This window comes from Schistocerca americana, chromosome 6, assembly GCF_021461395.2.
Source record: "Schistocerca americana isolate TAMUIC-IGC-003095 chromosome 6, iqSchAmer2.1, whole genome shotgun sequence".
NCBI classification, from domain to species: Eukaryota; Metazoa; Arthropoda; class Insecta; order Orthoptera; family Acrididae; genus Schistocerca; species Schistocerca americana.
In genome coordinates this window covers 609,049,185-609,193,363 of record NC_060124.1, presented here as the reverse complement: position 1 = coordinate 609,193,363, position 144,179 = coordinate 609,049,185, and the positions used below count along the sequence as shown (strand labels likewise).

General features: G+C 41.8%; 1 protein-coding gene across 1 annotated transcript; it reads left to right on the top strand.

The window, feature by feature from the left end:
• The first annotated feature begins 44,500 nt into the window (after nt 1-44,500).
• Nucleotides 44,501-140,963, top strand: LOC124620347. Its single transcript, XM_047147021.1, has 9 exons — nt 44,501-44,730; nt 75,905-75,949; nt 114,134-114,190; nt 140,155-140,210; nt 140,292-140,324; nt 140,397-140,510; nt 140,663-140,695; nt 140,776-140,889; nt 140,937-140,963. The coding sequence occupies exons 1-9, from the start codon at nt 44,610-44,612 to the stop codon at nt 140,961-140,963; spliced, it is 600 nt and encodes a 199-aa protein (XP_047002977.1). The 5' UTR covers nt 44,501-44,609.
• The last annotated feature ends 3,216 nt before the right edge of the window (nt 140,964-144,179 follow it).

Sequence of the window (144,179 nt, the reverse complement as noted above, 5' to 3'; positions counted from 1 at the left end):
ACCAAACACTACTTCTGGGCTCCCAGGAAAGATTCCAAGCACAGACCGTTTGCTGCGTTACTCCCCTGGACAGAAGTCGTCATACTACGTGTTGTATCAATCACGATGCAATTTCTGTGTTTCATATCCAATGAGAATTTGTAAACCTGCAGTGGTGCATCGGAAACTACTACTGGGCTCCCAGGAAAGGTTCCAAAATAGACCATTTGCAGCGTTACTCCCCTGGACAGAAGTCGACATTGTGCCTGTCGTAATAAATCCCGATGCAATTATTGTGTACCATCGACAATGTGAAGCTCCAAGGGTTACAGTAAACCTGCAGTCGTGCACCAAACACTACTTCTGGGCTCCCAGGAAAGATTCCAAGCACAGACCGTTTGCTGCGTTACTCCCCTGGACAGAAGTCGTCATACTACGTGTTGTATCAATCACGATGCAATTTCTGTGTTTCATATCCAATGAGAATTTGTAAACCTGCAGTGGTGCATCGGAAACTACTACTGGGCTCCCAGGAAAGGTTCCAAAATAGACCATTTGCAGCGTTACTCCCCTGGACAGAAGTCGACATTGTGCCTGTCGTAATAAATCCCGATGCAATTATTGTGTACCATCGACAATGTGAAGCTCCAAGGGTTACAGTAAACCTGCAGTCGTGCACCAAACACTACTTCTGGGCTCCCAGGAAAGATTCCAAGCACAGACCGTTTGCTGCGTTACTCCCCTGGACAGAAGTCGTCATACTACGTGTTGTATCAATCACGATGCAATTTCTGTGTTTCATATCCAATGAGAATTTGTAAACCTGCAGTGGTGCATCGGAAACTACTACTGGGCTCCCAGGAAAGGTTCCAAAATAGACCATTTGCAGCGTTACTCCCCTGGACAGAAGTCGACATTGTGCCTGTCGTAATAAATCCCGATGCAATTATTGTGTACCATCGACAATGTGAAGCTCCAAGGGTTACAGTAAACCTGCAGTCGTGCACCAAACACTACTTCTGGGCTCCCAGGAAAGATTCCAAGCACAGACCGTTTGCTGCGTTACTCCCCTGGACAGAAGTCGTCATACTACGTGTTGTATCAATCACGATGCAATTTCTGTGTTTCATATCCAATGAGAATTTGTAAACCTGCAGTGGTGCATCGGAAACTACTACTGGGCTCCCAGGAAAGGTTCCAAAATAGACCATTTGCAGCGTTACTCCCCTGGACAGAAGTCGACATTGTGCCTGTCGTAATAAATCCCGATGCAATTATTGTGTACCATCGACAATGTGAAGCTCCAAGGGTTACAGTAAACCTGCAGTCGTGCACCAAACACTACTTCTGGGCTCCCAGGAAAGATTCCAAGCACAGACCGTTTGCTGCGTTACTCCCCTGGACAGAAGTCGTCATACTACGTGTTGTATCAATCACGATGCAATTTCTGTGTTTCATATCCAATGAGAATTTGTAAACCTGCAGTGGTGCATCGGAAACTACTACTGGGCTCCCAGGAAAGGTTCCAAAATAGACCATTTGCAGCGTTACTCCCCTGGACAGAAGTCGACATTGTGCCTGTCGTAATAAATCCCGATGCAATTATTGTGTACCATCGACAATGTGAAGCTCCAAGGGTTACAGTAAACCTGCAGTCGTGCACCAAACACTACTTCTGGGCTCCCAGGAAAGATTCCAAGCACAGACCGTTTGCTGCGTTACTCCCCTGGACAGAAGTCGTCATACTACGTGTTGTATCAATCACGATGCAATTTCTGTGTTTCATATCCAATGAGAATTTGTAAACCTGCAGTGGTGCATCGGAAACTACTACTGGGCTCCCAGGAAAGGTTCCAAAATAGACCATTTGCAGCGTTACTCCCCTGGACAGAAGTCGACATTGTGCCTGTCGTAATAAATCCCGATGCAATTATTGTGTACCATCGACAATGTGAAGCTCCAAGGGTTACAGTAAACCTGCAGTCGTGCACCAAACACTACTTCTGGGCTCCCAGGAAAGATTCCAAGCACAGACCGTTTGCTGCGTTACTCCCCTGGACAGAAGTCGTCATACTACGTGTTGTATCAATCACGATGCAATTTCTGTGTTTCATATCCAATGAGAATTTGTAAACCTGCAGTGGTGCATCGGAAACTACTACTGGGCTCCCAGGAAAGGTTCCAAAATAGACCATTTGCAGCGTTACTCCCCTGGACAGAAGTCGACATTGTGCCTGTCGTAATAAATCCCGATGCAATTATTGTGTACCATCGACAATGTGAAGCTCCAAGGGTTACAGTAAACCTGCAGTCGTGCACCAAACACTACTTCTGGGCTCCCAGGAATGATTCCAAGCACAGACCGTTTGCTGCGTTACTCCCCTGGACAGAAGTCGTCATACTACGTGTTGTATCAATCACGATGCAATTTCTGTGTTTCATATCCAATGAGAATTTGTAAACCTGCAGTGGTGCATCGGAAACTACTACTGGGCTCCCAGGAAAGGTTCCAAAATAGACCATTTGCAGCGTTACTCCCCTGGACAGAAGTCGACATTGTGCCTGTCGTAATAAATCCCGATGCAATTATTGTGTACCATCGACAATGTGAAGCTCCAAGGGTTACAGTAAACCTGCAGTCGTGCACCAAACACTACTTCTGGGCTCCCAGGAATGATTCCAAGCACAGACCGTTTGCTGCGTTACTCCCCTGGACAGAAGTCGTCATACTACGTGTTGTATCAATCACGATGCAATTTCTGTGTTTCATATCCAATGAGAATTTGTAAACCTGCAGTGGTGCATCGGAAACTACTACTGGGCTCCCAGGAAAGGTTCCAAAATAGACCATTTGCAGCGTTACTCCCCTGGACAGAAGTCGACATTGTGCCTGTCGTAATAAATCCCGATGCAATTATTGTGTACCATCGACAATGTGAAGCTCCAAGGGTTACAGTAAACCTGCAGTCGTGCACCAAACACTACTTCTGGGCTCCCAGGAATGATTCCAAGCACAGACCGTTTGCTGCGTTACTCCCCTGGACAGAAGTCGTCATACTACGTGTTGTATCAATCACGATGCAATTTCTGTGTTTCATATCCAATGAGAATTTGTAAACCTGCAGTGGTGCATCGGAAACTACTACTGGGCTCCCAGGAAAGGTTCCAAAATAGACCATTTGCAGCGTTACTCCCCTGGACAGAAGTCGACATTGTGCCTGTCGTAATAAATCCCGATGCAATTATTGTGTACCATCGACAATGTGAAGCTCCAAGGGTTACAGTAAACCTGCAGTCGTGCACCAAACACTACTTCTGGGCTCCCAGGAATGATTCCAAGCACAGACCGTTTGCTGCGTTACTCCCCTGGACAGAAGTCGTCATACTACGTGTTGTATCAATCACGATGCAATTTCTGTGTTTCATATCCAATGAGAATTTGTAAACCTGCAGTGGTGCATCGGAAACTACTACTGGGCTCCCAGGAAAGGTTCCAAAATAGACCATTTGCAGCGTTACTCCCCTGGACAGAAGTCGACATTGTGCCTGTCGTAATAAATCCCGATGCAATTATTGTGTACCATCGACAATGTGAAGCTCCAAGGGTTACAGTAAACCTGCAGTCGTGCACCAAACACTGCTTCTGGGCTCCCAGGAATGATTCCAAGCACAGACCGTTTGCTGCGTTACTCCCCTGGACAGAAGTCGTCATACTACGTGTTGTATCAATCACGATGCAATTTCTGTGTTTCATATCCAATGAGAATTTGTAAACCTGCAGTGGTGCATCGGAAACTACTACTGGGCTCCCAGGAAAGGTTCCAAAATAGACCATTTGCAGCGTTACTCCCCTGGACAGAAGTCGACATTGTGCCTGTCGTAATAAATCCCGATGCAATTATTGTGTACCATCGACAATGTGAAGCTCCAAGGGTTACAGTAAACCTGCAGTCGTGCACCAAACACTACTTCTGGGCTCCCAGGAATGATTCCAAGCACAGACCGTTTGCTGCGTTACTCCCCTGGACAGAAGTCGTCATACTACGTGTTGTATCAATCACGATGCAATTTCTGTGTTTCATATCCAATGAGAATTTGTAAACCTGCAGTGGTGCATCGGAAACTACTACTGGGCTCCCAGGAAAGGTTCCAAAATAGACCATTTGCAGCGTTACTCCCCTGGACAGAAGTCGACATTGTGCCTGTCGTAATAAATCCCGATGCAATTATTGTGTACCATCGACAATGTGAAGCTCCAAGGGTTACAGTAAACCTGCAGTCGTGCACCAAACACTACTTCTGGGCTCCCAGGAATGATTCCAAGCACAGACCGTTTGCTGCGTTACTCCCCTGGACAGAAGTCGTCATACTACGTGTTGTATCAATCACGATGCAATTTCTGTGTTTCATATCCAATGAGAATTTGTAAACCTGCAGTGGTGCATCGGAAACTACTACTGGGCTCCCAGGAAAGGTTCCAAAATAGACCATTTGCAGCGTTACTCCCCTGGACAGAAGTCGACATTGTGCCTGTCGTAATAAATCCCGATGCAATTATTGTGTACCATCGACAATGTGAAGCTCCAAGGGTTACAGTAAACCTGCAGTCGTGCACCAAACACTACTTCTGGGCTCCCAGGAAAGATTCCAAGCACAGACCGTTTGCTGCGTTACTCCCCTGGACAGAAGTCGTCATACTACGTGTTGTATCAATCACGATGCAATTTCTGTGTTTCATATCCAATGAGAATTTGTAAACCTGCAGTGGTGCATCGGAAACTACTACTGGGCTCCCAGGAAAGGTTCCAAAATAGACCATTTGCAGCGTTACTCCCCTGGACAGAAGTCGACATTGTGCCTGTCGTAATAAATCCCGATGCAATTATTGTGTACCATCGACAATGTGAAGCTCCAAGGGTTACAGTAAACCTGCAGTCGTGCACCAAACACTGCTTCTGGGCTCCCAGGAATGATTCCAAGCACAGACCGTTTGCTGCGTTACTCCCCTGGACAGAAGTCGTCATACTACGTGTTGTATCAATCACGATGCAATTTCTGTGTTTCATATCCAATGAGAATTTGTAAACCTGCAGTGGTGCATCGGAAACTACTACTGGGCTCCCAGGAAAGGTTCCAAAATAGACCATTTGCAGCGTTACTCCCCTGGACAGAAGTCGACATTGTGCCTGTCGTAATAAATCCCGATGCAATTATTGTGTACCATCGACAATGTGAAGCTCCAAGGGTTACAGTAAACCTGCAGTCGTGCACCAAACACTACTTCTGGGCTCCCAGGAATGATTCCAAGCACAGACCGTTTGCTGCGTTACTCCCCTGGACAGAAGTCGTCATACTACGTGTTGTATCAATCACGATGCAATTTCTGTGTTTCATATCCAATGAGAATTTGTAAACCTGCAGTGGTGCATCGGAAACTACTACTGGGCTCCCAGGAAAGGTTCCAAAATAGACCATTTGCAGCGTTACTCCCCTGGACAGAAGTCGACATTGTGCCTGTCGTAATAAATCCCGATGCAATTATTGTGTACCATCGACAATGTGAAGCTCCAAGGGTTACAGTAAACCTGCAGTCGTGCACCAAACACTGCTTCTGGGCTCCCAGGAATGATTCCAAGCACAGACCGTTTGCTGCGTTACTCCCCTGGACAGAAGTCGTCATACTACGTGTTGTATCAATCACGATGCAATTTCTGTGTTTCATATCCAATGAGAATTTGTAAACCTGCAGTGGTGCATCGGAAACTACTACTGGGCTCCCAGGAAAGGTTCCAAAATAGACCATTTGCAGCGTTACTCCCCTGGACAGAAGTCGACATTGTGCCTGTCGTAATAAATCCCGATGCAATTATTGTGTACCATCGACAATGTGAAGCTCCAAGGGTTACAGTAAACCTGCAGTCGTGCACCAAACACTACTTCTGGGCTCCCAGGAATGATTCCAAGCACAGACCGTTTGCTGCGTTACTCCCCTGGACAGAAGTCGTCATACTACGTGTTGTATCAATCACGATGCAATTTCTGTGTTTCATATCCAATGAGAATTTGTAAACCTGCAGTGGTGCATCGGAAACTACTACTGGGCTCCCAGGAAAGGTTCCAAAATAGACCATTTGCAGCGTTACTCCCCTGGACAGAAGTCGACATTGTGCCTGTCGTAATAAATCCCGATGCAATTATTGTGTACCATCGACAATGTGAAGCTCCAAGGGTTACAGTAAACCTGCAGTCGTGCACCAAACACTACTTCTGGGCTCCCAGGAATGATTCCAAGCACAGACCGTTTGCTGCGTTACTCCCCTGGACAGAAGTCGTCATACTACGTGTTGTATCAATCACGATGCAATTTCTGTGTTTCATATCCAATGAGAATTTGTAAACCTGCAGTGGTGCATCGGAAACTACTACTGGGCTCCCAGGAAAGGTTCCAAAATAGACCATTTGCAGCGTTACTCCCCTGGACAGAAGTCGACATTGTGCCTGTCGTAATAAATCCCGATGCAATTATTGTGTACCATCGACAATGTGAAGCTCCAAGGGTTACAGTAAACCTGCAGTCGTGCACCAAACACTACTTCTGGGCTCCCAGGAAAGATTCCAAGCACAGACCGTTTGCTGCGTTACTCCCCTGGACAGAAGTCGTCATACTACGTGTTGTATCAATCACGATGCAATTTCTGTGTTTCATATCCAATGAGAATTTGTAAACCTGCAGTGGTGCATCGGAAACTACTACTGGGCTCCCAGGAAAGGTTCCAAAATAGACCATTTGCAGCGTTACTCCCCTGGACAGAAGTCGACATTGTGCCTGTCGTAATAAATCCCGATGCAATTATTGTGTACCATCGACAATGTGAAGCTCCAAGGGTTACAGTAAACCTGCAGTCGTGCACCAAACACTGCTTCTGGGCTCCCAGGAATGATTCCAAGCACAGACCGTTTGCTGCGTTACTCCCCTGGACAGAAGTCGTCATACTACGTGTTGTATCAATCACGATGCAATTTCTGTGTTTCATATCCAATGAGAATTTGTAAACCTGCAGTGGTGCATCGGAAACTACTACTGGGCTCCCAGGAAAGGTTCCAAAATAGACCATTTGCAGCGTTACTCCCCTGGACAGAAGTCGACATTGTGCCTGTCGTAATAAATCCCGATGCAATTATTGTGTACCATCGACAATGTGAAGCTCCAAGGGTTACAGTAAACCTGCAGTCGTGCACCAAACACTACTTCTGGGCTCCCAGGAAAGATTCCAAGCACAGACCGTTTGCTGCGTTACTCCCCTGGACAGAAGTCGTCATACTACGTGTTGTATCAATCACGATGCAATTTCTGTGTTTCATATCCAATGAGAATTTGTAAACCTGCAGTGGTGCATCGGAAACTACTACTGGGCTCCCAGGAAAGGTTCCAAAATAGACCATTTGCAGCGTTACTCCCCTGGACAGAAGTCGACATTGTGCCTGTCGTAATAAATCCCGATGCAATTATTGTGTACCATCGACAATGTGAAGCTCCAAGGGTTACAGTAAACCTGCAGTCGTGCACCAAACACTACTTCTGGGCTCCCAGGTAAGGTTACAAGCACAGACCGTTTGCTGCGTTACTGGCCTGGACAGAAGTCGTCATACTACGTGTTGTATCAATCACGATGCAATTTCTGTGTTTCATATCCAATGAGAATTTGTAAACCTGCAGTGGTGCATCGGAAACTACTACTGGGCTCCCAGGAAAGGTTCCAAAATAGACCATTTGCAGCGTTACTCCCCTGGACAGAAGTCGACATTGTGCCTGTCGTAATAAATCCCGATGCAATTATTGTGTACCATCGACAATGTGAAGCTCCAAGGGTTACAGTAAACCTGCAGTCGTGCACCAAACACTACTTCTGGGCTCCCAGGAAAGATTCCAAGCACAGACCGTTTGCTGCGTTACTCCCCTGGACAGAAGTCGTCATACTACGTGTTGTATCAATCACGATGCAATTTCTGTGTTTCATATCCAATGAGAATTTGTAAACCTGCAGTGGTGCATCGGAAACTACTACTGGGCTCCCAGGAAAGGTTCCAAAATAGACCATTTGCAGCGTTACTCCCCTGGACAGAAGTCGACATTGTGCCTGTCGTAATAAATCCCGATGCAATTATTGTGTACCATCGACAATGTGAAGCTCCAAGGGTTACAGTAAACCTGCAGTCGTGCACCAAACACTGCTTCTGGGCTCCCAGGAATGATTCCAAGCACAGACCGTTTGCTGCGTTACTCCCCTGGACAGAAGTCGTCATACTACGTGTTGTATCAATCACGATGCAATTTCTGTGTTTCATATCCAATGAGAATTTGTAAACCTGCAGTGGTGCATCGGAAACTACTACTGGGCTCCCAGGAAAGGTTCCAAAATAGACCATTTGCAGCGTTACTCCCCTGGACAGAAGTCGACATTGTGCCTGTCGTAATAAATCCCGATGCAATTATTGTGTACCATCGACAATGTGAAGCTCCAAGGGTTACAGTAAACCTGCAGTCGTGCACCAAACACTACTTCTGGGCTCCCAGGAAAGATTCCAAGCACAGACCGTTTGCTGCGTTACTCCCCTGGACAGAAGTCGTCATACTACGTGTTGTATCAATCACGATGCAATTTCTGTGTTTCATATCCAATGAGAATTTGTAAACCTGCAGTGGTGCATCGGAAACTACTACTGGGCTCCCAGGAAAGGTTCCAAAATAGACCATTTGCAGCGTTACTCCCCTGGACAGAAGTCGACATTGTGCCTGTCGTAATAAATCCCGATGCAATTATTGTGTACCATCGACAATGTGAAGCTCCAAGGGTTACAGTAAACCTGCAGTCGTGCACCAAACACTACTTCTGGGCTCCCAGGTAAGGTTACAAGCACAGACCGTTTGCTGCGTTACTGGCCTGGACAGAAGTCGTCATAGTGCGTGTTGTATCAATCACGATGCAATTTCTGTGTTTCATATCCAATGAGAATTTGTAAACCTGTAGTGGTGCATCGGAAACTACTACTGGGCTCCCAGGAAAGGTTCCAAAATAGACCATTTGCAGCGTTACTCCCCTGGACAGAAGTCGACATTGTGCCTGTCGTAATAAATCCCGATGCAATTATTGTGTACCATCGACAATGTGAAGCTCCAAGGGTTACAGTAAACCTGCAGTCGTGCACCAAACACTACTTCTGGGCTCCCAGGTAAGGTTACAAGCACAGACCGTTTGCTGCGTTACTGGCCTGGACAGAAGTCGTCATACTACGTGTTGTATCAATCACGATGCAATTTCTGTGTTTCATATCCAATGAGAATTTGTAAACCTGCAGTGGTGCATCGGAAACTACTACTGGGCTCCCAGGAAAGGTTCCAAAATAGACCATTTGCAGCGTTACTCCCCTGGACAGAAGTCGACATTGTGCCTGTCGTAATAAATCCCGATGCAATTATTGTGTACCATCGACAATGTGAAGCTCCAAGGGTTACAGTAAACCTGCAGTCGTGCACCAAACACTACTTCTGGGCTCCCAGGTAAGGTTACAAGCACAGACCGTTTGCTGCGTTACTGGCCTGGACAGAAGTCGTCATAGTGCGTGTTGTATCAATCACGATGCAATTTCTGTGTTTCATATCCAATGAGAATTTGTAAACCTGTAGTGGTGCATCGGAAACTACTACTGGGCTCCCAGGAAAGGTTCCAAAATAGACCATTTGCAGCGTTACTCCCCTGGACAGAAGTCGACATTGTGCCTGTCGTAATAAATCCCGATGCAATTATTGTGTACCATCGACAATGTGAAGCTCCAAGGGTTACAGTAAACCTGCAGTCGTGCACCAAACACTACTTCTGGGCTCCCAGGAATGATTCCAAGCACAGACCGTTTGCTGCGTTACTCCCCTGGACAGAAGTCGTCATACTACGTGTTGTATCAATCACGATGCAATTTCTGTGTTTCATATCCAATGAGAATTTGTAAACCTGCAGTGGTGCATCGGAAACTACTACTGGGCTCCCAGGAAAGGTTCCAAAATAGACCATTTGCAGCGTTACTCCCCTGGACAGAAGTCGACATTGTGCCTGTCGTAATAAATCCCGATGCAATTATTGTGTACCATCGACAATGTGAAGCTCCAAGGGTTACAGTAAACCTGCAGTCGTGCACCAAACACTACTTCTGGGCTCCCAGGAATGATTCCAAGCACAGACCGTTTGCTGCGTTACTCCCCTGGACAGAAGTCGTCATACTACGTGTTGTATCAATCACGATGCAATTTCTGTGTTTCATATCCAATGAGAATTTGTAAACCTGCAGTGGTGCATCGGAAACTACTACTGGGCTCCCAGGAAAGGTTCCAAAATAGACCATTTGCAGCGTTACTCCCCTGGACAGAAGTCGACATTGTGCCTGTCGTAATAAATCCCGATGCAATTATTGTGTACCATCGACAATGTGAAGCTCCAAGGGTTACAGTAAACCTGCAGTCGTGCACCAAACACTACTTCTGGGCTCCCAGGAAAGATTCCAAGCACAGACCGTTTGCTGCGTTACTCCCCTGGACAGAAGTCGTCATACTACGTGTTGTATCAATCACGATGCAATTTCTGTGTTTCATATCCAATGAGAATTTGTAAACCTGCAGTGGTGCATCGGAAACTACTACTGGGCTCCCAGGAAAGGTTCCAAAATAGACCATTTGCAGCGTTACTCCCCTGGACAGAAGTCGACATTGTGCCTGTCGTAATAAATCCCGATGCAATTATTGTGTACCATCGACAATGTGAAGCTCCAAGGGTTACAGTAAACCTGCAGTCGTGCACCAAACACTACTTCTGGGCTCCCAGGTAAGGTTACAAGCACAGACCGTTTGCTGCGTTACTGGCCTGGACAGAAGTCGTCATAGTGCGTGTTGTATCAATCACGATGCAATTTCTGTGTTTCATATCCAATGAGAATTTGTAAACCTGTAGTGGTGCATCGGAAACTACTACTGGGCTCCCAGGAAGGTTCCAAGCACAGACCGTTTGCTGCGTTACTCGCCTGGTCAGAAGTCGTCATAGTGCGTGTTGTATCAATCACGATGCAATTTCTGTGTCTCATATCCAATGAGAATTTGTAAACCTGCAGTGGTGCATCGGAAACTACTACTGGGCTCCCAGGAAAGGTTCCAAAACAGACCGTTTGCAGCGTTACTCCCCTGGACAGAAGTCGACATTGTGGCTGTTGTAATAAATCCCGATGCAGTTATTGTGTTCCATCGACAATGCGAAGCTCCAAGGGTTACAGTAAACCAGCAGCGGTGCATCAAAAACTACTACTGGGCTCCCAGGAAAGGTTCCAAGCACAGACCGTTTGCTGCGTTACTGGCCTGGACAGAAGTCGTCATAGTGCGTGTTGTATCAATCACGATGCAATTTCTGTGTCTCATATCCAATGAGAATTTGTAAACCTGCAGTGGTGCATCGGAAACTACTACTGGGCTCCCAGGAAAGATTCCAAGCACAGACCGTTTGCTGCGTTACTCGCCTGGACAGAAGTCGTCATAGTATGTGTTGTATCAATCACGATGCAGTTTCTGTTTCCGTCTTCAATGAGAATTTGTAAACCTGCAGTGGTGCATCGGAAACTACTACTGGGCTCCCAGGAAAGGTTCCAAAACAGACCGTTTGCAGCGTTACTCCCCTGGACAGAAGTCGACATTGTGGCTGTTGTAATAAATCCCGATGCAGTTATTGCGTTCCATCGACAATGCGAAGCTCCAAGGGTTACAGTAAACCAGCAGCGGTGCATCAAAAACTACTACTGGGCTCCCAGGAAAGGTTCCAAGCACAGACCGTTTGCTGCGTTACTGGCCTGGACAGAAGTCGTCATAGTGCGTGTTGTATCAATCACGATGCAATTTCTGTGTCTCATATCCAATGAGAATTTGTAAACCTGTAGTGGTGCATCGGAAACTACTACTGGGCTCCCAGGAAAGGTTCCAAAACAGACCGTTTGCAGCGTTACTCCCCTGGACAGAAGTCGACATTGTGCCTGTCGTAATAAATCCCGATGCAATTATTGTGTACCATCGACAATGTGAAGCTCCAAGGGTTACAGTAAACCTGCAGTCGTGCACCAAACACTACTTCTGGGCTCCCAGGTAAGGTTACAAGCACAGACCGTTTGCTGCGTTACTGGCCTGGACAGAAGTCGTCATAGTGCGTGTTGTATCAATCACGATGCAATTTCTGTGTCTCATATCCAATGAGAATTTGTAAACCTGCAGTGGTGCATCGGAAACTACTACTGGGCTCCCAGGAAAGATTCCAAGCACAGACCGTTTGCTGCGTTACTCGCCTGGACAGAAGTCGTCATAGTATGTGTTGTATCAATCACGATGCAGTTTCTGTTTCCGTCTTCAATGAGAATTTGTAAACCTGCAGTGGTGCATCGGAAACTACTACTGGGCTCCCAGGAAAGGTTCCAAAATAGACCGTTTGCAGCGTTACTCCGCTGGACAGAAGTCGACATTGTGCCTGTCGTAATAAATCCCGATGCAATTATTGTGTACCATCGACAATGTGAAGCTCCAAGGGTTACAGTAAACCTGCAGTCGTGCACCAAACACTACTTCTGGGCTCCCAGGTAAGGTTACAAGCACAGACCGTTTGCTGCGTTACTCCCCTGGACAGAAGTCGTCATACTGCGTGTTGTATCAATCACGATGCAATTTCTGTGTTTCATATCCAATGAGAATTTGTAAACCTGTAGTGGTGCATCGGAAACTACTACTGGGCTCCCAGGAAAGGTTCCAAAACAGACCGTTTGCAGCGTTACTCCCCTGGACAGAAGTCGACATTGTGGCTGTTGTAATAAATCCCGATGCAGTTATTGTGTTCCATCGACAATGCGAAGCTCCAAGGGTTACAGTAAACCAGCAGCGGTGCATCAAAAACTACTACTGGGCTCCCAGGAAAGGTTCCAAGCACAGACCGTTTGCTGCGTTACTGGCCTGGACAGAAGTCGTCATAGTGCGTGTTGTATCAATCACGATGCAATTTCTGTGTCTCATATCCAATGAGAATTTGTAAACCTGTAGTGGTGCATCGGAAACTACTACTGGGCTCCCAGGAAGGTTCCAAGCACAGACCGTTTGCTGCGTTACTCGCCTGGACAGAAGTCGTCATAGTGCGTGTTGTATCAATCACGATGCAATTTCTGTGTCTCATATCCAATGAGAATTTGTAAACCTGCAGTGGTGCATCGGAAACTACTACTGGGCTCCCAGGAAAGGTTCCAAAATAGACCGTTTGCAGCGTTACTCCGCTGGACAGAAGTCGACATTGTGCCTGTCGTAATAAATCCCGATGCAATTATTGTGTACCATCGACAATGTGAAGCTCCAAGGGTTGCAGTAAACCTGCAGTCGTGCACCAAACACTACTTCTGGGCTCCCAGGTAAGGTTACAAGCACAGACCGTTTGCTGCGTTACTCCCCTGGACAGAAGTCGTCATACTGCGTGTTGTATCAATCACGATGCAATTTCTGTGTTTCATATCCAATGAGAATTTGTAAACCTGCAGTGGTGCATCGGAAACTACTACTGGGCTCCCAGGAAAGATTCCAAGCACAGACCGTTTGCTGCGTTACTCGCCTGGACAGAAGTCGTCATAGTATGTGTTGTATCAATCACGATGCAGTTTCTGTTTCCGTCTTCAATGAGAATTTGTAAACCTGCAGTGGTGCATCGGAAACTACTACTGGGCTCCCAGGAAAGGTTCCAAAACAGACCGTTTGCAGCGTTGCTCACCTGGACAGAAGTCGGCATAGTACCTGTTGCATTCAATCACGATGAAATTTCGCTGATCCATCACCAATGTGAAGGTCCAAGGGTTACAGTAAATCTGCAGTGGCGCATCGGAAACAACTGCTGGGCTCCCAGGAAAACTTTCAAGCACAGACCGTTTGCAGCGTTGCTAGCCTGGGCAAAAGTCGGCATTTCTGTGTTTCGTCGACAATGTGAAGGTCCAATGGTTGAAATGAACCTGCAGTGGTGCATCGGAATCTGCTTCTGGGCCCGCAGGAAAGGTTCAAAACACAGAAAGTTTGCTGCGATGCTGGCCTGTACAGAGGTCGGTATAGTACCTGCTGTAATCAATCACGATGCAATTTGTTTGTTTAATCGACAATGTATAGGTCCAAGGGTAACAGTAAACCTGCAGTGATTCATCGGAAACTACTATAGGACTCCCAGGAATGGTACCAAGCACAGACTGTTTGCAGCATTGCTCACCAGGGCAGAAGTCGGCATAGTACCTGTTGTATTCACTCACGTTGAATTTTCTGTCTTTCATCGTCAATGTAAAGTTTCATGGGTCACAGTAAACAAGCAATGGTGCATCGCAAACTAATGCTGGGCTCAGGTAATGTTCCAAGCATAGGCCGTTTGCAGCGTTGCGCGTCCTGATAGAAGTCCGCATAGTACCTGGTGTATTCAGTCACGATGCAATTTCTGTGTTTATCGACAATGTGAAGCTCCCAGGGTAACATTAAACCTGCAGTGATGCATTGGAAACTACAACAGAGCTCCCAGCAAAGGTTCCAAGCACAGATCGTTTGCAGCGTTGCTCACCTTGACAGAAGTCGGCATAGTACCTGCTGTATTCAATACGATGCAATTTCTGTGTTTCATCGACAATGTGAAGGCGAAGGGCTACAGTAAATGTCCACTGGTGTATCGGAAACTACTAAAGGACTCCCACGGAAGGTTCCAAGCACAGACCGTTTGCCGCGTTCCTCACCTGGACACAAGTTAGCACTGTGCCTGTTGTAGTCAATCACGATGCAATTTCTGTGTTTCATCGACAATGTGAAGGCGAAGGGTTACAGTAAACCTGCAGTGGTGCATCGGAAACCACTACTGGGTTCCAGTAAAGGTTCCAAGCACAGACTGTTTGCAGGGTTGTTCGCCTGGACTGAAGTGAAAAACTGTTCAAATGTGTGTGAAATCTTATGGGTCCCGACTGCTAATGTCAACAGACTCTAAGCTTACACACTACTTATCCTAAATTATCCTAATGACAAACTCACACATCCATGCCCGAGGGAGGACTCGAAAATCCGCCGGGATCAGCCGCACAGTTCATGACTGCAGCGCCTTAAACCACTCTGGACTGAAGTCGGCATAGTACCTATTGCATTCAATACGATGCAATTTCTGTGTTTCATCGACAATGTGAATGTCCAAGGCTTACAGTAAATGTCCAGTGGTGTATCGGAAACTACTACAGGACTCCCAGGAAAGGTTCCAAGCACAGACCGTTGCCGCGTTTCTCACATGGACGCAAGCTTGCATTGTGCATGTTGTATTCAATTACGATGCAATTACTTGGTTTCATTGACAATGTGAAGGTCCCAGGGTTATAGTAAACCACTAGTGGTGCATCAGAAACTACTATTGGGCTGGCAGGAATGGCTCCAAGTACAGACCTTTATCAGCGTAACTCGCTTCGACAGAAGTGGTCATTTTACCTGTTGTATTCTATCACTACGCAATTTCTGTGTTTCGTCGACAATGTGAAGGTCCAAGGGTTACACTAAACCTACAGTGGTGCATCGCAAACTACTAGAGGACTCCCAGGAAAGATTCCAAGCACAGGCCGTTTGTGGCGTTGCTAGCCTGGGCAAGGGTCGGCATACTACGTGTTGTATTCAATCACTATGCAATTTCTGTGTTTCATCGTCAATGGGAAGGTCCAAGGGTTACAGTAAACCAGCAGTGGAGCAACGGATACTACTACAGGACTCCCAGGAAAGGTACCAAGCACAGATCGTTCGCAGCGTTGCTCACCTGGGCAGAAGTCGGCATATTACCTGTTGTATTCAATCACGATGCAATTTCTGTGTTTCATCAACAATGTGAAGGTCCAAGGGTAAAATTAAACCAGCAGTGGAGCAACGGGTACTACTAATGGGCTCCCTGGAAAGGTTCCAAGCACAGACCGTTTGCTGCGTTACTGGCCTGGACAGAAGTCGGCATAGTACCTGTTGTATTCAATCACGATGCAATTTCTGTGTTTCGTCGACATTGTGAAGGTCCAAGGGTAACAGTAATCCTGCTGTGGTGCATCGGAAACTAATACTGGGTTTCCAGGAAAGGTTTTAAACACAGACCGTTTGCAGCTTTACTCGCCCAGACAGGCGTCGGCATAGTACCTGTTATATTCAATGCCGTTGCAATTTCTGTGTTTCATCGCCAATGTGAGGGTCTAAGGGTTATAATAAACCCCCAGCGGTTTGAGTCCCAGGAATGGTTCCAAGCACAGACTGTTTGCCCGCTGTGGGTTCGGGGGTTAGAATAGGCCCGGGGTATTCCTGCTTGTCGTAAGAGGCGACTAAAAGGAGTCTCAAAAGTTTCGGCCTTATGTGTGGTCCCCTGTCGGGTTTGACCTCCATATCTCAGATTTCTTCCGAAGAACGAGCCGATTGGGGAAGGGCGCCTTACTTGGTGCATTGTGTCCAGCTTGTGGTAAGACCTTTCGCCAGCTTATTCGTCGTTGCATTGCCGTCCTGCCCACTCTCCATCTCTTGGGCATGGATACGTTCCTGTGTGCACTTTCCGCCGTGCGATGTGCAGTGCCCATTTCTGCACTGACGGCGACCATGGACTACACATCACCTAAAATCCAGCATGGTAGCCAGTCCGTTGTGGTGGGGCCGTCATGTACCCTGTTGGTTGTAGCCCCCTGACAACACAGGGATCGCTCTACTGATGCCTGCGCCGTTAACTCCCCACGTATGCCAAGGAGTAGATGCCCATCTCCCTGGGGCATCAGGACTCCCGGCAATGGGCATCCTGCCAGGTGGCCCTTGTTGCGGCTGGGTGGCGCCCGTGGGGAGGGCCCTTGGTCGGAGTAGGTGGCATCAGGGCGGATGACCCGCAATGAAGCGTGGTACATCGTCTCTCGCTGGTGGCCAGCCGCCAGCAGTCTCTAAGCGTTCTTGGGCCCAATTTAATGCTCGGTTGTACGATCCGAAAACGTTTCCCTCCCTGGCCACACCGTGGGAGGAGTGTAAGTCTCAGGATGGCAATAACAGTTATTCGTCCCGATTTTTAGTTTGTACGAGAGCTGATGGGGAGTCTTTTATATCCACAAAGCCTCAGTTCTTCGTCAAGTATTTAGAGGACAAGTTTGGGGATGTGGAGGGCTTGTCCAAAATGCGCTCTGGGTCAGTACTGATACAAACGCCATCCTCTGCCCAGTCACGACGGTTACTTGCTTGTGACAAGTTGGGGGATGTTGGCGTTGCGATCACACCCTATAAGAGTTTAAATATGGTCCAGGGTGTTATTTACCATAAAGACCTTCTTTTGCAGTCTTCTTTTGCAGCCAATTTAGAGCGCTGGGGTGTACATTCCATCCGGCGTGTTCATCGGGGTCCGAAGGATAATCAGATTGCTACCGGTGCCTTCATATTGGCCTTCGTGGGTGATACATTACTGGAGAAGGTCAAGGTGATGGTCTACCGATGTAACGTCAAGCCCTATATCCCACCTTCGATGTGGCGCTTTAAGTGCTGGAAGTTTGGCCATATGTCTTCCCGCTGCACTTCCAGCCTCACATGTCAAGATTGCGGACGTCCATCACATCCTGATTCTCCATGTGCCCCACCTCCCATCTGTGTCAACTGCAGAGAGCATCATTCACCTTGCTTGCCAGACTGCAGGATCTTACAGAAAGAGCGCAAAATCATGGAATGTAAGACCCTTGACCTACTGGCCTATAGTGAGGCTAAGAAGAAATATGACCAACTACATCCTGTGAGAATGACATCTTCCTACACCGCTGCTACAACAACTGTGCTAGCCCCATCAGTTCCGAGAATTCCAGCCGGGTCGACGAGCAGTACAACTCCTCCTGCCCCCTTGCCCGTGGGGGGCTCTACCCACCCTGTTGTTCCTGCACCACCTACCTTGGGAGCAAGCAACACCCTCCAACCCATCGGGGACGTCCGTCCCCTCTTTTCAGCCTGAGAAGCGTCCAAATTCTTCGGCTACTCTCGCTCGTAAGGGGTCCCTCCCTTCCCAGGCTTCCATCAGTGGGAAGGATGACGCCAGTTCCCACCAGCGGCGGGTCGTAGGACTTCGTGATCCTCCTCCGTCCTGGGTACCGAATCGTTGAAGCCCTCCCAGCCGGTGAAACCCAAGGTTCAGCAAGAGAAGTCCAAGTGAAAGACCTCTAAGGCCAAAGAACTTGCGATGGCACCGACCCCACTGCACCCTTCGAGCTCTGCGTCTGAGGATGAGGTCGAGATTCTGGCGTCCGCTGAGGACCTTGATATCGCCGGTCTCTGACACCATGGACAGCACTTGCACAGGTGCTCAATCGGTGGCAGCAGGTGACCCAGCGGCGTAAGCTGCCCCCCCCCCCCCAATCCCTTCACGCCTTTCTCAGCCTTTGACAATATCATCCTCCAGTGGAACTGCAGCGGTTTCTTCCACCATCTCGCTGAACTTCAACAACTTATCAGCCTTCACCCTTTCGTCTGTATTGCTCTACAAGAAACTTGGTTTCTGGCAATGCGAACCCCCGCCCTCTGTGGCTATCGGGGTTATTATAGTAACTGGGTCGCTTATGAAAAGGTATCTGGTGGCATCTGCATGTATGTCCTTCACTCCCTTTACAGCAAGTCTGTCCCTCTGCAAGCACCTTTAGACGTTGTCACTGTTCGGGTGTGGACGCCATGGGCTGTTACCATCTGCAGTCTTTATCTTCCACCGGATGGTGACGTCCTGCAGCATGTCCTGGCTGCGCTGATAGCCCAATTGCCGCCACCTTTCCTGTTACTGGGGGCTTCAACGCCCATAACCCTCTGTAGGGTGGGCCAGTGGCAACAGGTCGAGGCGCCACCATTGAGAATGCATTGACACAGCTCGACCTTTCGATTTTAAATGATGGTGGCTCCACACATTTCAGTGTGGCACATGGCATGTACTCCGCCATCGACCTTTCGATCTGCAGCCCTAGCCTCTTACCTTCTGTCCAATGGAGTGTGCATGACGACCTGTGTGGTAGTGACCACTTTCCAATCTTTCTGTCACTGCCACAGCATCACTCTTCTGCGCGCCCTTGCACGTGGGCTATGAATAAGGCTGACTGGGACTTGTTCTCCTCAATGGCCGCTATTGCGCCTCTTTCTAATGAAGCCATTGATGTGGTGGTTCACTCGGTCACCACTGGCATCGTTACTGCCGCAGAATCTGCCATTCCCCGTTCTTCTGGGTCCCCACGGCGGAGGACTGTGCCTTGGTGGTCACCTGAGATCGCTGAGGCAATTAAAGATCGCCGGCGGGCGCTCCAGGGTCACAAACGACATACCTCCATAGAACACCTCAATGCCTTCAAACAGCTGCGTACGCAGGCCCGCCGCCTTATCTGCCAATGCAAGCATGAGTGCTGGTTACGGTATGTTTCCACCATTGGCCTCCATCGCAGGTCTGGGCAAAGATTAGGCACCTCTATGGCTATCGGACCCCTGTCAGTGTCCCTGCACTGTCACTGAATGCGGCAATTTGTACTGACTCCGACATAATTGCCAACCGCTTAGCAGACCAATTTGCTCTCAGTTCCACATCTGTGAATTACCCTCTGGCTTTCCGCTCCATTAAAGAGCGGTTGGAACGTTGGAGCCTTTCATTTCACACGCACCATCCTGAATCCTACAATGTCCCTTTCACTGAGTGGGAATTCCACAGTGCCCTAGCCACTTGCCCTGATACCGCTCCCGGGCCGGATTGCATCCTCTGTCAGATGCTGAAACAACTCTCAGTGGACTGCCAGCGACGCCTCCTCGACCTTTACAACTGAATCTGTGTCGAGGGTGAGTTTCCATCGCAATGGCGGGAAAGTATTGTTATCCCCGTTTTGAAACCTGGCAAGAACCCATTGGAGGTGGACAGCTACCGCCCCATTACGACATGGCGCCATCACATCCTCTCTACGCTTCATGGTTGGGGTCTTCGGGGTCCACTGCCGATTTTCATCCGAAATTTTCTGTCGCATCGAACCTTCCGTGTGCAAGTCGCGGCCTCCCATAATTCCTCCCGAGTTCAGGAGAACTGGGTGCCACAGGGCTCTGTTTTAAGTGTTTGCCTATTTTTAATTGCAATTAACAGGCTCGCTGCGGTGGTGGGAACGTCTATCTCAGCTTCCTTGTATGCTGACGACTTCTGCCTCTACTATAGCTCCATTGGCATTGCAGCTGCTTAACGTCAGCTGCAGGGTGCTATCCGTAAGGTGCAGTCTTGAGCTGTCGCGCATGGCTTCCAGTTTTCGGCTGCCAAGGCCTGCGTTATGCATTTCTGCTGGCGACGAACAGCTCACCCTGTGCCACGGCTTTATCTTACCGGCGGACTTCTTTCTGTGGTTGAGACACATCGGTTTTTGGGTGTTGTTTTTGATGCCCGGTTGACTTGGCTCCCACATATTTGGCAGCTTAAGCAGATGTGTTGGCGGCATCTTAATGCTCTGCAATGCTTGATCCACACCAGCTAGGACGCAGACCGATCTACCCTCTTACGGCTCTACCAGGCGTTAATCCAGTCCTGTCTGGATTATGGGAGCCTGGCTTATGGTTCAGCATCCCCATCTGCGTTGCAGGTGCTGGACCCAATCCTTCACAGCGGAATCCGACTTGCCACTGGTGCTTCCCGGATCAGCCCTGTGGACAGCATACTTGTGAAGGCAGGTGTCCCTCCACTGTGGTTACGCCGCCAACGTTTACTGGCATCTTATGCTACGTATGTTTGTAGTTTGCCCGGGCATCCTAATTATCGTATCCTTTTCCCGCAGTCAGTCGTCCGTCTCCCAGAACGTCGGCCCCGGTCGGGTTGTACGATCGTGGTCCGCGTCCGAGAGCTTCTCTACGGGCTCGGGGTTTTCGCTATTCCGCCTCCTTTCCGGGCCCCTCTGCATACACCCCCGTGGTGTGTGCCCCGCCCTTGCCTTCGGCTCAGATTGGCACAGGGCCCAAAGAACTCAGTCCCTCTTGAGGCCTTCCGCCACCGCTTTCTATCCATCCTTGCCACGTATCAGGGCTCTGGCCTTGTTTATACTGACGGTTTGATGGTTACTGCTCGTGTCGGTTATGCTCTGACTCTAGGGGACCACTGCGAACAACATTCCTTGCCGGCTGGCTGCAGCGTTTTCACTGCTGAGCTGGTCGCCATCTTTTGTGCCCTAGAGTATATCCGCTCCTGCTCAGGTGGGTCCTTTGTTATCTGTAGAGACTCCCTGAGCAGTTTACGAGCTATCGCCCAGTGTTTCCCTTGCTCTCGTCTGGTGATGGCTGTCCAGGAGTCCCTCCATGCTCTTGCCCGTTGCAGCCACTCTGTGGTCTTTGTGTGGACCCAAGGCCATGTTGGGATACCCGGCAATGAAAATGTTGACCGCCTGGCGAAAGAGGCCACCAGTGCACCACCTCTGGACGTTGGCCTGCTGGAGACTGACCTGCAAGCCTTCTTACGCCACAAAGTTTTCGCGCTGTGGGACGCTGAATGGCGCAATCTGACCACACCCAATAAACTCCGTGCTATCAAGGAGACGACGACTGTGTGGAGGTCATCCATGTGAGCCAATCGCAGAGACTCAGTTGTCCTTTGTCGGCTCTGCATTGGCCACAGCCGACTGACACACAGTTATTAAATGCGTCGGGAGGACACTCCTCTATGTCGCTGCGAGGCGGCTTTGACAGTGGCCCACATTTTGTTGGCCTGTCCCCTTTTAGCTGTGGTCAGGCAGGCATTTGCGCTGCCTGATACACTCCCTGCCCTTTTAACAGATGAGACTGCCATGACAGGCTTCGTTTGGGTTTTATTCGGGCTGGGGGTTTTTATCATTTACTGTGAGTGTTTGTTATGTTTTTTCTGTTGACTGTGGCTTTTGGCCTACGATTTTGGACTGAGTTTTTAATATGTTTCTAGGGGGTTGGCTTTTCCTTTTTTTCTCAATGGTCGGCCAACTACCATCACACTCTGTCTGATTTTACTTCGTTTTCTCTGGTCTGTGTCTAAATTTCTCGTGTCCTGTGTCGTCTGTCGTCTTTTCCATTGTTCGTTTTTTTTCTTTGCGTGTGTTTCAAAGTTTGGGACAAGGGACCGATGACCATAGCTGTCTGGTCCCTTTAAACCACAAAACCAACCAATCCTAGTAAAGTTTCTAAGCACAGTCCCTTTGAAGCGTTACTCGCCTGGACAGAATTCAGCATAGTGGCTCTTGTATTTAATCCCGATGCAATTACTGTGTCTCATCGTCAATGGGAATGTACAGGGGTTACAGTAAATCTGTAGTGGTGCATTGGAAACTACTACTAAACAGACAGGAAAGGTTCCAAGCAGAGACCGTTTGAAGCATTACTCCCCTGGACAGAAGTCGGAATGGTCTTGTTGTGTTCAATCCCTATGCAATTTCTGTGTTTCATAGTAAATGTGAAAATCCAAGTGTTACTGTAACCTGTAGTGGTGCGTGGGAAACAACTAATGCACTCCAAAGAAAGGTACAAAACACAGACCGTTTATAGCGTTACTCCACTGGCAGTAGTAGTCATGATGACTGTTGTATTCAATCCTCTACAATTTTTGTGTTCATCGTCAATGTGAAGCTACAAGGGTTACAGTAAACCTGCAAAGGTGCATTGGATACTTCTACTGGACTGGACTCCCAGGGAAGATTGAGACCGTTTGAAGCGTTTCTCACTTGGTCAGAAATCGGCATGGTGCCCGTTGTAAATCAATATGGATGCAATTCCTGTGTTTCATCGTCTATGTGAATGTCTACGGGCTACAGTAAACCTGCATGGGGTATCGGAAACTACTACTGGATTCCCAGGAATGGTTCCAATCACACATCGATTGAAGCGTTACCCGCCTGGACAGAAGTGGGCATTGTGGCTGTTGTATTCAATTCCGATGCAATTCCTATGTTTCATCAACAATGTGAAGGTTCAAAGGTTCGAAGCGTTTCTCCCCTGGTATACCTGCAGTGGTGCAGCGGAAACTAATACTACACTCCCAGTAATGGTTCCAAACATAGACAGTTTGTCGCGTTACTCGTCTGCACAATCGTCGGAATGGTGAGTGTTTTATTCAATCCTGATGCAATTTCTGTGTTTCGTCGTCAGTAGCAAGGTCCAAGGGTTACATTAAAACTGCACTGTTGCATCCGAAACTCTTACTGGACTCCTAGTAAAGTTTCGAAGCACAGTCCCTTTGAATCGTTACTCCCCTGGACAGAAGTCGGCATTGTGCCGGTTGTATTCAATCCCGATGCAATTACTGTGTCTCATCGTCAATGTGAAGATCCAATGGTTACAGTAAATAAGCAGTGGTGTGTCGGAAACTACTACTGGACTCCCAGGAAAAGTTCCATACACAGTCTGTTTGAGCGTTACTCCCCTGGACAGAAGTAGTCATGGTGTCTGTTGTATTCAATCACCTACAATTTTTGTATTTCATCGTCAATGTGGCTACAAGGGTTACAGTAAACCTGCAAAGGTACATCGAATACTTCTACTGGACTCCGAGGGAAGGTTCAAAGCACAGACCGTTTGAAGCGTTTCTCCCCTGGTCAGAAATCGGCATGGTGCCTGTTGTATTCAATCGTGGTGCAATTTCTGTGTTTCATCATCATTGTGAAAATCAAAGGGTCACGGTATCCTGCAGTGGTGCATCGGAAACAACTAATGCCCTCCAAACAAAGGTTCCAATCAAGACCGTTTATAGTGTTACTCCTCTGGACAGAAGTTGGCATGGTGCCTGTTGTATTTAATCCCCTTCCAATTTCTGTGTTTTATCGTCAATGTGAAGCTCCAAGATTTACAGTAAGTCTGCAGTGTGCATCGGAAACTAGTACTGAACTCCCAGGAAAGGTTCCAATCACAGAGTGCATGAAGCGTTGCTCGCCTGGACAGATGTTAGCATAGTGGCTGTTGTATTTAATCCCGATGCAATTTCTGTGTTTCATCGTCAATGTGAATGTTCTAGGGTTACATTAAACCTGCAGAGGTTATTGGAAACTATTACTGGACTCCTAGTAAAGGTTCTAAGCACAGTCTGTTTGATTCGTCACTCCCCTGGTCAGAAGTCGGCATAGTGGCTGTTGAATTCAATCCCGATGGAATTTCTGTGGTTCGTCGTCAATTTGAAGGTGCAATGGTTACAGTAAACCTGCAGTTGGACATCGGAAACTACTACAGGACTTCCAGGAAAGGTTCCAAGCTCAGACCGTTTTAAGCGTTACTCGCCTGGGCAGAAGTCGCCATGGCACCTCTTGTATTCAGTCACGATGCCATTTCTGTGTTTCATCGCCAACGTGAATCTCCAAGTGTTACAGAGAACGTGCAGTGGTACATAGGAAGCTACTACTTGAGTCCCAGGAAAGTTTCCAAGCACAGACCGTTTGAAGCGTTACTAGCCTGGACTGGTGATGGTGTGGTGCCTGTTGTATTCATTTCCTACGCAATTTCTGTGTTTCATCGTCAATTTGAAGGTCTTAGAGTTACAGTAAAAATGCAGTGGTGCATCCGAAACTACTACTGGAGTCCCAGGATTGGTTCCAATCACAGACCGTTTGAAGCGTTACTCGCCTGGACAGAAGTCACCATAGTGCCTGTTTTATTCAATCTTGATGCAATTTCTGTGTGTTTCATTAGCAGTGTGGAAGTATAAGGGTTACAGTAAACCTGCAGTGGTGCATTGGAAACTACTACTGGACTCCCAGGTTCCAAGCACTGACCGTTTGAAGTGTAATTCGCTTCGAAAACCAGAATACAGCTGTGGTATCTTGAATGATACTTCGAAATTCAGTCGTGGTATGGTAGTCGATGCACCCTAATCGGTGGTGATAGGATGAAAAGAGGGATCACAAAGCAAGTGGTGTGGCTAAAAGCGGTGTCATTCTAATGACACCACACTTATCTGGCTGTTTCAGCATGCCACTTCAGTCACACTGTTTGAAATGGCTAAGTGGCAGGGGTGCAGCTTGCGCCGTATCAGCTATATCAGTGAAATGGGACTCCCGGGGTACAGATGCCCCAACAATGTTTTAGCAAGAATGTTTCCCATACTCTCACTCAAGGTGAACACTTAAATTTTGGATTGCACCGTAAACGCTTAATTAATCATTCGTCCTAATGTTGGCAACACTGAATGTCTCTGATTTCCTGTGGCGCATTTCGGCAGACAACAATGTATAGGGTCTTTCTCATTTTAAGTTGAATGTTAACAATCTATAAGCGTTTATTATAATCTGTATACGCGATTGATGACGTTCAAACGTTGTACTTGTTTGTTAATAAGTTTAATTGTGAAAGAAATGTATGAAAGAAAGAGAGATTACCCCTGTGGAGCTATGGAAAGAAGAAATAAACGGAAGGAGGAAGTTATAAAGAAACTGCCCAAATTTCTTCAGTTTTTCAGCGATCAGATTCTGTGAGTGATTTACTTTGCAATGGCAAATTCAAAAATCTTATCTACCTCCATGGAAAAAATACATCATTATCATAATTTAGGTCACATTATGTAGCATTCTATGTTGAGTAATGCAGGACTCATAAGTATCATTTCACATCGTAATGTAGAGTAAACATAATTTTATTTGAATTATGGCAAGAAATAATAGGATTAGATTAAGGATGTGCACACAATGAATGTCGCTCGAGGGCAGCCCCACGTGACAAGTTACATAGAGGTTTATCATCTAATCGAACAAAATGCGCTAGGTAATTACATGTGAGCAACACGTTCCTAGATTTTTACACATGCAGTACACACCTTTCTAAGAAAACACATTCCATAATTTTATACACCCAAGTTATCCCACGTTAGTTGTATGTACATGGATGATTAATTTCGTGTGCTTTGTACAGAGTGTATTAATTACATAATTTTTTCATCATACACCATTAACAACTTGGGAAGCATTAAATTTCTTTGTAACAGTGTGCTTATATTAGGAAGAGATCTCTTCTAACCAACACATATGATAAGCAAAAGGCGATGAAAAATATAACCAGTCAATACACACACATCAAAAAAAGTTTTACATCACCTCGATTCCAATAGTGTGGAACCTGTACAGGAAATTAGAATTAAGATCAACATAAACATCATTCTGCCCATTTTATTGCTCATGAAAACCACACATTGCATGTTGTGCCACCATACAGTGAGACCTTCAGATGTGGTGGTCCACATTGCTGTATGCACTGGCAGCTGTAATACCCAGTAGCAAGTTAGAGATGGGCAAAGTCGTTCATCCTTGGGAACTAGTTCACTGGTGATTGTTCTTTTTTGATAACCGTTCATTTTTACTCGTTCACCGTTCATTTGTGCATGGTCTGAAAACTAGTAGTGTAGGTGACTAAAGGGTGGAGTGCACCAAGAGCGAGCACTTGCCTCCCCCCTGGAGTACAGAGTTTTTATTCATTACAGAATTTTCACACACTTGTAGAAGTAATTTCCGTTATTCTGCAGAACCTCTCGTTTAGCCAACTGTAGCGGGAAATAATATAGGGAGGCACACGGAAAACCGGCCTCGAGTACAATTACACATGATTTGTTGCCCGTTACGAACACATACAACAAACGGATAAACATGTAATAATTAGGCAGCGAAGAAATAACAAATAAACTAATGCAAGCAACAACTGCAAAACAATAGATAACGATTCTTGGGGCACAATGAGCAGTCTAGTACTCGGGGCCGATTTTTCGTGTGCCAGCCTGTACCATTAAAATAATACTGTAGAAGTTATCATATTCCCTTTACAAAATATGACAGCAGACACTCGATTATGGAGCGCAGGCTTCATTCGGTTGTAAGTCGGCTTGCTTTCCATAGCAATGAACATGCCGTTTTACTTTGGATCAAAGAGAGACGGAAACTAGCCCCTCGTCTGTGCCATACCGACTGCCTTCTTCGAAATGTTGTTGTGGAGTTGCGTATGAGGCGTTTCACCACTGTCGTGGAACCGAATTCCCCGTCACAGTTTTCTTAACGTAATCAGCAACAGCTGAAGGTAGCGCGTCCTATAGCAATGTTTTGTTTAACGGAATGCCGTGTGCATTCCGCTATGCCTTAAAAAAATTTTTTTTTTGCTTTATCACTTTCGAGTCAGAGGTTCTTTATGACCGGTTCATTTTTGTTTATAACCAATAGTATTCTCATTTCTGAGTAATGCTTTCAGTATCAGTTTGACGTTACTAGTACTTGATAAAAGTATGTTTTCTAAATATTTTGCTGTTTTATTTCCCAACTTACTGGTCATTTTCTTGAATACGTGTTAAATGCTAATGTAAAATGATATAATGTTAGTTCGTCACCTTTATAAATGTGTCATTTCCAGGATTATATTAATACCACAGAATGGTTTACTTCAAAGAAGATAATCGTAAATCATGTCTGTCTTATAAGTATCAAAGTAGTCTACCCATAATAAATACGAATATTGAGTCGATATCCATCATTTTGCGGAGAGTTCTGGTGGCATGACACATCTCAAAAGTGATCAATTAATTTATATCAAAAATGGCTATTTTAGAGCCTTGCCCCCCTCCTTGGAAAAATTTCTGTGGACACTCACGACTAGTAGTAGTGTACCCTACAAACACTACGTTTTACAGTGTTGGATAAAAATTGTAGGAAAAGTTTTCTAAAATTACAATTCATAAATTTTCTTTCATAACACAGACTCATATCCAACAAAATATTACAGGGAATACAAAAGTTGTAGTATTTGAGTAAATAATATACATTTTATAAACTCAAGTGGGATCAGACATTTTCGAAACATGTGCTATTAAAAAAATTGGTGACTTGAGCGAATGTAAAGGAGATTAGAATGAACTTAAAGCAGTCAGACTGCCCTGTAATTCCTCAAAAGAATTACCAACCGAATTTGAAATATGAAAATGGTACAGGGACCATTTATATAAACTCATTTCACTTCATTGTAAAACTTTATTTAACAACTTCTAGAACATGTATGTACAAATTTAAACATTGCTGTTGATAAATATACTTTCTGAAATTTTTGATGGGCCCAATCGACTTCTTTTTTCAGTCCTGTTTTCGAAAATATCCTCTCTGAGTGTACAGAGGTCGCTGGTACGCACAGCCTGTCTAGGGCCAATGAATATAAATGTGGATAAAGAAGTTTCCCCTTATTCCCACCACAACAGAGGATCGCCATCCCTCGGGAGCAACATCTCACAAATGTATTTGTCCATTTCAGTTACAGCCATTCGTTGTCATAGGCTTTCCACAAACTAAAATTTGTTAAGGTTGGAAAAGATGATGATGACGGAAGTCTCTTGAAGAGGAAGCTACTGAAGTGGGTTCATCAGCTATTTCTTGTGCTAATAGTTGATTAGTTGATGAACTTCACTCACGATTCTAACGTATGCCCGCATATACTTCGTGCTTCCTGCTGTGAATCTATTTTTTTTTTCTTTTTAAATCGTGGATCAACTAACGTCGCTTGGCCAACAACATACGACGTATTAACAAGCCGCTTTTCGGCAGCCTTTATCATCCACTCAGACATTGAAACTATTACGGGGGGCAAACCTTCCTGGTTTTTAAACGTAGACATGAAGTTTTAAAGCGTCCAAATTAAAACCTCTGTTCTGGGCAACAACACAGTTTGTTCAACGCTCACCTCTTTAGCTGCTTCATAAAGGATTTGAAGTAACTTAATTGTATGTTCTATGAGATCCCACTCCTCTGGCGTCACTATATGCTCATCGTTTCCGAGAACAGCTACAGTGGAAATTATGGGCAATTTGTTTCCAAAAACACGTACTAGCATGACGAAAGCGAGTTCCATCGCGTTGTAACTTCTTTTTTTAGTTTTAGTATCGGCAGATTCTTTTGCACTGGCGTTTCCTTTAGTTTATTCATTGCAAACGAACTTTTTTTGAAAAATTAAACGAGACATTTAATTTTTTCGATTTTTTGGTTTTATACCCGATTTGACAATTAAATTTATAGTGTGGGCGTAAAGGGGATGTGAGCCCATTTACCAATATTGACCGCAGCAACCATGTTAGGTGCATTGTCGGTCACAACTGCCACTATTTTGTTACTTATTCCCCAGTTGGTCGCTTCGCTTTGTAGAAAATTACCTATGTTTTCAGCAGTGTGTCGAGGCGAAAATTCTAGGCAACCCAATACATTCGTATGTAGTCTCGTGTTATCATTCATTTAGTGTGCAGTAACTGCAATAAAACTTTGATTGTTCGAGAAATTCCACCTGTCAGTCGTCAGAGCTACTGCTGTCATCGAATTCAGTATTCCTCGTAAATTATCCCGCAGTTGACTGAATAGTTGTGACAGCAAGCTGGCCGAAAGGGTTTTCCCACTTGGAAGCTGGTAACTGGGGCAGAGCAGGGAAACAAACTTCCTAAATTCTTTGTCTTCCACAATGCTGAAGGGATGGTATTCCTTACAAATCATTTTAAGCAACTGTAAATCGATTTCTTTCCTTTTATAAATTGGGCGGACTGCTAATCAGATTGTTCGACGATAGCGAATCAACATCGCTGACAGATTTGCTTACAGAGGCTGAGGAGGTAGAGGCTGGAATGAATCGCTGGTACGATGCAGTTGACGTTATGGCACTTGTTTCTGCAGGTGTTGACGATGGAGGCCTAGATCGAAAATCCGTCCTCTTCAGTGGCACTGTGGGGTGTTTCTATATAAGACGCCTTTTTAAATTAGCCATGGAGCCTCCAGCAATACTGATGATGGCTTTGCAGTATTTGATTTCTCCTCTATCCACCTCTATTTTCTTGTAGTGATACCACAATAAAGATGTTGAAAATCTTGGCATCTGTAATATTATTGTAATTTCATTACTAATTCGCCTTAAAAAGTTACCTTGAAAAGTTTTAAATAGAGTCTCTGTATGCATTGTACAAATCATTACAAATAAATATTGATACGCAGAATTACACATGATTAAAATAGTTGGAAATTGAGTAGCAGGGAATGGTGTTGATAAAGTAAATGATAAAAGATTTGAAGTATAATTATGGTTGCTCTTATGACAATTTTAAAAGTTGTGTCTTCTTTTCTTGGGCTACCACCCCTCCCTCTTCTTTCCCAGACTGGACTCCATTCCATGTAGAAACGAGCTGTGAAATTTGAGCTCAATGAGATAAGGCCCCTTGACCATAAAATTTGAAAACCTTGAAAAAATACTAAGTCCGCCCAAGTATTACTTCTGCACGACCGCATGATAAATTCACTAATTGTCTAATGTTGACAGATTACTTACTTAGACTTTCTTAGCTGAATGCGTTTTTCGCATCGCAATGTTGGTGTGACGGGCCAGTGACTACAAGCAGACAAAGATGTTACTCGGTGGCCACATGGTCAGGCCGGCAGGCTCAAGACAAACGGAAGAACGGGTTTACGGAACTAAAACCTGTTTACGACCCAGCACGGCCACCTCAGAATACAGTCGCCTTTCCTTTTCGAGGGAAGATCGTAGCAAGTGCAACGTCTTCGTTTTCTGTTGGTTTACTTATAATAATTCACATTTGCAAGGGAATTACTCGAATTAAATATCTGGCCAGTAATGAGTCGTCTATCAAACCAACATTAAGTTTCCTTTTGCAGTTTGCTGGTGTCTATATCACATTGTCTGTGCATCAAACTGCCATACTAACTGTGTGCGAACTGAAGACTTATTGATATAAATCATAACTTCCGACACAGGAGCAGAGAAACGGCATACTAAAATCAGAAGCTTTGTATCAGCAACAGCGGCACCTACATAAGGATGCTGGAATATCGTCGTAACTTTATAAGTGAAAAGAAAGATAGGGGAGGGCTTCGTGAATGGAATCAGTCATCAGTCATTTGACAAAGAGAACTCTGAGCGAGCAAGCGCTGTCAGGCAGCCATTAACAGACGAGAGTGAAACGAATATGAAATTTTACAATTACGTTTTACTGTACTTGATATAAACTTTATACAAATGTATATGAAAAGCGACATCTATTACTAGTTCAATGCTGATAATTGTGTGTAACGTAATGCGGAAATGGTTTCAAAGTCGCTTCTCTACGTTTTTCTTTAATAAGTGGAAAACCATAGCCTCTAGCGAAAACGTATCCCGATGTAATATTTAACTACATTAAATTTCCTACAAAAAAGGTCGTATTCATTTTTTCTATCATTAATAGTTTGCGTGTAGAGAGCTGGAGAAGAGAACATGAAAATCTCACGCGACGCGTATGGGCTATAGCTCATATAGTCTTGTAAACTTGCTGGTGGCTGTTTCCCAACTTAATGGGCCACAAGTGTCTTGTATAAAATTCTTCATCTCGACTTCCTCTACACAGCTATACTACGTTGTAAACAATAATCGTTTACACCCTTTATATACTTCACGCTGTCTCTGAGTTCCTAGGCGAAGTATAGACTTTATGGAAGAATAAATAGTTTTAAAATAAAATGTGGTTTTCTCATCATACTTCCCTCACACGCTAAGTGAAAATTAGGTTTTTGTGTTGCATTATTAAAGTTAATGCAGCAATAATAATAATTAAGTTCGCAGTAATAAAGTTTTTGGTTTGAAAGCTCCTTCTGAACAAATGTTTTTGAGATAGTAAATAAATACGATTTTATGGCAATCTATGTCTTTTCAAATTGAGAGGCACCCCTTTTCCTACTGAGCCAAAATAACGCATAACCCACACTTTTTTTTTCAAAGAAACCAAACTAGCAGGTAATACAAATTGGAAACAACCAAACTTAAAAATAATTAGAGCCTTCCTAGATATAATGTTTTGTATCTACGAACCTACTATGCTGTCATAGTAGGAGGAGAGGTGATACTCCTATGTGGTGTGTCCCAGGTGGTGGATAGGGAAGTCCTCACCGGTTTACTGGCGGACTTGAGTGAAATAAAATAGCTCTTGCGGACCAAACACACCCTCTGCGGTTAACAACCGGAGTTGTAAATCGGACCTTGCTCCAACTAAGGTTGACAACCTTCGACAGTCAAAAATGGAAAGGTCTTTTAGGAAAAAATTTCCACCGTCCTGCTCAAAAAGGCAGGAAAAGGCTACATCGGATTCGGTGGGTAGTCAACTAGAAGACAGCAACGAATCGGAGCGTTTGCAACCATCCAAATGCACACTAAAACACAAAAAGAAGATTAAACATGAGCAAATAAATTATATAGCAACACACAACATAAACTCACTACTTCAGACCGGAAAACTCAAGGAGCTCACAGATGAACTAAATAAACAAAAAATTTTAATAACAGGGATCCAAGAAATGAGAAAAACCACAGAGGACCCGTTCGAATCACAAGGATACAGAATTTATAATGGGAAACCAGGACTGAGGGCAATGAAACAATGTCCCCAGTTTGGAACAGGGTTTTTAGTAAACATAAAAATAATAGATTCAGTAACGAATTTCCAAGCAGTATCACCAAGAATTGCGACTCTAAGCTTTAAAACAATGAATAAAACCTATACAATAATAAATGCTCATGCCCCAACAAATGAAAAAAATTGTCTAACAAAAACAAAGGAAGAGGCAGATAAATTTTGGGACCTTCTAGAACAAACTGTGAACAGAGTAAATAAAAAGAATGTAAAAATCTTATTGGGAGATTTCAATGCTCAGTTGGGAAAAGAAAGGAAATATAAAGATATAATTGGAAAATGGAGTCCACATAAATTTACAAACAAAAACGGTCAAAGACTTGTAGAACTCCGCAGAGAACACAACCTTATATCTAAATCAACATACTTTAAGAGGAAGCCAAGTAAACTTAAAACACGGAAACATCCAGGCTGGAGGAAGGGCGAGTGGCAGCTAGACCATGTCTGTATGGACAAAAATTTTCACAAGGAGATCCACAATGTTAAAGTACTGAGAGGAGTAGACACAGGCTCAGACCATTATATGGTTAAAATTAAAATCAAATTCACACCGTTAAAGAAGAGGACTGGAAAAACTAATGAAATAAAAAGGAGGTTTGACCCACATCAGCTAATTAAAAATAAGAAGTACCAACAAATATCACAAACCATCAAATTAACAGATGATCTAGAACAACTAGTGCCTAATCTTAAAAAAGAAGCAGAGAATCTAGCTCCCTTGAACCCACAAAGGAAACATGCATGGTGGACATCAGAATGTGACAAACTCCATGAAGATAGACACCAAGCATGGTTAAAGTTTCAAACACATAAAACTGAAGAAAATGCCATCAACCTAAAAAATGAAAGAAAAAAATTCACTCAAAATATTAGAAGAATCAAGAGAGGATTTCATAAAGATATTATAAAGTCTATAGAAGGTAATTATCATAAAACCAACTCCAGGAACTACTATAAAATCTTTGGGAAACAACTACAACAATATGAGGCCCATACACTAATACTGAAAGATGAAGATGGAAGAATGACACACAGTAACAAGGAAAACGCAGAAATCATGGCAAAAGCATTTTACAAACATCTGAATTGCGAGGAACCCAAAGAACCCTTACAAATCAACATAAATACCCCAATAAAAACCAAACCTAACAAACTAGACCCTCCAACTTTCCAAGAAGTAGAAGAAATTCTTAAAGAACAAAAAAATTATAAGGCATGTGGAGAAGATCAGGTTTTTGTTGAAATGTGGAAATATGCAAGTGACACAGTCAAGACCTCCTTACACATGGCTCTAACAAAAATTTGGGTAACAGAACAATTTCCTGAACATTGGACCACAGCTATCATCCACCCACTACACAAAAAGGGAGATAAGAGGAACCCAGATAACTACAGAGGAATCTCCCTCCTAGACTGCACATATAAAATTCTATCCAAGATCCTATATGGAAGAATCAAGGAGCAATTAGAACAGGAGTTAGGGGAATATCAGGGAGGTTTCAGACCACGGAGAAGCTGTGCAGAGCAGATAATTAGTTTAAAATTGATTATGGCATACTACAAGAAACGGAACAAACCTCTGGCAATAACATTTGTAGATTTTAAGAAGGCATATGACTGTCTCCACAGACCTTCAGTATTAAAAATTTTAAGAAATCTAGGACTCCATCCAAAACTATTTAAAATAATACAACTCACTCTAACCAACACCAAATCAAAAGTGAAGTTTAGAGGAGAAATTTCGGAACCATTCCTCATAAAAACAGGCTTAAGACAAGGTGACTGCCTATCACCATTACTTTTCAACTGTGCACTGGAATACATAATGAGAGAATGGTACAAGGACAATCCAAAGAGGATAAGAATTGGAAGTGCAAAAGATGATATTAGCTTAAACTGCTTCGGATTCGCTGATGATCTTGCTCTCCTAGCCAACACCGTTCAAGAAGCCAGGCAACAAGTGAAATCACTACAAGAAATAGCAGAGAAAGTAGGCCTTAGAAAATCATTTGTAAAAACGGAGATTATGCTAACTGATCCACCACTTGCAAACAAAATTACAATAGGAGAACAGGAAATCAAAATTGTTGATAAATTTAAGTATTTAGGCGAAATAATAACATACAATCTAAATGAGAAGCCATCATGACAAAATAGAATAAAAAAACTGAACTATGCAAATTACATTACCAAAACTACATACAACAAAAAAACCTATCTATAGATGCAAAATTAAGACACTGTAAAACAGTTACACAACCAGAAATAACGTATGCAGCTGAAACTATCTTCAAAACAACTAATACAGCAGAAATTGACAGAATACTAAAAATAGAAAGAAGAATAATTAGGACATGTATAAATAAACAGTATAAAATAAATGGACATTGGAGAATAGCATCAAATGAAACAGTATATAAGAAAATAGAACCAGTCATGAGCACAATCAGGAAGAAACGCATCTCATTCTTTGGACATCTGATGAGAACTACAGAAAACAGAATTAGTAAAAAAATAATACAAAAATTGTGGAATAGTAAGAGCGACATTAAATGGATCACAGAAATTAAGGAAGATATAAAAGAACTTCAAATTACAGTAGATGCCCTAAAAAACAAGACAGAGAAAACCAGAATACTGCAAGACCCGCAAACCAGACTACAAATGAAAATCAATAAAATGAGTACAGGAAGAGTTGTCTCAGATGAAGAAAGAAAGAAAATATCTGAAAGAATGAAGAAATATTGGGCAGACAGAAGAGCAAAACACCTTTCATATAAGAATAGCCTCTAATAATTATATTACCTAAATATATTAAGTTATTGTCAAACCAAATTGTATCCATTTGTAACAACTTGTTTAGAACTTTGTATTTTCGACTACAGTGGTCCAATGAAGGCCATAAAACAAATAATAATAATAATAATAATGTTTTGTATATTAAAGATATACGAAAATCGTTTTATATGAATTTTCTTACACTACAAATTAAGCAAATTATTGAAAGTTAGTTGCTAAGTCAAGTCGATGAAACCAAAAAATATATGAATAACAAAAAAAACTTGCCTTTTTATAAGTATTTCTTCCGCTGTTCATCGATATTATGAAGTGAGCTGATATGCCATTTGTTACCTGAAAAGACGTACCTATTACATACAACGTAATTTTTGTGTAATTTACGTAATTATAAAATACTTTTTACTTACCGGTCGTGGACGCTGAATAGCCAGAACCAAGTGCAAGAACAGTCTGAAACACATGTAAAATGGGCGAGTGCAGTGAACGAAACGAACAACTGTATACTGAACGAACTAGGAGCGGTCGGTAGTGGAACTGAAACAGATGGTCATGCGAAGAACGACGGGTGCGGCCGAGGGAGACCGAGACAGACGAGCACGGGACCTAGGCTGGAATGATGACTGCCGAAGTGGCCGCCACGACCGAAGTGAGCTAGTGAACTATGAACCGATCATTCCCCTTCCCGGCAACTATAAGTAGACCGCTGCTACCAAAGTGAACTATGAAAGACAGGTCCTTGGAATTCGTTTCTCGATCCTTTCGTTCATCTTGGTGAACCGTTAATTTGAACCCGTTCGTTCGCGAACTACCCATCTCTATAGCAAGCCCTCTTGCATTGACACAAGCCTGTATTCGTTGTGGCATACTATCCACAAGTTCATCAAGGCACTCTTGGTCCAGATTGTCCCACTCCTCAAGGGCGATTCAGCGTTGAGCCCTCAGAGTGGTTGGCGGATCACGTCGTCCATTTTCAATGTACCCCAGGCATGTTCGATAGGGGTTCATGTCTGGAGAAAATACGGGCAACTCTACTCGAGCGATGTCGTTATCCTGAAGGAAGTATTCACAAGATGTGCAGGATGGGGGGGGGGGGGTGAATTTACGTCCATGAAGACCAATGCTACCAATATGGTTGCACTATCGGTCGGAGGATGGCGTTCACGTTCGTACAACAGTTATGGCGCTTTCCATGAGCGCCACAGGCGTACGTCGGCCCCACACAATGCCACCCCAAAACAGCAGGAAACCTCCACCATGCTGCACTCGCTGGACAGTGTGTCTAAGACGTGCAGCCTGCCCAGTTTGCCTCCAAACATGTCTCCAACAATTGTCTGGTTGAAGCCATATGCGACACTCATTGGTGAAGAGAACGTGATGCCAATCCTGAGCGGTGCATTTGGCATGTTGTTGGGCCCATCTGTACCGCACTGCATGGTGCCGTGGTTTGCAAAGATGGACCTTGGAGTGAACGGCAGGAAGTAAGTTGTTGGTCATGCAGTCTGTTGCACACAGTTTGAATCGTAACAGGACGTCCTGTAGCTGCATGAAAAGCATTATTCAACATGGTGGCATTGCTGTCAGAATTCCTCCGAGCCATAATCCATAGGTAACAGTCGTCCACTGCAGTAGTAGTCCTTGGACGGCCTGAGCAAGGTATATCATCAACGGTTCCTGTCTCTCTGTATCTCCAGCATGTCCAAACAATATCGCTTTGGTTCACTCCGAGAAGCCTGGACACTTCCGTTGTTGAGGACCCTTCCTGGCACAAAGTAACAAGGCAGATGCGATCGAAGCGTGGCATTGACCGTCTACAGACAACACGAGCCGTGTACCTCCTTCCTGGTGGAATGACTGGGACTGATCGTCTGTCAGACCCCCTCCATCTAATAGGTGCTGCTCATGCATGGTTGTTTAAATCTTTGGGCGGGTTTAGTGACATCTCTGAACAGTCAGAAGGACGGTGCCTGGTATACAATATCCACAGTCAACGTCTCTCTTCAGGAGTTCTGGGAACGGAGGAGATGAAAAACTTTTTTTAATGTGTAGATTTTTTTAAATATACATTTAATGAAATAAAATATAAATCAATATAGTAGCCATACTAGTGTTTAACCTAGTTAGCGCGAAATCACCCAGGACGAACTCATGGTTAACGCGAAAAAAATTCGCCGCACACAGGAATACATTAGTTCCAACAGTAAATTTTTTCAGTTAACACGAGTATCGGTTCAGGCGAATTACATTCTCTTTTTCAGTCCCAAGCGTAATTAAATTTCATTTTAAACCAACTTCCAATGTTACAGTAATATTTTTCCCAAAATGAATCCAAGTAATGTAACTACAGAGCTAAGTACCAATTGTTGACTCCTTTCTAACGGATTGTAGGTTGGGAACCGCGATTATTAGCGTATACGGTACATAACCAAAAATTATAAAAGTATGTTTTACAGATATTTGCGCTTCGTCACCCGTAATGAAAACAAAAGAAGAGATGATACCTCTAATGGCAAAAAAATAGTTCCTTGGGAGAGTTGGCCCAATGGAAAATTCATTATTAGTAAGAACAGTAACCGAATTTTTCGATTAAGATCGACGAATTTATGGATTATACGTCAGACGAAAACGTCTGAATCAGCGATGTAAATTCCATGATGGTGCGTTTGATGTGTTGACTTTTCTGATTACATATTCCCCAAGACCATTAATTTTGCCTGCTACAAATATTTGTCTCTAATCTTGATGCGCCTTGGAAAACATCATAGGTCAATATGCATACATAGTATTGGTTACAACATTCATTTGCCACAAATAGAGAGTATGAAAAAGCAGCTCACCGATGAAAAGAAAGGCACATTTTATATCGAAAACGAACAGGAACACTACAGTATATGTACATAAGTAACACTTTGGAAATGTGTAATATGAACGAACAGAAATATCTTTGGATGTACACCAAATTCACAGAGAATTACAAATGTGAAGAGCAGAAATACAGAGAGGTCAGTCAATGCACATTTCAGTTGTGCAGATATTGCAAGTTGATATTCATGTGGAATTGTTTTTGCAAACAAATTGTTAACACACTTTCGTAACACACAGGCCAGTCACTGATACGTTCATCGGTGCCTTCATGCAGTGAATTCTTCTTGACATTACGTTTTAAAATAAGTGTACTACTTTCAATCTCCAATACAGATTTGGTCCACTCTGTCCAAAAAAGATCTTTCCTCAGATATGCCAAAACGCTGTTTCAGTGTGTTCCGGACCAAATTAAGCCCTATACTCCATTTATTATTCTCATTTTGTCAATATCCCTAAGTTCTGAAGGAATCTCACCTGTGATGTTTAGAACTTTTCGTGCTGCTTTGAAACGTCAGCCAATCTACACAGTGATCACTTGTGTTCTGCTGCAGTATCAGTTATGCCGTGTATGTCTTATTGTTGTTATCGCTGTGTTGAGCGCTAAGTTGAATTTCTAATATTACTAGATGGGCGAGGAAAGCTTTCCTGGAACGTTATCTGTTACTTTTTCGACGCATCAAGGGCATGTACAGGGTGTTTCAAAAATGACCAGTATATTTGAAACGGCAATACAAACTAAACGAGGAGCGATAGAAATACACCGTTTGTTGCAATATGCTTGGGACAACAGTACATTTTCAGGCAGACAAACTTTCGAAATTACAGTAGTTACAATTTTCAACAACAGATGGCGCTGCGGTCTGGGAAACTCTATAGTACGATATTTTCCACATATCCACCATGCGTAGCAATAATATGGCGTAGTCTCTGAATGAAATTACCCGAAACCTTTGACAACGTGTCTGGCGGAATGGCTTCACATGCAGATGAGATGTACTGCTTCAGCTGTTCAATTGTTTCTGGATTCTGGCGGTACACCTGGTCTTTCAAGTGTCCCCACAGAAAGAAGTCACAGGGGTTCATGTCTGGCGAATAGGGAGGCCAATCCACGCCGCCTCCAGTATGTTTCGGATAGCCCAAAGCAATCACACGATCATCGAAATATTCATTCAGGAAATTAAAGACGTCGGCCGTGCGATGTGGCCAGGCACCATCTTGCATAAACCACGAGGTGTTCGCAGTGTCGCCTAAGGCAGTTTGTACCGCCGCAAATTCACGAAGAATGTCCAGATAGCGTGATGCAGCAATCGTTTCGGATCTGAAAAATGGGCCAATGATTCCTTTGGAAGAAATGGCGGCCCAGACCAGTACTTTTTGAGGATGCAGGGACGATGAGACTGCAACATGGGGCTTTTCGGTTCCCCATATGCGCCAGTTCTGTTTATTGACGAAGCCGTCCAGGTAAAAATAAGCTTCGTCAGTAAACCAAATGCTGCCCACATGCATATCGCCGTCATCAATCCTGTGCACTATATCGTTAGCGAATGTCTCTCGTGCAGCAATGGTAGCGGCGCTGAGGGGTTGCCACGTTTGAATTTTGTATGGATAGAGGTGTAAACTCTGGCGCATGAGACGATACGTGGACGTTGGCGTCATTTGGACCGCAGCTGCAACACGGCGAATGGAAACCCGAGGCCGCTGTTGGATCACCTGCTGCACTAGCTGCGCGTTGCCCTCTGTGGTTGCCGTACGCGGTCGCCCTACCTTTCCAGCACATTCATCCGTCACGTTCCCAGTCCGTTGAAATTTTTCAAACAGATCCTTTATTGTATCGCTTTTCGGTCCTTTGGTTACATTAAACCTCCGTTGAAAACTTCGTCTTGTTGCAACAACACTGTGTTCTAGGCGGTGGAATTCCAACACCAGAAAAATCCTCTGTTCTAAGGAATAAACCATGTTGTCTACAGCACACTTGCATGTTGTGAACAGCACACGCTTACAGCAGAAAGACGACGTACAGAATGGCGCACCCACAGACTGCGTTGTCTTCTATATCTTTCACATCACTTGCAGAGCCATCTGTTGCTGAAAATTGTAACTACTGTAATTTCGAAAGTTTGTCCACCTGAAAATGTACTGTCGTCCCAAGCATATTGCAACAAACGGTGTATTTCTATCGCTGCTCGTTTAGTTTTTATTGCCATTTCAAATATACCGGTCATTTTTGAAACACCCTGTAACAGGATTGTATAACTTTATTAAGTACCATATTTTAAATGTTAGTCTTCTCTTACTCATGAATATCGGAACCAGCTTACTTTAATGTCATATCCTTTGGAAGAGAAATGTGCCATATACAAATGTAAATGGTTCTGCAAAAACAGTACTTCCACGAAGTATTACTTGTATTTGTTGAGTCTCCGCCATATTAGTCATGCGGCCCAACAGGAAGCGGTTCTAGGTGCTTCAGTCCAGAACCACACGGCTGCTACGGTCGCAGGTTCGAATCCTGTCTCGGGCATGGATGTATGTGATGTCCTTAGGTTTAAGTAGTTCTAAATCTTGGGGACTGATGACCTCAGATGTTAAGCCCCATAGTGCTTAGAGCCATTTTCTTGTCAAATGAAATCAATAGTAAAATTACTTTCTGGCGAGGCGTATTGCGCTCTCACTCTGTATTCAGGCCACAAATGGCCCATCAGGACCATCCGACCGCCGTGTCATCCTCAGATGAGGATGCGGATAGGAGGGGCATGCGGTCAGCACACCGCTCTCACAGTCGTTATGATGGTTTTCTCTCACCAGAGCCGCTACTACTCGGTCGATTAGCTCCTCAATTGGCATCACGAGGCTGAGTGCACCCCGAAAAATGGGAACAGCGCATGGCAGCCTGGATGGTCATCCATCCAAGTGCCGGCCACTACCGACAGCGCTTAACTTCGGTAATCTGACGGGAACCACTGTATCCGCTGCAGAAAGGTCATTGGCCGAGATGTATTGCATCGAGTTATTAATGTCATAATTACTTTAGCATCATACAAATTACCTTTAAGAGGCCATAATTCTGAATCTGGAAATTTCATGTCAGTTTTACATTTACTATCATTTTATGATCCTATTTTAAAAGACCTTCTCTTATAGACCAAAGGTGCAATAAATTACTTAAGCCTCATGATTCAAAATAAGACTGTTAATTTACTAGCTCCTGCAGTTAGAGAAAATATTATTTTACAAATTAAAAAAGCTCCATTTCTGGCTATTATTTTTGATAAAACTCAAGACCTGTCAAACATTGACCCACATTCTGTAGTTTTTCGATACATCTCGTTAGCAGAAAATGATGGTTGTATGCCTGTAGAAATAAAAATCTGTGAGTCCTTTTTGGGGTTTACATCAGTAGCCAATGGTATTGCAGAGGGACTTAAAACTGAAGTATTTAATACTACAAAAGAATATGGAATTGATTTCTCGAAATGAAAAGGGCAGGCTTACGATGGATACATTGTTATGTTGGGTGTGTATAGAGGATTACAAGCCCTTATAAAGGAACACCAAATTCCAATTTTATTCATTGTGTGCCACACACATTAAATTTAATTATAAATGAGTCTGTGAAATGTGTTCCTGAAGTGTCAATTTTTCCGATAATTTGGAAAAAATATGTATCTTTTTTGGCAATATTATAAAATGCTGATCATCGCTGAGTAACGATAAATATTGAAAATATAAAACTACCCTTAAAAAAAGTATGCCATAGTGGGTGATTTTGAAGACATGACCCTTTATCAGCTATAAAGAACAAATATTCATTAATAATGAAAACTTTGTACCAGATATATTTAATTTCCACTAAAATAGACGAGCATGACGATTTTAAAAGTATAATTAATGTTTTAGAGAACTAGGACTTTATAGTGCTTGTCGCCTTTTTTGATTCATTACTTGACAGCGTTAATGCAGTTTCTAAGGTTATACAGTATGAAAATCTTAGTGTTTTACTAAGTAATGTTTTGAATAGACTGAGCGAAATAATAAACCAAAATTCGTTCCATAGTTTGCTAAACGAGTCCAGAGACCTAGAAAAAGAGTGAGGGTTAATCATTGATTTCAAAAATGAAAGAGTATTGATGATGAAGCGATATTTTGATGAGTTATTAGAAGATGAGGGAATTTCAGACCTGGAATCATACTTCAAAGACAATATGTACTATTTTTGTTAAGATATATTAATTTATCAAACTAAACAAAGATTTCAAAGCTTCCATAATCTGAGTAATACATTCGAAGTGTTACAACATGAGAAACTCTTATCATTTTCGAATGAAATAATAAAAGAGGAAATGGGAAAAATGATTGCTAAATACAGTAAAGACATGTCATTTGATCTGTGTGCACAATTAATTTCTTTGAAAATGTACATAATAACTGAAATTCAGAAAATCCATGTCCTTAAGGTACTCACAGAATTATTACTGATTAAATTCAATAGCCTTGCATCCAGTATTCTGGAGATAATAACAACATTTTTCCTGTTATTGCTCTTCCTGTAACAACTGCAAAGCTGACAAAAGTTTTTCGAAATTAAAACTGATTAAAAACTATCTTAAGACTTCTATGAGCCAAAATCGGCTTTCAGGCCTGTCAGTGCTGTCTATAGAGGCAGAACATTGCGAAAAACTAAAATCGTCTTCGGATACAGATAATTTAATGAGTAAGTTTCCCGAAAAAAACAGCGAGAAAAATATATGTCTGAAATATTTGGGTAACTTGGCTCCTAGGAGCATTAATTGTAAATCATTACTTACATATGTATGAGACAGGCCGAAATACTCACAGACTTCAAGAAGAATATAATAATTCCAATCCCAAAGAAAGCAAGTGTTGACAGATGTGAAAATTGCTGAACTATCAGTTTAATAAGTCATGGCCGCAAAATACTAACACAAATACCTTACAGACAAATGGAATAACTGGTAGAAGCCAACCTCAGAAAGATCAGTTTGGATTCCATACAAATGATGGAACATGTGAGGCAATACTGACCCTACGACTTATCTTAGAAGCTAGATTAAGAAAAGGCAAACCTACGTTTATGGCATTTATAGGCTTAGAGAATGCTTTTGACGATGTTGACTGGAATACTCTCTTTCAAATTCTGAAGATGGCAGGGTAAAATACAGGGAGCGAAAGGCTATTTACATTTTGTACAGAAACCAAATTGCAGTTATAAGAGTCGAGGGGCATGAGAGGGAAGAAGTGGTTGGGAAGTGAGTGAGACAGGGTGGTAGCCTCTCCCCAATGTTATTCAATCTATATATTGAGCAAGCAGTAAAGGAAACAAAAGAAAAATTTGGAGTAGGAATTAAAATCCACAGAGAAGAAATAAAAACTTTGAAGTTCGCCGATGACATTGTAATTCTATCAGAGACAGCAAAGGACCTGGAAGAGAAATTGAACGGAATGGACTGTGTCTTGAAAGGTGGATATATGATGAACATCAACAAAGGAAAACGAGGATAATGGAATGTAGTCTAATTAAGTCGGGTGATGCTGAGGGAATTAGATTACGAAATCAGACATTTAAAGTATTAGATGAGTTTTGCTATTTGGAGAGCAAAATAACTGATGGTGGTCGAAGTAGAGAGGACATAAAATGTAGACTGGCAACGGCAAGGAAAGCGTTTCTGAAGAAGAAAAATTTGCTAAGATCGAGTAAAGATGTAAATGTCAGGAAGTCGTTTCTGAAAGTATTTGTGTGGAGTGTAAACATGTATGGAAGTCAGACATGGGCGACAAATAATTTAGACAAGAAGAGAATAGAAGCTTTTGAAATGTGATGCTACAGAAGAATGCTGAAGATTAGATGACATAACTAATGAGAAGGTATTGTATAGAATTGGGGAGAAGAGAAATTTGTGGCACAACTGGACTAGAAGAAGGGATCGGTTGGTAGGACATGTTCTGAGGCATCAAGGGATCACCAATTTAGTACTGGGGGGCAGCGTGGAGGGTAAAAATCGTAGAGGGAGACCAAGAGATGAATACACTAAGCAGATTCAAAAGCATGTAGGTTGCAGTAGGTACTGGGATATGAAGAAGCTTGCACAGGATAGTGTAGCATGGAGAGCTGCATCAAACCAGTCTCAGGACTGAAGACCACAACAACAACAACAACCTATGTAACCTGCACATAATCAATAAATATTTATTTTATTCAAAATGAGAGTGTTTGTTTCCTTTGTTGAAAAATCTTTACGCTCCATTTGAACTTCGTCACTGCTAAGTGGCGTTAATTTATTTGCATGGGCTTACTCGCCTTGACGCTAGATGGCAGAACTTGTTTTCAATGCGCTTTGTTTTCATACGGATTGTCTGTGTTCACAGTTCACATGATGCCAAAGAGAACAAAATACTGCTTTGAGCGCATGTGGGCGAGTTTTGGCGGCAATATTGTTTATGCGGTGACAAAGTGTGAACACGACAGGGTGAGATATGTCACAGAAGAATACGTTGTTTTCTTATTTCGGGCAGCCAAGTAAACGGAAATCTACAGGGCAAAACCCGTGTAGTGCCGAACACAAAGTAAATGGAGCAGATGGGAAGCGGAGTAGAGGTAAGTAGTTGAGTTATAGTACTACTGATACCCTAATGAAGAGAGTGAGGTGAGTGAGTGAGTGTTCTCTTTATGGTTTGCACGTGAATCGTTCAGTTGAACGTATTCGAACATTGTCATTGCGCTCAGCTGTTGGTTACTGTGTGTATACTATTCGAGTGACATATATTAATGAACCATAAGATGTCGGGAGCAGGCAGTATGTGTATAATCTATCCCATTGTTATTGAGTATTAACAGTCCATCCTGTACCTCGTAAGAGAATTGCCTCCAGGTTCAATGCTTTGTATAGCATGGAATCCTATGTTACTTTAGGGAAGTTGTTAAATCGTGTTATGTGTCTTCATAATTTTTACAATTCAACGTAAAAGGCAAATTAATTTTTGGTTTTTGTTAGTAAATAGGATTTGTTTTACTCTCAAAGTAGGCCTAATTGGAATCTTAGTTGACAGTGTTATCGATGCTGTTTCGTTAGTGAAATGGTTCCGGAAAAAATAACATAAGTTACATTACTTATTTTAATTTCTGCTGTTTATTACTTTTTGTGTAACGATAGTCTTTTAATGCGGGAATTGTGGTTCTATGTAGAATGTTCACGAACGCACGTTCCATTTGTTTACTGGATAGGCAATTCATTCATGAGATCCAGAGGACTGTAGATAGTGGAGCACAGGGTGGTGTTATGTTTCTAGAGACCAGGAAAGCCCTCAAAACAATTTCTTATTGTTACCCATTACCAAAGCTTATGCTCATGTATATATAATAGGTGACTATTTTAGTATATGTTGTCATGCTGTTTTAAACTTTTGTAATTTTAAATAAATTGGCAACCATTTTAATTGAATAGTACTACTCTCCACACACACACACACACACACACACAAACAAACAGACACGGGCACTGGGTCCTGATTACAGAGAGTGTAGAATAGGATGTGTGACATGGTAGATGAGAACAAGGTAGAGCTGAGGGCAAGGATGGGAGTGACGAAGAGGGGAGGCTTTATTGACATATGTATATGCAAGAAGGGAGTTGTGTTTTTCCTTATTGAGGGATAGGCCTATATGTTACAAGCTAGCGACAAAAACAAAAAGGTTAGTTTTTAGCCATGTCATTTAGCTGTGGCAGTCATTTGCTCTATTGTTGTTTATAGTCCACATTAACATTCACAGTCTTTTGGAGCTGGGTTACTGGAAGAGTGAGAGAAGAGTTAAAGAGCTGTGGTGTTTGGTGTTCATTCAAAGTTTGTTTAATTGGTGTGTAAGCATCAGCTAAATGTTTAAAGAAACTCCACTGGGAGTGCTAAGACATACTGTGCATGGCAAAGTTTTGTACCTCAAAATTTCCGATCGCTCAGGTTCTAATTCATGCCAGGAGGCACTACATGTCTTCATACATCATCTGCGGCAATGGCAACAGTGGTAGAAAATGAAGGGGATTTGCAGCTGTTCCCTCCATCTCACACTGTGTAGCAGCTTCCTGCCAACATAAAGTAAATGTTGCTGTGCGTAGTTAAATGGATTTACTGGTACTTAGTTGTAGCATGCACTGTAGGAGACTTTCTGTACAATACCCTTGTAGCAGAATGGATGTTGACCACACTCAAAAAACATAATTCCAAGCTGACAAGATGAGACACAGGTGTATGAAACAGACTGTATTTACATTGAGAGAAGGCACACTTGAGAAATTGTCCTTCTGTTTTAATTTTTCAAGACTGTGGCAATAATTTTAGGAACTTGGTAATGGAATTGTTCAACATGTTTCATCCCTTGTTAACTTGAAACTGTTAAAGGATCATCCATCATTTAATGAGAACATAGTGCAGAGAAATTATGGCTCTTGATAGACCTGTAGAGCGCTTCAGAGAAAGAGGGATAATTGAAGATTTAATAAATAGATTAATGATGACTGGGGAATATTATCCCCGTTACTGAATGTGGAGGCATTTCCCAAGTTTTGCTTGTGGTTTATTGTAATAGCAGTGAATCCTTGCTCTCCAAAACTGATGTGTCACTGTAACTTACAACAAATTTCCAATGACAAGATTAAGGCAGGAAAGTTTTTGTCACTGGCCATTCTACATTCTGCAAACAACTGTAAGGTGTCCAGCAGAACAGTTGACAACATATGGAAACTTGGTTCTGGCTGTGAGCCATGCTCAGTTAGCCAAATGGCAAGGCAACCACTCACGATAAACTGAAAATCTGGGTTTAAATCCTGGTCATTGTCATCATTCCATTATACAGCTGATAGTTGTCCGTATCCACGACTGCGAATAAATTTCATGTGTGTCTACATACTATGCTGCCTTTTTCTTGCACAATATCCTGCAAACAAGTAATGAAGGAGAACAGGTATATTCCATATTCCTAAATTTGCTGAAAGGATTTGGCACAGTGTCACATTGCAGTCCGTTAACGAAGGTCATATCAAATGGATTAGGTTCTCAGATATGTGTGAGGTTTAAAGACTTTTTTTAAGTTGAGAAACCCAGTAGTGGACTTATTGTCCTGGATGGCGGGTATTCGTCAGAGACAAAGGTAGTCATAGGAATGCCCCAGGGAAGTTTAATAAGACCAATCTTCATCTCTATATACATAAACTATTATATTAATGAGGGTGAGCCAGTGTTGCCAACAATGTTGGAGTGAAAGAAGTGGACAAAAACCCTAAAAAAAAGGAAAAAAAAAATAGAATTCTGTAAGGAATTGCAATGGAGACGAACCGTAGCTGTCATTTAATGTTATTTAGTCGTGACAAGAACGCAAAATTGGTAACTAATATTATTTATTTACATATTATTTATTACAGTTTAAGAATTGAACAAATATTTTTATCGATGCCTTTACTACCTGGTGCAGATTACATAAGAGGCACAGAGGTTAAATGAATAGTAAATGCACCTCATGACATACACGAGGTGCGACAATAAGTAATGAGACTGATGTGGGAAAAAAAAAATGTTGCTTACCGTTTTAGTCAAGTTTAGTGTTGTCTCCATCAGAGTAGTTCCCTTCTGATTCCACACACTTTTTCCAGCACTTCTGCCATTGATGATGGTAACATTTCTGGAACTCACCTTCTGTAAAGGTACGTTTACACTGGGATACATGTATCGCGACATGTCAATTTGACATGTCGCGATACATCACCTCATACAAAAATTCACGGAACTTGAATGCGGACCCTCGAGCTCATACATGTCACGTATACATTTTGTATATCGCTTTTTGGCCATATACGTGACATGTATGAGCGACATTTGAAGAACTCGCCCATGCGCAGTACTATCCTTTCCTGTCGTCTTGTCGCCTGCCGCTTATTTTGACGATTAGCGCATGCGTAGTACCAGGCTCTTTGGCTGCTGTTTGAGTTTTGGAGGTGCCGACTATCGTTTCGACGTTAATGTATCTGCATAGAACATCAAAAAGTGCCATATGCAACATTATTCTTCGTGTTTGTGAGGCTATTGTGCAAGTTTTATGCCAAGAATTGAAGGTAAAAGTTTTATATATATCAGAGTATGTAATACATTCTATAATTTTTTCATGCATCTGGCACGTATATCAATTTTTTGCTATTATTCCGGCGGCCTCGCGTGATAATGTTGACAACGGATGCCGACAATCGTGTGCGAGACGTTGGCATTAGCAAACGCGCGACAATGCAAATGTTTCGTAATGAAATCTTCGTTTCAAGAGGACTCCCCAGTGGCCAAAAAATGGAGTGTTACTTCCAACTGATCCTCTGGTGGAATCGCTTCCCGAAAGTTTGTGTTGCTTTTGGACACAAGAGGAGCCACAAGTGATAACAAACCGCGGAAATCCTCCATACTCATCCTAACATAATTTCTAAAATATGCGGCATCCTTTAGCGTTAATTCGCGAGAAACTCTCTCTGCCACCATCTACGCTTCCTCCGCCTTTTCTTACTATCATCTTCCAAAAGAGCAAGTGTACCAGCACATAAAAATGTGAAATCTTCGAAATTGTCGTCGAAAGCTATCGCACAGTGATACATATCAACCAGTGTAAACGCACGCCCGTACATGTATGAGGTTGATACTTGTCATCTCATACAAGTCGCGATACATGTCGCAAAGTCGCATATACATGTATCTCATACATGTGCCGATACAAATGGCAGTGTAAACGCACCTTAATATCCTCCAAGGCCCTTGTCACAGCTTTTTGGACATCTTGTGTCGTTTGAAAATTGTGCCCCTTGACCGCCATTTTGGTAGTACTGAAATTTGTTTTGAGGTTAAAAATTGCTACACATACAGAGCAGTATGGGATGGCATGTTATCGTGATTCTTGCACAAATTTTTCTCATACCAAGATCTTCAGTTGTTATTAGACGAACCGTTTCTCAATTAATGTTCTTCTGCAATCATTTTCACGGATAATCTCCGATCAGATCGTACGAGTTCATGCACCCTGGCCAAGTTGACATCCATCTGTGAGGTTGATGATTGTACACTGCAGACTTCATCTTCAACATTAGTTCAGCCTCTACTAAACATTTTATGCAAACAAAAAACTTGAGCTCTTGACATAACCTCCTCTCCAAAAGCCTTCTGAAGCTTACTGTAAGTTTTCGTCGCGTTTTCACCCAATTTAGTGCAAAAAGAAATGGCATACCATTGCGCAATATTATGCGGTTCCATTTCAGTGATGAGAGACACAAACACATGTTAACTTGTTACAGCACAACTCACAACTGAGAAGCTGCATCATTGTGCCGCTTGGACTAGAAGTAGCTTATAGACCAAGGTCAAAGATATTGTGCGTACGGATGCCTGCGGGGTTGCTACTTCTTGCAAAGAAAATCAGTCTCATTACTTTATTGTCGCAGCTCGTGAGTTTGGAACATCGGCTTGGAGGAGTGTAAAAAGATTCTCTCTTTTCCATCATAGTAGAAGCTTTGTCTGCTGCAAACCCCAGTAAATTTTCTTTGTAGGGGATATTAGTTTTTTTGAAAAAAAAGATAGTATGTTCGTCTAATCTGATGAACCAAACACAATTAACACTCTAAAATGAGTGACGAGCTGAGTTCGACAACTCAGTGCCATACTTAGTAGAGTTTTCCACAAACTAATGTTTTACAATGTTCTTCTACTGGACAGGGAAACCACGTTCCACAAAAGTTAACTTTTAGTGTGTGCAGAGTGATATTAATCAATGTGCTGCCAAAGTTTGTGAACCATTCAACCGTGGCGACTGGACAGTTGGTGGAGTTGCAGAGGCCAGCCGGTGTCCATCGAAGAGACAGCCGGTCGACAGCTGGCGGCGGCGTCATAGTGGAGTAGACGTCCATCGGTAGCTCTCGCTTGACATGAACTCTCTCTGGACAGTGGTGCGCGGGCCTAAATACTGTCACATGCCAGGATGTCGCAGGAACTGTTTTAAGTCACTTGGGTCGCTGATACAAATGTCTGCCCTGGTGGTGCTGCTGGGGACGCCTAGTGGAACTGCTGCAAAACTGTTTTCTGTTGTTATTGTGCCATGTGGGTTGATGGCCGTACAGGCAAATGCTGCAACATGTCAGTTTGCTGCCAATGAACTAACAATTTTCTAACGGAATTATACTGTTCCATCACTTACAGGCAGAAGCTCATAAAAAGTATCAATAATATCCCCTGCATTAACACGTGTGACTAGACACAATTGTTTTGTAATGCTTATATCTGTGGATTCATCCACAGTTAGAGGAAATGTATTTTCTCTAGTCTCTAGTCACACCCTGTGTTAGCTGTCAATGCCAGTAACACTCTTCATGATGGATGTCACTTTTGTCCACCTCCAAGTAACTTTTTTTGAAATCTCTTTATCTGGATGAACTGAGTTAACAAATTGCAGTAAACGTTCCATTATGTTGAAAGAACAATTGTATTCTGCTACAAACGTGCTCAGTCTGACTTTTGTTGCTTTTATCTGATGGTTTAATATGAAGTACTTACTATAGTCTGATTAAAATTACTTGATAGTTGATGTCCATCACTTGCGACTACAGTGTTGTCACATTGGCTGCCGGCTATCACTTCGTTATAAGTGGCACACACACACACACACACACACAGTGTGTCACTTAACAAACACTGTTAATGTGCAACGCGGAGCAATGTTGGAAGCGGCTACCATGAGGTATAACAGAGAGAAGAGATGCTCTGTCGACAACTGATTGTAAGTGACCAATGACTAAACTGCGGCACAAAACATGTTTTGTAGCCCTGAATTTAAAGCCATGACCGAAGCCAACCCACAACCTCATGATGTGCAGTGTATCCGAGAAAACAGCAGCCAAAAGTCTGTGGCGAACTAAAATCATAACAGCTTTGTTCATGTCAGTTACAGCTAATCTCTATGAGCAAACTCAAGACAGAAAAATGTCAGTTTCAGCACTGGAAAACAAATTGCAATTTCTTACTGTCATTTGTTGGTAACCTGAAACTATCCTCACACTTGGCTACACGAACTGCCGTTTTACCAACCGAAGTGCAGTCCTGGTTGGCACTTGTTATAGATTATAGACTACTGGCGCATTTAAAATGAAAAAAAGAATGATAGAAAAATAAGGGCAAATAAAAAAAGTCAGTACACTAATGAAAACGATACAGTGAAGAACTAGAAATTTAAAAAATACATTTGTATCAGGTAACTGAATAAAAATGTAGGTTTTTGATTGGATTTGGAAATAAAAAAAAATTACTATTTTTCATGAGTTTCGTATCTACAACCTTCTAGACAAGAAGTCACCCCCCTGTGGGTCCGGGAGTTAGAATAGGCCCCGAGGTATTCCTGCCTGTCGTACAAGGCAACTAAAAGGAGTTTCACATATTTCGGCCTTTATGTGATGGTCCCCTGTAGGGTTTGACCTCCATTCTTCAAAATTTTCCCGAACAGTGAGCCAGTTGGGGAAGAGCGCCTTACAAGGTGCATTGTGTCCATCGTGCATTGAGATCTTTAGCCCACTTTCTCGTCATCGCATTGCAGTCCTCCCCATTCTCCATCTCTTGGGTGAGGACACCTTCCTGGGTGCGTTTTCCACCATGCACTATGCAGTGTTGATTTCTGCATTGACGATGACCATGAACTTCTTTGCACCTGATATCCAGCTCAGTAGCCAGTCTGTTGTGGTGGGGCCACCATGTACCCTGTTGCTTGTAGCCCCCCTGACCACACAGGGGTCGCTATGCTGATGCCTGCTCCGTTAACTCCTCACGTATGCCAAGGGGTAGATGAACATCCCCCTGGGGCATCGGGACTCCCAGCAGTGGCCATCCTGCCAGGTGGCCTTTTTCTTGTGGCTGGGTGGTGCCCATGGGGAGGGCCCCTGGTCGGAGTGGGAGGCATAAGGGCGGATGACACGCAATGAAGCGTAGTCCATCATCTCTTGCTGGTGATGAAACACCAGCCATCTCTAAGCGATCACGAGCGGAATTCAATGCACAGAAGTACGACCCCAAATCGTTCCCCTCCCTGGCCACACCATGGGAGGAACGTCAGGCTAATGATGGCAGCGGATCTTATTCGCCCCGGTACTTTGTATGTTTGAGAGCTGATGGGGAATGTTTCATGATGATAAAGCCTCAGTTTTTTTGTTGAGCATTTAGAGGACAAGTTTGGGGAGGTGGAGGGCTTGTCCAAAATGAGATCTGGGTCAGTCTTGATCAAAACAGCATCCTCTGCCCAGTCACGGGGGTTACTCACTTGTGACAAGCTGGTGACCATAAGAGCTTAAATATGGTCCAGGGTATCATGTTTCACAGGGACCTTCTTTTCCAGTCTGACGATGAGCTGCGCGCCAATTTAGAGTGGCGAGGTGTACATTTCGTCCGGCGTGTCCACCGGGCTCCAGAGGATAATCAGGTTTCCACCAGTGCCTTCATCTTGGCCTTTGAGGGTGATACATTGCCCGAGGAGGTCAAGGTGATGGTCTACCAATGTGATGTAAAGCCCTCCTTCGATGCGGTGCTTTAAGTGCTGGAAGTTCGGTCATATGTCTTCCCGCTGTCTTTCCAGCGTCACATGCCGAGATTGCGGATGCTCATCACATCCCAATACTCCTTGTGCCTCGCCTCCCATCTGTGTCAACTGTGGAGAGCACCATTCACCTTGCTCACCTGACTGCAGGATTCTCCAGAAAGAAAGGAAAATTATGGAGTACAAGACCCTGGATAGACTGACCTACACTGAGGCTAAGAGAAAATTTGAACGCCTGCATCCTGTGGGTATGACATCGTCTTATGCCACCCCTACAACAGTTATGGCACCATCAGCTCCACCAACCAGGTTGCCTCTCAGAGTCGTAAGACTACACCTGCCCCCTTGATGGTGGGAGTCATTTCCCTCCCTGTTGCTCTTGCACCACCTACTTCGGGAGCAACACCTCCCCCTCCCTCACCCCCCAACCATCGGGGACATCCACCCCCACTTCTAAGCTGGAGAAACATAAGTCTTCTTCGGCTTCTCTCACTAGGGAGGGGTCCCTTGGGTCACTCCCTTCCCAGGTTTCTTCTAGTGGGAAAGACGACAGCTGCCAATGGCTGAAGAGCCCAAAAGCAGCTGGTCGTAGGGCTTCACACTCATCCTCAGTCCCGGAGACTGAGCCAGTGAAGTCCTCCCAGCCAGGGAAACCCAAGGAGCAGCAAGAGAAATCCAAAAAGAAAACCCCTAAGACCAAGGAAATTGCGGTGGAACCCACACCACCGCTACATAAAAGCTCTGTGGCCGAGGATGGGATGGAGATTTTGGCGTCTGCTGAGGACCTAGATCTCGCCAGACCCTCAGACACAATGGATATAGACTGCTCAGGCAATAAATCGATGGCAGCAGGTGACTCTGAGGCGTAAACTGCCTCACTGAATGTTCCATGCCTTCCCAGTCTTACGTTGCCATCCTCCAGTGGAATTGCGGCAGTTTTTCCCACCGCCTGGCTGAGCTATTGCAACTGTGTTAACCTTCACACCTGCTATCTGCATTGCCCTCCAGGAAACTTGGTTCCCAGCAATGCGGACCCTTGCCCTCCACGGCTATAAGGGATATTACAGGAACCGTAGTGATTGATCAACTCCGTAAACCTTTCCTACTTTGGGGAGTTTTTAATGCCCGTAACCCCTTGTGGGGTGGTACCATTCTTACTGGCCGAGGCAGAGATGTCGAAACTTTACTGTCGCAATTCAACCTCTGCCTCTTAAATACTGGGGCCACCACACATTTCAGTGTGGCTCGTGGTAGTTACTCGGCCATTGATTTATCAATTTGCATCCCGGGACTTGTCCCAGCTATCCACTGGAGAGCACATGATAACCTGTTCGGTAGTGACCACTTCCCCATGTTCCTGTCACTGCCCCAGCGTCAGGTATGCGAACGCCTGCCCAGATAGGCTTTTATCAAGGTGGAATGGGGAAATTTCACCTCTGTTGTCACCGCTGAATCTCCCCCACACAGTAACATCCATGTATCCGTGTGACACACAGTAACATCCATGTATCTGTGTGATGGTTGAGCAGGTGACTAGCACAATTGTTTCTGCGGCAGAAAGCGCGATCCCTCGCTCTTTAGAATTCCCGAGGCGTAAGGCAGTCCATTGGTGGTCACCGGAAGTCACTGTAGCAATTAAGGAGTGTCGGAGAGCTCTACAGCAGCATAAGCGGCACCCTTCCCTGGAGCACCTCAAAGCCTTTAAACTGCTCTGTGCCCACGTTCGTTACCTTATCAAACGACGGAAGGAGGAGTGTTGGGAGAGAAACGTCTCCAGCATTGGGTGCCACACGCCACCTTCCCAAGTCTGGACAAAGATCAAATGTCTTTTCGGGTACCAGGCCCCAACAGCTGTCCTCGGTGTTGCTATAAATGGCGAGTTATGTACCGACGCAACCGTGATTGCCGAGCACTTTACTGAGCGATTTGTTCTAGCCTCTGCATTGGAGAATTACCCCCCAGCCTTTCGTACACTCAAATGGCAGCTGGAAGGGATCGCCCTCTCATTCACTACATGCTGCAGTGAATCATATAACGCCCCCATTTACAGAGTAGGAGCTCCTTTGTGCCCTTTCACATCGCCCCGACACAGCTCCTGGGCCTGATCGCATCCACAGCCAGATGATTAAACATCTCTCATTTGACTACAAACGACATCTCTTCGTCATCTTCAACCAGATCTGGTGTGATGGCAGCTTTCCATCGCAATGGCTTGAGAGCACCATCATTCCGTTGCTCAAACCCGGTAAAAACCCGCTTGGTGTGGATAGCTATCGGCCCATCAGTCTCGCCAACGTTGTTTGTAAGCTGCTGGAACGTGTGGTATGTCGGCGGTTGGGTTCGGTCCTGGAGTCACATGGCTTGCTGGCTCCACGTCAAAGCGGCTTCCACCAGGGTCGCTCTACCACTGATAATCTTGTGTCCATCGAGTCTGCCATCCGAACAGCCTTTTCCAGAAGACAACACCTGATTGCTGTCTTTTTTGACTTCCTTAAAGCATATGACACGACTTGGCGACATCATATCCTTGCTACATTGTGTGAGTGGGGTCTCCGAGACCACTCGCGATTTTTATCCGAAACTTCCTGTCGCTCTGTACTTTCCATGTCCAAGTTGGTGATCCCCATAGTTCCATACATATCCAGGAGAATGGGGTCCTGCAGGGCCCTGTATTGTGTCTCTATTTTTAGTGGCCATTAAAGGTCTAGCAGCAGCTGTCCGGCTCTCTGTTTCACCTTCTCTGTATGCAGACGACCTCTGCATTTCATATTGCTGCTCCAGTACTGTTGTTGCTGAGCGGCACCTCCAGGGAACTATCCACAAAGCACAGTCATGGGCTGTAGCCCATGGCTTCCAGTTTTCAGCCGCAAAGTCGTGTGTCTTGTACTTCTGTCGGCATCATACCATTCATCCGGAACGCACACTTTACCTTAATGACGATCCACTCACTGTAGTGGAGACACATCAATTCCTAGGGCTGGTTTTCGACACTCGATTGACTTGGCTCCCCAATATTTGTCAGCTTAAGCAGAAGTGCTGGCAGCAACTCAATGCCCTCAGTTGCCTGAGCAGCACCAAATAAGGGTGCAGATCGCTGTAAGCTGCTGCATCTCTACAGAGCCTTTGTCAATCCTGAACTGACTATGGAAGTATGGTTTTTGGTTTGGCAGCGCCCTCAGCATTGCATTTACTCGACTCTGTGTGACACTGTGGGGTTCAATTAGCAACAGGAGCTTTTAGGACGAGTCCGGTGACCAGCGTACTGATGGAGGCTGGTGTCCCTCCACTGCAGATCAGACATGCCTTCAATGATAAGAGCTTAAGTTAAGTAAAATTACCAAATGCAAAACAGGCGGGGCTTCAATAACAACAGCTAAAACCTCAAAATCCAAAACTTAATTGGAGTTCACAAATTGAACCTGAAGCTTGCCCAGAACTCAGCCCAGTGACACTGGCTTCTACTCTCACATTGGTGGAGCCGGCTGGCCAGGCTATGCACAAAGACTGCACTCAAAGTCAGCCATGGATTCAGATCGGCCCACAAATATGCCCAGCAACCACTCACCAGACTTCGTGCCCAAGATGCTTGTGCAAGTGCTTGCCTTACTCGCCGGTCGGACCTCTCATACCGTTGTCCTTGACCATTACCACTCCCCACGCCACAACACGCCCCATCCCCCATCAACGACCTCAAGCAAAGTTCTTAGTGGCCTCAAACCAGAGGGACAACACATGGCATATCGAGCTAGTGGTGCCAGGAATTCGAAAGGAAATGCCACCACGGCTCAAAGTGTAGGTACAAGAAACTCTGCATCTCCCTGATTGCCTTGATCCAAAGCTTTCAGTATGTCATGTGAGAAAAGTGTGAGTAGGATTTCACATGATCCGTGTTTCCGAAATCCATGCTGTTTGCGATTGACGAGGTCATTCTGTTAAAATACCTTGTTATGTGTGGGCTCAGAACATGTCCTAAGATTTTACAAGGATATTGGGTGGTAGTTTTGTGGATCACTTCCACTACGGCCTGTGCCTTTTTCCAAGAAGTGGACGTGGTTTTTTGTTAGAGGGATCTGCAGTAGGTTATAGTTAGAAGAGGGTCTACTCCTGGAATATAGTGGTAGTTTGCTGCACCAGCTATAGTTTGTTTGTCATGAAATATGGTATAGCTTTTAATTATTGTAATGAAATATCTCTTGGGTCTTTTAGGTGCCTTGGGAAGTACACATACCACCAGATAACATTGTTTTAAAGGTCAGTGGAGAAGCATGCTCACAACAAAGTAATTTTCCCACGAGACATGGAAAGTATATATAATATAAAATTGATATTTCTATTTTTTGTGGTTGGGGGAGGGGGGGGGGGGGTTCAGTAAGCATGTTTACAACTAGTTTAATTGTTTTATTATTCTAATGGGAATGTACACTGAAGTACCAAAAAAACTGGTACAGGCAGGTCGTATTCAAATACAGAGATATGTAAACACACAGAATATGGCGCTGCGGTCGGCAGTGCCTATATAAGCATCAAGTATCTGGTGCAGTTGTTAGATTGGTTACAGCTGCTACAATGGTAGGTTATGAAGATTTAAGTGAGTTTGAACTTGGTGTTACAATCGGTGCATGAGCGATGGGACACAGCATCTCAGAGGTAGCGATAAAGTGGGGATTTTCCCGTATGACCATTTCGTGAGTATACCGTGAATATAAGGAATTTGCTAAAACATCAGATATCTGACATCGCTGCAGTTGGAAAAAGATCGTGCCAGAACGGGATGGACGACGACTGAAGAGAATCGTGACACGTGACAGAAGTGCAACCCTGCTGCAAATTGCTGCAGATTTCAGTGCTGGGCCATCAACGAAACACCATCAATATGGCACGACACAGAGATTTACGCCTTGCCTGGGCCCGTCAACACCATTATTAGACTGTTGATGACTGGAAACATACTGCCTGGTCAGACGAGTCTCGTTTCAAATAGTATCCAGCTGATGGACGTGTACGAGTATGGAGCCAACCTCATGAATCCATTTACCCCGCGTGTCAGCAGGGGACTATTCAAGCTGGTGGACGCCCTGTAATGGTGTGGGACATGTGCAGTTGGAGTAATATGGGACTGGACAATGCGACACCCTACACATCAAGAATTGCTAGAGTGGCTCCAGGAACACTCTTCTGAGTTTAAACACTTTCACTGGCCACCAAACTCCCCAGACATGAAGATTATTGAGCATTGCAGTGTGCTGTTCAGAAGAGATCTCCACCCCCTCGTACTCTTATGGATTGATGGACAACCCTGCAGGATTCATGATGTCAATTGCCTCCAGCACTTCTTCAGTCATTAGTCGAGTACATGCTACATTGTGTTGCCTCTGTAACTAGCTTATGAGTAAAGTCTGCTTCACACACATCAGTAGTGTAACAGTGCTATGACCAGCCCATTGTACTGCCAATGTGTTTGAAGGTATTGCTCTAGAAATTTAAAGAGCAGTGTTCACACTTCACAGCTGGCATGGTGATATTGTTGTGTTGTGCAGTAGTTTATCATCATAAACACGAATAAAGAAAAACATATTGAATTAGTACGAAACCTCCCTTTGTTGAATGATCTCTCCAATCCCAAGTACATGGACACAGAGCTGAAGAATACACTTTGGACTAAAATAGAAGCAAAAATAAAAACAACTGTCAATGAAATACTTGTACATATCTTTAATTTACATAATTGTATAGTGGCAATGTAAGCAAAAGAGCATTGTTTTAACAGTATAGGTGTTACATTATCTTATATTTAGGTTGTTGATAACCAAGGGAGAGATCCAGTCTCAGAGCAAAAATATTCAGTGAATTTCTCTTACATGAAATGCATGTCGTTGCATTCATTCCTTGCAAATGTGACCTTTGTAATATGTGACGCCGACCACTCGTATCCAGTTGCTGAGTGACATAATTATATGTAGTTCTATTCTACTTTTAAAAGGAATTATACAGTAAGCAAGTGGCTGTAATTATGTAATCTACATACTTTAGAGTGACTTTAATCCACCTGTTGTAAAGCCTACATTTTTCAGGAAATATACCAAAATCGTTTTCAATTGTCCTCTTGGCATGACTCAGACAAGAGCTGAAGTTATGCTTACACTTGTTCAAATTATCTCTTGGATGTGGTTGCATAAAGTACATCATTAAAACTTATGGAACTTGACTTTCAGTGTTTGGTATGGTAGAATTTGCTCTTACGTTCACAAGGAGCCTGGTTGAAGTGCTTTACCTAAATTTTAATTGGAAGAAAATACCCATCACATTTCTTTCCATTTGCCTCAAAATCAGTAGTAACAAATTTACATCGAATGTCTACAAGAGCCAACAAAATTATCAAAAAAATCTTTTTGTAATTAAAGAATACTACATCTACATCTACATTGATACTCCGCAAGCCACCCAACGGTGTGTGGCGGAGGGCACTTTACGTGCCACTGTCATTACCTCCCTTTCCTGTTCCAGTCGCGTATGGTTCGCGGGAAGAACGACTGTCTGAAAGCCTCCGTGCGCGTTCTAATCTCTCTAATTTTACATTCGTGATCTCCTCGGGAAGTATAAGTAGGGGGAAGCAATATATTCGATACCTCATCCAGAAACGCACCCTCTCGAAACCTGGCTTGCAAGCTACACCGCGATGCAGAGCGCCTCTCTTGCAGAGTCTGCCACTTGAGTTTATTAAACATCTCCGTAACGCTATCACGGTTACCAAATAACCCAGTGACGAAACGCGCCGCTCTTCTTTGGATCTTCTCTATCTCCTCCGTCAACCCGACCTGGTACGGATCCCACACTGATGAGCAATACTCAAGTATAGGTCGAACGAGTGTTTTGTAAGCCACCTCCTTTGTTGATGGACTACATTTTCTAAGCACTCTCCCAATGAATCTCAACCTGGTACCCGCCTTACCAACAATTAATTTTATATGATCATTCCACTTCAAATCGTTCCGTACGCATACTCCCAGATATTTTACAGAAGTAACTGCTACCAGTGTTTGTTCCGCTATCATTTAATCATACAATAAAGGATCCTTCTTTCTATGTATTCGCAATACATTACATTTGTCTATGTCAAGGGTCAATTGCCACTCCCTGCACCAAGTGCCTATCCGCTGCAGATCTTCCTGTATTTCGCTACAATTTTCTAATGCAGCAACTTCTCTGTATACTACAGCATCATCCGCGAAAAGCCGCATGGAACTTCCGACACTATCTACTAAGTCATTTATATATATTGTGAAAAGCAATGGTCCCATAACACTCCCCTGTGGCACGCCAGAGGTTACTGTAACGTCTGTAGACGTCTCTCCATTGATAACAACATGCTGTGTTCTGTTTGCTAAAAACTCTTCAATCCAGCCACACAGCTGGTCTGATATTCCGTAGGCTCTTACTTTGTTTATCAGGCGACAGTGCGGAACTGTATCGAACGCCTTCTGGAAGTCAAGAAAAATAGCATCTACCTGGGAGCCTGTATCTAATATTTTCTGGGTCTCATGAACAAATAAGGTGAGTTGGGTCTCACACGATCGCTGTTTCCGGAATCCATGTTGATTCCTACATAGTAGATTCTGGGTTTCCAGAAATGACATGATACGCGAGCAAAAAACATGTTCTAAAATTCTACAAGAGATCAACGTAAGAGATATAGGTCTATAGTTTTGCGCATCTGCTCGACGACCCTTCTTGAAGACTGGGACTATCTGTGCTCTTTTCCAATCATTTGGAACCCTCCGTTCCTCTAGAGACTTGCGGTACACGGCTGTTAGAAGGGGGGCAAGTTCTTTCGCGTACTCTGTGTAGAATCGAATTGGTATCCCGTCAGGTCCAGTGGACTTTCCTCTATTGAGTGTTTCCAGTTGCTTTTCTATTCCTTGGACACTTATTTCGATGTCAGCCATTTTTTCGTTTGTGCGAGGATTTAGAGAAGGAACTGCAGTGCGGTCTTCCTCTGTGAAACAGCTTTGGAAAAAGGTGTTTAGTATTTCAGCTTTACGCGTGTCATCCTCTGTTTCAATGCCATCATCATCCCGTAGTGTCTGGATATGCTGTTTCGAGCCACTTACTGATTTAACGTAAGACCAGAACTTCCTAGGATTTTCTGTCAAGTCGGTACATAGAATTTTACTTTCGAATTCAATGAACGCTTCACGCATAGCCCTCCTTACGCTAACTTTGACATCGTTTAGCTTCTGTTTGTCTGAGAGGTTTTGGCTGCGTTTAAACTTGGAGTGGAGCTCTCTTTGCTTTCGCAGTAGTTTCCTAACTTTGTTGTTGTACCACGGTGGGTTTTTCCCGTCCCTCACAGTTTTACTCGGCACGTACCTGTCTAAAACGCATTTTACGATTGCCTTGAACTTTTTCCATAAACACTCAACATTGTCGGTGTCGGAACAGAAATTTTCGTTTTGATCTGTTAGGTAGTCTGAAATCTGCCTTCTATTACTCTTGCTAAACAGATAAACCTTCCTCCCTTTTTTTATATTCCTATTAACTTCCGTATTCAGGGATGCTGCAACGGCCTTATGATCACTGATTCCCTGTTCTGTACATACAGATTCTAAAAGTTCGGGTCTGTTTGTTATCAGTAGGTCCAATATGTTATCTCCACGAGTCGGTTCTCTGTTTAATTGCTCGAGGTAATTTTCGGATAGTGCACTCAGTATAATGTCACTCGATGCTCTGTCCCTACCACCCGTCCTAAACATCTGAGTGTCCCAGTCTATATCTGGTAAATTGAAATCTCCACCTAAGACTATAACATGCTGAGAAAATTTATGTGAAATGTATTCCAAATTTTCTCTCAGTTGTTCTGCCACTAATGCTGCTGAGTCGGGAGGTCGGTAAAAGGAGCCAATTATTAACCTAGTTCGGTTGTTTAGTGTAACCTCCACCCATAATAATTCACAGGAACTATCCACTTCTACTTCACTACAGGATAAACTACTACTAACAGCGATGAACACTCCACCACCGGTTGCATGCAATCTATCCTTTCTAAACACCGTCTGTACCTTTGTAAAAATTTCGGCAGAATTTATCTCTGGCTTAAGCCAGCTTTCTGTACCTATAACGATTTCAGCTTCGGTGCTTTCTATCAGCGCTTGAAGTTCCGGTACTTTACCAACGCAGCTTCGACAGTTGACAATTACAATACCGATTGCTGCTTGGTCCCCGCATGTCCTGACTTTGCCCCGCACCCGTTGAGGCTGTTGCCCTTTCTGTACTTGCCCAAGGCCATCTAACCTAAAAAACCGCCCAGCCCACGCCACACAACCCCTGCTACCCGTGTAGCCGCTTGTTGCGTGTAGTGGACTCCTGACCTATCCAGCGGAACCCGAAACCCCACCACCCTATGGCGCAAATCGAGGAATCTGCAGCCCACACGGTCGCAGAACCGTCTCAGCCTCTGATTCAGACCCTCCACTCGGCTCTGTACCAAAGGTCCGCAGTCAGTCCTGTCGACGATGCTGCAGATGGTGAGCTCTGCTTTCATCCCGCTAGCGAGACTGGCAGTCTTCACCAAATCAGATAGCCCCCGGAAGCCAGAGAGGATTTCCTCCGATCCATAGCGACACACATCATTGGTGCCGACATGAGCGACCACCTGCAGATGGGTGCACCCTGTACCCTTCATGGCATCCGGAAGGACCCTTTCCACATCTGGAATGACTCCCCCCGGTATGCACACGGAGTGCACATTGGTTTTCTTCCCCTCTCTTGCTGCCATTTCCCTAAGGGGCCCCATTACGCACCTGACGTTGGAGCTCCCAACTACCAGTAAGCCCACCCTCTGCGACTGCCCGGATCTTGCAGACTGAGGGGCAACCTCTGGAACAGGACAAGCAGCCATGTCAGGCCGAAGGGGGTCTTTCGCCCCCTGCCACACCTTGAAACGACCTCCCACTTTACCACAGGTGAGGGATCAGCCTCAATGCGGGCAGTATCCCGGGCAACCACAGTCGTAGTCCGATCAGGGGATGCGTGGGACGAGCTAGCCGTCCCCGACAAACCCCCATCCCGGCCCCCACAGTGATGCCCATTGGCAACAGCCTCAAGCTGTGTGACCGAAGCCAACACTGCCTGAAGCTGGGAGCGAAGGGATGCCAACTCAGCCTGCATCCGAACACAGCAGTTGCAGTCCCTATCCATGCTAAAAACTGTTTTGCAAAGAACGTCTGAACTAATCTACAGAGAGCGCAAACAAATCGACAAAATTTAAACGGTTATTAAAATACAAGATTGCCTAGTAAATGCAGTAATGCTGCTACTTGCGCACTGCTGACACTGCTCGGCGGCGGAAGGAGACTAAGCGAAATTACACTATTCAGGTACTAAAACACGATGCTACACTCTCAAATACTATAATACGCCCGAAATTTATGAATTAAACAATGCAAGAACCAAAAACACGCAAAGAAATTAAGAATTAAACTATGTAACAAATGAGTGAGCTAGGAGTATACGACTTGCTGCTCAGCTGCTTATCCAACGGCGGCAGGGAGCACACTGACTGCGACCAACCGACACTGGCCGTTCAAAACAAAACAGTAGACAAACGACTACGCGAATTTACACTATTCAGGTACTAAAACGCGATGCTACAACTCTCAAATACTATAATACGCCCGAAATTTATGAATTAAACAATGCAAGTACCAAAAACACGCAAAGAAATTAAGAATTAAACTATGTGACAAATGAGTGAGCTAGGAGTATACGACTTGCTGCTGCAGCTGCTTATCCAACGGCGGCAGGGAGCACACTGACTGCGACCAACCGACACTGGCCGTTCAAAACAAAACAGTAGACAAACGACTACGCGAATTTACACTATTCAGGTACTAAAACGCGATGCTACAACTCTCAAATACTATAATACGCCCGAAATTTATGAATTACACAATGCAAGTACCAAAAACACGCAAAGAAATTAAGAATTAAACTATGTAACAAATGAGTGAGCTAGGGGTATACGACTTGCTGCTGCAGCTGCTTATCCAACGGCAGCAGGGAGCTGATGTAGCATGTGAAGGAGCCTGAATAGTAATGTGTTTCACATCCGAAGCTTCTATGCAGGTGGGAAAATTCCACATTTAATAAAAATCTGTAGTGATGTTCTTCAACATTTCTTCTGTCGGAGCAGTCATAAATTTGTCCATTATATTGCCTGTAATCGTGATGTAGATTTCTCTTACGATTTTGTGAACTGTACTATATCCCCTGTGGTAACTCAATGAAATCATGTTTAGTGTATCTCCAGTAGCCATATCTCAGAAAAAAGGTAGACAAAGATTTCACGGAGGGTATTAGCAGTACCGAATCAGTATCAAACAGAAGAAAACACTAAAGACTGCAACACAAGACAGTAATTATGAATGTTGATTTCATATATTTAATTATCAATAAACTGTCAAAGTGTGTTATTTACATTATGTACTGACCAACCTTAAGCAAAAGGCGATCCATTCTCTTGGTGTGATACATTTTCTCCAGTATGTGTTTCATTTTTCAATGTGAACTTGTAAGTAGTTCAATAGGAAGTAGAGTGAATTTTCTGACATTCTGAACTATTCATAAAACTTTGCTCCATTGTCCATTCATCCAAAATCACGGCAATCAACATAAGATTGTTGCCTGAGAACTTTGCCATCCCAGCTGCTCAAGTGCACAGTGGCCACTTTGAATGTGTGTTGTCGCGGCATTACCACTGGTGCAGTCACGCACTGGGCCAGTCGTGCCACTGTCACATAACTTATTTGTGTGAAGTGAGCTTAAGAGCATTTCCTGAAAGACTGAAGTATGCAATAGTAACACCCATTTATAAACTTTAGGGGAGTTAAGAAACTGATTTCTAATTAAAGATCCATCTCCCTCCATCTTGTTTTCTCCAATTTTTTTTGGGAAGCTTACGTGCAACAGAATATTGAATGTTTCAGACAGTAATCTTTTACTATAGCTCATTTTGGTTTCTGTAAAGACTTCTCTTCATAGAAAGGATCATATGATCTTATGAACTCAGTCCTGGGAGAATTAAATGAGAATTACCTTCTTGCCACTTTTTGTGATCATGTCAGCAGCTTTAATTATGTAGAACAGAGGATTCTGCTTGGAGAAACTAATGATATGGCATTAATGACAAAAGTGGATTGTGTTAACAAATTATTTCACAGAAATAATACTAAATTGAGAGTTGGGAAACATTTGACAAGGTGTCTCGCAAGGTTTAGTATGTGGCCCACACCTGCTCTTGACCAGCAAGAAGTGTTAACCTTATACATTGGAGGACTCTTCAAGGAAGTATCTAGACACAGGCTGAAGAGCAGAGGAACAAGTTTAAAACTGGGTGACAGCAGACAGTTCTGTTGACTTACAGGAAGCTATTCCGAACAAATAAAAATAACTTGCATGTGCCAGAAGTAGAGAGAAACGGGCAGATATTCGATAAGGCGCCGTGTGTAAAGTTCTTAGTCATCCGGATGTATAATGAATTGAGGTGGCTCCAGCTTGCACGTAACTCTATTGAGAAGCACTCAGTTATGCCTGCTATGTACTTAGAAATCTCTCTCATTGGGTTGACTTGCAGACAAGATAGCTAGCGTACTTCTCATACTTCCGTGCAATAATATCTTAAGGCAATCTTCTGGAGCAGCACAGCTGTGGTAAAAAAAGTATTTTTAACAGGTTGTGCATGAAGCATATTATGTAAAATTGATTATGGAAAATGTTACAGGAACATTTGTGGGCCAGTATATTTAATTTTTAAGGCTGGGAATGTGTTTGGGGGAGGGTGGAGCCAAACAGCTCATAAAAAAAATTGTTTTTTTAGAAAAATGCTATTACTTGCAATTTTAATTTCTTACAAATCTATGCTAGTTATCCATGCAGTCACAGTTCTTCCCTAAGCACGCTTCACAACATGCCAGCTGCTTCAACCTCTTCGCATAGAAGTTTTCCACCTGGGAATTGAACTAGTTGACAATGGCAGTTTTGAGTTTGTCATCTTCAGGCTGTAATCACTGGCCATGTATGGTTAGGACTGTAGGATTGAAAAGTTGCCAACAGAAATACTGAATCATGTCCTTCGTGAGGGCAGTGGTGTGTGGATACGTGTTGTCTTGAAGGGGACTGTTCCAGACAACAGTTGCTCATGCCAGCAGTTTCGGATGACACTTCACAGTTTTGTGAATGTTTCACAAGACATCTCTACTGTATTTGTTGATCCACAGTGCATGAAATCAAGAAAAGGAGTGCTCTCCTGTCCTTGAAAATTGTAGCTTTACTGAAAATTTTATTTTCTCCATTTTTCTCTATCCATCTCGGTACTTTAAGTTTGCCTCTTTCTCGCTTCTTCACTGCCCAATTTCCAAAGTCCTATGGAGACACACACCACATGAGGTATTCAACGTACCTTTTTCTTTACTCTAACTCCAATTTGCTGCATAGTAAGTGTTTCTGTTTCTGGGAGTCTTGATTTTTCATTGCAGTTCCTGATTTTATTTCTTTTTCACTCATCCTGTCATCAGTTAACTTGCTCCCCAAATACACATGCTGAGCAACCTGTTCAATTTTATCATCCATTGTTTCTGCTTCGTAACTTCTGTGTCATGTACTCTTATCTCCCTATGCTATAGTTTTCTTTGTGATAATTTCATTCTGTACTCCTGCAATCATTCAAGTATGAATAGGGTCATCCCATGTCAATTCAACCAATTTGAGAAAATGTTCCAGCTGATAGTATCAGATTTGTCTGAAATTTAGCACACCAATGGTACCAAGTGTGGAACACTCATGTACAAAATTTTAAGTTCCCCTGCCAATTAGTTCCAGAATTATGACTTGAGAAAGGTGGTGTGACCCGGAAATTGCAACCCGCATCTGGCAATCTTATCTTCAGACCCAACTTCAGGTCTTAATAACTTTGGAACTATTCCGCACAGTCCAGTGAAATTTTTACAACCCAGTAACATCCACTTAGAGAACACACTCTATGAATCAAAACACCAACACATTTCTGAGGGAAAATAAAAAATTCCAAAATGTGATTTAAAAAAATGTAATACGTTAAAAGGTATATATTGTAGGTGCCCTCTATGCCAAATATAATTCACTCAAAAAGGGTATAATTTCTTTTTTTGTGGCAAGCTTAATGTAGCCTAAACACGCACACAACTCATCTTGCACATATCAGTCACACAAACAGAGTTACATACATATGAAAATAGAAAAATTTGAATAAGTAGAACATAATATGTGTCAAAATTTCAACTTGTTATTGCAAGGCATTTGTGTACAATAAAAGTTTACAGAGATGTATTTGGTTACGTTTCTTTTAACATGATTTAGCAAGTAATAGTGATGATGCAGACAGCTTGTTTCAAGTAAAGCTGCAGAAGAGTGTACTAGTGGTGCTTTTGTTCAAACAAGTTGCAGTATTGGTAGAACACAAGCATCTGAATGTCATAAAACAACATACGGAACAAAATGTGGCATTCGCTTTGTACTGTATGATCTGGATGAATCGGACCAACATTTGTTGCTGTGGAGATCCGGGATACACCCTGTGGGCACAAGAAGTACAGTTCCACGAAAATTTAGTGTTTATCATCATATGCAAGTGTTTCTGGATAAGTTTTCTTTCCTACAAAGAAGCTGTTTTGATCCATTTCGGATTCATAAGAAGACAGTGAAGTGTAGCCTCAGAGAAACAAATATAAAATCAGTATTAAAAGTGAATCAGTGCATAGGACTTAACATGAAACCAGGGCAAAAGTTATGTTCCAGGTGTTTTACACTGCTATAAAATGAAGAATATTCTGATAATTTACATGACAGTGACGAAGAGCATCAGCCACCTACAACCACAGCAGATGAACAATTAAATACTTCAGCGACTGCTCTTGGTTTGTCTCCCATGAAGACACACAAAGTTGGGAAAAGAGACAGGCCCAGCTATGGTAGAAGAAAACTACAAGAAGCTCAAATGGAATTAAAACACAAAATAGCTGACACACTATTGGTGGAAGAGGAAGAACTGTCTGCTCCAAAGGAACAGAAATGATGCCAGAAATGCTCCGATTTGGACAAAATTGTGCATGATTTGAAAGAAAAATGTGCCATATCCACACGCCAGAAAAAAGTAGCTATTCTTACCCTTGCACCTTCCAGCTGGTCTATTGACTACACTGCAAAGGAATTCAATGTTTCTACATATGTGGTAAAGCAAGCTAGGAATATAAAAGCAACCCAAGGAGTGCTTCCACAACTTCAGCAGGCTCAGGGTAAGCAATTGAGTTCAGAAATAAAGGTGCTAGTGTCGGAGTTTTATGAAAATAATGACTACAGCCGAATAATGGCTGGAAAAAAGACTATGTAACGGTGTAAATGGGAAATGTATGTGTACAGATGCAAAAAAGACTGTTCCTATGCAACATATCAGAATTATATGTAGAATTCAGGGAAAAGTATCCCAATACCAAAGTAGGTTTACCATCTTTTTTCGATATTCGGCCAAAATGGGTTGTGCCTGCAAGTGCAAGGGGCACACAGAATGTTTGTGTATGTGAGACCCATCAAAATGCTAAGCTGATGTTTGCTGCTGTAAAGGATTCTGGTCTGGATTACAAAGGTGTGTGACATCAGTTCCTACTAGGTGTGAAAAGTGTCCTGGTAAGGCAAATCTTGCAGTACACATGAATAACAAACTGTATGGTGAACTCCTTATGGATGATGATAATGAACTTGTTTCTTATAAACAATGGACAGATATGGACCACACAAGTCTTGAAACAAAACAAAGTACAGTGGAAGATTTTGTTGAGATGTGTTGTCACAAACTGACCCCACACAGGTTCAGCAGCAGCACAATTGGCTTATCTACAGTTTTGTAAGGATAATTTGAAACAAGATGAAATTATAGTAATACTAGACTTTCTGAAAATTATGCATTTATAGTTCAAGATGCCATCCAAGGATATCATTGGGACAACAGTCAAGCAACTCTCCAGCCAGTTGCGATTTACTGTAGAGGGGAATCAGGCGAAGTGTTTGTCATGAACCTGTGCGTTTTTAGTGACTTTTTAATTCATGATGCCATTGCAGTTCGTGCCCACATTCGCACTGTCATGGCATATGTGAGAAACAAGCTACCTCACATACATTTTGCTAAATACTTCAGTGATGGGACAGCTAGTCAGTACAAAAACTGTAAAAGCCTCAAAAATTTATGCATGCATTACCATGATTTTCAGATTCACGCAGAATGGAATTTTTTCGCAACGAGTCATGGTAAAAATGTATGTGATGGTATTGGTGCTACCATTAAGCACATGGCATCACGAGCTAGTCTGCAGCACCCTACAGAAGGTCACATTCTAACACCTCTTCAATTATTTACCTGGGCACAGAAAAATATCTCTGGCATACAATCATTCTATGTTTCGAGGTGAAATCAGTCGAAAAGTTGCTGAAAAGCACACTAGAACACGTTAAAACTGTTTCAGGCACAAGCAGCCATCATCACTTCTCTCCAGCAGACTCTGACAATGTGCGGATTGTCCAGTTATAATTATAGGTTCATGCACAACATGTGTCTTCACAGTGTGTCTGACTCAGGATTCAGAAGCAAAAGCAGCAACATACAACCAGGTTGCTATGTTATTGCTGTTTATGATGACAAATGGTACTTAAGATGTGTTGCAGAGTGCTGTGAAGCAGAAGGTGATGTATTTGTGAACTTCATGGCACCAGCAGGACCAGCAAGATCATTTCATTGGCCACGTTTGGCAGACGGGTGTTGGATTCCTTGTGAACATATTCTTATGACAGTTTCAGTTCCTACCACAGTGTCAGGAAGACGGTACAATTTGCCACTCAATGTACAGAGTACAGTAGCTAAAGTGTGGGAGAACTTCTGTTCGAAGCACAATCGACTGGTTTTTAGCAGTTAAGGTGCAGTAAACATTAATGATAGGTTGTGTTAATCTGTCTATGTGTTACTGCTTAGTGATTAAACAGTTGTGGGAGAAGATAAGAAGAGGCAGAACAATTTACAATGTTTTTACAGAACTGTGTTGTGGAACAACGGCCACATCACCAAATACATCTGTCAACTTCCATTGTACACAAATGTCTTGCAATAACATGCTGAAATTTTGAGATATATATCACTATGGTCTACTTATGCAGTGTGTGAAATTTGGCTTGGATACCACTTGTCCCTTTTGTGCTACCACACTTCGAAAATCCATGTTTTCAGGTAATTTTTCAAATTTTTGTATTTTTGTGTGCATGTAACTCAATGTTTGTGACTGATATGGGCATGATGAGTTCTGTGTGTGTTTAGTCCACATTAAGCTTACCACAAAAAAATTTATACCCTTTTTGAGTGAATTATATTTGGCATAGAGGGCACCTACAATATGTACCTTTTAACGTATTACATTTTTTAAATCACATTTTGGAATTTTTTTATTTTCCCTCAGAAATATGTTGTTGGTGTTTTGATTCATAGAGTGTGTTCTCTAAGTGGATGTTACTGGGTTATAAAAATTTCACTGGGCTGTGTGGAATAGTTCGAAAGTTATTTAAGACCTGAAGTTGGGTATGAAGATAGATTGCCAGATGCGGGTTGCAATTTCCGGGTCACACCACCTTCTTTCAGAAGTCATAATTCTGGAACTAATTGGCGGAGGAAACCAATACTTCGTACATGAGTGTTCCACACATGGTAGAATTAGTTTACTGAATTTCAGTTAAATCTGAGACTATGAGCTGGAGTCCCTGGTTGAACTGACATGGAATAACCCAATACTGTTCTTTGAAGGGAGAGTGCTCTGTTTCAGAGCAATAGCATTTCATCAGCTAAACAGATGTTGCTGATCTTCCTGCATTCTTCTCTAGTTGTACTGCATTCATTATCAAACAGGTTGTTTCACAATTCGTATTGCAGGCTTCTAGAGTTGAAGAGGGGATTTAATACATAGTCTTGAAGGGACTCGTGTCCAGAAATGAACTGTTTGAATATAAAAGAAGTTACAAGATGGAACCACTTTGAAATCTTCCACTTAATGGTACAGTCTGTAATGGTAGAGCTGTTCAACACATGTACCTAGACCTTTTTTGGAGCGTCTCAGCCTGTCATGTGCCATTTGTGGCGTCAGAGCTCAGTTGTCTCCGCTGCGTGCATACCATGAAGTTGTAGATTTGAGTGTGATGTGATCTTCTAACTTGGTACATTTCCAGTCATGGTTTCCTTATCAAAATTTTATCCACTAAATCGCCTCTACATCCTCTGGAGGTCAGTCTTATCATACTATTTCTTAGCTTCATGATTGTCTTCTGTCTTGTGTGCAAATGCTTCATTAGTCTCGCCTCCTTACAATTCATCGTCAGTTTTTAATTTCAATCATCTTATTTCATTTCATGTAGTTAGGAATATTTTTTATGCCTGATAATTGCATAACATTAGTCTTTTTAACATTAAGGATTAAGCTGTTTGTTGCGAACCCATTGTAAGCATTTTTCCATTATTCTCATGGTTGTGTAAGGTATGGATGTGTTTGGACCATTTATCAGTATACTTCATCTCATACTCATTTTCGTATTACTCATTAGTGCCTGAAGATGTTCAGTGCTACCACTGGGCTACCAGCTGAACAAAACTGTTTCCTTCTGTTCTGTCCATTCACTTCTTGTAATCCAGGTCTACAGCCTCAATAATTTTTTTTTAAATGAAATAGTTTACCACTTTTGGCTGTGAAAAGCCAAAAGTGAAAGTGATGTAATTTAAAGTGTGTGCCGTCTATTAGTAGGATAACACTGAACTTGAATATCTAAATAATGTCTTAATTTCTCACTACTTATAACATGATATAGTGATATTTAATGTTTTCCAGCAAAAACTGATATAAATATCAAATGGAAAAACTGTCTAGCATAACGATATTCTGCTTTTATAACGGCATTGCTATGTAATGTAAAAGCTGTTTTTTTGTCCTCAGCACATGCATCCAAAAGACTAATTAGATTATTCATGGAGAATTGCACTGATTTGCTACTGCACATGGTAAGTGTTTGCAGTGGACTTGAGGCACTGCTTAAAAACTTACTTGATAAAGCAAGTTCTCAATGGACATTTGAAAATCAAATTGTAGTAGCTAAGCAGCTGTAGAATTTGGCTCAAGAAACCATTTCTGGTATCCATTTAGAATTATACAACTTAGGTATACTGGCAATGTAAGGTTATTGGCTCAACACAGTAATTCAAAAACCACGTGAATTTCAGGCTGCAGTGAAGGTATATTCTGAGTGGTAAACTAAGTATGCAAGCACCGAGCGAGGTGGCGCAGTGGTTAAACACTGGACTCGCATTCGGGAGGACGACGGTTCAATCCCGCGTCCGGCCATCCTGATTTAGGTTTTCCGTGATTTCCCTAAATCACTCCAGGCAAATGCCGGGATGGTTCCTTTCAAAGGGCACGGCCGACTTCTTTCCCCGTCCTTCCCTAATCTGATGAGACCGATGACCTCGCTGTCTGGTCTCCTTCCTCAAAACAACCCAACCCCCCCTAAGTATGCAAGCAAGTTCTAAACGGCATACTTGCTCAGAAGATCAGTGTGTCATTGAAGATGGACTTGGTACAGTTGCTTCAACTAGTAGGGCCAATTTTAGAAGTTTCTTGCTGATTGCTTATGTTCTTGAAAAGGACATCTATCTACTTAATTCAAAGGCATTCTTCACTCAAAGGGACGTGCTGTCTAATTTTTTTTTATCCTGATCCAAACGTAGAAATCTTGGATGTGCTAACTGATTGTATTCTATGAAAGACTGATGCTACGATGTGTACTCTAACAGTGTATATTGACCTTGTGTTAGGTACCATCACCACTGCCACCGCGTTTAAAAAGAAATCTATGAAAGGTATTATGAAAATGACTTCAAGTAAAATAGTTAAAGTGATTGTTTTGTATAGGTTTTTAATTCAGTTAGAATCATTCTGTTTCCAGTAAAATGCCGTTTAAAATCTTTCTAAAAAATGCAGATTATGCTCATTAAATGTACTCTTATGCAGTTGTTTCTATTTGAAGTAACTTTTATTACATAGTTATCTCATCAGGTGTAGGCTAAAGATTAAAATATGTAATACGATTCTTGCTAATTAACTTAATATCTCTGCTTCATTTTTGAAGGAAAGCATTGATTAAAGTTTTTAAAATCTGTAAGTTATTTTATTTAAGGGGAGTTAGAACGTAAAAATTTTTTTTTACTTTTTCGGATTTTTATCTCATTATAAAATTTGCAATTTTCTGAACAAAATGAGATATATATGTATCACTTATAAACTTACTGTTGTGACGTAACAAGACTGTTACGCCACACTGAAGTAGCCGAAAGAAAGGCACGCGTACACACACGCCGACAGGCGTCAAGTCTGGAACAAGATACGTTATGACTGCTATCAAGAAAATACGTAGCTTTGGAATATACTTAACTTTATTTATTCCTTGTGATACATCTCTCTTGGCTACACAAATGAGACTCGTAAGATACATGCACTGCTACAATTGGCGCCTTGCTAGGTCGTTGCCATGGACTTAGCAGAAGGCTATTCTAACTGACTCTCGGCAAATGAGAGGAAGGCTTCGTCCGTATTGTTGCTAGCTATGTCGTCCGTACAACTGGGGCGAGTGCTCTATCGTATCTCGAGACCTGCCTTGTGGTGGCGCTAGGTCTGCGATCACACAGTGGCGACACGCGGGTCCGACATGTACTAAATGGACCTAGCAAGTGTGGTGTCTGGCGGTGACACCACACTTACATGGGAAGTATTTTATTTTATTTTTTTATATATAATCTACACCAATTGAAAATGTTAAGTTTTACTTGCATTACTTCAGGATCTAATGAAATTGAACATGGCCAGAAGAAGATGGTCACCAAGTTGAGGAAGTTGAAATAAAGTTTGAGAGACAAGAAACTTTCTGATGGTGAAACCATAAGAGGCTGGCTGACAGACAAAATGATTGATGAACCACAGCAGTATTATGGGATGGCCATTATAAATAATACTGAGGATTTGTTGAAAATGAAGCAGGCAGTATGGCAGTTCATACAGCCACAAACATTGAACTCCAGCAGCAGTCGTGGATATCATAAAACCTATTTACAGAGACCTGGCAAATCCTGAATTACTGAAGAACTGTGTGCATGGTCAGACTCAAAATCCCAATGAGTTGTTCAATAATCTTATTTGTACTTGCGAACCAAAAAGTTTTTGTTGGAATGAAGACATTAAAGTGGTGGTCATGGGGCGGGGCGGGGGGGGGGGGGGGTCATTGTTGCTGTTATTGCTTTTAATAATGGCAACATTGGTGGAGTGAAAATGGTACAGCATATGGGAATTAATCCTGGAGCAAACTACATCAGAGAACTTGAATGGCTGGACAAGGGTTGCGTTGATAAAGCAGAGTATGCAGCACTGTTGGCCCCTAAGGAGTCCAGAAAGAAGAAGAAAAAACTTGGAAGAAGATCAAGAGGATGATATACAGTATGGTGCAGGGTGCTTCTGAGTGACTAAAATTAAAAAGTTAAACATATATTAAGTGAGTTACAGTCTTTTAAACTTTAGAAGCTGGTCCTGAAAATTTGCATTTTCTATTGCATTTTTCCCTAAATCCCAGAAACCGCTTTGAGTAGAGTATTTAAATTGTCAGGGAGTAATAACATACATATCCTTAGTCTACAGAACTAAAAAAAGAACATAGTGTTATGTATAATTAAAATTATTTAGGATAACGTCCAAAAAAAGTACCCAAAATTTTAACTGTGTAATTAAGAAATTGTATTTCTGAAAGTGGCTGAAGTGCAATTACTGAAGTTCATTAGACTCAGAACATGCAGCTTAGTGTCCTGTAAAAGTTTCATGTCAATGGCTACAGTGGGTCCTGAAATACAGGGAATTCAAGTCACTAATTTTAACATTGTCTGGATATGGCGTTCAAACTCCCCTTAATATAGCTTTCTTAATTTTGGTTCGTGAGAACTCATCTTTAAATGTAAATTATGCTGTAAACACACTAATGGAAACATTTATTTAGCACAAAGAAGAGGATGTTTTTGAGATTTTCCACAGTATATTATTTTCATATTGTAGTAAAGTCAAGAATCATTGTGTTGCATTGACTCAAGCTTCAGCTTCCTAGATGAATATTTTTGAAGTTTGTTTCATGGCCATTTGGAAGCAGTGAGCAACTTTCATTTCTTGTACTCTTTGTATATTGTAAATGTACAAGCAGTAAATAATGAATAATAAAATACCTGACCCTGTGAGATCCAGATTACTGTGACCCTGCTGTGCAAGCAGTGTACTAAACAGGTGCCATGTCTAGTGATAAGTCCTAATTTTGAAGTTATTTACATGTGGTGCAAAACTATAAACTATGAGGGGCCGATTAGTTTCCTGTGTAAAATATTTAATGATATTTCCATACGAAATATGAATTTGTTGCTGTGGGAGCTAAGTGATTACTTTCTTGAATAGAATTTTCTCTAGGCCATTGCCAGTAGCTCCTCCAATCCTCAATATATTAAAATTCAAAAATTCCAAAATTTTTATACGGTCACTTTAGGCCAAACAATACTGCTTAATTCAGAAAAATTTGGAGCCGTAACTGTCACAATAAATTTGTCAAGTAGTATTGTATTCGAAAGGAATCAATACTTTCGATTTGTAATATGCACATACAAAAAAAGAATCAGTTATGTTATTACAGCTTATTTTTTGAAATTGCTTTGGCAAATATACTGATTGAGCAACCTCTCTGTGTGTCAACGTGTTTCCCAGATTTCTGCAGCACCTGAAAACTGATTTTTGTTAATGAGCTGGGAAAGGAAAATGACTGAAGAAGAGCTACATCAGATTTGAATTTACAGAATTTGAAGGACTGAAATTATCATAATTTACTCTTAAATATTGGTGAACTTGTAATAGCTTTTGTTGGAGGTATGATGCATTATTGAGTGTTGATTTGTGTGGTTTGTGATCTAAAATAATTAGATAAAAAAATCCAGTTGAGTTATAAGATCTTCCTGTCCCGTGTATGATTATTGATGTCTATAGAAAATTCTTTATTACTTTTCCAGACTCTGAGTGCTCACCATCTGAGAAGAAAGAATGTCTGAAGAATGGTATGTCTGATGGCAACATGCCAAGCGAAAATTCTTTAAAATGCTTTTGATATTAGTACCGTGTTTTGTCAGATAGTAGGAGGACATTAAATTGAGATCTATTCTATTGTTTAATCTTTAAAAAGTCAACCATCAATTACGTCACCAGCTATGTGGAGAATATTAGTAGTATTAGTGATAGGTGTCTGTACTAGATTTAAGCTACCACGTGATGTCTTGATGTTGAAGTCTCAAGTAGTGAAAAAAATTATCTTTTTTCTTTGTGTTAATGCCATTTTAGTGCACACATACCCATGCGACAAGTGTCGTCAGTTTTGACACAAGTAGTCCCGAGGTCTCAGAATTCGTTTTCTCGGTGCTGGTTAGACGACCCTGGGGTACCTGAGCTGGGGACTGGTAAGTGCCACCAGTCCTCTGTCACCTTAGCTGTGGGCGTGCTTAAATGACCACTGTATGGTGCAGTGGTGGAACTTTGTGTGCTACAGCGAATTGGGGGAGGGAACTTTGATTGATTACCAGGATCGTGAGGATGGTAAAAAATCTGTATAAAAACCTGTCAGTCTCAAGGTGTGCTGCAGTCACGCCAATGAAATGTTTGATTGTTGAGGTGGAACAGTCGTTAGTAAGGAGGACCTGTTGCAACTTGTGGTGTGTCATAACATTTCTGTGGGAAAGGCCATGGCTTATTGTTAAGCTTTTCAAAGTATGGTGAATAGCCATGTGAATGAAATATAAAAGACTATATGTAGCTTATTGTGGCCTAGATAGACACGAAGCCCACGCCTACTACTGTAGTACAAGTTTATATGCCAACTAGCTCAGCAGATGACGAAGAAATTGAAGAAATGTATGATGAAATCAAAGAAATTATTCAGATAATGAAGGGAGACGAAAATTTAATAGTGATGGGTGACTGGAATTCGGTAGTAGGAAAAGGGAGAGAAGGAAACTTCGTAGGTGAATATGGATTTGGGCTAAGAAATGAAAGAGGAAGCCGCCTGGTAGAATTTTGCACAGAGCACAACTTAATCATAGCTAACACTTGGTTCAAGAATCACAAAAGAAGGCTGTATACATGGAAGAAGCCTGGAGATAGTGACAGGTTTCAGATAGATTATGTAATGGTAAGACAGAGGTTTAGGAACCAGGTTTTAAATTGTAAGACATTTCCATGGGCAGATGTGGACTCTGACCACAATCTATTGGTTATGAACTGTATATTAAAACTGAAGAAACTGTAAAAAGGTGGGAATTTAAGGAGATGGGATCTGGATAAACTGACTAAACCAGAGGTTATACAGAGTTTCAGGGAGAGCATAACAGAACAATTAACAGGAATGGGGGAAAGAAATACAGTAGAAGAAAAATGGGTAGCTTTGAGGGATGAAGTAGTGAAGGCAGCAGAGGATCAAGTAGGTAAAAAGACAGGGGCTAGCAGAACTCCTTGGGTAACAGAAGAATTGAATTTAATTGATGAAAGAAGAAAATATAAAAACGCAGTAAATGAAGCAGACAAAAAGGAATACAAACGTCTCAAAAATGAGATTGACAGGAAGTGCAAAATGGCTAAGCAGGGATGGCTAGAGGACAACTGTAAGGATGTAGAGCCTTATCTCACCACGGGTAAGATAGATACTGCCTACAGGAAAATTAAAGAGACCTCTGGAGAAATGAGAAGCACTTGCATCAATATCAAGAGCTCAAATGGAAACCCAGTTCTAAGCAAAGAAGGGAAATCAGAAAGGTGGAAGGAGTATATAGAGGGTCTATACAAGAGCGATGTACTTGAGGACAATATTATGGAAATGGAAGAGGATGTAGATGAAGATGAAATGGGAGATATGATACTGCGTGAAGAGTTTGACAGAGCACTGAAACACCCGAGTATAAACAAGGCCCCCAGAGTGGACAACATTCCATTAGAACTACTGACTGCCTTGGGAGAGCCAGTCCTGACAAAACTCTACCATCTGGTGAGCAAAATGTATGAGACAAGCGAAAAATACCCTCAGACTTCAAGAAGAATATAATAATTCCAATCCCAAAGAAAGCAGGTGTTGACAGATGTGAAAACTACCGAACTATCAGTTTAATAAGTCACAGCTGCAAAATACTAACGCGAATTCCGTACAGACGAATGGAAAAACTGGTAGAAGCCGACCTTGAGGAAGATCAGTTTGGATTCCGTAGAAATGTTGGAACACGTGAGGCAATACTGACCTTATGACTTATCTTAGAAGACAGATTAAGGAAAGGCAAACCTACATTTCTAGCATTTTTAGACTTAGAGAAAGCTTTTGACAATGTTGACTGGAATACTCTCTTTCAAATTCTGATGGTGGCAGGGGTAAAATACAGGGAGCGAAAGGTTATTTACAATTTGTACAGAAACCAGATGGCAATTATGAGTCGAGGGGCATGAAAGGGAAGGAGTGGCTGGGAAGGGAGTGAGACGGGGTTGTAGCCTCTCCCCGATGTTATTCAATCTTTGTATTGAGCAAACAGTGAAGGAAACAAAAGAAAAATTCGTAGTAGGTATTAAAATCCATGGAGAAGTAATAAAAACTCTGAGGTTTGCTGATGACATTGTAATTCTGTCAGACAGCAAAGGACTTGGAAGAGCAGTTGAACGGAATGGATAGTGTCTTGAAAGGAGGATATAAGATGAACATCAACAGAAGCAAAATGAGGATCGTGAAATGTAGTCGAATTAAGTTGGGTGGTGCTGAGGGAATTAGATTAGGAAATGAGACACTTAAAGTAGTAAAGGAGTTTTGCTATTTGGGGAGCAAAATAACTGATGATGGTCGAAGTAGAGAAGATATAAAATGTAGACTGGCAATAGCAAGGAAAGCGTTTCTGAAGAAGAGAAATTTGTTGACATCAAATATAGATTGAAGTGTCAGGAAGTCATTTCTGAAAGTATGTGTATGGAGTGTGGCCATGTATGAAAGTGAAACATGGACGATAAATAGTTTAGACAGGAAGAGAATAGAAGCTTTTGAAATGTGGTGCTACAGAAGAATGCTGAAGATTAGATGGGTAGATCACATAACTAATGAGGAGATACTGAATAGGATTGTGGAGAAGAGAAGTTTGTGGCACAACTTGACTAGAAGAAGGGATCGGTTGGTAGGACATGTTCTGAGGCATTAAGGGATCACCAATTTAGTATTGGAGGGCAGCGTGGAGGGTAAAAATTGTAGAGGGAGACCAAGAGATGAATACACTAAGCAGATTCAGAAGGATGTAGGTTGCAGTAAGTACTGGGATATGAAGAAGCTTGCACAGGATAGTGTAGCATAGAGAGCTGCATCAAACCAGTCTCAGGACTGAAGACAACAACAACGACAACAACATATATAGCTTACATAGACGTTGTAAAAATATTACGCCGTTGAGAGGTCTCTCTTTGTACAGTGTGAAGTGAATGCGGCATGTAAGTGTGGAGCCTGAGCAGTGGTAGAGTGCACTATTTTATGGTGCCCCCAGTTGCAGATGCTTTGGAGGGGCTGCCATAGAATAAGCAAGCAGACCTATTTAAGAATGACAATACTAGTAAAGACACAAAAGAGACTGGTCTATTTTGGGTGAAGGTCCAGATTAAAAGTTATTGTTATATTGTCAGTAAGGTTCCAGTGTTACTGCTTAAAACATTTATCGATAATTAAGACAGTTGTTTCAGAAGATTTCCATTTTCAAGTACCTGCACATACAGAGTTTGAGAATTACAGTGTTCTATAGTTCCATAAGAATATTAGACTTAATTTTTTATAAGTGAAAAATTTTGTGAGTTACTGAGTTATAACTGAAAATGCAGTTATAATTTTCGTTCAATGTGTACATCTGTACTCTGCAAACCACCGTGACGTACATGGCAGAGAGTAAGTCGCAAGTTAATTATTACGAACTACACAAAAAACTGTGTTGTAATTAATTTTTCATATTTCTAAATTATGTAAGTAAGAGGGAAACATGTTTATGTTGTCGTGGCGAGTATATAACATCTGGTGTGACTGTATCTGGTGACTGTTCTTGTCGATTGGGTGCTGTTTTATACTGTGTGACATATTTTGATATGGCATTATAGATATTCCCTGAAATGTTTTTAACAGTCAACACCATAGATGTTTTATATTTACATAGTAAGCAACTATGGTCAGAGGTGATTATATCTTTAGGTATCTCAAGTTCGTGTGCCCTATCTTTGGTTCTCAATTTATATCAGTGTTGTTCTGAAATTTAAATAATGTCTGGTGTGACTGTTCTTGTTACATTTCATGTGAAATTCAAGAAATTGCAGTGTCATGTTAGTGTAAAATCGTGAAATATTTAGAGTAGTTTAGGACAGCTGACACCACAGTGCTTTATATTTACATAAGAACAGACATTGGTGAGAGTAAAGATGTCTTTAGGCATCTCTGGCGTGTGTATCCACTCTTGCACTGTCGACTTTTATCGATTAAGTCGGTGAAATTATCTAAATAATTTTTGTGTTTGAAATTGGTGTGTTCATTGAGAATTTCCTTGTGATATTTTTTTGTGTGTTCTTCCAAAATATTCATTTCTGATTCTTTTGGTGTTTTATGTAATAATTGTAGAGTGACACCTTTATTCTGGCTTTCGAGGGGAATACCATCCCAGGGGAAGTCAAGGTTGTGTGTTACTGATGTGATGTGAAGTCGTACGTCCTGCCACTCCTGAGATGCTTTCAATGCTTGTGTTTCGGGCATATGTCTTCCCTTTGTATGGTGGACCCTCTGTGTGGTGACTGTGGCCACACATTCCCTGAGGGAAGACCCTGTGTTCTGCCACCTGTGTGCGTCAACTGTCATGACCGCCACTCTCCACTCTTGCCAGATTGCCCAGTTTACAAGAAAAAAAAATAAGATCAAACAGCACAAGTCCCTGGATTGTCTGTTTTATTCTGAGGCTTGCCAGAAATATGACCACCTCCATCCAGTGATGATTTCTTCTACTTTTACCTCTGTTGCATGCTTTCCCTCTTCTACCTCTTCCTTACCCCAGCCTCCTCCCCCTCCCCTCTAGGTGCTGTCGCTCACCTTCCCCAGCCAAAGGAATGCCCGCTTCTTCGATGTCTCCCCACCTTGAGCCCTGGAGGTGCCATCTCCCCCTTCGCTACCTGAGTCTGACATTTATGGATGTCACCCAATCCTCACCGGGGATGACGACTGACCTGGTGACACGGTCTTCCCTCGGCTTCTTTATGTCTAACCTGGACTCTCACCACACGATAACCCTGTGGAATTGCAACAGATATTACTGTCAGCTACCAGAAATACAACTTGTTTCCTCATATTCTGCATTCTGTCTTGCTCTTCAAGAATTGCACTTTCATGATGACCATTCCAAAATGTTTCGTAGTTGTCGGGCATTCTGTCGGAACTGTGACATCCCGGGATATCATCTGGAGTGGTCCGCACTTTGGTTTGCACCGATGTCATGATCGACTGAACCTCCATTCGTACCACTGTGTATGCAATAGCGGTACAAGTGTGAAAGGTTCCAGCAATCACCCCTTGCAATATCTACCTCCCTCTAGGTAGGTCAGTTCCTTATGTTGACCTGCCTACCTTAATACAGCAACTCTCATCCCTGTACCACTTCCTGGGGGACTTCAGTGCACACCACCCATCTGTGGGGGAGTGCCACTTCCACAGGTGGGGGTGTTCTAACTGATCAACTTATGACAGACTTCGATTTGTGTCTGCTCAGTGATGATTCCCCTACCCACTCAGTGCCACCTTTTCTGCTATCAATCTCGTCCCCTGCTTTCGTGTCTTCTCTGGTTACCCACGATGATCTTTGTGACAGTGACCACTTCCCGATGATGCTATCGTTCACCTGCCGCCACCAGGCAGACAGTCCCCCACATTAGGCTTTCCACAGAGCCAATTGGCATTTATATATGTCTGCTGTGCACTTTGACACCTCTCAAATTGCATTGATGTGATCGTGCAAGACATCTCTACCACTATTCTTGATGCTGCTGGTACTGCTATCCCACTATCCACAGGTCCTCCTCATCGACCAGTACAGTGGTGGACCGAGGATGTAGCAGTTGCTATCGAGGATTGCAGACAGGCTCTGCAATGATTTAGATGACACCCTTCACAGACTAATCGCTTTTAAGTGTCTCCGTGCTAAAGCATGCTACCTTATTAAGCAGAATAAAAAGGGAAGGTGGGAGCACTGTGTTTCTTCCCTGGGAATGTATGCCTCATCATCACAGGCTTGACCGAGCTCCATAGCCTTCTGGGCCGCCAGTGACAACAAACTGTCCAGAGTCTTATTGTACAGGGCAGGGTGCTTTGTGAGCTGATCCACGGGTCCTCGCAGAACACCTCGCGACACACTTTTTGACAGCATCGGCATTCTCTTCCTATCCTGCTGCCTTTCTCTGGCAGAAATGATGAGTTGAAGAAACCCCCGTCAGTTTCAACTTTCACCAAACTGAATCCTATAATGAACCCTCCAGTGAATGGGAATTCTTGCAGACTTCTACCTCTTCACATGACACAGCCCCAGGCCCAAATGCCCTCCACAACTAGATGATCCAACACTTGGGTGTCACCTAGGGGCAAATGTCTACCCAGGGTCTTCAACCACATTTGGCTCACTGGTGACTTTCCCTCGCAATGGTGAGACAGCCTGGGAAGAACCCGACATCTCTCGGCAGGTACGGCCCGATTAACGTGACCGACATACTCTGTAAACTGCTTGATAGAATGGTTAGCGTCAGTTTATATTGGGTACTCGAATCTTGGGGCCTTTTTTCCCCGTATCAGCGTGGCTTCTGGGAAAAATGATCTCCATCTGAGCATTTACTCAGATTGGAAACAGCACTCAGAGCGGCTCGTACTAAGCTCCGGCACCTCGTTGCAGTTTTCCTTGACCTCGGGCCTTACCTGCGTGCGAAAGGTTAATGCTCTCAACCTCGTGGCCCACACATCTTGGGGTGCAGACTGTGCTACTCGTCTGTATCTGTACCGCTTTCTGGTTTGCCCAGACTACACTGTGGTTGCGATGTTTGTGGCTCGGTGGCTCCTTCCACTCTGAAACTACTCAATCCTGTTCGTCATTATGGAGTGCGTCTGGCTATCGTGGCTTGACGCTGTCGCATTTTAACCCTCCGTGATTGGGGCTTTCGCAGCTCCTTTATCCGTTATTTTTTATCCTGCCAGCTCTTCCAGGTTAGAGTTGGCACTTCACTCAGCACCCCTGTGATCCAGGAGAACAGTATCCCACAGGGTTCCTCATCACCATCAATAAACCTCTGTGGGACTCTGGTTACCTGGGATTAAGTGTCAGTGATTTTTTGCGTTTGGTGCAGCTCCCACGTGGTAGCATCTGCCGAACACCAGCTCTAAGGCGCCATACTACGGGCCTCTGTGTGGGCCCTCTCGCATTGTTTCCAGCTACCTCCCTCCAAAACGTTTGTTATGCATCTTTGCCGTTGATCCATAGTACACCCTGATCCAGAACATTTTTAGGTGACCAGCACCTAGATGTTGTAGCACAGTCCCGTTTCTCGGGCCTTACCTGCATGCGGAAGGTTAATGCTCTCCACCTCGTGGCCCACACATCTTGGGGTGCAGACCGTGCTATTCTTCTCTATCTGTACCGTGTTCTGGTTTGTCCAGACTACACTGTGGTTGCGATGTTTGTGGCTCGGTGGCTCCTTCCACTCTGAAACTACTCAATCCTGTTCATCATTATGGGGTGCGTATGGCTATCAGTGCCTTTTGCACTAGTCCCGTCAACAGACTACTCGCAGAACAGGGATTCCCCCCTACAAATACACATAGCCAACTTCTAGTTTCTTACGCAATCAGCATTTGACAGTTCTGTGACCATCCTGCGTACCCTCCTGATACCTGCCCTTGGGTGGGATTGCTGGTTGGAATGTGTCTCACTTCCCTCTGTTGGGATCTCCAACGCCACTCACTTGAAAGTGGCCTGTGCATTTCCTCTGCACCTCCCCCTTGGATGGTGCCTCGACCGCAAATTAGAATTGACCTATTCCAGGGTCTTGAGGTCTCTGTTGCCCCTATGATATTCCGGCATCTTATATGATCCATCCATGAAGATGTCCAAGGTGCTACCATCTTCTACACTGATGGTTCTAAAATGTCAAGTGGGATATGATAGATATGAGGGGATACACTTTCAAATCTCCTATTGCTGTGGAACGTCATTTACTGACAGGATCATGTAGCGTGTTCACAGCAGAGCTGCTATGGATCGATGATACTCTCGTCACCCTTTGATCTCTGATACTGATGACCTGCTCTCTGCCCTTGGGTGTGCCACTTGCTTCGTTGAATTCACGCTGAATTCACCACTGAAACCGTAGAGAGCTTATGGATGGTGTTACTCCGGCTTCAAAATTGTTTTTGTGCAAAATTCGCAAATCCAGTTCGTGCTTCCAAATGACACCTTTTTGTAGAGCCGACATTGTTCAGAGCAACGACAGTCAAAATTTTGAATCGACATTTGAATGCAGCCATTCAGTTCAAGCACATAAAATTTACTATTAGTTTGGCCTTTGCATTGACCATAAATAAGGCGCAAGACCAAACATTGGCCGTATGTGGATTGAATCTGGAATATCCGAGGAGATAAATTAATTTCCAACATTTATTATTACTTAGGTTAGATTTCATACATCTAAAACATTCACTAGTTAGATTTAAGAGATCAACCTTTCTTAATTTTGTTCTTCAGTATCTAACTACATTAATGTATTTGAAGCATTTCGATTATATTGAATAAAAGATTTTAGCTGAAAACATATATTTTGCTAGCGATGTCTGTGGCAGGATAATGTCTTCCTACCGGATTCTCTAGTATAATTATAAAATTAAAGTTTGTGAAAATTGCAGCCCTGCGAAATGACAAAATGAATTCTGTCTCTGAGAAAGTGCACTACGTCTGTAGCAGTTGCTAAATTGTAGAGATATTGATGCCCCTCACCATCGCCAGTCCCCTTGTAACAAACTCTTGCGTGTGTGATGGTGTAATACGGGAATGCAAATCTACTTTTTTACAGCCCAGACGGAGAGTACGTACAGATGGCAATTAAAAAACTGCAAAGGAGTGCTATGTGCTGCTGGGATGATTGATGTTGATGCAAAAGAGCCAGTAACGGGCACATGTTGCACCTCAGTTTCAGCAGGGCTACAGAGGGAAGCAGGTGTTGATTGCATAGACCCCTAGTGTTTCATGGAAACAAACATAAGAAGTAAAAACACTGAAACAAACACAGTGATGACACCTGGTTCTAGCAACGAGTTGTTCTCAGAGTGTGCAACAGAGCGTCTCTTGTAATACAGAATGTGTTCATACTTATAAACATCTGTTGAAGACACATTTAAAGGCTTTGATTGGTATACTGAAAGTCATTAATCATCCAAGAAACGACTCCCTCATCAGTACTACACTGGCTCGTATAGTAATACAATTGGTCCATTGATTACCACACGTGATTCACATTCAGGAGAAATATGGTTGAAAGGCCCGTCCTGCCATCCAGATTTAGGTGTTCTGTGATTTTCCTGGATTGCTCAGGCAAATACCGGGTTGGTCCCTTTGAAAGGGCACAGCCAATTTCCCTCCCCATTTTTTCATAAACCGAGCTTATGATTCGTCTCTAGTGACATCACTGTCGATGGGACATAAATTTCTAATCTTCCTTCCTTCTCCTTTTAATGTATTTGAGGAGGAGTAAGCAGCTTGGATAGTGCACAGTGAAAATTGGGCTGCACTCAACACTTAACTTCAGTCAAGTTGCTATCACATGACACAACAAATGCTGGTGCAGATGATGTGTGTAAGAAAGTGAACAAACAAGGTAACATTCCCAAGTTTCAATGAACGATCTTGATGAAACTTGAAGAGTGTGTAGAAGGTGCAAAATGATGTGGTATGTATTTATTTATTTTTTTGTGCCCAATTTTATTTTTAATGGCTAAAACACACCCAGAAAGGTAATTTAACACATTGGGTTTAGAAGGAGTAGATTCTAAACCAATAAATATAGAAAAACATGTTTCATGGATAAAATGTGTTTCATCAAAATGGAAAGTTTTGCTACAACATAAATTAAAACGCTTTTAACGCCACAGACATCCATGTGTAATAAAGCTGGTTTCTGTAATACCATTGTTAAAAAATATGTTGTACAAAATGTACTGTTGAAGTATGTACCTAATTAAAACATCTAAATCTTCATTATTAGTCTAATTAATTCTTTAACTTCTTTTGGTTTGTTTTAAACTGTTATACTAAACTGTAAATTTATCATTATTGTTTTACCTTTTCAGTTCACCATTTCATTTATGTGTACTTTCTTAATTGAAAATAATAAGTAACCCATTATTATGATGCAAAGTTGTTACAATGATAATCAATAAAGAAATGCTTGCAATATAACAATTTTTTGCACCAATCAACACAAAATGAACGAATTTTCTCCTGCACTGGGAAAGACAACATCTGTTAAATATAATTTGACTTGTTCAGACATTAGCTTATCATGTTTCAATGCCATCACAGGAACATTTGGGACTTTGTAGAGAGATTCTCGAATTCTCGGTACATTCTCTCCATTAAAAGTTTCTTTTAAAACTGTGAAAAGGGAGGTAAGCAATGTGCCAGGTGCAAATACTGATGGCTGAATTGTTCAACTAAGGGTTTCTTTGTGGTGCATCTCCGTAGGCTTTTGAAGGTAAGATCTCACAAATAGTAAAACAGTGTATACCTACCATCAGCTAATGCCGGTCTGTTGGGACTATGCGTAATAAGTACCGCTCGCCACTCCATCCTTCAAAAAGTGTAAAGGATTGCAACATGTTGTAACATGCCCAGTTATCACCCCCAAGGGGGCCCCGTCTGGCAGTACTTCTTGCTAGCCGCAACCCAAAGATGCTGCAGTTTGCGGCCTGTGATCTACCACGGTTCGCCAACTAGTAGCTCACCGAGTACAAGGCCGTTCCAGTTAGTTGGCGACACCATAGACAGTGTTCTGAGTCTGCTGGTGGTGACATGTGCTGCTGGTGCTGCCTTCTGTTATATAAGCTGGCACCAACAGCTCTGCAACATACTCATCTGCCACTGGGTGCTATTATGGAACCGCCGCACGATTTCTGGGCCTCTCTACACTCTTCAGGTCCTCTATCTTACGGAACACTCTTTAGATTACTAGGTATCACATGGATTTCTGTATGTGGCCGTCAACGTGGACATTTCTTCGGATTTTGTTTCGGACTGCCTGTACTTGTCAATAGTCATTGAACCTGTGGTGTCGAACAAACTTGTTACCGAATTGACGTGAGGCTTTTTATTGTGTGTAAAAGTATATCTGTTTAAAAATAGGGAAGACGTGAACACTAACCCAGTTAATATTTGCCGAATACTAAATGATCATTTCAGTAGTATGGAATTCCTTGAGATTTCTGTCAGTTCACAGGAAGTGGAACTGAAAGACACCATTTTGGCATTGATTTGTGATGGCACGGATGGGCATTTGACCTTCGACCATTACGGAACCAGATAATGGTCTGTGATTTCATGGATCGGAGCTCCACGATAACAGCAATGATTGGTGATGATTGTGTGTCTGATAATAATCCCAGGCATTGCCCGTTCTTCAGAAAGCAAATTAAATATCGAATACAAAAAATCTGCTGTTGAAATTTTATAAAATGGAAGAAATGGGAAAAGGCCACATTCATGTGTGTAGCATAAACATTGCAAAGTTACGACAGCTGCATGCGGACTGACCCAAAGAAGTGTAAAATGCAAGAAAACGTAAAATGCTGGAAAGTGTGGGAAACACAGCAAACGAAAATAAATAAATTACTATTATCCTGTTTATATTGTTCAAAAATGAAGTTGAAAAAGTTTAGAATTTGCCAGTTTAAAAACTCTGAAATAATTGTTTTTGTTTTTTCTAACAGTTAAGCTCTACATGTCTCGTCACAGTATAAAAAGCATGAGTCACAGAGGCAGTGGTCGAGAGCTGACACAAACTCACGCGCAGGTTTCCCTATTCCTTCCGATCCTGTCTGATGATGTAAATGAAACACAAAAGCAAAAGTCTTTCATGAAACCACATAAAAAGATATTCCTGTTCTAATGTGAGAAATACACTGGTGTCCTGAATTCTGACTCCGACAACTGACTATAGTGCTCAGCATGGGATGTGACCACGTGTGGCAGCAATGCAGGCGCGACAGCGACGGGGCTTGCTGTGAATGGTATCGTCAATCTCATGTTGAGGCAGTAACGCCCTTTCTTCATGCAGAGCTGCTCGCAGTCATGAGGAGTGGTTGATGCAACACGTCTCCATAATGACCCAGACATGCTCTGTGGGATTCAAATCGGGAAAGCGAGCAGGCCATGTCATGCGTGCAATTTTTTCTATTTCCAAGAAAACATTAACCACCCGTGCTCTACGAGATCGACCATTATTGTCCTTCAGTACGAAGTCCAGGTCCACAGCACCTCACAACAACCGCACAAGATGTCTCAAGATATCTTCACGATACCTGACAGCAGTTAAACCTTACCGATTCACTCACACAATTTCATGAACAGCTGTTCGAATGATCAACATAATCCCTACTCACAACATTAGGGATCCTCCATGATATCGGTCTCTTTACACGATGTTTGTGTCTTGAAATCATGATTCACGTCCCTTCAGATGCGTATCCGTCAAGACCCCGCCACCCTTCCAGACCACTTTGAGACTCATCTGTGATAATATTGGCCCACTGTTCGAGCGTCCAGGTGACATGTTGACGACTCCAATCTAGACGTCCCCTTCTGTGAAGAGGGGTCAGAGGTACACACAAGAAGTCACCAACAATGAAGGACACTGTGCCGAAGCCTTGTGTACACTCTTTTCCTCGATACAACATGCCCAGCAGATGCTGCGACATTAGATGCCAGTTGCGGTGCTGTTTGTACTAAGGCCGTTCCGTTGTGCTCTTACAGCCCAATAAACGGTCTTCCCTTTCTGCCCTGTTCTTTGGGATACAGTTTCGGTCTCTGTCAACTGTCCCCACATCCAAAAAACAACAGAACGATTGACTTTAATCCATTGGGCCACATCAGTGGGCGATTGCCCTACTTCCGTTCTCCCTATGGCTCTCAACTGCAGAATGTCTGGTAGGCGTCTTCTCTGTGCCATACTGCATCATCTGTGACTATGAACATAGCGATTGTGGATGCGAAACTACAGGACAAATATTACTCCGTTTGATGGGTGCCCTGACGTCATCGCTGGCGTGATTTTCCGTTGACCGGAATGCTATCTTCCGTTTGGAACACGATCGTACAGACATCTGTAGACAGTTTGTATGATTACATTGATACTTAGACACGGACGGGGAAATAGAAGTTTGTTGCGACACCAGTGTATTATTGATAATAATTACAAAATTACGGCAAATAAAACTTGACAAAGATTTCACTCAGCGCAGGGAAGTCCTATATGGTAAAGAGGGTGGAAATTATCGTCATGTTACGGAGCATCTTGAGTAGGAATGTTTACGTCTGACATCAGCTCGTACCAACCTAAGACTGCGCGCCTAATGTTGATTGGCGTTATTTCATGCGGGAGTAATGGCGATGCGTTAAAGTCCATTATACACACATCCGTCTTCAAAAACGAGGTTTCTGTGTAAATGACTGTGAATTATAGCTGCTGTAACACAACACATTGAGCAGAAGGAAGATTGCTATTGGTCACACTCACAGGGTTTTTAGTGGATGTCCCATTGGTCCCTCATTTTTAAGTACCTTTATCAATTTGATCTCTGAAGTACTTTCTGAAAATTTTAATAACCTCAGTGTAACTTGAAACTATGTGCCCGACCGAGACTCGAACTCGACGGGACCTTTGCCTTCCGCGGGCATGTGCTCTACCATCTGAGCTACCCAAGCACGACTCACGATCCGACCTCACAGCTGTACTTCCGCCGGTACCTCGTTCCTGCCTTCCAAACTTCACTGAAGCTTGCCTGCGAAAGGCAAAGGTCCCGAGTTCGAGTCTCGGCCCGACACACAATTTTAATCTGCTAGGAAGTTTCATATCAGCGCACAATCTGCTGCATAGTGAAAACTTCATTCTGGAAACCTCAGTGAAGCTTCAATACTTTCATATTAAGACTGGCTGTAACCGGTGGCTCAGTGTTTTGATTTCTTTTCAACTGCTGCGCGTACAGTAAGTCCCCGGTCGAGGGAGTGATGGATGGTTTGAGGAGTGCACGGGCGCAGGGCGAAGAAACGTATGGGAAGACAGTGCTGCTATGCCAGCAACTTCTGCGTGACTTATTCTTCATTTTCTGTGGTAGAAATGACGCACTGAAGTAGTTCGCATATGTTGGCTTTAGCTCCGAGGACGACTAGCTACTTCTACCGGCAATACCGATCCGGGGCAGGGCCACTGAGAAATTTGACCCTGATTTCAGCTGCGTTCGTAAATATTAAGCCACTGAGTGTGGGGGTTGGGGGGAGGGGGCGGTATTACGTGTCACTCTCGACCACTGTATATGTCAGTCACGCTTTACTGAATTTCGTAGCTCCGCCAAAACCATTACGTTTGCAAACGAATTAGAATTCTGTGGGAAGGGTAAGTTGTTAGCTATGACTGTGAAAGACCGCGATAATACACTCTAAAGAATTAGTATAGTAAATACTTCCGGATTAGCGTTGTCTTCATCTACATCATACTCTTACGGTATTTTATTAAGGATTAGGTGTAAAGATGAGATTTGCATACGATGTGTTGTGTGGTGGAATGCCAGGAAAATAATTGAAAATAAAACTGATAAACAATTTAGATTTGCAGCTCACAGACAATGTATGATACTGCAAATTTCAAGAGTTCTTACTCTGCATACAAACCCTTAAGAACAGGATTTTTCAACGGTTTGTGAACTGTTATTTTCGTCAGCCCGTAACCAATCAAAAATGGAATCGATAAGATACGACACGATATATCGCAAGACTTGGACTAGAATGGGAGCACTTGCACTCAACAATGTTATAGCTGAGTGCGGTAGTGTTGTAACGGCAAATCGCAGTTGTTAAGTTAAATAAAACATGATTTTGCGACTGGTTGCTGCTTATTTCGTAATTTTATGGTTTACGGTCGCTGCACAACTTGGGAACCACATGGAGATCACCATTCATAGTACGTGAGCATTGTTATAATGCCCATTCACGAAGTCTGCATCTTCTGATGCATTTCTACCATAGCATATTAACGTTGCATTGTGATGAAATGGCAACAGGGAAAGAGAACGCAAAAGCGACTGTAGGTAAAGAATTTTAATTAATTATTTGATTGCTTTATATCTCTTATCATTGTAGGAAATGCCTAAGCTTAACTTAATGTGTTCCTATACAATATTACAATTTGTATCTATTAGCATCTATAAGTACTGTTCTCGTTTTTAATTATGAATCATTCCATATCCATGTAATTTTCTTGCATAATGTATCAACAGAGCATGAATAAATAAATAAAAATAAAAGTGATTATTCCTGAAACTGAGAAATGGTTAAGGGAGGTTCGTAATCACTATGTTAAGGTTAATTGCCTTTCAAGGCGTCATATGTAATTAATCATGAAATATTATATAGAGATCAACGACCTTGGACTCGACAAATTTGGGTATTTTATAGGCTCCAGAAGCCACTAGAACGGTGATTTTGGTTTTCAGTTTAGTATTTTTTGCATCCGTGTGCTTCATCCCTATTTTGAGCACTTTGTTGAGGAGCTATTACACATACTCCATCGCTTCTTTTCTTCAGATGTCAAGCTCCTCAGTTGTGCTTTTAAATCATCATAGCACGAATATTCGCCCACAGTTTTCATGTAAACTTTTCATGAATCTGAGGCTTATTCTTCTCAGTTTTCAGTCTTCGAATCTTCAAGATATTATATTTTTTATAGAAATATTTTTCGGAGACTTTTACATAATATGTGACAGTCAGGGCAGCACATCTAGAATATTTGTCGTCTGTAATCATCCATAAACTCAAGCATGTTTCCTTTGGACTCAACAGTCATTACTGCACGTAAATTTACGGCATAATCTCGACATACAACATAATCACAGACATATGGGCCCCATCAAACTGTCATCTCCTAAAAAGCTCATAGATTCGTTCCTTTATTTCCAGGAAACTACGCATGCGCAAAGTTGAACATACAAAATGCATCGCATGGACGCTCCTTTTTGTTTGTTTACAATTTCCCGGCACTTATTTACTTCAGGAGGTACGGGCGATTACTTAGCTCTCAGACACACGTCATAGAGAAAGACACCCAGTCGTCTAGATATTACAGCTATTTTACACTTTTTTCTGCTGCCTCCTGAAAATGATAAAAGTGAGATTTTATTTTATATTCTCATTATTAATTAATAATATATTGCGTGTTTAACAAAAATTTGTTCCACAGGTAATTGTGCAATAAACCTTTGTATTTGTGCTGAAGCTCAGAGGACACAGACACGTGGAAGTGCAAGATAAAGCAAACTTGGTTCAAATGCTGTGGTAAAAATAGATATTTAATTGGATCACAGACAAGAAAAGTTCAGAAACATTGCTGTTCTGCCTAATCTGTAAGAGTGACCATGGTTGACCATGGTTTCTCAAGACCAATATGTTGGAATGAAAACTAATAAGAAGAAATTGTAAGAAAACTATACGCTTTTCGATTGAGGTTGGAAAAAGTGGATTCTACATGTCAAGCAAATGAAGTCGGTTCAAGTAGTCAGACTGGAACAGCTTCCTCTACAGAGGTATCTTGTGGGCAATGATCAAAAACAGTACGACACGGTCAGGTGAAACTTGAATTTTAACTGAACAAAGAAAACTGATCAAAAATGGAATTGACATGGGCTGTAATAAAATCAGTATTGTGTAATTATTCACTGAGCAGCTGCAATGATATTGCAGACGTTTCCAGAGAGATAATTGGAAATTTTGTGCCCGATGATTTTACTTTGTCTCTATCGAAGATGGTTTATGTAATTGCTGTAGGGCCCTATTTCTGGGAGCAAACTGCAGATGTTGCAAGAAGTTCAACATATGCACTCTGCTATGATAGCACAAATGAACCCAGCACGAAGGAAATGCAAGTTGCAACACATTACTGGTCAGCAGCTAAAGAAGTTGTTGAAATTAGTCCTCAGACTTATTTCGTGGGCCACGCTAAGGTAGAAAACCTGTGTCAAAACCTCGTTTGTGCAAGAAAGAAAGCAAATATTCCCTTAAGGAATTTGCTGGCGATCAGTTGTGTCGGCTCAAATGTGAATAAGAGAGTATTATAACTAATGAACAAAAGTGTTCTAGTTGTACGCAGCAGATATTCGATTGATATCGGAACGTGCAGTTTGTGTAAAATTCCTAATTTATTCTTGTGTGGCCTTGAAAATTTTGCATCTGATTTTGTAAATCTTATTATTGCAGTATTTCACTATTTTCACGACTGGCGTGCCAGATGGGAGGATTTTCAACTGTGCCGGAAGAAAGTTGGATTGCCTAAGCTTCGTTTATTAAACCATCTGCCATCACGTCGCTTAACTGTAAGCCCAGCAGCTCAAAGGATTTTGGTCCAGTGGCGTGCTATCAGTAGATAAATCCTCTCAGTTTTACTTGCGAAATCTAAAAGTTGAAGGAAATAGTCGAGCTTATAAAGCAACCTGACATAAAAGTGCAACTTATGTTTGCTACTAACAGTGCCAACGTCATTTCATCCTACTTGCAGTACTTTAAAAAAGAAGGACCTTTAATCCACTTTTTGTATAAACGTGCAAGTGAACTACTAATGAAGTTGAGGAGAAGGGTTTACAAGTCTGACATTGAATGTAATTTCTCAGTTGTGGAAGAAAGCTTCCCTAATAATACAAGCAAAAGATGTCACCTCTTTGTGTGCAGGCATGAGATGCCATTTTGTTGAAAGTGCCAAGAACTTGCCAGAAAGTCTCTCAAACAGAATTAGGCTTCTCACCATGACAGTGTGTTGTTTAATATAAGCTCCACATCTACATTTACACGTATACCCAGCAAATCGCCTTGAGGTGCATGGCAGAGGGTACATCCCATTGTACCAGTTACTAGGGTTTCGCCCTATGCCATTCACATACAGAGAACAGGAAGAATAATTGTTTGAATGGCTCTGTGCATGCAGTAAATATTCCAATCTTATCCTGACAATCCCTGTGTAAGTGATAAGTTGGGGGTTTTAGTATATCCCTATAGTAATCATTTAAAGCTGGTTCTTGAAACTTTGTTAACAGATTTTCTTACCATTTTTATGTGTGTTTTGAGGAGTCTGCTAGTTCAGTTCCTTCAGTTCCTTCAGTATCTCTGTCTCTGTAACACACTCCCAGGGATTAAACAAACCTGTGACCATCCATCCTGCCCTTCTCTGTATACGTTCAGTATCCCCTGTTGTCCGCAGCTCGTGGTCTAGTGGTTAGCGTTGCTGCCTCTGGATCATAGGGTCCCGGGTGTTTGTGTTGTCCTCATCATTTCATCATTATCAACATTCGTGACCATGGCTAGATTGGACTGTGTACAAAAATTCGGCTGTGTAAAACTTGACTTTGTATGGGCGCTGATGACCGCGCAGTTGAGTGCCCCACAAGCCAATCATCATCATAATATTCCCTGTTAGTCCTGTCTGGCACAGGTCCCAAACACTTGAGCAATAATCTAGACTGTGTCACGCGAGTGATTTGTAATCACTCTCTTTTGTGGACTGATTGCAGTTCCCCAGTATTCTACCAGTAAACCGAAGTCTACCACCTGTTTTACCGATGGCAGGATGTATGTGATCATTCCATTTCATATCCCTACGAAGGTATTTGTATGAGCTGGCCGTTTCCAACAGTGACTCATTGATGTTACAGTCATAGGATGTCATTTTTTCGTTTTGTGAAGTGCAAAATTTTACTTTTCTGAACATCTAGAGTAAGTTGCCAATCTGTGCACCACGTTGAAATCTTATCAAGATCTGACTGAATATTCAAGCAGCTTCTATCAGATAGTACTTCATTGTAGGTAACGGCTTCATCTGGAAAAAGTCTGATTTTACTGTTAATGTTGTCTGCAAGATCATTAATGTACAACATGAACTGCAAGGACCTGACACACTTTCCTGGGGCACATACGATATTATGTCTACATCTGATGACTCTCCATCCTAGGTAACATGTTTTGTCCGTTCTACCAAAAAGTCCGCAGTCCAGTCACAAATTTCACTTGATAGCCCTTATGATTGTATTTTTTACAGTAAGCTTATTTGTGGTACTGAGTCGAGCACTTCAGAAATCAAGAAACACTGTGTCTACCTGGTTGCCTTGATCCAAAACTTGCAGTATGTCATGTGAGAGAAGTGCGACTTGGGTTTCACATGTTCAGTGTTTTCAAAATCCATGCCGGTTGGCATTGAGGAGGTAATTCTGTCCAAGATACGTCATGTTTGAGCTCAGATTATGTTCTAAGATTCTACAGCAAATCAGTAACAATGATATTGGACGATAGTTGTTTGGATTACTTGTACTTCCCTTGTAGGTGGGTGTGACCTATGCTTTTTTCCAAGAATTGGATACGGTGTTTTGTTAGAGATATCTATGATAGTTTATAGCTATACTGCGTTCATCATAAGAATAAATCTGTTGAAAACATTACGCCATGTATTCTTCCGCGTTTGCTTGAATTTCAATGGATTTCGTTTCACGTGGAGCGAAAGCCAAGCTGTGACCAGTACTGTCAAGTACGATCATAAGGATACGGTGTATGCTGTGTTGAACGGACAGCTTGAGCGGCGCACTAAACTTGGACAGCACTGGAGCCAGCGGCCCAGCAAACCTGCAATGATGAGAGCAGTTGCAGTTCAGATGTACAAAGAGACTAGCAAAGAAACATAACTTTGAATGTCATTTAATATTTAAAGAGAATTAAATAATATTCGGCAAAACTACACGTGCATCTTAGGTGAGCAGACAGAAAGCATAAAATGCTCTCGTTGCCACCTGACAAAATATTCTGATTACAAACAAGAGTGATGAAAATCCCTAACTTAAGTACAGGATAATTTTTCTGAGCGAGCTATGTGTAATGCAAAAGCATACTGCAGGAGTTTCGCCGTACTGTTGAATACTGAAGCCACTGAAGGTATTAATTACAGACATTTGTCTGGTAATATCTTAGCTCCTGAATCCGAGAAATACATTTCAGTTCTGAAACTTTCATCTGCTACGTTGATAACGAGTCGATCAACAACAAAATCCACAAAGCCAACCAGTCGCCCTATTTTCTCCTGTTTTTTTTTTTTTTTTATTTTCAATGATGTTCCATTCTCTAGGATGCGTTCGGCAGTGACGTGTGAAAAAGCAGCGTGCGATAGTTCCAGTACATCTGGCAGCTTAACAGTCTTGGTATTTCTCGGGCCAAATCACATAAATTGGCTCCAGATCAGTTCTGTTGGGTTCATATTGTAATGGTACCGTGGAAAATGTAAAAATGAAGCATATGTATGGTGTGCTCGATGCTGTGAAAATGATTGTTTTTCGTATTTCTGCACTTGTATCCATTTGTGGTGTAAAACAATTAAGAATTTATATTTGATATGAAAAAGGTACCTTCGTGTGCAGTAAGTAATTAGAAACAAGAAGACGTGCATTACTCATAAAAACGAAGATGAATTTCACAATTACAAGCTTTAGGTATTTCAAATTGAACGAGAAAAAAAAGGTGAGATATGAACGAACGGACCATGAATTGCAGTAAATTAACAATCATTTACGCTGCCAGTTCCGCTATGTATTTATTCAGTGCTCATATCTAAACTGTGTATGATACACTCTGCTGGAAAACGTCAAAGCCGATTACTTCTGTAAAATTTATGAAAATCATTGAGAACTACCCATTCCTTGGCACTTTGTAGCCATGTTCCACTCGCGTGTTTTATTACGGAACAAGAAGCAGCCTCAGCCATTTTCATGCTGCGTATTACCAGCGTGACAATCAGAGCACAACAGTACAGAGACTGAGACTGTACACGATTTTTGAAATGGAAACTACTTTTTCACCTAAAGCATGATTAAAACAAACTTTGGCTGTTAACAGATTTGAGTGTCTTAAAGTTTCATTTTGTTGTTGTTGTTGTTGTTGTTGTTGTTGTTGTTGTGGTCTTCAGTCCTGAGACTGGTTTGATGCAACTCTCCATGCTACTCTATCCTGTGCAAGCTTCATCATCTCCCAGTACCGGCTGCAGCCTACATCCTTCTGAATTTGCTTAGTGTATTCATCTCTTGGTCTCCCTCTAAGATTTTTACCCTCCATGCTGCCCTCCAATGCTAAATTTGTGATCCATTGATGCCTCAGAACATGTCCTACCAACTTGTCCCCCCTTCTAGTCAAGTTGTGCCACAAACACCTCTTCTCCCCAATGCTATTCAATACCTCCTCATTAGTTATGTGATCTACCCATCTAATCTTCAGCATTCTTCTGTAGCACCACATTTCGAAAGCTTCTATTCTCTTCTTGTCTAAACTATTTATCGTCCGCGTTTCACTTCCATACACGGCTACACTCCATACAAATATTTTCAGAAACGACTTCCTGACATTTAAATCTATACTTGATGTTAACAAATTTCTCTTCTCCAGAAACACTTTTCTTGCCATTGCAAGTCTGCATTTTATATCCTCTCTTCTTCGACCATCATCAGTTACTTTGCTCCCCAAATAGCAAAACTCCTTTACTACTTTAAGTCTCTCATTTCCTACTCTAATTCCTTCAAATCACCCGACTTAATTTGAATACATTCCATTATCCTCGTTTTGCTTCTGTTGATGTTCATCTTATATCCGCCTTTCAAGACACTGTCCATTCCATTCAACTGCTCTTCCAAGTCCTTTGCTGTCTCTGACAGAATTACAATGTCATCAGCAAACGTCAGAGTTTTTATTACTTCTCCATGGATTTTAATACCTACTCCGAATTTTTCTTTTGTTTCCTTTACTGCTTGCTCAATATACAGATTGAATAACGTCGGGGAGAGGCTACAACCCTGCCTCTCTCCCTTTCCAACCACTGCTTCCCTTTCATGTTCGTTGACTCTTATAACTGCCATCTGGTTTCTGTACAAATTGTAAATAGCCTTTCGCTCCCTGTATTTTACCCCTGCCACCTTCAGAATTTGAAAGAGAGTATTCCAGTCAACATTGTCAAAAGCTTTCCCTAAGTCTACAAATGCTAGGAACGTGGGTTTGCCTTTCCTTAATCTTTATTCTAAGATAAGTCATAAGGTCAGTATTGCCTCACGTGTTCCAACATTTCTACGGAATCCAAACTGATCTTCCTCAAGGTCGGCTTATACCAGTTTTTCCATTCGTCTGTATGGAATTCGCGTTAGTATTTTGCAGCTGTGACTTATTAAACTGATAGTTCGGTAGTTTTCACATCTGTCAACACCTCCTTTCTTTGGGATTGGAATTATTATATTGTTCTTGAAGTCTGAGGGAATTTCACCTGTCTCATACATTTTGCTCACCAGATTTTAGTGTTTTGTCAGGACTGGCTCTCCCAAGGCAGTCAGTAGTTCTAATGGAATGTTGTCCACTCTGGGGGCCTTGTTTATAGTCGGGTGTTTCAGTGCTCTGTCAAACTCTTCACGCAGTATCATATCTCCCATTTCATCTTCATCTACATCCTCTTCCATTTCCATAATATTGTCCTCACGTACATCACCCTTGTATAGACCCTCTATATACTCCTTCCACCTTTCTGATTTCTCTTCTTTGCTTATAACTGGGTTTCCATCTGAGCTCTTGATATTGATGCAAGTGCTTCTCATTTCTCCAGAGGTCTCTTTAATTTTCCTGTAGGCAGTATCTATCTTACCCCTAGTGAGATAAGCCTCTACATCCTTAAATTTGTCCTCCAGCCAGCTCTGCTTAGCCATTTTGCACTTCCTGTTGATCTCATTTGTGAGACGTTTGTATTTCTTTTTGCCTGCTTCATTTACTGCATTTTTATATTTTCTCCTTTCATCAATTAAATTCAATATTTCTTCTGTTACCCAAGGATTTCTTCTAGCCCTCGTCTTTTTACCTACTTGATCCTCTGCTGCCTTCACTACTTCATCCCTCAGAGCTACTCATTCTTCTGCTGCTGTATTTCTTTCCCCCATTCCTGTCAATTGTTCCCTTATGCTCTCCCTGAAACTCTCCACATCCTCTAGTTCTTTCAGTTTATCCAGGTACCATCTCCTCAGATTCCCACCTTTTTGTAGTTTCTACAGTTCATAACCAATAGATTGTGATCAGAGTCCACATCCGCTCCTGGAAAAGTTTTACAATTTAAAATCCGGTTCCTAAATCTCTGTCTTACCATTATATAATCTATCTGATACCTTCTAGCATCTCCAGGATTCTTCCATGTATACAACCTTCTTTTATGATACTTGAACCAAGTGTTAGCTATGATTAAGTTATGCTCTGTGCAAAATTCTACCAGACGACTTCCTCTTTATTTTCTTACTCCCAGTCCATATTCACCTACTATGTTTCCTTCTCTCCCTTTTCCTACTCTCGAATTCCAGTTACCCACGGCTATTAAATTTTCGTCTCCCTTCACTACCTGAGTAATTTCTTTTATCTTATCATATGTTTCATCAATTTCATCATCATCTGCAGAGCTAGTTGGCATATAAACTTTTACTAATGTAGTAGACGTGGGCTTCGTGTCTATCTTGGCCACAATAATGCGTTCACTATGCTGTTTGTAGTAGCTTACCCGCACTCCTGTTTTTTTATGCATTACTAAACCTACTCCTGCATTACCCCTATTTGATTTTGTATTTATAACCCTGTATTCACCTGACCAAAAGTCTTGTTCCTCCTGCCACTGAACTTCAGTAATTCCCACTATATCTAACTTTAACCTATCCATTTCCCTTTTTAAATTTTCTAACCTACCTGCCCGATTAAGGGCTCTGACATTCCACGCTCCGTTCCGTAGAACGCCAGTTTTCTTTCTCCTGATAACAATGTCCTCTTGAGTTGTCCCCGCCCAGAGATCTGAATGGGGGACAATTTTACCTCTAGAATATTTTACCCAAGAGGATGCCATCATCTTTTAACCATATAGTAAAGCTGCATGCCCTAGGGAAAAATTACGGCTGTAGTTTCCTCTTGCTTTCAGCTGTTCGAAGTACCAGCACAGCAAGGCTGTTTCGGTTAGTGTTACAAGGCCAGATCAGTCAATCGTCCAGACTGTTGCCCCTGCAACTACTGAAAAGGCTGCTGCCCCTCTTCAGGATTCACTCGTTTGTCTGGCCTCTCAACAGATACCCCTCCGTTGTGGTTGCACCTACGGTACGGCCATCTGAATCACTGAGGCACACAAGGGGGGGGAGGGGGGGGGGGCGGTAACGTAACATTAGTAATAATGTATCTGATACATACGTAGGATCTATTTCCAAGAGCGTATCAACTCCAGTGTAAGTTTGCTAAGGCTTCCGACCAATCATCGTGTTTGTGTTTGTTTACATAAGGTTCATTCTTAAGAAAAACGGTGTATAGAAGAGGGTCTTTTTCAGCTGCAAATTCAGTATTGCAGCTGACAGTGATTCACTTGGGCCCTGGAGCTATGTTAAGTTTTAACGATTTCAGCCATATCTAGATACCACTGACACTAATACTTATTTCACTCATCTTTTCATTGGTACGAGGATTAAATTCAGCCAGTTCTTGTGGGTTTTCAATTGTAAAAGCACAATTGAAAACTGAGTTAAGCCTTTCAGCTACTGCTATGCTACCCTCAGTTTCAGTTCCTGCCTCATTCGCTAGGGACTGAATATCAAATCAAATCAAATTTTATTGTCATTAAACAACTTAGTGTTGTAATAGACAGCACCAAAAAATGCAAGAAAAGGTACCAAAACACAGTACAATACATACATACAGGTTTTTTTTTTTAGCTAACAATTAGTTTGTAAAAAATATACAGAAACGAAAAGTATTTACAGTTATACATCTCCTTGGATCAAATTTGTCACAGAATATGATACTGCCTATATGTTCACTACATGCTATAATCATCACTCATTCTGGAGGCGTCTCAAGTTTTCTTGGAATTCGAGAATGTTGTAGGTTGTATTCAGAATCAGCCAACTCTTTAGTTTCTTCCCTAGCTGCTGTACTGGCATTTCCCTCAGTGTTACAGGCAGTTTGTTGAATAGCTTAATCCCCATGTAGTTATGGCAGTTTTAAGTCTTACCTGGGGTTTGTCAATGTAATGTTTGTTTCTTGTGTTGAGTGAATGTACCTCCCTCCTTACTGGGAAGTTACTCTGGTTTTCTGTGATGTCTATCAGACAGTGGTATCTGAATATTGCAGAGAGAGTCATTATTTTCATCTCCCTGAATACTGGTCTGCATGATTCATTGTCGGGTAAGCAGTTTATACCCCTAACTGCCCTCTTCTGCCACTTAAAAACTTCCTGAGTCCCTGAAGAGTTCTCCCAAAGTATTATGTCATATTTATTTAGCGTATGGCAAGTACAAATCACGTTTATAGAGAAATAAGCTGCTACAATAACTTTGTAACTTTGGCCCTAAAAACAAGACATAAAGAATTAAATACAGTTATGTCATGAACAACATATATATAATTGCAAATTAACATTTAGGTTTTTAATATATTGAACTGCACTTAGAGTCGCATCCAGGAAGTCCATTGTTTGACCTGAGTAGGCTCTCAGAGGGCATTCTGCAATGATGTGCCGGATCGTCTGCTTCTCAGCGCTGCAGTCGCACTTTGGGGATGGTGCTCTTCCTCATTTGTGTAGAGAGTCCGCACATCGACCGTGGCCCGTCCTGATCCTGTTGAGGGTGGTCCAGTTTTTACGTGGTAAGCCAAAGCCGGGAGGTGTGTTCGACGGTTTCAGTAAGGTGTTTACCTGTGGTGGTGCTGATTCTTCCCATTCCACTTTCCAGCGTTCTTAAAGACAGAAACCATTTTCCTCCAGATCTTTGGCCCTTATAAGAGGTGGATGTCTAGAGCGCAATCTCTCTCTGTCAATGCCATTGCTCAAAGCGTGAATCAGAAGTTGCAGGTTGTCTTGTATTTTTTTTAATTCTATGAGAAGCGCATGTTCTCTTCGTGAGGTGGCGGTATGTGGCTCAGTTCAGGTAACCAGTGAATGGGGGTTGATTTTATTGTACCTGAAATAATCCTCATAGTTTGGTTCAGTACTGTGTCCACCATCTTGGTGTGAGCGCTCTTTAGCCAAACAGGGGAACAGTACTCTGCTGCAGAGTAGACAAGTCCCAAAGCAGAGCATCGCAAGGTAGAGGCAGAGCCCCAGCTGGTACCACATAGTTTCTGAATGATATTGTTCCTAGTACGGATTTTTGCAGCAGTGTTGATGAGGTGTTGTTTGCAGCTCAGGGTTCTATCTAATGTCAATCCCAGGTATTTTGGATTTTTATTATAAGGCAGAATATTGTTATCAAAATATATCTTAAGGCGTCTGTTAGCCAATTTATTATTCAGGTGGAAACACACAGCTTCAGTTTTAGTTGGACTAGGTTGTAGTCTCCTTTCACGAAAGTACGTTCCCAGCAAGGACAAGTCGCTTGTCAGGGCAGTCTCAGTATGCTCCATATCTCGATGTTGTGTAGCTATGGCCCAAGTCATCTGTATCCAAACTTTTCAGATTTAGTATTAGGCATATCAGCTATATACATGCTGAAAAGTAGCGGTGCCAGGACTGATCCTTGGGGCAAGCCATTATTGAGCTTCATTGTTTTGCTCCTATAATTTCCAAGTATCACCTGGAATGGTCTGTTGCAGAGTATCTCGTTGGTAAGGTTAGCCATGTTCAAACATGGCACGATGCGGAGTAGTTTGTAAATCAGGCCTTGCCTCCATACAGTATCATAAGCTGCTGTCAGGTCTATAAATACCACGGATGTTTTTTCTTGTCTTTGGAAGCCTGCCTTGATGTAGGAAGTTAGTGAGAGGACTTGATCTGTGCAGCTCCTGTTTGGCCAGAAGCCTGCTTGTTCCACAGGGATACACTTTAGGATATCTGGACTTATTCTGTTACATATAAGTCTCTCCAGTAGTTTGTAGGTCATGCTAAGAAGGGCAATTGGGCGGTAGCTGTTTGGTTGGTCATTCGGTTTACCTGGTTTCAGTATCGCTATGATTTTTGCTTTCTTAAGGGTATTTGGTATTCTCCCAGTTTCCATCATGCTGGAGAAGAACTGTGCAAGCCATAATTTTGCAAATTTACCGCAGTGAATCAGAAACTCTGGATGAATTCCATCAAAACCTGGGGCTTTCCGTGGCTTGATGTCTCTCAGAGCCAGTGTTATCTCTTCGATTGAGAAGGGCTGCGAGTGTAGTGAATTGTTTCCTACTAAAGATTTCAACTTTTTAAGTTCCTTTTTAACTTTTATGGTATGAGCTCGATCCCCTGGAGCTCTAGAGGTTTTACTGATGTGCGCCGCAACTGTGTTTGGAGAAATAGAGCTGGTTGGTTGTTGGTTCCTGCTACTGCCACCAAGCTTCCGAAGTAGCGACCATGGCTTTCTGCTTGATTTTGTGAAGTCCATTTCCTCAACAGTCTATCCATTTAGTGCGCCTGGCAGTGTCCAGACTGTGCAATAAGTCATCTGCAATCTCCATATCCCCATGCTCTAGGAACTGTTTATAGAGGCGCTCACTCTCTTCGTTCCACCCCAGCACGTATTCTTTTCTAAATCCCCAGGGAATGCTGTTCTTAGCTGAGCTGATGACTGCTCCCACAAATTTTTTGTAATTTTTATAAGTTGGAGGTATCCATCCAAGGCGTTTATCAAGTTTTTCTGAGAAAGTAGCCCAGTCCGCTTTCCCAAAGTTCCATCTGGGCCGAGGATACGAGGAAATTAGGGGGATAGTAAGGCCTGTTTCTATGAGCACCAGACAATGTTGGGAGTGAGGGAAGTCCCCAAGTATTCTGCTGGAGGCTGGTATAGGTTTGTTATTAGTGTCAGCCATAACAAAGCACAGATCAGGGTGGGTTTCAGTTTCCCATGCAGCTGACTTAAATGTACTTTGGTCTTTGTCGTCAAAGATTAGCTGTGTATTGCAATCTTCAGCCCATTTCACCAAGTCTTCACCATTCTGGCCAGATGTGCGGTATTTCCACAGTTCGTGGTGGCTGTTGAAGTCACCCACATATATTGTGGGGTGAGGCAGGGGTTGTAGAACTTGTGGAGGCCACGAGTGGCCTGGAGGTTTGTAGATGTTGTTTACTGTTAGTTTACCTACTTTTACAGTAATTTCGTGGGTATCACATGTGGTAGATGTAGAAATAAGGACTGCATCCTCTATGTCCTTTCTAACATACGTTGCTGTACCATAATGCCTGTGATGTGTAGCACCTATCAGGTCATAGCCCATTATTTTACCTCTTGATCTTAGCTGCTCATCGTTTTCTGTATGGGTCTCCTGGATTGCAACTATGTCAATGTTGTACAATGTTAAAATTTTATGCATGTATTGGCATTTGGCTTTACTTATGCCTTCAATATTAAGTTGGCAGACTCGTACGATCGGTCCGAGCTGTCTAATCAAGTTGCCCTCAGAAGGACACTCAGCGTTCCGTTTTCTGTGAGTCATCGTGGTTTGATTATGACCAGGAGATCGTTTACCGATTGGTCGCCAGTATGGTGGTAGTGTGGAAGTTCATTTAGCGTTACACAGGGTGCACGTGTAGTTTTCAACTACGGACGCGAGTGGAAAAAGGCATAGTATGCCTCTAACGTTTGGCTCTTACTGACACAAGTTCTAAGTTTGCACAATAAAAAAATTACTCTGGACAGTTTCTTGCATAGTTGTTGCGTATGTTCACCCCAGTTCAAATTAGGGTCTAAATAAATTCCTAATAGTTTGACAGATGTGTTTACCAACCCTTCTGGTTTCAACTTACTCAAATGAAAATATATTGTCTCTGTTTTATTGCCATTTAAGACCAATTTATTGCTTTGCAACCATGTGGTGGAGTTTTCTACAATGTCTGTATTTTTGTCCTGTAAAGTTTCCAGATTTCCGTCTGATGTTAGTAAGGTGATGTCGTCAGCATACAGAATTGATTTGTCTGGCAAGTTAAGAGGGAGGTCATTGATATACACTAGAAAGAGAAATGGGCCAATGGCTGATCCTTGAATAATTCCGGTTTCAATTTTGAGTATTTATGATAGTTGGTTCTCAATTATGACCATTTGTTGTCTGTTATCAAGGTACGATTCTATTAGCGATAATGGTGAGCCCTTTATTCCGTATAGTTTTAACTTAGAAAATAAGATCTCATGGGAATAGTGTTGAAAGCCGTACCGAGGTCTAAGAGTGTAATACAAGTAATTAAATGTAGCTCGAAATAGGTAACAATCTTGTTGATGATATTGTCTACGGCTTTAATGGTTGATTTACCTGTCCTAAATCCAAACTGAACATTGTTAAATAAATTGTTCGTTTCAAAGTACTTCAATAGTTGTGTTTTCATGCAATATTCAATGACTTTTGATAAAATAGGGACAATTGTAACTGGTCTGTAGTTATTTGGACAGTCTCTGTCCCCTTTCTTGTGGATTGGAAGTGTGATAGACATTTTTAAACAATCTGGAAAGATTCCCTCCTCAAGGATGCAATTTATGAAATAAGTTAATGTTAACAATATTGTGTCTGAAATTTGTTTCAATATCACATTAGAGAAACTGTAATAATCCTCGGTTTTGGAGTTACTCAATTTTGCAATTATTTTAGACGCTTCCCAAGGGGTGACTTGCTTCTAACTAAAATTTAATCCTCTAGTTCTATCTGCGGTATAGTTGCTCACTCTATGTTTATATGTTAACTCGAGATTGTCAGTGGGAGTAATATTTTTAACACTATTTTCAAAGAACTCATTAAGTTGTTGGATGCAATAGGCACTGATTCCTTTCTTACTTTTCTTCCTAATCTTTATTTGTAACTGCCCAGGCAGCTTTACACTTATTTTTAGAATTATTGATAAAATTTTCATTGGCTCTTTTCTTGGCTGCTTTTATTTCCCGTCTATAGACTTGTTTTGCCCTGGTATACCTATCTTTATCTGCCTGGTTTCCCTGTTTGGCTTTTTTATGAAGGATGATTGTAACCTTCCTAAGGGCTGCAAGTTCTGGAGTGAACCAATTGCAGCTCTGTTTCCTTTTCAAGTTATTTTGGTTATTTAGTACCTTTGTTATCTTTGGACAGTATTTATTAATATTAAAGCTAACTGTTGACAAAAAGTTTGTAAAGGCCTCATTTACATTCTTACAGTTTAAAACTTTATTCTCCCAGTCCATCTCCCTTAAAATGAATCTCAGTTTTTCTATGTTCCTTTCCATAACGTTCTGAACATTTTCTGCTCCCTTTTATAATGCTCGGTTCTTGTCATTGGAAATTTAATCCAGATCCCACTGTGGTCAGAGATGAGTGGATCTTCAACTCCGTATGAAAATGGATTTCTATCCATGTTGGTGAGAATATTGTCTAGGCAAGACTTCTTTCTTGTTGGTTGGTCATTAATCAGATCGATGTGGTATGATCTTAAAATATTACATAATTGGGTCTTAGCATTTGACTGGGTTAAGCCATCAATGTTAATGTCCCCTAGATAAATTGTATCGAAATTCTTGTATTTCTGTAGATGCTGTGTCAGTTGTTTCCTGTGGGTTATAAATATATTTGTCTGTGTCTGGGGTTCAGTAGAGTGAGACCAGAATCAGCTTAATTCCTGAGAAAAGGACACCTGCTACTTTAAATGACTGTTCTAAGCAGAAAGTTCCTAGATTCAATAACTGATGGTCTTAGAAAAATTGAGACACCTCCATGACCAAGTCTCTGTCTGTAATAACCTGTTTTTAATTCAAACCCAGATGGAACATAGAGTTCCTTCAACCTCAGAGAGCCAGTGCTCATTAACACATAGAATATCACATGGAAAATCTTCCAGAAAATTCTCTAGCTCATGTATTTTGTTTCTCAGACACTGTACATTGATATGAAAAACACTTAAAATATCCTTCTCAATAGAAAAGTTCCCTAATTTCTGCTTGTATTCCTGAGTGTTATGTGCTAGGGGCATTGTTTTACAGTTACTTTGTAAGGCATTCTCAGTGCAGTTGCATATTTCTAATAAAAAAAAGTATTACTTTCCAGACTGACTGAGCATGAATAATATTCTAATGGCAACATATTACTAATATCCTTATGCTTAGATAGTACAATTTTACAAATTTCATCACTCAATAATCTTTTTCCTGGCTGATTTAAATGAAGTCCATGTCTGGTGTGCATTCCCCTTTGAAGATTAGAAATATCTACAACTTGAACAATTTTGAAGTGCTCACTGACATTTAATGTATTAGTTTGTTTTTTTCACTGCCGAATTTACGCAAGAATTTTCCATAAAGTCGTGGCGATGTGGTATATTTATGACAATTACATTAGTGTGAGTGAGTGATGGCAATGAATCTTTCAATGAGTTTGTCACTTTTCCCCCTTCGTTTCTATAAACGTCATTTGCACCACCGATAATAATCACAAAATCGTTTGATGATAGTTGTGCACACTCACGTTTCAAGTCCTTTGTAACTTCAGCTATATGGGCGCCTGGCTTGACCATTGATGAAACTTCTATTTCAGAGTTCCTGCTGTGAATCTCCGCCGCTACCGCTCGTCCATGACTGTTTGCATAAATAAGTGCCTTCCCTAGCTTGATCTTCTTTCTCCTGTTTGCACTAACTGCCTTCTGTTGCATGGTTGTATAGTCATCTGCAGTTTCTACGTTTTCCTCGAGAACTTTGAAGGAATTTGAGAGCGGAATTTCCACTGTTACATCTCTCCCTGCTACTTTAAGCCTAGTATTTCGCTTACTGGCACCTTTCACAACACTTGCCCAAGATAGATACTAACTTTGGTGGCACTAACAGCCTTTACATACAACCAGAATTTCTGTGGGTTCTGTGAAGGTGACTCATCTCTCTTGACAGCCAAATGTGTTTCATTCAGCATCTCTCTATCTATATTCTTAACCTTTTTGTACACCTATTATGCAGTAATCTCTGTTTCTTTAGAAGTATCCTTACAGTGACCGTACACCATGGAGGTTCCCTCCCATTATGAACTGTTCTGCTGGGTACATATCTGTTCAGTGCATGGTCAACTTTTCATTTAAATTTGATCCCTAGTTCCTGTACATGCTCCTGTCCTGTGCTGGAAGTTTCAGGTTCCTCATTGAGATACAAAACTACTGGTATTTTATGTAGTATACTGAACATATATATCTTTCTGTTTGTTTTAGTTGTCCTTTGTGCTTTGGTAATCAATGTTGCCACAACCACGTCATGGTCACTGATACCAGTTTCGATGTGGAAATCTTCAAAGACGTCACATGTATTTCTTGCCATTAGATCCAATGTATTCCCAACATGAGTAGCGTTTCTATATATCTGTTCTTGGTAGTTTTCAGAGAAGGCATTTTGTACACTTTCACAGGATGTGAAATACATTGCTGGGCTTCACAAAAAATACTAGAAGCTATGGATCATAGACTTGTTATCTGTGATGCTAACCTATGTAAGTGGGCCCTGCAAATGAGTGGGGAAATAGTCACATAAGGGTAACTTCAAGACAAGCCCCAAATGGCTACTGAATTTTAAAAAGGTGCATGGGATTGTGTCTCAGAAAACAATGTGGTTTATAACTAGACACTACATAAATGATAAAAATGATCTCTATGAGGTCATTTTAAGATTTGTAGTACTCTGATTAGAGCGGATTTGACGTGGAGTAGCACTCTTTACATAATGTGTTCCAAAAGAACGCAAAGAAAGTTGAATCCATGCTGCAGCCATTGTCACCAGTTGGTCACTGTTACATGATTCAACCTACAGTCTTTGCAGCTGGCAAATTTGCTACCCCCATTTCATTCTTTTTAAAAGAAGTGAATGGAAAGTTTGGGCAAAGAATTAGATAATCTCTTTTTGAAGCCCCAAATGTTCTTGCAGTGGTATTGGAATCTGGTAAGCTAATGTCTGTCTATGTCAAAAGATATTTGATAAAAATTTTCTTTCCCAGTGCGGGAGAAAAATGTGTATTATTGTTAGATGCGTGGGGTGGTCGTGTGAAAGAACTGTTTAGAGTATTGTACATGAAGTCAAGGAACTTCATCTGGTGACCCCAAAGGGCTCAATGAGGCAGGTACAGTCGTTGAACATACACGGCTTTCGATGTTGGAAGAACGGTGTAAAGTACTTTCAGATCTAGTTTTGCTGCATGGTTATGATGTCATTCACCAGTTGAGAAACAATATAATCAAGCTAATATAATCAGCTGCAATCACTAGTACATAGACAGTTCTCTTCGCTGAGGTTTTCCAGTGTATCGAAGTATGGCAGGTGCAAATCGATTTAGAGGATCACCAGCCACAGTTTGCGGCAACTTTTGTACTTTTTTTTTATGACATTGCCACAATTTGACTTAATTGTTTATTTAGCACACTCATATTTCGGCTTTGTAGCTATTCTCAAGTGCATGTTAAAGAATTAAAATATCTCCGATCTGTCTGTGATACGTCATCATCGGAAAAACAAATTTCTGATCTTAAAGATCAGTTGTTGTATTATGGGATACGAGTACATCTCCTGAAATATGAAACTGATCTTTGAGACCAGAAATACGTTTCTCCAACAAAGACATATCAATAGACAGGTTAGAGTTGTTTTAATATTTTAACATGCACTTGAGAATGGCTACAAAGCCGAAATATGATTGAGCGAAATAAATAAACAAACAATTAATTAAGTAAAACGATGGAAATGTCATTAAAAAAAATTGTATGGCTGCAGTCCTCCGCAAAGAAAAGATCCGAATTTTGTATTTTATTGTGTTGTACATTGTGTGTATTATGTGAAAAATCGTTGTTCGTTTCGTGTGCATGGTGTAAAAGAATGTTACGTTTTAAGGATTTCCTTACAGATTCATTATTTGAACAATTTTATATCATAACGATGAGTTACTTGTTACTTTCATCTAACAGAATACACACGTGTGAAACAGTAAACTAAAAACAAAACAAAAAAACTGAAAACAGTTTACATGACACAGCAAAAATATCTAAAACAAATAATTAGTGTAATAATGAATGTTCAGATAATTTAATCAGTTACATTGCTTCTACTCTGAGAGCATATTTTGTACAAATTATTTTCCAGAAATCATCTTTATTACATATGGATGTATGTGGCTTGAAAACTTTTTAATTTATGATGTAACAATAGTTTCCATTTTGCAAAATTTATTAACAGTTATCGATCAAAAAAATGGCAATTTTTTAATTTTTTTCAGAAGTTGATTATACAGTTTTCAAGAACATCAGTTACATTTTAGCTGTGATATGAAACATATTTTTTATATTTCATGGTTTAGTAGCTATTCCCTCTAAACCTGATATGCCAAATTATCGTTCGGGATGTGTTTTACCCCTTAAAAGTGAAATTGGGTGCATGCATTATTTTGCCCCGTCTATACACTTAGGAATGTTCCCTTGTAAGAGGTGTCAAAGAAAGCCATAATGAAAAACGTTAATAACTTGACCAGGATAACAAATGTTTGTTGGTATTTGGCTTTACAGTGTAATCTGTATATCTCTATCGAGGCTTCATTCGAGCAAAATTAAGGCTGTGCATCCTGTATCCACCTACGATATTTAAAATGGCAGACTTTCACTATACAAAATTGGGCTGTAAATAAAAGCTTTGCAACATCAGAAACACATAAGGCAGGCCTTAAACCAGGGACAGTATTATTCTTCCCGCTGTTATTTCTTGACTGCAAAGGTATGCATAAAGTTTGGAGTTGAATATTCACTCATTTCATTGAAGAGGGAGGAAAAATACAATAAATTGTGCTAAAAGAACACACATTGTATGCTGAAACCGGGAAGGTTTTCAAGGCAGCATGATAACCTGACTTTACTGCATGTTTTGCATACAGTTCAGTGAAACTATTTGGGAAGACAAGTGCTTCAACTCAAAACGGAAACAACTGTGTACTGGAAACAACAGCTGCATGTGTAAATACCAATGAAAAACTGAGAACAGTACAAATATAAGAAAATTAATGGTATGTACTGAACATAATTGAGGTCCATTGAGAACTGATAGCTGGAAAAAGAAAAGAACATAAGTGTAGCTCCAACTACCATCTTTATTCTCATTGCTACAGGAATAGAGAGCTACAGCCAAAGTAAATAAAAGACAAAGAAAGTATGGCTAAAGCCATCAGACCTGCAGACACCAGTAACTACCTGTAAAGATAACAAGAGTATGGGCGTTCAGGTGTTGCTGGTAGAACCATTTCCTTCCTCTCTATCTCTTATTTTGCTGCGGATTCACTGCCACAACAAAGAGAAATTGAAACCAGTTACTAAAGTATTCAATTTAAAATATACTTGGAAAGTTAAAACCATTCATTCATAATGAATATGAATTATTCACACAGTATGCACACACACCGAGTGCACATTATGAGTACTATCAGAGCTTTTTTGCAATAAGCAATTTAATTATGTATGTTCGTTTTACAGGAAATTTCTTATTCCTTGCCAGTTCGACAAAGCAAACAAAGGAAAAGTATCAGTCAGTGTGATAGGGCACCGTAATTATTTTAAAGTTCAGTGTAAAAGTGATTCGCTTTACAGAATAATCTCCAGAGTGTGATGCTTGGGGTGTAATCCTATCTGTTCACCACACTTTAATTCCATGTGTTTTGTTTGCTGGTTGTAGAGTGACTCTCACTTTTCTGGGGGCTTGCAGTATATTTTACATGATGGCAATACAAATTTTGTGAGTTTGTTTTGCATTGCACCTCATCCCTACAAGTGGGGGGAGAGCAGGGTGCAGTTGGAGGTCTTGTAATGTGTTATAAAGCAGTTGCCTCATCCATTTTTTTAAAAATCTAATCATATCAAGTTTTATATTACATATTAATTCCTACAAAACGTTAACAACCCAGCTGTTTATTATTAACTGTGCTATTTACTGAAAACAAGTAGTGCCCCTACTGGTTTCAGCAACAGCTATGCATGTTTTTTCTTGCATGCAAATAATGCTGTGCACAAGATGCCAGTTGAGTTGTTTCTGGTTGCGGAAAAAGTTTTTTGGGTTGGTTGTGTGAGTGATGGTGCAAATTCACTGACATCAAAACTTCTGCATTTTGTGGCTCTGTTGAAGTGTTTCAGAAGAGTGCAAAATTCAAGCTTTCGCAACAAACTGTTGCCTCATCAGGAAAGAGGGAAGGAGAGGGAAAGACGAAAGGAAGTGGGTTTTAAGGGAGAGGGTAAGGAGTCATTCCAATCCCGGGAGCGGAAAGACTTACTTTAGGGGGAAAAAAGGACAGGTATGCACTCGCGCGCGCGCGCGCACACACACACATATCCATCCCCACATACAGACACAAGCAGACATATTAAGATATCATTAATAAATGTAAATTAGATTGCCAGTGGGTCATGATAATGAACTAGAAATAACAACAAATTCCATTTTTCCTGTTCTATTTGTAATAACTAAGCATTACGTTTTCCATGCATTTAAATATATTCAGAGCTCAAGTCTAAAGTTGACCGTCCCAATTGTTTCTTCTTACAATAAGAGCAATCACAGTAGCAACCAGAATTTGTAATGCACTCTTGTTCATCTCAAAGAGGAGGAGAAATGGCAGAAGATACAATAACTCTAAAAGAAGCCCTAGAACATGGACTCACACCAGTGACACGTCTTTGGCGAACATGACTAGGAATTGTACACACAAATATAAAAATTTGTTAATAAAGGAAAAAAATCATTCCTTAATAAAAATTCCATGAACTTAGGCAAAACTGAAATCAGTAACCCCCCCCCCCCCCCCCAACACACACACACACACACACACACACACACACACACACACACACACCTACCTTTGTGCGTGTTTTATCCATTCCACAAGCCTGTGCATTTTGGGTGCCAAGATAAACATTAATTTTTAAAAACACTTTCTAATCATCATAAATATATACAAATGCAGTTTAGAAATTGCAATTTATAAATAGTGATGACATTAAATGTCATATGTTGTGAAGCTAACAAGACACTGCACATGCTTCGGACATCAGTGGGCCTTTGAATCCCATCGCCAGTTTTTTTGAGTTGCAAAATGTTTACTGGACTAATACCATTTTAACCCTTTTATTCCATGCCAGTCAGCCCACTGTGGCAGCCCGCATTCTGGAGAATCCTGGAGGACAAGTGACATTTTAGGTTGTTTTGGGTGCCAATCTATACAACGTATAGATTGATAACTCCATGATCAGCTTACTCCATACACTGTATTTCAGCAGGACAATGCCTTATTGCATATGGTGAGGAAGTTGTGAGCCTTGTTGGAAAAATGAGGTTTAGCTCTGATTTCTGCCCCACTTGTCCTAACATCTCATTCACTGGCAGCTTGTTTGCCACAATCCTCAAGTAATTTTTGTAAGTGCTTTGGGGATTTGGAAATAATGTGCACAGAGAGAGAGAGTCTCCATAAATGTAGTTTACCCCTCCAGTTCCATGTTAGAACAATTAGAGGCTGCCATTGCAACACGTGATAGTTTATTGGACTTCTGTTCAGAGAGCATGAGCAATTCCGGAAACCTTAATAATTTGTATATTGTTTTGATCCTAATCTATTGTATGAAGTTCATTTCAATTACCCTATGCTATTTCATGTTGCAATTTTCATCAATATTAGTGTAGTAACTGAAAAAAATTTTCTACTTTTTGTATGATTTGGTACCTGGAATATTTTTCCATAGAGGGTCTCACTATAACTAATCCACTTGATCTGCGGTATAAAGTTATTTTGTGTCGTTGCTTGTTAAGAGTCCTAAAGGATATTGAGATTGGCATACTGAGGTGCTAGAATGAAACCTTAAGCCTGCAGGTAACATATAAATGTGTTAGTATAGTAACTGGATTGCTGTAATGTAACAATTTTTTCCATTGTGCCATTTCTCTTTTGTAGGTACGTCAGACCCTCCACCAGAGAAGAAATTGTGTCTGGACAATGGATCTCCAGCAGGTAAAGATCTCATGGGGGTATTTTGTAAGAGCTCGTAGTTGTGTTTGCTGTGTTGATGGTAATGTCAATATTGTTATTGATCTGCAATGTGGTAGCTCTATTATTTCTGATGGCCAGTGCTTATTACGTCTGTGCTATAGGGTCATTCCATGTCAGTTCAACCAGGGACTCCAGCTCATAGTCTCAGATTTGACTGAAATTCAGTACACTAATTCTACCATGTGTACAAAGTATTAGTTTCCCCTGCCAATTAGTTCCAGAATTATGACTTGTGAAAGAAGGTGGTGTGACCCGGAAATTGCAACCCGCATCTGGCAATCTATCTTCATACCCAACTTCAGGTCTTAAATAACTTTCGAACTATTCCACACAGCCCAGTGAAATTTTTATAACCCAGTAACATCCACTTAGAGAACACACTCTATGAATCAAAACACCAACAACATATTTCTGAGGGAAAATAAAAAAATTCCAAAATGTGATTTAAAAAATGTAATACGTTAAAAGGTACATATTGTAGGTGCCCTCTATGCCAAATATAATTCACTCAAAAAGGGTATAAATTTTTTTGTGGTAAGCTTAATGTGGACTAAACACACACAGAACTCATCATGCCCATATCAGTCACAAACATTGAGTTACATGCACACAAAAATTTGAAAAATTACCTGAAAACATGGATTTTCGAAGTGTGGTAGCACAAAAGGGACAAGTGGTATCCAAGCCAAATTTCACACACTGCATAAGTAGACCATAGTGATATATATCTCAAAATTTCAGCATGTTATTGCAAGACATTTGTGTACAATGGAAGTTGACAGATGTATTTGGTGATGTGGCCATTGTTCCACAACACAGTTCTGTAAAAACATTGTAAATTGTTCTGTCTCTTCTTATCTTCTCCCACAACTGTTTAATCACTAAGCAGTAACATATAGACAGATTAACACAACCTATCATTAATGTTTACTGCACTTTAACTGCTAAAAACCAGTCGATTGTGCTTCGAACAGAAGTTCTCCCACACTTTAGCTACTGTACTCTGTACATTTGAGTGGCAAATTGTACTGTCTTCCTGACACTGTGGTAGGAACTGAAACTGTCATAAGAATATGTTCAAAAGGAATCCAACACCCATCTGCCAAACGTGGCCAATGAAATGATCTTGCTGGTCCTGCTGGTGCCATGAAGTTCACAAATACATCACCTTCTGCTTCACAGCACTCTGCAACACATCCTAAGTACCATTTGTCATCATAAACAGCAATAACATAGCAACCTGGTTGTATGTTGCTGCTTTTGCTTCTGAATCCTGAGTCAGACACACTGTGAAGACACATGTTGTGCATGAACCTATAATTATAACTGGACAATCTGCATATTGTCAGAGTCTGCTGGAGAGAAGTGATGATGGCTGCTTGCGCCTGAAACAGTTTTAACGTGTTCTAGTGTGCTTTTCAGCAACTTTTCGACTGATTTCACCTCGAAACATAGAATGATTGTATGCCAGAGATATTTTTCTGTGCCCAGGTAAATAATTGAAGAGGTGTTAGAATGTGACATTCTGTAGAGTGCTGCAGACTAGCTCGTGATGCCATGCGCTTAATGGTAGCACCAATACCATCACATACATTTTTACCATGACTCGTTGCGAAAAAATTCCATTCTGCGTGAATCTGTAAATCATGGTAATGCATGCATACATTTTTGAGATTTTTACAGTTTTTGTACTGACTAGCTGTCCTATCACTGAAGTACTTAGCAAAATGTATGTGAGGTAGCTTGTTTTTCACATATGCCATGACAGTGCGAATGTGGGCATGGACTGCAATGGCATCATGAATTAAAGAGTCACTAAAAACGCACAGGATCATGACAGACACATCACCTGATTCACTTCTATAGTAAATCACAAATGGCTGGAGAGTTGCTTGACCGTTGTCCCAATGATATCCTTGGATGCCATCTTGAACTATAAATGCATAATTTTCAGAAAGTCTAGTATTACTATAATTTCATCTTATTTCAAATTATTCTTACAGAACTGGAGATAAGCCGCTTGTGCTGTTGCTGTGAAGCTGTGTGTGGTCAGTTTGTACTTTGCTTTGTTTCAAGACTTGTGTGCTCCATGTGTGTCCATTGTTTATAAGAAACAAGTTCATCGTCATCTATAAGGAGTTCACCATACAGTTTGTTATTCATGCGTTCTGCAAGATTTGCCTTACCAGGACACTTTTCACACCTGTCTATCATGCACTGGTAGGAACTGATGTCACACACTAGCAGCTTCATTGCACCTTTGTAATCCAGACCAGAATCCTTTACAGCAGCAAACATCAGCTTAGCATTTTGATGGGTCTCACATACACAAACATTGTGTGTGCCCCTTGCACTTGCAGGCACAACCCATTTTGGCCGAAGATTGAAAAAAGACGATAAACCTACTTTGGTATTGGGATGGTTTTTCTTGAATTCTACATATAGTTCTGATATGTTGCATAGCAGCAGTCTTTTTTGCATCTGTACACGTACATTTCCCATTTACACCGTTACATAGTCTTTTTTTCCAGGCATTATTTGGCTGTAGTGATTTTCATAAAGCTCCGACACTAGCACCTTTATTTCTGAACTCAATTGCTTACCCTGAGCCTGCTGAAGTTGTGGAAGCACTCCTTGGGTTTCTTTTATTTTTCTAGCTTGCTTTACCATATCTGTAGAAACGTTGAATTCCTTTGCAGTGTAATCAATAGACCAGCTGGAAGGTGCAAGGGTAAGAATAGCTACTTTTTTCTGGCGTGTGGATATGGCACATTTTTCTTTCAAATCATGCACAATTTTGTCCAAATCGGAGCATTTCTGGCATCATTTCTGTTCCTTTGGAGCAGACAGTTCTTCCTCTTCCACCAATAGCGTGTCAGCTATTTTGTGTTTTAATTCCATTTGAGCTTCTTGTAGTTTTCTTCTACCATAGCTGGGCCTGTCTCTTTTCCCAACTTTGTGTGTCTTCATGGGTAACAAACCAAGAGCAGTCGCTGAAGTATTTAATTGCTCATCTGCTGTGGTTGTAGGTGGCTGATGCTCTTCGTTACTGTCATGTAAATTATCAGAATATTCTTCATTTTATAGCAGTGTAAAACACCTGGAACATAACTTTTGTCCTGGTTTCATGTTAAGTCCTATGCACTGATTCACTTTTAATACTGATTTTATATCAGTTTCTCTGAGGCTTCACTTCACTGTCTTCTTATGAATCCGAAATGGATCAAAACAACTTCTTTGTAGGAAAGAATACTTATCCCGAAACAGTTTCATATGATGATAACAAACACTAAAGTTTTCTGGAACCGTACTTCTTGTGCTCACAGGGTGTATCCGGAATCTTCATAGCAACAAATCTTGGTCCGATTCATCCAGATCATACAGAACAAAGCGAGTGCCACATTTTGTTCCGTATGTTGTTTTATGACATTCAGATGCTTGTGCTCTACCAATACTGCAACTTGTTTGAACATAAGCACCACTAGTACATTCTTCTGCCTCCATACTGATTTTCCACAACAGTACTGACCAGTCTAAACTAGAATCTTAAAAACATGTGTAACCTGTATTTGTTGCTTGTTTCCTTTGTTGTTCCTGCCTATCAATGACTTATTCTCTCCCTGAAAACTACCATTATTTAACTTTCTGTTGCCTAATGGTTCCCAATAATTGCTACAGCTTTATCTGAAACAAGCTGTCTGCATCATCACTATTAATTGCTAAATCGTGTTAATAGAAACGTAACCAAATACATCTCTGTCAACTTCCATCGTACACAAATGCATTGCAATAACAAGTTGAAATTTTGACACACATTATATTATGGTCTACTTATTCAAATTTTTGTTATTTTCATGTGTATGTAACTCTGTCTGTGTGACTGATATGAGCAAGATGACTTGTGTGTGTGTTTAGGCTACATTAAGCTTACCACAAAAAAATTTATACCCTTTTTGAGTGAATTATATTTGGCATAGAGGGCACTTACAATATGTAGCTTTTAATCACACTTTGGAATTTTTTATTTTCCCTCAGAAATATGTTGTTGGTGTTTTGATTCGTAGAGTGTGTTCTCTAAGTGGATGTTACTGGGTTGTAAAAATTTCACTGGACTTTGCGGAATAGTTCCAAAGTTATTAAGACCTGAAGTTGGGTCTGAAGATAGATTGCCAGATGCGGGTTGCAATTTCCGGGTCACGCCACCTTCTTTCACAAGTCACAATTCTGGAACTAACTGGCAGGGGAACTTAAAATTTTGTGCATGAGTGTTCCACACTTGGTAGCATTGGTGTGCTAAATTTCAGCCAAATCTGAGACTATCAGCTGGAACATTTTCTCAAATTGGTTGAATTGACATGGAATGACCCTATGCAGGTAATTTTTCAAATTTTTGTATTTTTGTGTGCATGTAACTCTGTTTGTGTGACTGATATGGGCAAGATAAGTTGGTGCTTCCACGCGTAGATGTGGAGTGACAGGAAAGCATGGAGAGGATCAGATCTGCTCATGGTGTGGCAGCAGTGTGTTAGCAAGCTAACAGCGTTTTGCTGAAATGTGTTGTTGCTGACAACAGTCAGATTCATTTGCATACAGTGCATCGTATTATACATTCAAATCCATGAGGGGGGTGCTAGTAAATTTTAAGACAGATTTTGATGAATCATCTATATGAAAGAAATCTTATTTCACGTCTTGAAGACATTGCGCCCTTTGCCCCACAACTATAGCCAATGTTATGTGGTGTTGGAAGACGGGAACAGCTGACACAGCTTTGTGAATATGTTGGCCGCAATTTTTCTCAAAATGATAGTTGTCTACGACAAGGTCATCGGAACGTGTTGCAATAATTGTCATTTATTGCGATTTGGACCTTATTATAAGTACAAGTGTAATACATCACAAAATTAACTTCAGGCACAATCCAAAATGATAACATTTGCTTGACAATTATTTCTACTCCACAGAATTTTTTAAAAAAAATTATGAAATGTCTTTATGTGGGTTTGTTTGACCATTGTTAAGTTTAAATTACAATGCATAAGAAATAATTACTGCTAGTAAAGACAAGAAACTATTGTGTAATTGGTCAGTATGTTGTCATATTTTTTTTGCTTTTAATGTAAATTATGAATGTAAACTAACTCGTTTGACATTACAGTGAGAGATTGCATTTATGATCCATTGAACAAATAAACAATTTCTGCAAAAAAAGAAAAAGAAAAAACTGTAGGAAATGCTGACTGATAACAAAAACCGCTTGTGTTTGTGCCTTGAAAATGACAGGGGTTTACTTGTCAAAATTTCGGAGTTGACTAATTTATCCAGCGGCATTCTTGAGATTTATTAGAGCATAGAACACACTGGTAAAAACTTAGCTTCTCCTTGGGCAAGACATTTAACATTATAGTCTGCATATTCCATAGGACACAAATTCCTAATCAACAAAGGCTAGGAAGTTCTCACATACTGTGTATGCTATTGATATTTTTACACATTTTTTGAAACTACAAGTTTTTAAAACCCAAGTCTACATCGTAATACCATTGTCACTGCTGTCTGAGTCTGTGTCCAAACCATCTGATTGTAAATTTACATTGGTAATCCAAGGCTTATACCCATCTTCACGCCCCTACCAAAGTCTTCTTCCTGAAGCTTTTCAGTGAGCCGCGCACAGAGTACCCATGCTGAAAGGGGGGGGGGGGGGGGAAATGTCCACCCTCACCACATAGCTTTAGTCTGTGCCCAATTAATTCCATCAGGTTAAACTGGCAGTGACAGCCTTCGAAGCATGGATTGGTCTGTGAGCCACTTCTTGAAACTGACAGCACTCATTTCCAAATGATAGTCATTGCTGTTTTTCTTACACCTAAATATGAGTTTACTCTCAGAAATAAAACTATAAGAATAATTATCCGAGAATCTTTTGCTAGGGGAACTTTCAAACTGCAAGCATCATCACTCATTTACCAGTAGATATTCCTGGAATGATTCTGATTCACCTGTGTTTCATCAAGGTAATACACTGTTCAACTACCTCCTTCTCTTGTATTGTGCATCTTTACAGGGTTTTAAGCTGTAAAAGTTACCTATAGGACACTGCAATTTCACTCATTATGTATACGTAATTAATATGTATCAAAATACTTGTCAGGGACTTTTTTATTATCTAATAAATGTTTATTATCTAATAAAAACCGCTGATGCAACCAGAACTGATAACGGTCTGGTAAGGATATACCTTTGACTCAGTTTCATACGTCATATTGAAGTTTTTTGGAAAGCCTGCAGCTGTCATTTGTTATTTAAATAATGTAACACTGCACTAGTTACGTATTTTTTCATGCTTAACATGACCCATTTTGAGAATTCTTTCTCTTTTTGAAGTGAAAATATTTACATAAGTATTTTGTGCATTGTTTGCATATGTGTTGTTCTATGTGTCTTGCACTGTAGTTGTCTTTTTGAGGTTATCAGGTACTGTGCCTCCTCAGTTATGTAGAAAACCACTTGCACGCGAACTATCACTCACGTTGTTTATTTCTGCAACATCACAAAAAATACGTATGTAAATACAGCACTTGGCAATGAGAATAAATTCTCAAACAAGTTTGAGCATGAAAAAATTAGTAATTGGCACCATTTAAACCAAAATCATTTGAACAACACAAAGTGGGTGAAGGTGGCAGCCAGCGCTACAAGTGATGAACCGATGAAACATGCTGAATATGGTTTGACAAAGGTGTCAAGATGATCACAACGATCACGAAACTGTGCATGTGCAGTAGAGACAGTTTGGAAATGGTTGTGATTGTTCATGATATCTTTATTCGAACAGACTAGTTACTCCCATCAGCCAGTTGTTGTTGTTGTTGTTGTCACAAAAAGATAGACAGAACCAGATCAGGTCATTAGGGTGGATGAGGCACAAATACCATGCAGTTTTTTGCCATGAACTGTTAAACAACCAGAGCTGTCTGGGTTGGAGCATTCTTGTGGTGGAGCAACCAGTTCTCATTTCTCCATTATTCTGGCTGTTTTCGTTGCACACACTCGTAATTTCGTAACGCATCCAAATAAAAATGTTGGTTCACTGATTGTGCTGGAGAGTACACTGCTTGTAGACAATGCCACCGACATAAAACAAATCAACATATTTTCACTTTGGTTTGTACTTGATGTGCTTTCTCGGATTGTGGTGACGTTTTGGGTTTTCCACTGGCTGGATGCTTGCTTTGGCTCTGGATCGTATCCGTAGCACCGACTCTCATCACTAGTCACAATTCTTTCAAGAAAATTTGGATCATTCTGCACTTGACTCTTATGTCACATATCTTAATACTCAAAAACTAACTCATCACAACTTATAGGGTTCTTCCTGTTGATATACAGTAATAAAATTCGACAAGAAGTAAGGCGTGACAGTACAAGTAAAGGAAAAAATCAGCAAACTGTTAATTTGTATTTGTATTGTAAGAAAAAATTATTTCTTTTGGTATTTGATATCCGACATCAAACTCGAAATTAAAACAATCAGTAGTTCTGTATTCAGGCTGACTGGGTCACAATGGTAAAAGTCAAAACATCAGTCAAGGAATGATTTTATCGCTTATATGATGCATTCCAGAATTTATCAATCATCAGATAAACAGGTGTGATTAATGCATGTAGATATGATGTTTCAAGATAAGTGCAGTAATCGCTCTTGGATATCTGATGATGGATAAATTTGGAAATGCATTCTATGAGCAATAAAGTCATTCCTTGCCTGATGTTTGACTTCTACCATTCTGACCCAGTCGGCCTAAATGAGAACAATTGATCATAGTAATAATGCCCACCTGCATCCAGTATCACTTTGTCACATTTATATCAGTGAAATTGAAACATATACAAGAACCTTGGAATCCCTGGGACCAATATCTTGCCAGTATCAGTGTCGATAACAGGCAAAAATGGTACAATTCTCGTTTCCCAGAATGGACGACCTGTCAGTAGTTTGTATAGAACCCTCCATGCACGAATCCTACATGCACCTTGCCAATTTTTATACATGGGGTACCTTTTTGTAGGTAACTATCTTGATGAGAAAAATCTTGAAAACTCAAAACAAATGTAGCAATGTGTTGTGATTTCAACATTGACTTGCTAGACACAGAGGAACTCAACACAAAAACATTCTTAAGCCTAATCAGATCACTAAATATGCATCATACTAACAATAGCCCGACACATGGAAATGCCTGTTTGGACAATATTATAGTTCATTTTTCAATAGACCTGTATAGTGTAAGCGTTGTAGATGAATGTTTTGCAGATCATGATCCTCTACTCCGAACATACCAGTATACACAGTCAGATAAGATTTATAAGGTTGCAAATAAGAAGCCAAGCATAACGTGGGTTAGAGGTCAGAAAGAGGAATATGTTATTCACAGACTTCCCCAGAAAGGTAAACTGATGAATATGACACAGATCAATCGACTGTTGAAATTCTATTTAATAATTTCCTTAAGACATATACTGACTTACGGTACTCTTGCTCACCAATGGAAAGAAACAGTACTGAACCAAACAGAAAAGGTAAAAAGCTTGTTGGTACACTGATGACCTTACTAGTATCTGGGAAAAGAGGAAAAGATGCTTTCACTGGGAAAGATGCTTTCACTGTACAAAACATATAAAAACAATGGCAAATGTGGGGCAGAACAAAATGATACTGATTATAAAGACTACCTGAAATGTAAAAAAAATTACAAAGCCAACCTTAAACTTGCCAAGCAAGCTGTCTGTGAAAATTACTTAAAAGGAGACAAAAAAAAAAAATGCAAGGGTGCTTGGGATATTATAAAACAAGAGCATACCTCTTCCCAAACACAAGATGTTCTACTTGAGCCAGAAGAGTTCAATAAATATTTTACAGCTACAGTAAATATTTTACAGCTACAGTAAATCAATTAAAATCAAAAGTTAATCACTCAGGCATACTAGCAATTGATATACTTGCTGATTATCTACCTAAAGGACATGAATTTCACTGGGACCCTGTCACACCCACAGATATAATAAATATTGTTAGAATATTTTGAAACTCGAAAAGCGTGGACTACTATTGATTGTCTAACTACACAATAAAAAGGACAATACACCTCATTTGCAATCCACTTGCTTTTATTACACTCCTGGAAATTGAAATAAGAACACCGTGAATTCATTGTCCCAGGAAGGGGAAACTTTATTGACACATTCCTGGGGTCAGATACATCACATGATCACACTGACAGAACCACAGGCACATAGACACAGGCAACAGAGCATGCACAATGTCGGCACTAGTACAGTGTATATCCACCTTTCGCAGCAATGCAGGCTGCTATTCTCTCATGGAGATGATCGTAGAGATGCTGGATGTAGTCCTATGGAACGGCTTGCCATGCCATTTCCACCTGGCGCCTCAGTTGGACCAGCGTTCGTGCTGGACGTGCAGACCGCATGAGACGACGCTTCATCCAGTCCCAAACATGCTCAATGGGGGACAGATCCGGAGATCTTGCTGGCCAGGGTAGTTGACTTACACCTTCTAGAGCACGTTGGGTGGCACGGGATACATGCGGACGTGCATTGTCCTGTTGGAACAGCAAGTTCCCTTGCCGGTCTAGGAATGGTAGAACGATGGGTTCGATGACGGTTTGGATGTACCGTGCACTATTCAGTGTTCCCTCGACGATCACCAGTGGTGTACGGCCAGTGTAGGAGATCGCTCCCCACACCATGATGCCGGGTGTTGGCCCTGTGTGCCTCGGTCGTATGCAGTCCTGATTGTGGCGCTCACCTGCACGGCGCCAAACACGCATACGACTATCATTGGCACCAAGGCAGAAGCGACACGTCTCCATTCGTCCCTCCATTCACGCCTGTCGCGACACCACTGGAGGTGGGCTGCACGATGTTGGGGCGTGAGCGGAAGACGGCCTAACGGTGTGCGGGACCGTAGCCCAGCTTCATGGAGACGGTTGCGAATGGTCCTCGCCGATACCCCAGGAGCAACAGTGTCCCTAATTTGCTGGGAAGTGGCGGTGCGGTCCCCTACGGCACTGCGTAGGATCCTACGGTCTAGGCGTGCATCCGTGCGTCGCTGCGGTCCGGTCCCAGGTCGACGGGCACGTGCACCTTCCGCCGACCACTGGCGACAACATCGATGTACTGTGGAGACCTCACGCTCCACGTGTTGAGCAATTCGGCGGTACGTCCACCCGGCCTCCCGCATGCCCACTATACGCCCTCGCTCAAAGTCCGCCAACTGCAACTGCACATACGGTTCACGTCCACGCTGTCGCGGCATGGTACCAGTGTTAAAGACTGCGATGGAGCTCCGTATGCCACGGCAAACTGGCTGACACTGACGGCAGCGGTGCACAAATGCTGCGCAGCTAGCGCCATTCGACGGCCAACACCGCGGTTCCTGGTGTGTCCGCTGTGCCGTGTGTGTGATCATTGCTTGTACAGCCCTCTCACAGTGTCTGGGGCAAGTGTGGTGGGTCTGACACACCGGTGTCAATGTGTTCTTTTTTCCATTTCCAGGAGTGTATGAATAAATGCCTAGAAGTTGGAGTTTTCCCTGTCAGCTCAAAATTTCGTAAGTTATACCTATATACAAAAAGGGGGAAAAACACCTACCTCAAAACTATAGACCAGTGTCTATTGTACCAACCTTTTCCAAGATATGTGAAGCAATTTTCCACAAACAGCTAAACAACTATTTTGAAAAGTATGACCTTCTCTGTAATAGACAGCACGGTTTTCGACAAGGGAAAATGCATCCAGACATTAACTGCATTTAAAAATAAACACAGTCTCACTTGAACTTTGTGATCTGAGTAAGGCATTTGATTGTATCCCCTTTGACATCCTACTACCCAAACTGAAGTATTATGGTATAAATAATACAGAATTAGAAATAATCAGTTCTTATCTAAATAACAGGAGACACTCTTCTATGAATAGTGTCACATCTGGTGTACCTCAGGGCACTGTCCTTGGTCCTTTCCTCCTCATTGTTGCAATTAATGATTTGCCATCTTACGTTGGACCTGAGTTGGTTATCTGCTATGTGGATGATACAACCTTAATCAGCACAGATTGAGATTTATCGAAGCTACACCAGAAATCACAGGACGCTCTCACCTTAGCACTAAACTGGTTCTCAGCTAACAAACTTCTGTGTAATCCAGATAAAACTCAGCAACTGCAGTTGGGACTGGCTAAAGAGGCAGAACCAAAACCCAAAAAACTGCGTGGAATACACATTGATTCCAAACTTAACTGGCAGCCCCATATCAAGCAAGTCTGCAAAAAGTGATCAGGGGTGTCCCATCTCATCTGGAAAATGTCTGATCTAGTGAGTAACAAGTATCTCAGAGCAGCTTACTTTGGACTTTTTCAGTCTCATCTACCTTATGGGCTGTTACTATGGGACCACTCATGTCATGTCAATGATGTACTACTGATGCAGAAAAAGGTGCTATGAATAATGTGCGAGGTTGGTCCAAAGGAACACTGCTGTCCTTTTTTCATCAAAAAGAAAGTAATGACAATGATAAATCTTCATATTTATGCATCACTGATATATGCTAAAAAGAACGGAACAAAATTTAATACTAGAGAGAACATACACTTTCATCACACCAGAAACCAAGGGAATATTGACATTCCTGGACATAAGCTGATGAAAACAGGCAACTCTCACAAATTGAACTGTTTGAAATTATTTAACAAATAACCACATACTGCACTCAATACACCTTCCAATAATTTGAAAAGTAAACTGCACAAATGGTTAATAGACAATCCATAGTACAGTCGTACAGAATTCTTGGATACTTGTAACATAGAAATTGCAGTACTATACAATTGATTAATGTAGCATAAATAATTTGTACTTGTAATGTAATATGGTGGGCAATAGAAGGATCCAATTATTATCTTATGCCCACTCCTGATACTAAATCTTGCCCAAACAATCTCACATGCAGCTTCAGTTTCTATGTCCATGGATTGGAGTTTTTTGTCTACTGTGACAAATACACCACCACCCCATTTTCCGTTTGCCTTTCCTTTCAATATACACCTAAATTTTCCCCACAAATCTCACTCCTATCAATTTCAGTTTTCAACCAGCTTTCTGTACCTAGTATTATGTGAGCTTAGCTGCTTTTTATGAATGTTTCAGTCTTTGGCACTTTGTTGCAAAAGCTTTGGCAGTTTACCATTAGGATTTTAATACTCTCACCTGTGGGAGGCATTTCTTTCGATCTTGTACTGATACTTCTGGGTTTCCTACAGTCTCCCCCTGCAGATCCAGGGGTTAGAAGAGGCCCGAGGTATTCCTCCCTGTCGTACGAGGTGACTAAAAGGAGTCTCACAAGTTTCGGCCTTTGTGTGATGGTCTCCTGTAGAGTTTGACCTCCATTTTTCAAAATTTTCCCAAAGAGCGAGCCAATTGGGGAAGGGCGCCTTACATGGTGCATAATGTCCATCATGCACAGAGACCTCTCACATCCTTCATCGACGTGGATCTGTACTTCCACTCATTCTCCAGCTGTCGGGCGAGGTCAACCTCCTAGGTGCCTTTTCCTCCATCCTCTATGCAGTATCGCTTTCTGCGCTGTCGACGATAATGGACTTCTTAGCTCGTTTGCGCGTGATGTCCAACACGGTAGCCAGTCCGTTGTGGGGCCGCCATGTACCCTGTTGGTTGTAGCCCCCAGACCACATAGGGATCGCTCTGCTGATGTCCTACGTATGCTAAGGTGTAGGTGCCTGTCACCCTGGGGCATCAGGACTCGCGGCAATGACCAATCTGCCAGGTGGCCTTTGCTGTGGCTGGGTGGCGCCCGTGGAGAGGGCCCTTGGTTGGAGTGGGTAGTATCAGGGCGGATGACACGCCATGAAGTGTAGTATGTCATCTTTTGCCGGTGGTCAAACTCCAGCAGTCTCTAAGCAAGCAAGGTGTAACTTCAATGCCAAGAAATATGACCACAAATTCTATGGTGGAAAATGCGATCCCTCGATCTTTAGGGTGCCCCTGGTGAAAGACATTCCCTTGGTGGTCACCGGAAGTCGCTGAGCCAATTAAAGAGCGTCAGCGAGCTCTACAGCGGCATAAATGGCACCCTTCCCTAGAGCACCCAATTGCCTTTAAGCAGCTCCTTGCCCGCATTCACTAGCTTATAAAACGACGGAAACAGGAGTGTTGGGAGAGGTATGTGTCACCATTGGGTGCCATACATCACCTTTCCAAGTCTGGACAAAGATCAGATGTTCTGAGGATACCAGACCCTAACGAGTGTCCCTGGCATTAACATTGATGGCGTGTTATCTGCTGATGCAAACGCTGTTACCAAGCACTTTCCTGAGCACTATGCTCTAGCCTCTCTGTCAGAGAACTATCCCCCAGCCTTTCACACTCTCAAACGGTGGATGGAAAGGGAAGTACTCTCGTTGACCACACGCCACAGTGAACCCTGTAACGCCCCGTTTACAGAGTGGGAGTTACTCAGTACTCTTGCCCATTGCCCCGACACAGCTCCTGGGCTGGATCGGATCTACAGTCAGATGATTAAACATCTCTCGTCTGACTACAAGCGACATCTCCATGTCATCTTCAACTGGATCTGGTGTGATGGCGTCTTTCCATCACAATGGCAGGAGAGCACCATCATTCCAGTGCTCAAACCCGGTTCAAAACCCGCTTGATGTGGATAGCTACAGGCCCATCAGCTCACCAACTTTCTTTGTAAGAAGCTGGAACATATGATGTTTCGGCAGTTACGTTGGGCCCTGGAGTCAAGTGGCCTACTGGCTTCTTGTCAGGGCAGCATCTGCCAGGGTCACTCTACCACTGATAATCTTGTGTCCCTCGAGTCTGCCATCCGAACAGCCTTTTTCAGATGCCAACATCTGGTTGTCATCTTTTTTTGACTTACGTAAATCATACGACAGGACCTGGCGACATCACGTCCTTCCCACATTGTATGAGTGTGGTCTCCAGGCCCTGCTACTAATTTTTATCCAGAACTTCCTGTCGCTCTGTACTTTCCGTGTCCAAGTCGGTGCCTCCAGTAGTTCCCCCTCTATTCAGGAGAATGGCTGTAGGGCCGTCAGTCTCACCTTCTGTGTAGGCTGATGACTTCTGCATTTCATACTGCTCCTCCAGTACTGGTGTTGCTGAGCGGTGCTTACAGGGAGCCATTCACTATGTGCAGTCATAGACTCTAGACCACGGCTTCCAGTTTTCAGCCCCGAAGTCGTGTGTCGTGCATTTTTGTTGGCGTCGCACCATTCATCCAGAACCAGAACTTTACCTTAATGGTGATCCACTCACTGTAGTGGAGACATATTGATTCTTAGGACTTGTTTTCGACACCCAACTGACTTAGCTACCTCACCTTCGTCAGCTTAGGTGGAATTCTGGCAGCATCTCAATGACCTCTGCTGCCTGAGCAACACCAACTGGGGTGCTGATCGCTCTACGCTGCTGCAGCTCTGCAGAGCCCTTGTTCAATCCTGCATTGACTATGGGAGTCTGCTGTAGGGTTCGGCGGTGCCCTCACCGTTGCGTCTACTCTACCCAGTGCCCCACTGTGGTGTTCGCCTAGCGATGGGAGCTTTTAGAACGAGTCCGGTGACCAGTGTCCTGGTGGAAGCCGGAGTCCCTCCATTGCAGGTTAGGCGTGCACAACTGCTTTCCAGTTCCGTTGCACACGTTCGTAGTTCTCCTGTGCATCCAACTTCCCGTCTCCTTTTCCCTACCCTAGCGATTCATCTCGCATGTTGGTGGCCCAGGTCAGGGCTTACAATTGCGGTTCGTGTCCGGTCCCTTCTGCCTGAATTGGAGTCCTTCCCGTTACCACCTCTCCTCGAGGTCCATTCACGTACACCTCCATGGTGTACACCTATGCCACAGATTCTTCTGGACCTTTCTCATGCCCCTAAGGACTCGGTTAACCTTGTGGCTCTCCGCTATCACCTCCTCCCGATTCTCGACATGTACCGGGGCCATAAAGTGGTTTACACCGACAGCTCGATGGCTGATGGTCACATAGGCTTTGTGTATGTTCATGGAGGACGTATTGAACAGCATTCCTTGCCAGATAGCTCTGAGCACTATTGGACTTAACATCTATGGTCATCAGTCCCCTAGAACTTAGAACTACTTAAACCTAACTAACCTAAGGACATCACACAACACCCTTGCCAGATGGCTGCTGTGTTTTCATTGCAGAGCTGGCGGCCATATCTCGTGCTCTTGAGCACATCCGCTCATGCCCTGGCGAGTCATTGCTCCTGTATACTGACTCCTTGAGCAGCCTAACAAGCTATCGACCAGTGCTACCCTCGCCATCTTTTGGTAGCGTCCACTCAGGATTCCATCTATGCCCTGGAACAGTCCCACCGTCAGTGTTGTTTGTATGGACTCCGGGACACGTCGTAATCCCAGGCTACGAACTTGCCGACAGGCTATGTGGAAACTGTTTGTGGAGATGGCCATCTCTGAAACTGACCTGCATTCTGTCTTACGTCGTATTGTTTTCCGGCTTTGGGAGAGGGAATGGCATAACAGTACACCAATTATGGATTGTCTCCTTCTCGATGTTTCGGGCTCCCTTTTTGTCAACGATTTTGCGATCTACTACAGCTTTCAACAGACCAGCCTTATAGAACAATGTCATCGAGGAAGTCTCGGTCGCCTCCACCCGTGGAGCATTGAAACTGGCTTCCAATTTTCTCCCAGTGAGACTGCTTGTGTAAATTTTTGGTGTCGTATGGAGTCTTATCCGCCTTCCCTACATCTGGGCCCTGTTGCTCTTTCGTTCGCAGACATCGTCAAATTCTTGGGACTTATGTTTGGCAGAAAATTGTGCTGGTCTTCACACATTTCATATCTTTCGGCTCGCTGTATGCGATCTATCAACACCCTCCAGTTTTCTGAGTGTACCTCCTGGGCAGCAGACGGAGTGGTCCTCGTCTGCCTATATCGCGCCTTAGTGCACTCAAAATTGGACTATGGAAGCATAGTTTACTCCTCGACACGGCTGTCTATTCTTCGATGTATAGGCTCTGGCCACCACTGTGCATTGCGTTTAGCGTCTGGAGCTTATTACATGAGCCCCATGGAGAGCCTTTACGCTGAGACTGCTGAACCTCCGCTGTCCAGTCGGCGAGCTGTCCTCCTGAGTCATTACACTAGTTGTCAGTCTTTTATGCCTGCTCATCTGATCCATGCCCTTTTTTTCAACGCCTCCTTGGATTTAGGATATGCAGGCCGCCCTTCGTCTCTACTACCAGCGGCAGTCCGTTTCCGTCAACTGCTACATTCACTTTCCTTCAAATTTTGTAAAACTTTTTTGACAAATGGTGGTATGATTCCTCCTTGCCTTCGCTGCTGGCCCCCCAATAGTTTATCGTCAGACATTTGCTGCTCTATGTGCACGAATGGAGGATGCCATATTTATTTACCTAGGACATCTTTGCTGTCGTGAGTGCCTATTATTGGCGACACCCCTATTAGATTTTGGCTTCACGACCAGTGTTTGGTTTTTACTGCGAAGCTTGACACTGTTCTCCAGGCTGTCCAATACATCCATTGTCATCAGTGGATACAATATATTATATGCTAGGATTTGCTCAGCTCTCTACTTAACCTCCAAGCTCTTTATGCTGTCCACCCTCTAGTCCACTGGATTCAGGACTGCCTCCACATGCTCCACTTGGGGGCATCTCTGTGGCATTCCTCTGGATCCCAGGGCATCTTGGTATACACAGAAACGAGGCAGCTGATATAGCGACAAAGGCTGCTGTCTCTCTTCCTCGGTTTCCTGTTCACATGGTTCCCGTTGCTGATCTGCGGAGCTTTTTGTGTCGTCATGTTGCTCTTTTATGGCACGCACGGTAGTCTGCACTTCAGGATAATAAATTATGGGACATAAAATCTCTTCCCTGTGCTTGTACCTGTTCCTTCTGGCCTCATCGTCGGTTGGAGGTAATTTTAACTAAACCCCAGATTGGGCACTGTCTTTTTAGCCATTAACATCTTTTTCGTGGCAATCCTCCCCCGCTTTGTCCTCATTGCTCTCAATCATGCTCAGTGAGACACCTTTTACTTCAGTGCCCCTATTTTAATCCACTATGCGCCTGTTTACAGCTGTCACCTGATAATCTTCCCTTTAAGCAGGTGACGTGCTCAGCTGATCGTGTCGTGCTTGTAAGTGTTAATCAGATGACATCGGTCATTTGAAGCTCTTTTCAGGGAAAACAAACCTCCTTCAGTAGCACTTTCATAAGATTTCCTTCCGTTTTTAGTTTCTCCCCTCCTTGAGTTCACTCCCATTATTACTGATATAAATTTCTGTTTTTACCCTTCACAAGCCGCAGAATGGGTGCTCACGACTGTAGCAATTTTGTGCCTTAAAACCATAATTAAAAAAACTCCCTTGCACATCATTTGCCAGAACACGTAGTAAGTTATGCAACAACAGTCTGCCTGATACCAGATTACCCAATTTACTTTACCTACTCCTGTTTCACCAAAAAAAATTTATTAGTTTGCGATCAGTCCTCACCAGCTGCTTGGCAAAAGATTTTTAGTGCATGGTCAACTATAGCCTTGTTGGGATCCTTTAATCTGAACAGCTCCTTATACTTTTCAGGAGATGACTCCACCATTGACAACCTAACTCTGGTGGAGGTGCTCAACGAGCATGTAGACCTGTCGCCTAGTAGATGACCTGCGTTCTGGAGGTAGCCTGCAGTATTAGTTGCAAGTTGTCTTCCTGTCTTCTGAAATCTCTTCTCGCCATGTTCTTTATAGGTATTGAATTGGTGACTAAAATCGTGTTGTTACACATGAAATGATGGTGTTCTTAAAGTTAGTCTTCAAAATGTAACAATTTGTAATAGCTTGTAGACAGTTTTGTAAAGTAAAGAGCCCCATTCAGTGCTTGTTTCTTGTGAATGACTCTTCAGTTTGTAGTTATTCTTCCAGTTGTGTGTGACAATAAGGAGGCTGATGGAGTGGTTGTTGGAAACTAGATTTAAGTTTCTGTCGGAATAATTTGGTTTTATTTATTTTAACTGTGTTAGTGTTTTTAATCTTCCAGAATTTAGAGTGAAGCCCACAATTTCAGATTACCAGATTCATTTTGTATTAGAAACGGAATAACTTATCATACGTGAGGGATCAACCAAGTCCTTACTACTTTCAAGTGCATTACTCATAGGACCGAGGAGCAAACCAAGATATCTGCTCTACTTTTGTAGAGTCTTTGTGTAGTTCTGTGTGCATGTTGGATGAATATTCTATGAAGCCAAAAGACTATCATTTGTTGAAGTACTGAATGCAATGTACCATTAGGAAATTAGGCTGGCCAATTTTGTTTAAAGTAGGATTTCCATTCTTGTTACCACTCGTTGCTCAGGCTGGAGAGCTGCCACTTCACATCAGGTAGCAAGTCCTCATAGTGAAACAAGCATGCAAAATATGCTCTGTACTCTATACATGTGCATTCTGGCTCTTTAGGGGTAATGCACAGATCTATCTTTCAGAAATGGGCGCAGTGAGTATTACAGTTTTACAAGAAGACGCAAATAACTCAAAATCTTGGTCATTTAGTAAGCTCAAATTGTTTCACTTTGAAGAATTAGCACAGCAAATACGAGTTTAAAGCTTTGAGATGAGCATCACAATTTTGTTATTTTATGTGCTGACTTGTATGTATTCATTATTTTCCAAGCCTGAATACACTTTCACAAACAAGTAATAGAAATAAACACATATGAAATAATACAACCAAACCAGAAACCTGATTTTGTCAGTATGTAGATACAAGATACAAGTGTTCACTATATAGAAGATTGTTTTGGAACAGGTTTATTAAAGTTCTAGCCGACAAGTTTGTGGCAGTCTTCAGTCACATAATTCATCCTCATTAAGGTGTCCCCATTCAACAAGATTTGTTTATCACCTTTATGTGCCTGACCTTAGTCATTTAAGGATCTTCAAAGTGAGGTTCGAAATGGGAAAGCCAGCAATAGTACCTACCTAAGCTCCAGTAATGGATCTGTTGTTAGTTCTCACCAGAGTTCTAGAAGATTCCTTTCTCGATGTAAGTCTGGACAGTAGTCCTCGACAACTGCACAGCGTATGATTTAGATCAGTAGTTTGCTTTCTCCATTTGACATGTATTGTGATGGCCCTCTTTACATATGGTAGAGTAATTGATAAAGTGAGGTAAATTTTATGCAGTTGGAATTGGTCACAAACACCTTAGCACAATACAACCAATGGCATTAACAGTAAAATATACTTATTTGACAAGGGTAGAATTTCTTATCGACAGATACTGTATATTTTGCAGCTGTTAAATGGAGTACTCTGATGGAGGCGGAGATGATGTAGTGTTGTGCACATTTTCAGGTTCTATTTAGTTTTCATGTGATCATCATCTCGGTTCTCACATTTTTTAGTGCTTCTAAAACTGGGGCACTGAGGAATGCTGTCAGATCAGAAACAGGGAACGTTAGGAATTAAATCAACAACCCATAAATGATGTGGGCCACACAGTTGTGATTTGGTAAGACTAATGTTTATTCAGAAAGCAAACTAATAGTGAAAGTGGCCATATTTAGAGTTACTGTTACACTCGAGCGCATATCCATTGGACACAGTTCGATCATTCACAATCTCATCCTGATTTAAAAGTTGAACATCCCACCTCATTAACTACGCAAAAAGTTGGAGTTCACACTAGGTGCGTGGCTGCTCACCGCTCAGAGACTAAGTCCCACGATACCACACAAAGCGAAATTTTCTAAGTCGTTTCACTTCCTAGCTGCCTAAAGACCGACAGTCCGCATTCGCGTCTCAATCCGAACTGTGCCCTTTGGTGTCTCGACCAGAACTGCTCTCTGCCTGTCTCCGACCACGTTTCCTGCTTGCCGAACATCTTCGCTCAACTGACTAGTGCAGTTCCCTTTCCTGAAACCATCCATCTGATTGTCTACAGCTAATTGTACATTACTTTACATTTTAACATATTTAAATAATCAAAGCTTGACCACTTTCACATTGTAAATAAAGTAACAATAATATCCATTACATAATAAACATTAAAATCTTTTACATAAAACCAATACAATTTCCTCCTCAACTTTGAATGTCACGGCCAGTAGCCTTGCACTAATGTGCTTTCTGGTAAATAAATAAAGAACAATGATGATCTGATGCTGAACTGAAAATACTAATAATTTAAATTTACTATATCTTTTAAACAAATAAAGTTACAGAGTTTATATTTACAACATTTGTCATTTTAATGACGCTCTTCTGTATGAAATGTTGATCATTAAGATCGACTAAAGCGTTCAGATTTTAGCATTCATGTCTTTGTTACAAAACTTTTGTACTTCACTTTAACAGTAAATCCTAAACTTATATAGATATGATCAATATTCAAGTTTTATTGGGATCACCATGAAAATTTATGAAGGATGGTAGATTAAAATAACTGTGGCTTAATTTCCGGAATTACTACAGAATTAAATAGTTTTTATAAATGTTTCCCTTTATGGCCAATCTTAATTCCGCCATATTTAACACTGCTATGTCTCCTTGGCCACAAAAGGTTTCTACTGGGTTTCCCTATGATGTACATTCTCGTCTGTCTCACTCGCACACTACAGCACTTGGACCTCAATAGACAGTAGACGCCTGTAAGTTTCCCCATCTCGTGGTGAATCTGCACCCTTTGTGGCACGCGGTCTTGGATGACAGGGTTCGTTTCACAATTCCTGTAGACTAACTCTCTCGGCTATATACTTAAATGAGAGCGAAATGCTTGTTAACTCACAAAGTGTCACTGGAGGTATGGGGCAAGAAGCTGTGAATGGAGAAAACAGTTCTGCTATGGTTTTCCTCATTAAGGCTAGAAAAACTGAAACCACAGTCACCCACCTTGGTACTGTGTGTAGTTCGCTCATCGTATTTTTCTGATACAGAGTGAAGGTCCACATGTTTCTTGTGTATGTACAATATATTGGTATGACGTATGTGAGAGGGTATGTTGTATTCTGACAAGAGGATAGTGGGGATCTGCCCTTTCTTAGCTGATGGTGGAGGAAAAGTGATAAGTCTTTTACAATTTTGTGTTCTGTCTTGTCTCAAGCTCAGATTTCTGGGATGGAAATTGTAATGTTTTGAAAAGTGGCTTGATCATTCATCACTTGATGTGTGACCTGCCTGTTACATGAAGGGTTTATTTCAATAGTGGTACAAGTCCATTTTTGTTCATTCTGAGATACAGTGTCTTAAAGTTAAATGAGCGCTGAAAAATCTGCAATTGAGGTACTAGAAATATTCAAGTATACGGCTTGTTGCTAATATTGAACCTTTCTTTCTTTTTGTTTTGATCATTAATTTCAGCAGTATTATTGGCAGAAAAGTGGAGGTAATAGAGCTGTACTACTATTGACATGAAAAAAATGGAACATTGTATGTAAACCTGTTAATGTGTCACTTTCATTAGTGTTAGGGCAATGTTTATGTTCCTGTTTTGCCCACCACACGTGTCACTGTATGCAACTACTTGTTTTTGAGAAGTGACACACTTTTCAATATGTTTCAATACTCGGATACCAATTTCCTGTGAAACCCTTGATCCAGATGTTTTATCCCAAAAATACATATCAATTTTGCCGTCAGTTAAATTGTGGCAACCAAAATTAAACACGTACATGTTTCTTTCGTAGTATGATAACGATGTTGTCAGTTTACTAAATGCAAGTGCTTTTTGCAGGTCAAAGGTAAACACGAACACCTGGGATTCTGCCTCTTCACTACATGCTGTCTGTAGCGATTGCTGTTCTTACAGCTTCAGCCCTCCTAAGGTGAAGCTCCTTTTCAGTATGAAGCTTTCTTTTTTCTTCTGCATTGGTAGGAGCATCCATTTCAAAGCTCAGTTTGTCACAAAAAGAGCAAGTGTCTTTACTTGGTGGTCGAAATGACAGGTTGAAGTCTTTGTTAAAGATTTTTCGATGTCTGTGATCCACCATAATTTCTTTATTCTGAGATATGTATTTATCTTTGTACAAATCGTGCATTTTGGCCACACACAGCTCAGAATTTAAAAACTTTTTGTATGGATTATCCTTCTTTGCATAATGGCTCTCGGAAACTGGAAAGCTTTTGATGTGTTCCCTTACATCATTGATCAGACCTTTCGATACAGAGAATTTGTTCTGATGTTTGCCCCTTCCATCAAGGTTAGGTGTACCTTCTTCCTTGCATTTTGTTAAAAGCCTAGAGATTCGTCCATTAGAAATTTCGAAAGTATTCAAGAAAAACTTCTTGCATACTATTGCACAGTTTTCGTTCACATGTAATCGATACTCATAAATACAGCTTTTCTAAGAACCAGAGCCATCTCTTGGTTGTCAGCTGTTAACTGAATGATACATGCATAAACCATTCAGATAACTATTTTGGTGATTAATATCACCCATAGTCCAGAAATTAGCAAATAACGTCTTCCTCATACTCTTAAATTTTATTGAAACATTTACGTGCACACCTGCAGTCCACATTGCAAAATGTTTTTGGAGGAATTGTTTTACCAGTTGCTGTGACACATAATTCCCATTCCCCCCCGAATATGCTTTTCATGTGTGTCCATTTTCCTTGCACCCTTCTTGCTTTGAGTATGCTTCCTTTTTGTCTGCATATTTGTGGCTGCACCGTTCGCGTGGGCATCAGTAACATTGTCTCCTGTTTTGTCATTTGCACTTTCATTGGAAGTTTCATCGTCATCGGTACTGGTATCTAGATAGAAAGTAACACATGTCGTGATTTATACAGCACCAGATGATTGAAAACATGTGTATATGTGAAATACATTAAGGTGGACACCCTCATTTTCCATTGTTATTGACAACATGATCTTCATTCTTGCATATTCCTTTTTTGGAACAAAATGTGTATAATGCTGAGAGAAAAGTAAATAAATTCCTTTTACCTGCAATCATTTGAAAATCTGGATCGTCAATTGTATCACAGTCACTTGCTGCAAATAAATTAAGAACGACTTGTGTGAGTACGTACGTGAGGATAAACTCCATTTTTGTGTGTGTGTGTGTGTGTGTGTGTGTGTGTGTGTGTGTGTGTGTGTGTGTGTGTTTTTATATTTGTATTTTATGAATATGTTTTACATTTCTTTAGTGGATAATCTTAACAAACACATGGTATATTGGATTACAAGTTCTGGCCTAGTGTGGGATGTTGCAAGGTAGTGCTGCAGGGATCGTGTCATCGACGAGCTGACAGAAGCAGGTATTAACTAAATGTGAGGTGACCTGAGTTCCGTAACTAGGTGCGGTGCATCTCAGATCATCAGGATGGCCGATTGACGTATTAGAAACCGGAAAAGGCAGTGTGGTGCAGGGCTACCATATCAAAATAGCGACGGCTAGTGAAGCATCTTGATCTTTTCTCCTGCCAATATAAATCATGTTTCACAAAGCGATGTTCTCCCAAGACTCCAATCGAACACTTGCAAAGTGCTCTTCAGGCACTTGTGCTTTTTCTCATGGCACACTCATTAATTCTTCTGTTGTATACTGTCCTGCCAATGAAGTGTGTTATTACAAACCAGTGGCCTGCCTGCACTAAGTCTCCTTATTGCCACTTTCAGCATCCCTTAAACAAATTCCTACAGAAACACGCCGATCAGTATTTGTGTTCAGTTGCGACATGACTCTGTCAATGTGGAAGTTCTTGCTATGACAGCCAGGTTCCCACTGACTCGTGTCCCTAGTTTTATCCGTTCTGTAATAGTGCTGTCACTCTCATAGGAGAATGAACAGCTTGGGCCTTGAATGTAGAGATCTGCCCGGCTTTATTCCGGCTGACAGCTAATCGGGAGATTCCTCTTCTTGTAGGGGTACGCTTTCCTGTCCCACACTGCTTCCGTTAATTGAATCAACAAAATGCCAGCAGAATTACATGGCATCATATCGTATGCAAATAGTCACCTGTATCTCAGATCACACCAAAAGGCATTTCTGTTGCAGTAGCTCAGAACTGCTACATATTGGAGTTGCAAATTGGAGCCTGAGACAGTTTTAAATAAGCAGTACAGAAGACTTCACGATGATGCACATGTGCTGAAGAGGATCATTCATTATAATTGTATCGCACAATAAATAAAGTAACTCTCCAGAGTGAGTCTAGTGAACAAACTTTCTCGATGATACAGATGAGCGATATGGTGCTGCCTTCACTGATTTGGTAGTCCCTGCTGATCAGGATGAACGCCTTGGGGACCAGCACGAGGAGATTGAAAAGTGTGACGTAGGTCCAAGACCAGTTGCCACCTGCCAAATAAATTGGTGAAGAGGATTTGTAAATAATGTGGATAATGGAATGTAGTCAAATTAAATCGGGTGATGCTGAGGGGATTAGATTAGGAAATGAGACACTTAAAGTAGTAAAGGAGTTTTGCTATTTAGGGAGTAAAATAACTGATGATGGTCGAAGTAGAGAGGATATAAAATGTAGACTGGCAATGGCAAGGAAATTGTTTCTGAAGAAGAGAAATTTGTTAACATCGAGTATAGATTTAAGTGTCAGGAAGTCGTTTCTGAAAGTATTTGTATGGAGTGTAGCCATGTATGGAAGTGAAACATGGACGATAACCAGTTTGGACAAGAAGAGAATAGAAGCTTTCGAAATGTGGTGCTACAGAAGAATGCTGAAGATAAGGTGGGTAGATCACATAACTAATGAGGAGGTATTGAATAGGATTGGGGAGAAGAGAAGTTTGTGGCACAACTTGACTAGAAGAAGGGATCGGTTGGTAGGACATGTTTTGAGGCATCAAGGGATCACAAATTTAACATTGGAGGGCAGCGTGGAGGGTAAAAATCGTAGAGGGAGACCAAGAGATGAATACACTAAGCAGATTCAGAAGGATGTAGGTTGCAGTAGGTACTGGGAGATGAAGAAGCTTGCACAGGATAGAGTAGCATGGAGAGCTGCATCAAACCAGTCTCAGGACTGAAGACCACAACAACAACAACAACAACGACATGGTGAAACAATGCAAAGAGCTACCGTGCCTGTATTTTGGAGGTATAGATACTCAGACACAAACTAAGTTCTGCAGGGAACTGTGATTGATATGGCTGTGTTAGCCAAGGCGAAAATGGATGGAAGGCTATCGCGTGTGTGTGTGTGTGTGTGTGTGTGTGTGTGTGTGTGTGTGTGTGTGTGTGTGTGTGGGGTTTTCTACTAATGGAAAGTTTTAACCTTTTTTATTTTTTCAACTACATTTATCTCTGTATTTTAATAAGGGCAGAAGAAATTGTGATCTCAAACACCCTAAACCCTATCACCACCACCACCATTTTTGCGTATGAGTCTCTAACTCTGGACTCCACACATGTGCTTCTGTCACAGCAGCATGCACCGTAGAAACCAAAGTGTCATGGTGGGATTCATCAGTGTCCCAGAGACTGATAATTTTATCCCATTCAGATCTTCAAACATATTGATATCCAGCCCTTACCGCACTTGCAACTTTATCTGCCAGTTCTTCACTGTCTGAGGGTAACACTGATCTTTACTGTCGCACAGGAGAGGTTTACATCTTTGCCATCCCTCGATTGTTCCTGGTGCACTGTTCTACAAGCCTTCTAGTTGCGATTCGTTTGCTCCATGAATTGTTGGCTCATTTCATTCTTGGTTCAGTAAATTTATTCTGATACTTGTCAGTTTGCCTGTGAAATGCTGGTATTATTAGTGTTAGAATGTGTAATGAATCCAGTAAAATAAATCATTTCAATTAATAATTTTCTCTGCTATTATTTTTTTATTGCAGGCGTTCGGAATCTCAGTTCTCCAAGAACACCTGCTGGCAGAGTGCGTTCTGCGAAGGTGGGTTGGTTGATGTGTGTAAGCTATGGTTTTGTTCACTAATAGCATTGTATCTAATCCGTTAAAAAAATTAAATTACAGGAAAGCCCACCCGGTTCTTCGGGGTCGAAAAAGGTATTGTAACGCATTCCACTATTAACAATACCTGAAGGAGTTCTTGATATTGATGTCAGCTATCTGTTACAGAAGTTCAAGAGAATCATGAATGGTGGTGACAGTTCTGATGACTCGGATGTGGAGCAGGACAGTGTAAACTCTTCAGAAAATTCTTACAAGAAGGACAGTGCTAGTGAAATAAAGGTATTTCATTTTTCTTTTGGAACATTTATTCTGCACAGTACACAATTCACCAAAATTTTTAACTTCTCTTAGGGCATTCGGGAATACATGGTTACTTTAAGTAAGTCATCTGTTCTGCACCAGCCTGTTTCTTTACATGCTTTTGGTTTCAGCTGGCAGTGGACTCAGCCCTTGATGGATATGAGGTATGCATTCCAAAAATTTGCCTTTTCAGAAGTATCTCAGATTGTTCACAATTATTGTACTATTTATGTTCTGATTGTAGAGGAATGGTAACAGCGATCTAAGAGAAGCTACGTCTGATAGTGGAAAAGAAGCGAAAGAGGAAAATATTCCACTTGGACAAGCAAGCAAGCAGTCAGCAGTTGGAGAAGACAAGGTAAAAGTGCTTACTGAGGTATTTATGATAATATATTTTTATTTTAGATTATTATAGATTATAGGGCCAAGTGAGGTTGTGTAGGAGTTAACGATTGGATTCATGTTGCACATTGAGAGATATTGATTTCATCATTTGTCTGTCCAGCAATGAATGCATGCAATGTTCAGAGGGAGTAATTCTGTGCAGAGGAAATAGTCCCATTTCCAAGGGCAGTAGGGTACAAAAATTCTTATATTTCGCACCTGTACCCCCACATTTACCATTATATCCATTGCAAGACCAAATTTTTGGAGTTTTGGTAGCTGATGTGTTATTTTATATTGCTCTAATTGATGCATATTCCACTTGAAGAATAGAACAACTGGTTCTAATCAATACTAGACATATCAAAAGCGAATCTGCTCAGCAAAACTGGCAGATTCATTCTTACCTGAAGTAATTTTCATATTATCTCCAAATTCGCTTGTATTCAGATGTAACATCACACTGGTTGACACCATATTATCACCAAATATAACCCCAATAATGGAGATATTTGGAAGTTAAAACAATCAATACTTAACTGTGACAACTGATAAAGAGAGAGTGACACTGATCTTTGAAGATACGGTGTACAACAGACAAATTCTTGAACCATTACCTCCATTTGGTTTAAAGGACGGGTATGAAATTATGTTTTCCATTTATGAAGTTAACATTTGAGGTAGTGGCTTGAGGAAAATATCAGTATCATGTAGTTATTTTTCATGTTATTATGCTGATACCATACTGGTGTGGGATGTTGCCCTCTGTCAGCAGTGAGTATAGAATGCCTGAGCTATGTCCCCAAACTGTAGAATTATCCCAGTATGTTTACTGAGCTGCAGAAAATTCTTTAGGGTGTCAGAATTCCAACCATGCACCCTGTCACACTTGTGTCCTTTAGAAGTCATCTAGCACTTACATATGGGCTGTGTGGTTACTCAGTTTCTTGTATAGTTTTCCTTCTGCCTAAGTGCTTAATCACCTACAGGCTTTCCAATGAAAGTACACAGCAGACTAGCATGAGAAGCATATCTAGTACACGCTCTTCTACCTCCAAAAGTTGATTGAGGATGTATTATTCTGCACAGCAACAAGACATGGAAATCATTGTAATACAATGGCAGATGCTGTGGACAAGTGGGCCTTCAAGGAATTTGACGTGATCGAATGTACCGCCCTCTCATATTCAGCAATGTTGTTGTGGAGAACAGTGCATGTGATGGGTGGGAAATGCAGTGGCTGGAAGTGACCCACAATAAGGTGGATTGATAAATACAACTTCCCAATTGTTGTGCACCTCATTCCAATCTGTGGAAGTGAGAAGAGGGGCCAGTTCATTATTCACGCTATTTTTAGCAACAATTTTTTTAAAATCGTATTGCATCATTTGATCTAATTACACAGTGTGTCAAACGTAAAAGCAGCCCCACTCGGTAAGCAACACTTTGTGATCTTATTGTATTCCGCTTGCCCAACATTCACTTCTTGTGATGCGTTTGATTGTCAGTTGTTACTGGAAGTGCTGTGAATGTCTTTTTGTCATTCTTATAGTTCTTGAAGTACATCTGTATTTTATATCAAAGTAGAGCTCCAGTCATGTAGCAGTTTGTGTTCTCCAGCAGCAGCACCTGTTTCTACATAGTGTTTAGCTTTTATTCATTTGTTTCTGTGAAGAAACGAGTAGTACTTCTGTATTGATGTGTCGACTAGTAACCATTAACTTTTTTTTTTCAAGTGTTTTTGTATTTTTAGAGCATTTATATTTGATTGGTTGACTGTTGGAGAGAGAAAGGCAGTGACAGCATATCAGAAGTACTTGGATTGCATCCAGTGACTGCTTTCTTAAGTGGTAGATTTGAATGCAGGTGAAAGATGGGTAGGGTCTGTACCTGTTGTTTATAGATGCTGGAAGAAACTGGCCACTTACTTTGTTGACTATGGTCAACAGACTTTGTGTTGCTGCCATGGGCTACCTCTAGCATCAATTGTGATCCTTGATGTCGCATCACCTTCCTCTAGCATCAACTGTGATCCTTGATGTTGCATCGCCTTCAGGAAGGCATGACTTCATTGGTCCACATTCTGAGTGCATATGCTGAACTGTGACAACTGTCGTAAACTGTCTGTTGGGAGTGAGAACAGTCATCCTGGAAGAACTGTCCTAGTGTAGAGTGTGGGTTTGGTGGTCTCTGGCAGCTCTAATGTTAGGGAAATAACAGGAAGGTGGGAAGGAAGGCCAGTATACATTCTCTATGCCCCATGGAATGGGGAGTCTCATCTGAGATGTGAATGAAGCCCTGTAGGCGGCTATTGAGCACACAAGGTGCAACCGGTTGCAAATCATTGTTTGTATCAGCATGCCTGCTGCCTGGATTCAGAGGCTAGCCTCAGTTCCTACAAGTGGCTGGCTGCTTTGGTGAAACCGGCTGGCTTTGCTCACACGGTGAAAGCCGAGCTATCATTTTGCAGCATCATACTGGGAACCGATTGTGGACCTATGGTTTGAAACTGAGTGGAAGTCACTTCCACAGGCAATACTGTGACAGTCTTAGATGTAGATCTCTGTACTTTCACTATTGGGTGGAGTATTGTAGCCTCCCCCTTTTAATACCACAAATGTGGACTAAACGTAGGTGGCAGCTAAAAGTATAACAATTGATTTAATAAAGATAGTTTTCCAAGAGCTCAAAATGTTTGGAGATGCTGAGTGACCATTTTCAACATGTGTTGTTGTTTTTAAATTGTTCTTACTTTTAAAAGTATTTTATAATTTTAAATGAAAAGCCAACAATATGAATTAGGATAGATTGCTACTCACCAAAAGGAGAAGGGACTGAGCAGCAGATAGGCATATTTAAAAGTAAGCTATTGGATATTATTAAGTCATTGGACAGAGTCTTCCGTCAGATGTGGAAACACGCTTTAACACACTACCTCATGGGGCCCACCTTTTTTTGGTGAGTTTGTGCTTGGCTGCCACTGGGCAGCAGCCTTTACAGCACCTCTGCCCTTTCCATGCTGCATGTCTGTCCTTCTGCTATTCTTTCTCCCTTTCCTTGGGGAACACGTCTGGGATATTTTTGGGAATGTGTTCAGAGGTTTTGATATTTAACAGCCTGACATCAGTACAGCCCCTCATCTGCTCTTTTTTTATTTCTTTCTTCATTATGCATCTCCTACCTTTCTCCATATAAGCATTTGAGGTTCCTCTATGTTTTTTCTTCCTCCTTTTGTTTTCCTGAAGGCCGGCCCACATGTTTGAT

Coding starts and splice junctions, on each gene's coding strand:
- LOC124620347 (XM_047147021.1), top strand. CDS start 44,610: ATGTCACAGAAGAATACGTTGTTTTCTTATTTCGGGCAGCCAAGTAAA. Junction 75,950..114,133: donor GAAAGAATGTCTGAAGAATG/GTATGTCTGATG, acceptor TCTCTTTTGTAG/GTACGTCAGACCCTCCACCA. Junction 140,890..140,936: donor CAGCAGTTGGAGAAGACAAG/GTAAAAGTGCTT, acceptor TTTTTATTTTAG/ATTATTATAGATTATAGGGC.